Source organism: Pocillopora damicornis, chromosome 11, assembly GCF_964200805.1.
Source record: "Pocillopora damicornis chromosome 11, jaPocDami1.2, whole genome shotgun sequence".
NCBI lineage: Eukaryota > Metazoa > Cnidaria > Anthozoa > Scleractinia > Pocilloporidae > Pocillopora > Pocillopora damicornis.
In genome coordinates, this window is record NC_142680.1 from 14,515,708 (window position 1) to 14,658,625 (window position 142,918).

At 39.0% G+C, this 142,918-nt stretch overlaps 10 protein-coding genes, 1 non-coding gene and 3 pseudogenes across 13 annotated transcripts; 8 read left to right on the forward strand and 6 right to left on the reverse strand.

The window, feature by feature from the left end:
• Positions 1-6,974: 6,974 nt before the first annotated feature.
• Positions 6,975-15,321, reverse strand: LOC149037711 (leptin receptor overlapping transcript-like 1; annotated as a pseudogene). The gene is made up of 5 exons (XR_016180770.1): positions 15,277-15,321; positions 14,538-14,620; positions 8,432-8,487; positions 8,238-8,269; positions 6,975-7,612 (listed from the first exon to the last, which is right to left on the reverse strand). The product of XR_016180770.1 is annotated as a leptin receptor overlapping transcript-like 1 (transcript).
• Trnaa-ggc (transfer RNA alanine (anticodon GGC)) lies at positions 11,681-11,753 on the forward strand. Its single transcript has one exon. It is a non-coding gene; the product is annotated as a tRNA-Ala (tRNA).
• Positions 15,322-21,657: 6,336 nt separating the features above from the next.
• LOC149037713 (T-cell-specific guanine nucleotide triphosphate-binding protein 2-like) lies at positions 21,658-24,346 on the reverse strand. The gene is made up of 2 exons (XM_089188005.1): positions 24,071-24,346; positions 21,658-23,585 (listed from the first exon to the last, which is right to left on the reverse strand). The coding sequence occupies exons 1-2, from the start codon at positions 24,259-24,261 to the stop codon at positions 22,541-22,543; spliced, it is 1,236 nt and encodes a 411-aa protein (XP_089044131.1). The 5' UTR covers positions 24,262-24,346; the 3' UTR covers positions 21,658-22,540.
• Positions 24,347-26,171: 1,825 nt separating this feature from the next.
• Positions 26,172-28,108, reverse strand: LOC149037714 (interferon-inducible GTPase 5-like). Its single transcript, XM_089188006.1, has 3 exons — positions 27,802-28,108; positions 27,058-27,314; positions 26,172-26,758 (listed from the first exon to the last, which is right to left on the reverse strand). Exons 1-3 carry the CDS (start codon positions 27,990-27,992, stop codon positions 26,304-26,306), a joined length of 903 nt encoding a protein of 300 aa, XP_089044132.1. The 5' UTR covers positions 27,993-28,108; the 3' UTR covers positions 26,172-26,303.
• A 1,896-nt stretch (positions 28,109-30,004) lies between these two features.
• On the reverse strand, positions 30,005-33,961 carry LOC149037715 (interferon-gamma-inducible GTPase 10-like). Its single transcript, XM_089186377.1, has 3 exons — positions 33,953-33,961; positions 31,624-31,724; positions 30,005-31,270 (listed from the first exon to the last, which is right to left on the reverse strand). The coding sequence occupies exons 1-3, from the start codon at positions 33,959-33,961 to the stop codon at positions 30,925-30,927; spliced, it is 456 nt and encodes a 151-aa protein (XP_089042503.1). The 3' UTR covers positions 30,005-30,924.
• Positions 33,500-39,779, reverse strand: LOC113684362 (leptin receptor gene-related protein). The gene is made up of 7 exons (XM_027201715.2): positions 39,729-39,779; positions 39,472-39,546; positions 39,250-39,272; positions 38,214-38,292; positions 34,945-35,000; positions 34,753-34,784; positions 33,500-34,140 (listed from the first exon to the last, which is right to left on the reverse strand). Exons 1-7 carry the CDS (start codon positions 39,743-39,745, stop codon positions 34,033-34,035), a joined length of 390 nt encoding a protein of 129 aa, XP_027057516.2. The 5' UTR covers positions 39,746-39,779; the 3' UTR covers positions 33,500-34,032.
• Positions 39,780-40,116: 337 nt separating this feature from the next.
• Positions 40,117-71,473, forward strand: LOC113684360 (uncharacterized). Its single transcript, XM_089188007.1, has 30 exons — positions 40,117-40,367; positions 40,690-40,825; positions 41,405-41,521; positions 42,301-42,423; positions 42,510-42,622; positions 43,535-43,670; positions 44,517-44,787; positions 45,578-45,760; positions 46,119-46,322; positions 46,842-47,020; positions 47,596-48,567; positions 49,911-51,178; positions 51,458-51,740; positions 52,039-52,235; positions 52,636-54,250; positions 54,636-54,809; positions 55,232-55,541; positions 55,671-56,699; positions 57,415-58,676; positions 61,772-61,904; positions 63,185-63,341; positions 64,064-64,262; positions 64,513-64,831; positions 65,168-65,266; positions 65,544-65,682; positions 66,294-66,352; positions 66,916-67,786; positions 68,238-68,292; positions 68,874-69,031; positions 69,503-71,473. Exons 1-30 carry the CDS (start codon positions 40,287-40,289, stop codon positions 69,602-69,604), a joined length of 10,944 nt encoding a protein of 3,647 aa, XP_089044133.1. The 5' UTR covers positions 40,117-40,286; the 3' UTR covers positions 69,605-71,473.
• LOC113684361 (uncharacterized) lies at positions 69,911-80,304 on the reverse strand. The gene is made up of 15 exons (XM_027201714.2): positions 80,175-80,304; positions 78,355-79,314; positions 77,692-77,806; positions 77,033-77,178; positions 76,755-76,913; positions 76,120-76,208; positions 75,661-75,825; positions 75,048-75,173; positions 74,833-74,966; positions 74,016-74,759; positions 73,404-73,543; positions 72,398-72,592; positions 71,800-71,920; positions 70,861-71,121; positions 69,911-70,404 (listed from the first exon to the last, which is right to left on the reverse strand). The coding sequence occupies exons 2-15, from the start codon at positions 79,251-79,253 to the stop codon at positions 70,264-70,266; spliced, it is 3,435 nt and encodes a 1,144-aa protein (XP_027057515.2). The 5' UTR covers positions 79,254-79,314; positions 80,175-80,304; the 3' UTR covers positions 69,911-70,263.
• A 7,274-nt stretch (positions 80,305-87,578) lies between these two features.
• On the forward strand, positions 87,579-89,488 carry LOC113684351 (visual pigment-like receptor peropsin). The gene is made up of 2 exons (XM_027201706.2): positions 87,579-87,891; positions 88,209-89,488. The coding sequence occupies exon 2, from the start codon at positions 88,227-88,229 to the stop codon at positions 89,217-89,219; it is 993 nt and encodes a 330-aa protein (XP_027057507.2). The 5' UTR covers positions 87,579-87,891; positions 88,209-88,226; the 3' UTR covers positions 89,220-89,488.
• Positions 89,489-93,314: 3,826 nt separating this feature from the next.
• LOC113684352 (visual pigment-like receptor peropsin) lies at positions 93,315-94,415 on the forward strand. The gene has a single exon (XM_027201708.2). The coding sequence runs from the start codon at positions 93,315-93,317 to the stop codon at positions 94,311-94,313; it is 999 nt and encodes a 332-aa protein (XP_027057509.2). The 3' UTR covers positions 94,314-94,415.
• An 11,826-nt stretch (positions 94,416-106,241) lies between these two features.
• Positions 106,242-107,282, forward strand: LOC113684355 (visual pigment-like receptor peropsin; annotated as a pseudogene).
• A 5,025-nt stretch (positions 107,283-112,307) lies between these two features.
• LOC113684350 (visual pigment-like receptor peropsin) lies at positions 112,308-113,894 on the forward strand. Its single transcript, XM_027201705.2, has one exon. It carries the CDS (start codon positions 112,362-112,364, stop codon positions 113,358-113,360), a length of 999 nt encoding a protein of 332 aa, XP_027057506.2. The 5' UTR covers positions 112,308-112,361; the 3' UTR covers positions 113,361-113,894.
• Positions 113,895-118,992: 5,098 nt separating this feature from the next.
• Positions 118,993-121,055, forward strand: LOC113684358 (adenosine receptor A3-like; annotated as a pseudogene). The gene is made up of 2 exons (XR_016180838.1): positions 118,993-119,127; positions 119,438-121,055. The product of XR_016180838.1 is annotated as an adenosine receptor A3-like (transcript).
• Positions 121,056-136,800: 15,745 nt separating this feature from the next.
• LOC113684357 (adenosine receptor A3-like) lies at positions 136,801-138,033 on the forward strand. The gene has a single exon (XM_027201711.2). The coding sequence runs from the start codon at positions 137,026-137,028 to the stop codon at positions 138,031-138,033; it is 1,008 nt and encodes a 335-aa protein (XP_027057512.2). The 5' UTR covers positions 136,801-137,025.
• Positions 138,034-142,918: the final 4,885 nt, after the last annotated feature.

A 142,918-nucleotide genomic window follows, 5' to 3' on the forward strand; every position in this document is an offset into this window, starting at 1 on the left:
AATGAGAAAAAAGAAAAATAGCAATTAGGGGATGGATTGTTGATCCAATTCCAAACTCTCCAAACTAACATCACATAAATTGTATGACAGACAATAATATGAATTTCTAAAGAAATCTTGGGAGTTAAAGGGTTAATTCCAAAATTGAATAACAATCAAGGGTTCGTGTTCTCCAACTGAGCAACAAATAAGATGTAAAAAACGTCAGTGGATACACATTTATCAATATATAAATGAGTAAACAAATGACTGAATTAAATAATTATTCAAAATAAATTGATATATATATATATATATATATATATATAAATTGATATGTATATATAAAGAGTAATTTGACTTACGTAAGACAGTGCTCAATACATAGGAGTAGAGCGATGTATATATTGTGGGAGGAAAAAGACAAATAAACTACCAGTTCATCCCTACAGACCTGTTTCGTGGTTGCCCTGATGAGTGGGCAACCACGAAACAGGTCTGTAGGGATGAACTGGTAGTTTATTTGTCTTTTTCCTCCCACAATATATATATATATATATATATATATATATATATATATATATATATATATATATATAGGTGATCTTAGGTGATCCCACATGTGTGAGATCACTTGGGGTAGCTATATTGCCTTACCTCCATCCTAGCATCAGCACTGCACTGATGAGGCCCAGAAGGCCGAAACAGTACTGAAAGCTTCTCGGCCTCTTGGGTAAGGTTAAAAGGCTTATGAAAAGTTTATTTTCCTTGCTTTTGCAGCAATTGGTCAACATGGACAGCCAGGAAAGTGAAAATATCAGCCAGTTTACTACAGATAACTCGACAGCGAATCCAGGAGACGTCGTAGACGCAAGCGTGGTAGAAGGTTCACAGTCCTGGGGCGCAGACGTGGAAATCGAAATCCCTGAGGTACTAAAAAATCTGGAAAATAAGGGTGTGAAATTTCAGGCCGTGCCTTTTTTGAATGCTCCCAGTCAAAGTAGAATCACGAAGGATCGCTCTATTTATTTTAGCGTTGATACAACCGTCACATCGCAAATAATTCTCGAAGCTTTTGACGCGGCAGAAATCGATATTGACGCTATCACCGGAATCCAGAGAAAGGCGTCCAATAGATCTTGGATCGTGACTTTTAAGAGCCGTGCAGCTAAAGAAGCCGCTCTTGAAACACCTTTTGTCGTGATTGCCGGTCTCAAAGTGTTCCTGGGCGACTGCGAAAATCGTTTGGTCCTCGTCAAGATCCATGAAGCCCCCGCTGAACTACCCGACACTGCCGTGATTGGCCGACTCAGCCACTACGGTCGTGTCCTTTCATTTCGGCGCGACAAAATTGCACAACATATCGAGAATGGAGTAAGAACGGCTCGAATGGCGCTACATCGAACTATCCCTGCCAACATCAACATAGCTGGTGAACCTATCAAAATATGGTACCCAAATCAGCCAAAAGCTTGCCGGAATTGTGGAGCTACTGACCACATGGCCAAAGACTGCTCCGCAGTCCGTTGTTTTAATTGTGAATGCCCTGGGCATCGAGCTCAAGAATGTAAAGACTCGCCAAGATGTTCCGTTTGTTTAGCGGACAACCATTCCATGCCTCAATGCCCCTTCCTGCTCTTCAGCGCGAACGTCGATAGTGAGCCAACGCCACCTAAAACTGAAAAGGAAAAGGAACAAGAGCGAGCCCAGCGCGCCAAGGAAAGAGAAGAAAGGCAGAAAAAACTACAACAACAGAGAGAACAACAGCGACAACAAGAAGAACAACAGAAATTACTAGAAAAGCAGGAACAGCAAGAACAACAGAAACAACAAGATCAAGAGAAACAACGAGAACAACAACGCGACGAAGGTAGAAGAGAACGACCAAGAGAACGAAGAGACGAGCGAGGGAGGGACGATCGAGAAGAACGAAGAGATGACCGGAGAGACGACAGAAGAGAGAGAGATAGAAGCGATCGAGATTATTATCGCGGCCACGATGGCCGCGATAGATCTTCCCGCCGTGACTACTCTGGCTCCGAAACTGATGATGATGGATGGGAGAGAGTTAAACCTAGGAGAAGGCGGTACAGATATTAATTTTTTATTTATATTCAATGAGTAAGCTTAAAATAATTTCTCTAAATGTGCGAGGACTCGGGTCCTCCAGTAAAAGTCGAAAAATTATTCAAGAATTAAATTATTCAAACTGTGACATAATCCTTTTACAAGAAACACATGTCTCATGCAAAAAACAAGCGGAGGAATTCGAAATACTCTGGCGCGGCAAATGTCTGTGGTCCTTCGGGACTGGCAGGTCTGCCGGTGTTGCCATCCTCTTTTCTCTAAACTTTCCAGGCAAAATTATCCGTTTTTTGACCGATTCCGAAGGAAGAATATTGAGCTTACTCATTGACTACTATAATTCTAAACTAAATTTAGTGAACATTTACTCTCCCAATACTATTTCGGATCGTAAAAGTTTTTTCTCTTGTCTGCACAATTACTTTCTCCCCCAAGGGGACCTAGTGATCGGGGGAGACTTTAATTGTGTGGACAATGTCCTAGATAAATTAAATTGTTCCGCCATCCTATTGTCTGATCAAAAACTTCTCCGATCCCTTTGTGCTGACTTCTCACTTACAGACATTTGGCGCAAAAACAACCCGCGCAAAGTAACTTTCACCTGGTCTAATAAAGACCATACCCAGGCATCTAGAATTGACCGCTTTCTCGTCGCTAAAGGCTTAACCCTAGTAACGAAATGTAATATTCTTCCATGCGTATACGACCTATCCGATCATGACTTTGTAAAAATTGAACTAACGACTAACCCTTCTAATCACGGTCCTGGAATTTGGAAGTTCAACAGCTCTTTACTCTCAGATGTAGAATTTAAAAACATTATGTCAAAATCGATTAACAACTTTAAGCTTAAAATCCCCGAATTCGCCTCCCTTCGCGAATGGTGGGATGCTCTAAAAATTGAAATCCGCAAAACAAGTATTTCATACTGTACCCGTAAACAGAGAACAGCAAATGCCAAAAGAATCCTAATTACTAAGCAATTAACCCATGCTAAAAACGCTTTACATTCTAATCGCTTAAATAACCCAGGTGTAATTAGCGATTTGGAAAGCCAATTGTCCTCTCTGATCTCGAAAGAAGCCGAAGGAGCTAAAGTCCGCTCCCGAGCACAATGGTTCGAAGAAGGTGAGAAACCAACACGCTATTTCTTCCGTCTGGAGAAAAAACGAGCTGACATGAATAGTTTTGAATCTTTTTTTGACGAGAACGGTGTTCTCAGAAATTCTCAAAATGATCTTGAAAGAATTTTAACCAATTTTTACAAGAATTTATTCACCCAAGATCCTCTTGATATGCGAATTCAAACTGAAATAATTGACGGCCTCGAATTTTCACTGACTGATTATGAGCGCAATCTATGTGAAGGCCCTTTTTCTAATAAAGAATTACTTACTGCATTGGAAGGCCTTCAGACCGGCAAGTCACCCGGTTCTGATGGTCTCCCAACAGAATTTTACTCGTGTTTTTGGAACGATTTGAGCGAATCTCTCCTTTCTGTTTTGAACGAGGCCTTTCTTGCTGGCTCCCTCGCGGATAGCCAGTACGAGGGCCTCCTACGACTCATCCACAAAAAAGATGATCGACGCCTCGCAAAAAATTGGCGCCCAATTTCCTTGTTAAACACTGACTACAAGTTAGCATCTAAAATCATCACTGAACGATTGAAAAAAGTCATGAACTCCATCGTGCATTCAGACCAAACGTGCGGCGTGGTCGGCCGCACTATCTTCTCAAATTTGGCCTTACTTCGTGATGCCCTCGACATGATTGACAAAACTAATGAACCGGGTATTCTCATTTCCTTAGATCAAGAAAAAGCTTTTGACCGAGTTGACCACGAATTCATGATGAGAGTATTGCGTAAATTTGGTTTCGGCCCCTCCTTTTGTGGGTGGGTCGAACTATTTTATTCTAAAGCCTTCTCTAGAATCATTGTTAATGGCTCCCTGTCCCCCCCTGTCCACTTAAGAAGAGGGGTGAGACAAGGATGCCCATTATCTCCTCTCCTTTATGTGCTAGTTTCAGAAGTATTATCAACGCAAATCCGTAATTGTAAAGATATTGAAGGTTTCCTGCTCCCCGGAGCAGGGGGCCTTCAATATAAAATATCCCAGTACGCTGACGATGCTACTTGCATCTTAAAATCCGAAAGATCTCTTTCTTCACTTCTCCGAGTCGTATCAAAATTTGAACAAGGATCTGGCGCTAAACTGAACACGTCCAAATCTGAAGCAATGTGGTTAGGAAAATGGCGAACTAGAATTGAATCTCCCTATGGCCTCAAATGGGTCACTAAAATGAGAGTGCTTGGTGTTTATTTCTCAAACGGCCTCGTCAATGTCGACGACGACAATTGGCGGGCCAAATTAGACAAACTAAGTTCGGTTCTAAATCTTTGGAAACAAAGAGACCTGTCTTTTATCGGTAGGACCTTAATTGTAAATACTTTAGGCGCAAGCCGTTTATGGCACGTTGCTAAAGTCATCCCCCCACCCCGTTGGGTGCACGATAGCTTTAAGTCGATCATTTGGCCTTTTATCTGGAGAGGAAAAATGGAAAATGTTAGTCGCGATCGCTGTTGTGCGCCCCCATCATCCGGGGGCCTCAACGTCGTTAATTTTAAAGCTAAGTGCGCTAGCCTGCGCCTTTCTGTTTTTTCCAGTTTAAGAGATGACTTTGGCACATCCAAATGGCATTACCTAGCTCGATATTTTTTAGGACATAAGCTAACTATTCTAGATCCCCGTTTTTCTTTTCCCACCAATTCTGCTCCCTCTTCCTTCCTTCCTTCCAATTACTACCGCCTTTGTCTAGATAATTTCCGTACCTTGCATCAGAAAACTGGTGCCTTACCTGATTTACTCACCGGTAAGAATTTATATCTTTTGTTGCTTGACCCCGTCTGCGTTGCACCCCGGTGCTCCGGTTTTTGGGCGTCTGCTATGGACCGCCCCATCAATCGTTGGGCCTGGGTGTGGCGCAAGTCTCGCCTAAAGCTAATTGAAAACAAGAAGAACGATCTAATTTGGCTATTGATCCATAGAATGATCCGCGTAAGATATCTCCTTAAGTCTTGGGGATACATCAATAGTGACAAATGCGCGATCTGCGGAAAAACGGAAACTATTGAACACTGCTTCTTGGGATGTCCCAGAGTTGTGAAAGTCTGGGACCACTTCTCCCCCCTTTTCCGTGCTCTACTCGACTCCCCCTTCTCTATCTCCCCTACATCTGTCTACTACCCTTTTTCCCTAGACAAATCTACCACCGCTATATCCTTATCTAACTTTCTCAAGGCAACCATCATATATTGGTGTTGGCTTGCCAGAAATAAAGCTACCTTCGAAGGTTCTCTTTTGAGCTCCAACGCGATTATAGACTTAATTAAGAAAGATGTCCAACTCAGAATTCTTAGTAACGACACTGATACCTTAAGGAATTTTTGGTCTTTTAAAAACGTACTTTGTTCGGTCGACGCTGGTAAGCCCATCTTCTTCCCCTCTCTTGCTCCCCCCTGAACCTTTGTATATAATAAAACTTGTTAAATCTCGCCCATGAGGGGTGCTTACTCCGGGCTACAGGCCCGCGCGCTGTTTGCGCCCCACATGGTCTGAAATATCTCTTTGTAAATAGTAAATAGAAAACTTTTAAATAGAACTTTGTTACCTCTTACAGGTGGGCGCTTACTCCGGGCTGTTATAGCCCGTGCGCTGTTCGTGCCGCCTGTAAGAGAAAATATCATTAGTTAATTGAGACCTGTAATTACCTAAATAACTCATAATTGAATTCGAATACTTTAATTAATTAGAATTGTAAATAGATATCATTGACGAAATAAAACTGCCTGGTCTCCAGGCTTTTATATTTAAAAAAAAAAAAAAAAAAAAAGTACTGTCTGCAGTTAGATATAGCTCTTTGGCATACAAAGCTTTGCTTTCATGTCCAAATTGAGCACTCTACTAGGATGAGTCATTGCTGTTAGCATTATGCGCGCTCACTAGTTTTTCTAGTTTGAGCACTCTGGCATGGCTTAGGTGATCCCACATGTGTGAGATCACTTGGGGTAGCTATATTGCCTTACCTCCATCCTAGCATCAACACTGCACTGATGACGCCCAGAAGGCCGAAACAGTACTGTCTGCAGTTAGTTATATATATATATATATATAACTAACTGCAGACATTACTGTTTCGGCCTTCTATATATATATATATATATATATTGAAAGTGGGAATGAAAACAAAAATCACTCATCAATCCATCTAAAAACAGGTAAACAGCCAACCTGAAATAATGATTTGAGAGGTGATAAAGAGAAATGTAAGAGGTAATGAAGAAGAAAAGGAAAAGCTAAAACAGCTACTCCTCTGGGTGCATGGCAAATGCATTACAGAGAGAAGTTAGTTGTCATTCACATTTGGGAGTTCAGTTTAGGAATATGCGTGGAAACAGCCATTTAACAACTGCATCGCTTGGTGGAGGCTGGGTTCCCTGAGATATCCATGAGCTTCCCCCATTGGCAGCCAGCTCCTAGATGGAGACTGCTCCCATATCTGGCAAATCTTGGCAACCCAGTCATGAACCCCCACGCAGGAAAGGGAAACAGGCACCTGTCACACTGAATAAACAGTAGAAAGAGGGAGGGAAGGAGTGGGGAAAACTGCCTGGACAAAGAGCTGCCACCCCAAACAATGATTAAAGTTCATGCTCAAAGCACACGCAAGAACGCCTCAAACGCAGAGTACATGGAATTCCAACATGCACATATGCAAAAACCCTTACCATCTATGGAATGCAGATATTGTTAACTCTGCTCAATTGCATTTGATTGCATATAAGGTTCATAATAAGTGCAAATAGTATTTTGTAGGGTTGAAATTGGCATTAAAAAACAAATTGAAACAGATTTGTCCTGAAAACTTTCATTTAATGGTACTGTATTATACAATCATTACAGTTAATCCCTTAAAAGTAAGCTTTTAAAATTTAGCATAATTTGAGCACTTCTTCCACTTCAAAGGAAACCTATTACTTATTATATATAGCATATGTGCCCAGAAATTTCACTCCCATGACCTAATGAGAAAATTGGGAGGGCAACATGATTCATTTTTTGTCAGGGACTCCATTGCTTATTTTGTGGGTGTCACTTAAACTTAATGTCTTCCCTTTTCCTCCCTTTAAAGAACCAGGTTACACTAAATAATATTCTAATTCTCTCATCAGAAGCCCACTTGCTTCTGTCAATTTTAACAAAAACTGTACATCCAATTCTAATTGGAAGTTCTCTTTTGAGGGCCTGAAACATTTCAGAATATGGTTCTGATGTTATCAAAAAGTCAAATTGTTCACAAACCTCAATCATTCTGTACAAAATGATAGTTGCAATACTTAATACACTTAAAAAAAAATGAGAAGTGTACAACTGGTGTCTCTTTAAAAGCCCCAGTCATCTTCACCAGAGAAAACAATAAAATAAATCAGAATTGTTGCAAAGATGAAGACATTTCCAGATGACACCAATGCCATAGCTCCCCATTTTATCTAGACATGGAAGAGAAACTCTAATAAGCAAAAAAAAACAGAACTTTGAATTGAAAGGGTCCTGCAGAACCCTGATCAGTGTAACTTTGTTTAGTTTTTGGGAAAAATAAAGGTATTTCTAAAACCCTCAACTCTCTGCAAAAGGTAAATTAATTGGGTATTGGGACACTATTGTGGATCTAAAAAGAAATGGGGTAGGAGGGGAGGGGGGGGGAAAGGCTAAACTTAGCAAGGGGGGGTTGTGATGAACTAAAATCCCATCCAGGGGGAGTAGAAATACTCCATGTCTCTCCTGCTTTGGCAAGGGGAATAGGCTACCCAAAAGTAACAGCACATTACTTTGGAAATTCACAAGGGGTTAGACAACACAGTAAACCAAAGGTGAGAGAGCTTTAGGGATCTGACTGTTGGTAAAGCAGACTGGAAGAATTAAACTTAAGGTTATGAATTTCACTATTTTCAATTACTTTGGCAATGACTTGAATCAAGCCAAGAAGGACCATTGAAAATCAAATTAAATGAAGAAATCAGTTGCTGAATCTACTAACTGCAGACATTACCCAGCCTAAGAGCAATACAGCTGTTCACCTATAATTTGAATACAGTATTATGAAATTCTACTCACAATTTCACTATGTGCAAGAGCTATTGGAAGACCTGAAGCAAAATCAAAAGAAAATTATCATAAGCCTTTTAACTTGAATAACTAAATGAAACTGAATACATGTAAATGTTTTTTTTATTTTCAAGTCAAAAGTATGTCTCACTAAGTGAGGTTTTTACAAATTACTTACAATTATAGCAACGAAATGAACTCACCAAACCCTGAGACAACAATTCCAGCAGTGAAAAACATTGCAATTTCTTTAACAACACTGAAATAATATAAAAAGACAGTTGATATGCAGTAGGAATCTTCTCAAACAACTACACCCATTCTCCAACTCCTCTGTGAGGGTCCCCTACAAGAGTCAAGAACAGATTGATAGGAGGACATGCCCAAATGAGCTGATCTATGCAAATAGGAGGGTGTCTTGGTACTTCAATGATTGTGAATGTATGAAGATCATATATGTGAACTGTGGATTAAGAAATAAATATGAAAGCAATCTTTGCAGTAATGAACACTACTTACGCAGTAGTGAGAAATAAGGCCTGAAAAAAATTCAGGCCTGTATGGGATTTGAACCTATACCATCTGCAGTACCCATGCAGTGCTCTAACAACTGAGCTGACAAGCCAACTGGAAGCTGGTCATGATGTAATGTTGGTTTGTACTAAACATGTAAACACTGCCTAAGTAGCACTTAGCTACTTTATTACTGCAAAGATTGCTTCATATTCATTTCTTAAATCTGCAGTTCACATATATGATTTTCATATATTCACAGTTGTTGATTTATCATTTCACAGGTTTCTTTTGAATTAACATAATGACCAGCTCCTAGTTGCTTGTTAGCTCTGTTGGTAGATCACTACACTAGTGATGCAGAGGTCATGGGTTTAAATTTCATAAAGGCCTGAATTTTTTCAGGCTTTATTTTCACTATTGCTTGTGGGTCTAGTTACATGGTTTCTGCAGATAACCAGGTTTTTTGTTACTGATCACCCTTAATTCATTTCTATCCTCAAATGCACCCAACCCTCTTAAGCTTGATAGTGTTCTGCTTCTCAAGGTGCAAGAAATCAACCCCTTCTTCTTGTAAAACACCTTTTCATCAATCTGATGGTTCAGTAGTTGGTTTATGCACGTTTTCTGGGGCATTAGTTCCCAAAAGTACTTAAGTAGTGTTGTTGTTTGAGTCTGTTCTTGTACTATTTTGACTTGCACTATTTTGACTGTGCAAGTTACATGTATTTTATTTAGTTACTCCTGTCTTGACTCATTTTTGTGAGTTAGAAACTTAAGCCATCTTTCCTGTCACAGAGCTTTAATGATATGACAAAATTTAACTATGAAACACTGAAATAATTTCCAAACACAGTAAGAACCTGCTTTTAAAAACCTAAAATTTGAGAACCTGTCGGGCTGAAACTTCCCAGTTAAGCATCCTCCACATAAAAACCATTCCCTTGCAAAATGGCTTTTGGAATTTCTAGGAATAAAGGTGTGAATTTTCACGGTAAATTCAGACTGGGAATTCCAAAAAATTCTTAGGAATTCCCAACCATAACAACTCTGGTTCTAAAAACCTAGAAATTCCCAGAAATTCCAAGTATATAGCCAACAGGACTTGGAATTCCTCTCTGGAATTTCTCTGAGTTGGAATTCCTAGGAATTCCAACTCAGAGAGCCAATGACTTTCCCTGAAAAGCTGCAAATCTAAAAAATTCCTAGGAATTTCTGGGAATTTTCATGAATTTTTAGGAATGTTTAAGAATTACTGGGAATTTTAAGCAAAAATTTGAGGCTAATGATATAAAATAAATACTTTAAATTTAAAAAAAAACCCAGCTAAAATTCAAGTATTCAATGAAATTTATTTAGAAGCTTAATTAAGGCTTACATGTAAAATATTTTTGATTAATTATTAACATCATTGTGTGGTAATATTAGGATGGAATTTGATTTATTTTTCTTTTCTTGAAAACTTCATATGGATTAATCCTCAATTACAGCTATTCATATAAAATAGTCCTAATCAATCATCAAATTTGGTTTGACACAAATTGTGAATAAAATCTGTTGATTCTTTTCCATAAAATACAATATCTTAAATTATATTTGAAAACCAAGCACTCTTGGGAGTGAAGGGGTTAATTACAGATAAATAAAATTGATTTTTTGATTTAAGTCTTGTTGTAAATGTAACAATAAATTAGAGTGAAGTTATCCTAAACTGCAAACTTAGCTGCTGTTTGTATTTTTTTTCCCTGGGCTCACAATGAGTTGGCCTTGAATGAGGTTGTCTACAAGAAGCTTGACCATTTTGTATCTGGATTCCACAACATCTGAATTTGAAAAAATATATATATTTAAATATATATATTTAAAGCTCAGACCAGGCCTTTAAGATGGCTATAAGGAAAAGGGCATTCATTGGATTCTCAAATTGAGAATTTAGTACATCTCTCTCATAGATTTTACTAAAAGAGGGCTGAATACATTATTTTGTTTTTACCATGGAGGGCTTCTTTACGTAATAAGGTTTGTTTAATAACAGTTCCTATTGTGAATCTTGAATGTTCCCAAACGTGACTGAAGGAATCTTGAAACCTTACTGATAGGTTTATTTCATTGTAAAGCACAAGCTTAAGAAACTGCGGCATGCAAGTGACCGATTCGATTCTCAGAGTTATTCTAGTTTCAGTTACGCCGAGGGTTATGTAAGCTTAATTCAACCCGCTACATCTATTCTTTTATAAGATTTTGATCACGTAACGAATATCGCAATTTTTACATACCACAAACTTTCAAAATCGTAGCTTTACAGATGGCCACTCGACCCTTGTTTGTACGACCCCTTGTTTCCATCGCTCTGACGAAGGGCTAACGCTCGAAACGTCAGCTTTTTTACCCTTTACGGTGGCTAATTTACGTTTTCAACCCAGTTGTTAACACTAAATTACCTGCCATACTCTCCCACCGATGCAGCACCACAGTTTCTTTAGAAACTTACCCCTTTATTCCCTTGTTTGTACCGGTCAATATGTCAACTGTTGTCCCTTCTTTTAACTCCACGGCGCCAACGACTTTCTTTTCTTTTAAAACACTCACGCTGTTCTCGTTTTCCCATTGAACCACAATAAAAGCTATCTTTAGAAATGTTATATTAAGCAAAACAGTTGAGAAAAGCGATCAACCGATGAAAAGTACATTCAAAGATGAGCGCCGAATGGAGTCTTGATGTGGAGTTTATATGAAATAATTCATATTTGTACTGCGGTTGTAGATGAAAGTGGAAATGTGATCATCGCAGTAAATTTTCCAATTTAAGCAATTGGAAAGAAGAAGCCTGAAAAAAATCAGGGCTTCAACGGGATTCGAACCCGTGACCTCCGCGATACCGGTGCGATGCTCTACCAACTAAGCTATGAAGCCACACATTGACCTCGCTCCCAATGTGTGGCTTCATAGCTTAGTTGGTAGAGCATCGCACCGGCATCGCGGAGGTCACGGGTTCGAATCCCGTTGAAGCCCTGATTTTTTTTCAGGCTTCTTCTTTCCAATTGCTTAAATTGGAAAATTTACTGCGATGATCACATTTCCACTTTCAAATGGAGTCTTCTTTGTTTCCGATCACGGGCATGATCACGTGGATCTTTTAGGACTTGTCATTGGCTAGCAAAGTGAATCCGCTGGCTTGCCGATTGCAGTGTTAAGAGAAGCGAAAAACTTTACTCTGACCTATCTGACCGGTTTTCTGCCTCTAGACGATGGATACCTTGGTGATATAAATAATGATGTGAGCTCACTCCATGTATAAATAATCGACAAGAATCGATCGTATTACAAATGCACGATTTGTGGCCGAAAGTTGTCGCGGAAACAAAGACTCGAAACTCACTCGAGTTGTGTTCATGGCAAAGGTGAGAAATAACACAAGGCAATCACAGTTTTGAATGCGACTACAAATCGTCTTTTACCCTCATATTTATAAAAGAAGGATACCACATTAGGAAGTATAAGAGATACATAGATGATCCCAGTGTACCAGTACCTAAATCTACAAAGCTTGACCATAGCAAGCGTTCAGCAACACGTTCCAACACCGCCATCTCGATTCCTCAGTCAGTCGTTTCCACTGAACTTAAAGCAGTGGTGACAACAGAGTAGAGTGCGTCTTACAAAGGAGAAACATTTGTACAAGAGACAGGAGTAGCTATATGCGATTACAGAGGTGCGTTGGAACTCTGGTCCACAAATAGTTATGCACTGTCTCAAGTATAAAACAATTTTGTTGATAGCTGACAGACAGAGAAGAACAACAAGTAAACTTTAGAGCTGTTATTATTGAAGTGTGACTTGCACTTTTCATTTTTATATAAAGTAGGACTTGTATTTTGCACCAAAAATAAAAAGATGTAGTATTTTTTGGGAGATCCAGTGATTGGGACATTTAAGAAATTAAGTTATGAAAGGAAACTTGGTTGGTACTTCTCACTAGTAACAAGTCTTGTTAACAAATATTTTCAGATCAGAGTTTCAAATAAAGTAAATTGAAGATGTCATTTAAAAGGTGTTTTTTCTCAAAGGGACATTGACTACCCCTTGTCTGCATGCCAAATATTTGCAAAGTGTGTGGATGATCCACAAGTATTGGAACTCTTACAAAAATGTTTTGTAAGAATAAAAACAGCAAAACAAATTACAGCAATTAGTCATGAAAACAGAGCAAAAATCTGGAAAAAAAAGCAACAACAATCATGAAAAAAGAAAGATTAATTAGGTGTTGAATTTGTCTGTCTAGGGCATGAAATTTCTACTAAAAATGATGTCAACAAAAAGTCTCTGACAGTGTTTGAGGCAACTGAGCTTGACTGTTCCAGGGTTTTCTAACAAAGGCAACCAGTAATGTAGGCTAGGGAAGTAACTTATGTTCATAACTAACAAAGTTCTTTAAGTGTAGATAACAATGTAATTATTGTTAATTATTGTGGAAGTTGTGTACCAAGGAACAGCTAATGAATGTTTGATGATTTTGGCACATCAGTGAACATGAGACTTTAATTTGTATCACAATAAAAATATTTTTTGATCATGGAATCCAAGAGTCCTTTGAGGTTAGAAAGCAAATCTGTGATATGAGTACATGGGATTAATTGGCAATTTCCATTTAACATAACTGACTGCTGGTTCATTAGAAAATCCATATTAATGTAAAGATTTACTAAAACTTAGTTTGAATAATAAATTTCATGATCTTTAAGTTATAAACATATACATGTATGTATATCTCTTGGTAAGTTTTGTATAGCAGACCTTTTATTGAGCCAAAGTTTTAAGCCTCTGAAATGACTCCTTTTCTTAAAACCTTCACATTCAAGGTATTGAGAATTTCTTAGAATTTATGTGGACCTCAGGGTATTTAAATTGCCTCAAACTCAATTCCCAGAAATTCCCAAGAGTTCCACACTTCTTGAATTATAGGTAGTTTGTATAGCTGAGAATTCCTAGGAATTCCAAGTCCTCACAAAACTGGTGTCTTCCTTTCCCAGAAATTCCCAGTAATTCCAAGCTTTTTAAATCAGAGTTAATTTGCATAGTTGGGAATTTTTGAGAATTCCTAGGAATTCCCAGAAAACTGGGAATTCAGTTTGCAAGGGTTATTTGCATAATTGGGAATTTTTGAGAATTCAGTTCGCAAGGGTTGTAGGGTAAAATCTCAATACAGCTTGGTTCTCATTTTCTCAACAGTAAATCACATGCAATACAAAAACTGTAATAAAAACTACCCAGAACACCGGGTGAGTTAAAAGACTAACACTGTGCTGATAATAGCTTCATAGCCACACAACATACCCAACTGTGTGAATAAGTTAACCAGGCAAGGCACTATAGGGCCGGCATACAGCACTGTATTACACCCACATCCAAGAATACACTAGTTGTTTATTTTTTTTTTTTTGTAAACAAGAATTAACACCCTGATTAAGAACACAAGTAGCCTAATTTCAAAGTAAACATTATTCATATCAAGAAATTATGGAGGCTAATTTGAAAAAATACCAACAAAGGTTCTAATCTGTTGGTTTCTGTTACATATTGCAAGACAAACAAATTCAATCTGAGTATTGAATACAATCTCCAATTAACTGCAGACAAGGTGACAAATTTAATTGACTGAAATGCAGTCATCCATTCTGCTGCTGAAATGATGTCTCCTAATTTATCTATTCATTTAAAATGAATCTATTTTTTGGTTCACGAGCAGCCGCTTTTCTTTCGCCATATGTTAATTTTTTTTATAGTGTAGTTGCTTACCTGGCAGCATTTGACGAAAAATCTTCTCAAAATCTTTTGGCAATGACAGTTGGTATTAGGTCTAAGGCATAAAAAAAAAAACACTGCAAGGAGAACAGCAGTATTCTCATTATGAATAAAATAAAATCAACTGTCTCATCTTTAATTGAAAAGAAATTTCAGTCTAAAAGGTTCAATTCTTTGAAATGAGGAGGCAGTATGGTTGAGTGGTTAGGGTGCTGCAATTGTGATCTGATAGTCCTGGGTTTAAGTCCTTGGTCTGCCTCCTACCAGTTGGAATTTTCAAGCTCTTCCTGTTAATTTGAGTATTTTTTTCCCTATAATAAAGGTCACATGACAACTAGGTGGACAATCAGACATGGTTTGATGCTACTCTGGTTTAAAAATTTAATGAATGTAACCAAGAACATTTTGACACTCCTGTCTAGTGCCTTCATCAGGGTGATCTAAATGCTGTAACAAGAGGTCCTTTTATACGCTCACTAATGAGCTGCCCTTTTCTCTGACGAGTAAATAGGTGTCAGGAAGGAAGCCACCATCATCATGATTAAAAGGAGCGTGAGCAGAGTTGATATACTAGGCTTCCAAACAAAGGCGTTGGTGGTTACGTCGATTAGTGGTGATAATTTTAGAATTATCCCACCCAATTGTGTGACTGGATTAAGGCATGTGTGCTCCGACAAAGCTGAATTTTCTTTGCAAAAGAAGACCGCTTTTTGATGCTCTTTCAAACGTGTACCAAACTGACACTTGGTCTGTCCAATATACTCATGATCACAGTCATTGCGCGGAATAGAATAAATAGCGTTGGTTCATTGTTCTTTTGTGACAGGATCCTTAGGTTTGGTTTGGAAAATCTTTAATCCACTGCTCATTCATCCAGAGATGGACGACAAACCCCGATGAGGGCAACACCCAGTAGTGATGGTAGCAGGTGAAGATGTAAATTGGTGTAATGGGCTGTTTTCTTCTCTCCACGAGCTTATGCTCTAGATGTAACACACACTTCCCGCCCAGGAGGAGACGACCTATTCCGACACGTTTATCTGCTCTAATGAGCCGTTGTGGCTGTTTGAGGAACATTTTGTAAGAAAGCTGGCTTTCATACTATTTACGGTGGCCAATTTACGATATCAACTCAGTTGATAATATTAAATTATCCGTCTATACTCTCCCACCGACGCAGCACCACAGTTTCTCTAGAAACGAACCCCCTCCTTTCATAGAGTTTGTCGCCGTCCTCTGCTTTTAAATTAAGCTAGTTGGACTTTTCTGTTTTTTTTTAAGTATTGCCTGATGGAGGAATCAGACTATAGAGGCCAGGCTACATCGCCGAATGGACCAGAGCCGTCTTTGAGAGGTAGAATAAGCTGAAAAGTACTTTGAATAAATAATCACACAGATAGAGTGTCGTACAACCAAAACCCAAAATGAGTTACACTAGGCCAATCAGAACACCAAGGAAAACATCACAAGCAGCCAATGGGAACTCAAAGCAAAACCAAGCAGTCGGCATTAACCGCGGGAAAACGCGGGTGTCCAAGTCATAAGATTGATTTTAGTTTTGCAACTGATCGGTTGAGAGGGTGACACTTGATTTCTTAAACAACCACTGAACGCAGTAAAGCAAAACCAATGCAAAACCAATGCAAATTTCACAAGTATCCACAAGTTTTTCATTCAATTTTCCTTTCAGTCATATTTTTTTAATTTTAATTACTGTGACTCATGTCAAACTACAGCAGTCATAAAAACCCTCACTTTTAACCACCGATATAGCTGGGTTAGGCGTTCTGTCCCACACGACTTTACTAATTTATTGCGTTTAAATCATGCCCAAATGCAGGGTTGTATGTTCTTTCGCAAGTGTTATTATTTTTGTTTTAGATTTGCTGGATTTGGGAACGAAACTTGGGAAGGAACTTCTCACCAACGTTTCAGCAGTTGCAAGGTAAGTAGTTCAAAATCTGATTTCTCCTTCTTCGTTTAAACACTTTACTAAAAGTGATGTGTTTCGGTATAATTTAAGTGTCAGAATAAAACCTCTATACAACCACCGTCAAAACCAACTCAGGTGGTTAAATAACTTTTTCCATCATCCTCCAGGCGTCGTTCATCCAGCGACAGCGATAGCGCACATTCTTCACGACGGGACAACTTTTGTCTAGTACAAAAGAATGTATTTCGCCATTTCCCGATGAACAGCTTTACCGTGCTGGTAAAGCACGGTAGAAGCACATTTCTATGAACATTTGTAATACAAATAAATGCCCCTGTAATAGTACACCATAGTGGCATCAACTAGAAGAATATTCAAGAAAGTTCCAAAGCGTTAAATCAGAATGCAGCAGTATCCACATTTCATGGCAGAAATATCCAAAACTCCCTCTTAATGTCTCTCTCCGTAACAACACTGTAACTGCGTATCTGAGAGTCCCCGCTGGCTAAATTCCCTAAATGGACGACTAGAGACTAACACATCTTTAGCTAGGAAAGAACTGAAGGGAATGTTCCAGGTCTGTTCTGATTACCGTTGGATAGTTTTCAATATTAAACCTGTTCATCGATGAAACAAGATAACTAGCATACAAGAGTCCTGAAATGTTTATTTTTAAGATGAGTTATTGGCCAACTTTGTTACGGAGGTCTCATTTTGACAACAAAGGTTGCACATGTAACCTGAGGATTTTAGGAACTGAAAAAACGTCAGCATCATCTCCAATAGTGGCCTGATAGGTTCAGTCATGACTACGTTTACGGAACGAAGTGGAGTCGACTTCTGAAGTTTGAGCGACACCTTGGGAGCTTGATTTGGTTGGAATGTATGACTAATACAATACATACATGTAGAGTAACACATTGCTGAGCGTAGGTTTCTTTTGTCCAGTGGGGCATAAAATCCTATTTTCAGTTGGTTGTATTTAGGTTTTGTGGGGCTGTATTTTCAATAAAGAACACAGAAAAATTTATTTGGTTGAGGTAGATAAATACAAGGTTGCAAATGGAAGAACCTAGGGAAAAAAGATAGGTGCATTACAAGATCAGAACACAAGCAATATTTTAATGAGTCATATGTTGAGTTGAGTACTCTGAAGTAACATTACGTTCACGTTGCTAATAATTTTTAAGCCAATACGATTTGCAATTTTACCTGGAGGTTTTAATTAACAGAAAGTTCAATAGAGATAGAGTGTCACCATCATAGATTTCAGGAACAGTAATCAGAGACAGAACTTAACTACAACAGAGTTCAATTTACAGGCAAATGCATGATGGTTTCATATGATTTAAAGTACCAGAATTTTTCAAGTTTTCTTATTACTGAAATTGTAATTCATGCAGCGCGTCTACCAAATTCAAGTTATGTGGAGACAGAAAATGAATAGGTGAACTTGACATCATCATGCAATTGTCGACTTCACATCATCATGCAAAGTGCTAATCTACCGTACAAAAAGGTAAAAAAAAAAAAAACATGGTAAGCAACTGAACTTCATGTATCACTTTATGTTAGAGCACACAAGAGGACTTGTGAGACCTGCTTCACTCTCATTTGCCAGAACATCATTGAACTTCCAGTACCAATCAAAATTCAGAATGACTGTGACAGTTTGGAACTGATCTGTTAAGACTGTGCTTTTAGGGGATCTACAGACATGATTAGAACCCTGGGTCTCTGAGGATGCCTGATGGTTATCTAATCCACATCAAGTAGCTCTAGCTTCTAACTATAAACATAAAAAATGTCAGTTCCATTGAACTGTCTTCATGAAAACTCAACAAAGTCTAAGCTTAAGTAATTAAAGTGCACTTTGGTATTCTAAATAAGCACAAGTAAATTTTTCACAAACAACAAATGTTATGAGCTCATAGGGTGTGTCCAAATCATGTTATTAATTATTTGTAATGTATACATGAAAGATACACATTCACAGGAAATCAACAAACTGATAGCAGATAAATTTGACAGCATTGACTAAATAAAGTGTGTGCTATCAAAATTTGTCCTTCATTTGAATTCTTATTAAGGAATGCAATTTTGTTAGTGTTTATCAATAAACATAAAAGTATCAAAGTTTTTGTTTATTTTGGTCAGCTACTGTGTATATCTATCAGCACAACCTACTTTGTGTAAATCTGATTGGTTTTTAATGAGATCAATTGTTGCTGAGCCAAGGTTACATTTGTACATGAGTTATTGCTTTTAAACTAGCGATACATGAAAAAGGCACCTAGCTGTTTTCAGCCAATGAAAAGAGTGTAATTTTTCATGTATATCAGTACTGTGATAATTTCACCGAAACCAAACAAGTAACTGACAAGGAGTTGTAGTCTACCAAACAAGGCCTAATACACATGTATTGCTACCAGGTATAAATACCAATGTTTATCTGAACCATTATAAAGAGAATCTAGAAGACTTCCAAGCTTACAGGACGTCATGAAATGTTAAGGTCTGAATAATTCAGGGTATTACTTGGAAAACATAACACTAATCACATTTCAGTTGTAACATTAAAGTACTAGGCTCCTATTCAAATTTTAATAAGGGCGAAACCACTTTGTTACTGAGTTTCAATGGATTACTTTCCCAAAGTTTGGAATCAATCACAATAGACATTTAGCACCATGTTAACGACAAACCGCAATTCCAAGTTAGGCGTTAGACGTTTGAGACTTTGATCGGTTTAGCTATGTAAACATGAAGGAATAATTTCATTTGAAGGGGCCATATTCATATTTTCACTCACTGGCTAAAAATTGTTTATTCAATTCTTATTCGATGACATGTAATCGCGCAGAATACCCTGCCATGGGTAGCAGGGTATTCTGCGTGCAGTTTAACAAAAATTGTATCGTAGCATGTACTAAAAAGAGTGGTTAAATAATTTTCTTACTGAGCATGTGGTATGAACAGAAATTCAGGATAAAAAAGTTTCAATGTGGCGCAACCTGCACTAAAGGTCCAGACCATGAAATGTTGGCCTTTTAGAGCACAACTCCTCGCTGAAATCCGCACTTAGAAGACAAGCCGATTGTAGGAGAGCCGGCGTGCGAAATCTAAGCAACAAAGATGAACGAAAAACTACATAAGACACGCTCTTCGACTACGTGTTACGGCCACATATGCAAAATAGTTGCTTTCTGAAGCTTACGTAACTTAGCCGAGGGTAGACTGGAACCTATCTTTGACGATAGTAAACCACGTGACAAGCGCTCTGTTCACGGTGACAAATCCAGCCAGGAATAAATATCTTGGATTATGACATAGTGTGGTTTACAGTTCGTGTAAGTAACACAAAAATGGACGCTTAGTGAACAAAACTTTATCTGCGCTGGTAAAATTGCAAGAAAGAAACAGGCTTTACTTTAAACATACTCAAATGGAAAAACAAATCACTCCGATGAAGGGCTAACGCTTGAAACGTCAGAAACGTCTTAAGACTCTTTACGGTGGCCAATTTACGTTTTCAACTCAGTTGTTAACACTAAATTACCTGCTGTACTTTCCTACCGACGCAGCACCACAGTTTGAACTCTCCAGGAGAAATGAAGTCTTTGTTTATTAAATCACAATAATAAAAACGAAATACACCTAACTAAGCCAAAGGCGACCCATTTCCTTAATTATTACAATTCATGTTATCTACTGGCCTGTTTAAGTTATGACAAATTCAAAGTGGTGTCAGATTAGGTTGGTGAGAGGCTAAATGCCGGCTTTTATTTGGTGTGGAATGCCTTTAATTTTTCACCAAACATTAGACTGAGACAATGCGACAGTGAAATTCAGATGACGGGGAAAAATGTATTTATCTAATCATTCAACATCACGTGAAACACACTGAAGAAAACTAACTACTCGAACTCACTCGTATAGACATTACATCTTTTGCAATGTCGACCTGCTATCAATAAATTTCGCCAGAGAATCAACCACCGATCTAAAAGCATTGTCCTGCATTACGTAAAGGTGATTTATCCAAGCCAATTTTTTTCAATAACCCTTAGAAATGTAGGCTCAAGGACAAAGAGGCAAGACTATTAACATTATCTTTTCACGAGAGGGTAATGCATGTTTAATGTGACCGGTAAGACCAAGTCATACTCTTTGATCTGAACAGTTTAAAGGAAATGAAAAACCCGCCGATAATATTTTTGAGTTATTTGAGCAGGCGCTATATTTAAAGAACATGAGTAAAGCACGAGCCACAGGCAAGTGTGTAACTGCCACTGGCGATTTATATTAACTAATTCTAACAATCTTTAAACGCGAACGGTACACGGTACGGTTAAAACTGCAAATAAAACAGCGAACGAAAACTATTACAATATAAACTAGACTAAATACACAAGGAAAGCCACAACGAGAACAACGAAGAAAACTACATGATACAAAACTTACATGTGCTGCGATGTTAAAGATCCTGCCTAGTGGCGAACAAACAGCATGAAGCGAATAGAACAAATATACCAAACCACACTCGACAAAACTACACCGCCAAACTGCCCCAAACTACGATGAACAACACGGTTAAATACGCGCTACATTACGCAACGTTACACAATGACACAAAGAAAGCGCACACAAAATTTTACTACAATTAGCACTCTTGCACAAGAACAATAAACGAAAAAGAAAGTAAGCCGTTGCGATCTACACTTATGCACTTTGTTCTTGCACTTTTCGAGTGGAACAAGTTTTCTTGCGCCTCGCTCCAAGGGCTAGTTTCGTTTGGTGTGCTACCATCAATTTTCTTCTTTTTTTTTTTTCTCCGATTTTTCGTTCCGTCAACAAGGTGTCAGTTATAAATAAACTTTCGTGTCCGTCAACAAGGTGTCAGTTATAAAAAAAACTTTTCGTGTCCGTCAACAAGGTGTCAGTTATAAAAAACTTTTCGTTTCCTCAACAAGGTGTCAGTTATAAAAAACTTTACGTTTCCTCAACAAGGTGTCAGTTATTAAAAAAACTTTCGTTTCCTAGGAACAAATCGATAGCTATAAAGAATGAGTAAAGGATCAAATTCATTCAAGAGCAAATTTATTTCATTAAGAAGTCTAAGAAAATTCACGTTGAAATTTCTACCAAGAATAACTCGGTACAACAGACAAACAATTATTTGGAACATTTCCACCGAAATATTACTTGATTTCAATTTCTTACACTCACAAAATTTCTTACATAACATAATACTTCATAGGCGTCTATCACTGATAATAGCAAAACTAACATTACGTGAAACCGACTGTGCACTGTCCATGAACAAATTCCTTTTAATTTTGCGTTGCTCGAAAATTCTCAATGTACACACTTACGTTGTCTTGTAATCCGGTTTTAAGTATCTCATTCCTTACGTTATCTTAGGTTTTTCCCTAATTTTGACGTGCATTAATTTTTTTATTATTCGTGTGATGCACTAATCATTTCAAGCTACTTTACAGGCTCTAATTAGCTATTCTACTCATTAAAATACAACTACAAAACCGGCTATTTTCCTTTTTTCCCGTTGAAGTAATCCTTCTCAGACTAAGATATTAGAGAATGTAAATGGAATATTATTCGAAACATTATCTGATTTGCAAATTTCATGTAAGCCCCTAAGAGCGTAAAATAATACATTGCTAAAATTTCACGCCATCCTTAGTTCCCCTCCGTTTACGAGCAACGGCGGTCGAACGTCGTCGTTCAACATTTACGGGTAAAACTGAAGTTTTACTCTCTGCTATAATATATTTTGCAGTTTAGCACTTTTCATGTCAGATTTTATGAGACCCCAATATAGTCAATGAGAGCATGCGCTGTTTGGGAAAAATTCAGCTTTGTAGCCAGCCTCCAGGCCAGTTCAAAAAAAGACTGAAGTACTCTTAAGTATGCCAATTGTTTCTACTATAGAGTTACTACTAAATATCTGTGAGAAATATGTTTTTTCTTACAAAAATAATAACAACACTTAGGTAAGTGCACTCAAAGTTAGTCAATTTCCAGCCGTGGTACAGATCAGACATCAAAGTTTATGAGATCGAACATTTCGCAATGTTTGTGTCAACACATCAAGTGCAATAACTTCCATTCGTCCTAACCATTCCGAAAGAAAGTAGTATGTTGCGCCGTACGACATGGGACTGGCTATAGCTATGCCAATAAACGGAATGTAGCGAGTGAACTCCTCCAGGACACTCTGGGTAGCGTAGGCTGCAACAAGCCCGCCAATTTTCATGGCACTGTCCAGCGCCACACTCAATGCCTTTACTTTAGTTTGGGTTTCGAAACTCAGCAATGAAAATTCGTTTGACCCTTCTTTTGGGAGACCAAGCTGGCTTATGTAAAGATCAGTTTCACGTTTTATCAACCAAATATCGGCCGCAATGGATACCCCGGGAATTGGAACAGCAGCAGCCACAGCAGATGCGGTAGCAACACCCTTGATGCGCTTTTTAAGAACTTCAACCTTCTTCTTTAGGGTATTTTTTGACAACATTTTGGCATTATCGAAAGTCAGAATAAGACTCTCTCGTTGCCGTTGCGGCAATATGGCTAAAATTGCTTCGGTCAGCTCACCAAATTGATAATCATCAAGAAAGTGGTTGCTTATCAAAAAAATTTCTTTCTCATCTTGGAGCAAGTCTCTTTCAATAAAGTTTTGTGAAAGGTTCTTTCGTATCCTATCCAGTACGGCATCTTTATCGAATAAAGGCTCTCCGCTTCTCTCCGCATTTTCATCCTCGTCGCTGATTCTCTTCGCGTTTTCAACATCTTGATCAATTCTTGCGCGAACGTAGAAAAACTTCTTACCAGTTGACCGAATCCTCATTGCAAGTTTCAAGTCGCCAGCATGGAATCGATCTTTGGCGAAGATCAGGTAGGTATGGTACTTATCCAATGGCACATTTTTGCAGTACTTCTCCAGATCATCATTGTACTTTGGACTTGATATCCCTGGTAAGTCCCAAAACTTAATATTTGGGTTGCTGAGATAATGGTAGCATTTCGGCTCTTGAGTGCACTCAATAACATCGACATCTGCTGCATCTTCATCAAAGTCTTCCAGTCTATCATAAACAACGAAGGAACTAAAGTCGAAATATTGTTAAATAATTCCTTAGTTTCCAGGGCCTACGGCTCTTGATCAGGCACCGCCGCCAGTTTGTGTTTTATTCCTGATCAAGTCCTAGTAGACGAGAAGGCTTTCTTCTCGTTCAATTTAATATCGTGATAATCAAAACATCAATGAAAACGACATATTTACTCCGACGGCAAAATTATCTCTAATTGTGTGCACCTATTGATCCTTAGTTATTTAGAAAGTCATTCATTATGGACAGTAACAATATAATGACTGATGAGGCGCAATAAAATGAACAGCTGTGGTAGGAGTGGGATAGGTCGAGACACTCTAATTATTGCAAAAAAGTACTTAGGGGGACCTGTAAAAATATGTGATATAAAACAAGCTCTTTTAATTTAAGAAAAGTAACTTATTCTTTACTGTTATGTGCTCAGCACGTCCTCAATCCTTTTGCATCGATGTACTTACCCTCGTATGCGGTTAATGAAGGTAGATTTTCCAGCTCCCGAAGCACCACATACTGCAAAGTGTACTACGACGTTTTGCCAATCGTTAAGTTTGCTCGATATGTATTCGCCAACTCTTGACACTCCATTTTTCTCCACGTAATCCTGAAGCTCTTTAGCGTTGATCATCTCACAACCAGCAAACTCAGCCATGTTAAAACAAAGCGATATTATTCTGCGCTCAAAGATGTCTACATGAGGAACAAGTCGATGTGCCACTAATAACGTATTTGTTTGCTGTCCAAAGGTTCAAAGTCTATGGGGAGATCAAATTCACATCACGTGATTTCCACGCGAGCGAGAGTGTTGTTAGGCTAGAAGACAGCAAAAATGCTTCAAACTTTTTATGATATGAATCTTGTCTTCTGGGCCTGAAGAGATTAGCTTTCAGTGAAATACATTCAAAGATTAACATTCAAATGTGAAGGGCGCTTTATAAGTCCATTCACATAGCATGTGGAGCGGGCGTAATTTCGGCGGCGAGTGGTCACATTTATCTTGGTGAAAATTATAGGTGCCATCTTCGATTGTTATAGCAGCGGAAAGCTTGGAAGAGAGAGAGACATTTGTACCAAGAGGAGTCAAAAAGAAGGAGAGGGGAGGAGTGGGGCAATAAATATTACAGCTTTAATAAACAGAAAGACAGCGACTAAAAGAAACGAGACCGAGGCCAATCTTAAGCTTGATGTTGCGGTTTCATCATCAACAAATCAGACGCCTTAGATAATGAAGATTGCGCCGGAGAATCAACCCCTAATCTTGAAGCCATTGTTTTTCATTACGTGAAGTTGATTTTTCAAAGCCAATACGTTTTAATAACCCTCAAAAATGCCGGCATAAGGATAAAATGGCAAGACTATCAACATTCTCTTTTGACGAGAAAGTAATATATGTTTAGTGTGACGAATAAGACAAAGTCATACTCACTTTGATCTGAACAATTTAATGAAATAAAAAACCCGCTGAGCACTTTGTTGAGTTATTTAGGCACGCGGCATATTTAAAGAACAAGAGTAAAGCACGAGACACAGGCAAATGATATTTGCACTTTTCGGGTAGAACAAGTTTTCTTTCGCCTCGCTCCAAGGGCTAGTTTCGCTCGGTGTGCTAACATCAATTTTTCTCTTTTTTTTTAAATTTTTTTTATCAATTAGTTTGACTCGCGCAACGGATTTCGCTGAAAAGAAGGGACTGCTTGTGGTCTATTCTCCATTTCTACTCTTCGAGAATTTTTAATGCCGTCAAATTCGTTTTCATTCTCATGCACAGTACAGTGACAAAAAGCGAGAAACAGGAGTGTTAACAAAGTGTCACTTATGAAAAAACTTTCGTTTTCTTGGAACAAATCAATAGCTATATAGAATGAGAAAAGGATCAAATTCATTCAAGAGGGAATTTGTTTCATTCAGAGATCCACGAAAATATGTTCACGTTGAAATTTCCACTAAGGGTAACTAAGTAAATAAAGGGACAAACAATTATTTGAAACATTTTCCCCGAAATATTACTTGATTTCAATTTGTAGGCTTCTTTCACTGCTAGTAGCAAAAGTAATATCATATGAAACGGACAATGCACTATCCATGAACAAATTCCTTTTAATTCTGTGTTGCTTGAAAATTCTGAATGACACACTTATGTTGTCTTGTTATCCAGTTTTAACTGTCTTATTCCTAAAATTTATCGTAGGTTTTTTCCTTATTTTGACATGCATTAATTTTTTAACTATTCGTGTGATGTTTTAATCTTTACAAGCAACTTTTTTGTTAATTTTAACCCTTCAGTCAATTTACTTTCCGGTGAAAGAAAAGGATTGACTTTCCTAGGACGTTTAAATTATTTCCGGAATAGAAGTATCCTCTTTGTTATTCCAACAAACTATAACAGATCCTATGACTGTGAGCCAATGTGGGAGTTACTACATCCTCTAATAACATAACCGTGTCATTTAATATAACCCGACAGTTATAAACTAACTCTTCTATTCCTTCAAATACAGCAAAACAGGCTTCCTTTCTTGCTGAATTAATCCTTCTCAGACTAAGATATTAGGATATCTGTGAGAAAAATGTTTTTTCTTACATCAATAACATGAACACTAGGGTAAGAGCACTTAAAGTTCGTCGATTTCCAGCCTTCGGCTTGTGATTGCGGTGCACAGTAAAGAAAACCATGATACAGATCGTACATGAAAGTTAGTGGGATCGAACGTTATGCCATGTTTCTTCCAATACTTTAAGTGCGATTTCTTCCAGTTGTTCTAACCATTTCGAAAGGAAATAATATGTTGCGCCGCACGACAAGGGACTGGCTATAGCTATGCCAATAAACGGAATGTAGCGAGAGAACTCCTCGACGACACTCTCGGTAGAGTAGGCTGCAACAAGCCCTCCAATTTCCATGACGCTACCAAGCGCTGTACTCAATGCCTTTACTTCAGTTTGAGTGTTCAAACTCAGTAATGAAAATCTATTTGACCCTTCTTGTGGGAGACCAAGCTGGCTTATGTAAAAGTTGATTTCACTTTTTATCATCTCTATATCGGCTACAATGGATACCCCGGGAATTGGAACAGCTGCAGCCACAGCAGATGCGGTGGCAACATACTTGATGCGCTTCTGAAGAACTTCAACCTTCCCCTTCAGGGTATCTTTTGACAAAGTTAAGGCATCATTAATGGTCAGAATGAAATTCTCACGTTGTCGTTGCGGCAATATAGCCACAATTGCTTGGGTCAACTCACCAAATTCATACTCGGCAGGATGTTGGTTGCTTATTAAAAAAATATTTTTTTCACATCTTTGAGCAGGCCTCTTTCAAGCAAATTTTGCGAAATGTTCTTTCGTATCTTATCCAATATGGCATCTTTATCAAATAAATGCTGCATGGTTCTCCTTGCATTTTCAATGTCTTGATCAATTTTTGCGCGAATGAAGAAAAAATTCTTACCAGTTGATCGAATCCTCTCTGCAAGTTTTAAGTCGTTAGCGGTTAATCGATGTTTGACAAAGATCAGGTAGGTATGGTACTTATCGAATGCCACATTTTCGCAGTACTTCTCCAGATCACCATCGTAGATTGGATTTGTCATCCCTGGTAAGTCCCAAAACTTAATATTGGGGTTGTTGGGATGATCGTAGCGTTTCGGCTCTTTAGTGCAACCTTCAACACCGACCTCTGCTGCATCAGGATGGATGTCTTCCTCTCTATCATAGGGTTAAAATATTGTTAAATATTTCCCTACTTTTCAGAGCCTACGGCGCTTGATCAGGCACCGCCCACAGTTTGTGTTTTATTCCTGATCAAGTATTGGTCTTCAAGATGCCTTTCTTCTCACTTAGTTTAATATCATTATAATTTAAACATCGATGAAAACGAGATCTTAATTTCGACTGGAAAGGTATCATTAGATGTTATGTGCGTATTGACTGAGTGGGAGGGACGACGGTCACAATCCCTGATTATTTAGAAGGTTATTCATATTGGACTGTAAAATAAAATGACTGATGCGTAATAAAATGAACAGCCGTGGCAGCAGTAGGATAGGTCGAGGCACTTTTATTGTTGAATAAAAGTACTCAGGGGGACCCGTAAAAAATATGAAATATATAACAAGCTCTTTTATATTTAACAAAAGTGACTTGTTCTTTACTGTACTGCGCGTCATCAATCCTTGTGCATCGATGTACTTACCCTCGTATGCGGTTAATAAAAGAAGATTTTCCAGCTCCTGAAACACCACATACTGCAAATTGTATTACAACGTTTTTCCAATCGTCAAGTTTGCTCGATACGTATTCGGCAACTCTGGAAACTCCATTTTGCTCCACGCAATGCTTAAGCTCTTCAGCGTTGATCATCTCCCAGCTACCAAACTCAGCCATGTTTAAAACAAAGCGATATTATTTTGTGATCACAGATGTCGACAGGAGGAGTAAGTCGATGTGCTACTGATAACGAATTTGGTTGCAGTCCAAAGGTTCAAAGTCTGTGAGGGAGATCAAATTAATTTCATGTGAATTCCACGCGATCAAGTATCGTTTGGCTCGAAGTCAACAAAAATGTTTTAGAATTTTTGTAACATGACTCATTTCCTCAGGGCCTAAAGAGATTTGGTTGCAGTGAAATACATTCAAAGATTAACATTCATATAAGAAGGCGCTCTATATGTCCATTCACAACATAACCTATGGAGTAGGCGTAATTTTGGTGGCGAGTGGTCACATTTATCTTGGTGAAAATTATAGCTGCTATCTTCGACTTGTATAACAGAGGAAAGGTGGGGAGAGAGAGAGAGAGAGAGAGTGAAATTTTTAAAGAAGGAGAGTGGAGGGGGTAGGGAGATCAATGTAAAGGTTTTTCCCGCCCCCTCCCACACCGTTGACTCCATCTCCAAATTTAACATTGTCGGTTGAATGAAAGATTGCCCGCTTCTTAACGTAAACTCTTCCTAATGAGACGCCTGCACTGCGGGCTATTCCTAGCAAGACAGCGACTAGCGGAAAAAGGAGCCAAGTTGTTGCCGGGCTGTCGACCTTAACGTAACTTGACATGTGGTTATGTCATCAGCAAATCAGACGCCTTACTAAACTGATTTCGCAGGGAATCAACCCCTGATCTTGAAGCATTGTTTTGCATTACGTAAAGTTAATTTATTAAAGCCATTTTTTTTTTATCACATCAATAAATGTCGGCATAAGAGAAAAGTGGCAGGGGTATTGAAATTATCTTTTGACGTAAAAGCAACTTGTGCTGGGTGAGACCTAGCTGGTTGATGACTTTTCCTCAGTATAACCCATTTCAAGACCATATCTGGTAGTGTAAACTTGACAGAGATAAAATGTCGAAATTGAGGTCTCAACCAAACCAGGAAAACAAATTGCAGTTTAAGGTTCCAGTGGCACATACCCAGAGTGGTTTTTCTTCACTTTTTGTTTTGCAAAAAGCTAGAAACAAGAAATAACAGCAAATAACAAGTTCTCAGGTATACAAATCTCTTGTTTCTTGGAGATCCAAGAAAATTCGATAATGTTAAATTTCCACCGAGAATAACAAGGCAAAAAAAGAAAAAAATGAGACAAAATTATTTTGCTCCAGGAATTTTATTTAAAAAATTCTTACATAAAATAAAGATTTATGCAGGGTCTTCTTTCACTGCAAGTAGCAAAACGAACATAAAATGAAACAATGTGCTGCCTATGAAAACTACACATTTCTCTTGATTCAGCTTTGCTAGAAAAATATCAATATGAATTCTTCTGTTCTCTTACAATCGTCTTCTAAACGCCTCATTCCCTGTATTCAACTTACTTTTATTTGTTACTAATTCTAACGGACAGTAATTTTTCGGATATTTGTGAGACGTAGTAATCATTTCTGGTCATTTTGCTGACTTTTTATCCTCCAGTCAATTGCTTTCCCTGGTTAAAGAAAAAGATTGATAACGTTAGACCGTCGAGTCTGTTGACTTTCTTAATAAGGTTAATCTAATAGAAGCCGATCGATATCCAAGCGAGGAAACAATATCTTATGGTTGGAAAAATAAAAAGGATCGAAATGCACAGCGTGCCAAAACACACCAACGACAACAAACTAAGCTGCTATAAATAGTGACACGTAAACTTTCGACCTCGGCGCTTGACGAAGACCAGTAGTATAGCTATCCAACGTTTTGATCAAAACACGATTGATTGGCCTGACTTTTACATTGTGAGACAAACGATTAAACGTTCCTTTATGTATAAAACCACGATGAACAACATTTTGCTAAAACGTTTCCGGAATAGTAGTGTTGAAATCGATACTAATGTAATCTTACATTCCTGACGATATTAGGTTGTAGGATTGGGAGCAAATGGTGCTCACTGAAAAAGTTCAGTAACGATTTCTGATGTGAGAAAAAATTGTAACCGTGTCATCAAAAACAACTTGATAAACATACAATTCTGTTATTTGAAATACAACATCAACACCCAAAATGACCTTTTTCGCTTAATCGTTATTACAATAACACTCCTCAGACATTCCGCCAACATAATGGTTTCATTACCACGTAATTTCACAATGCATCAACAGCCAATTCCCTCTGTACCTAGCCTTTTTCTTGGGCCTTGTTTTCAAGAATTTGCAATGAAGTCATATATTATAAGTCAGGTTAATAATGAAAACAAGAGAAAGTAAAAGGAGCTTTATTTTCTCTTAATGAAAGTTGATTGGGTTTGGTTTTCAATGGTGTTATTCTCAGCATCTCAATAGCAAGTTTTTCTATATCTTCCAGTGTTTGCAGAAAGTAATATGTTGCTCCGAAAGAAAAAGGTGCTTGCGACAGCTACACCAATAAACGGGATGAGGTGTGTTCTTTTCTGACAGCGCCCAGTGGAGTATGGGCTGCACTGAAGCGCGCCGATTCCCGCTGCACAGCCAAAAATTGCGCTTAATGCCTTCACTTTATTTTGGGTGTTGATACTCAGTAATGAAAAGTTATCTAACCTTTCTTCTGGAAGACGAAGTGGCTTTTCTTCTAAAAGTAAATTTCTCTTCGTAACAGCACGATATCAGCGGCGATGGTTCCCCCGGCAACTTAGACACATGTAGCAAGAGCTGATGCACTAACACTGAACAGAAATAACGCAAAGTTTATTTCAGCATTCAATCTCTGAGTGAAGGCCAGAGCATGAACTTCTCGTTGACGCTTCGGCAAAACAGCTGTAATTGTTTGGGAGATTATACCAAAGTCATACTTCGAATGGTAGTGGCTGCTTATCAAAAATATTTCCTTCTCATCAGCGAGGAGGCTTCCTCCAATTAAGTTTTTGCTCAGTTCTTTCGTATTTTCTCCAGAATGGCATCTTCATTAAATAAATGCTGTCTGCTTCTCCTCGCATTCTCAACATCTTGATCAATTCTTGCACGAATGAAGGAAAACTTCTTGCAATTTGATCGAATCATCTTTGCAAGTTTTAAGTCGTCAGCGGTGAATCGATCTTTGGCAAAGATTATTGAGGTAGGTATGGAACGTATCCAGCTCCACATTTCAAGTTTGAAGTACTTCTCCAGATCACCCTTAAACACCGCTGTTCTGTTATCCCTGGTAAGTTCCAAAACTTGACTTTGGGGTTGCTGGGATGCACGTAACATTTCGGTTCTTAAGTGCTCTCTTCGTCATCGACCTCTGCGGTATCTTCACGAATGTTATCAAGTCTAGCACAAACATCGAAGGAACAAACGTTAAAATACATGTATTTGCAAATTACAAGTCTACAAAATCTTATATTTGGCCTTAGCAACTTCAGTTAGGAATAAAGACACCACTATTTGGGTGCCCGTTGCTATTTATTGATTATGTTACATGCACTTGTATTTGACCTCATCTGAACTGAAAGCAGTGTTATCTTTTTAGGGAACTACAATAATAAAATATCGGACAGGCTGGTGTTATTGCGCAAAACTAATTTTTTTTTACTATTATACTGCTCAGTGCGCCCTTGGTCTGCGTGGGTTTAATGATGTATTTACCTTCGTATGCTGTTAAGAAAACTAGACTTTCCAGCTCCGGACACACCACATACGGCAAAGTGTATGTATTGCGCTGTTTTCCCAGTGGTCAAGTCTGCTTGCTACGTATTCATAACTTTGGCAACTCCATTCTGCTACATGAAATGTGCATGCTCTTCAGCAGTGATCATCTCCCGCCCAGTGCTACTAGATCCAAATGTTTAAAACAGATCAATATTACTTCGTGATCACAAATGTCTACAGAAGAAACAAGGTGATGTGCTACTGATACCGCATTTGAGTGCAGTTCAAAGGTTCAAAAAGGTTCAAAAATCAGATCCTTTTCACGTGAATTACACACGATCGAGTTTCGTCTGGGTCATCGACAACAAACACGCTTGAAAATCTTTGAAACAGAATAAATTATTCTTAGGTGGCGCCGATAAGGTTAGCTTACACCTTAGGAGTGTACCTTTACGGCCAAAATGGTATTAGGTTTTTCTAAAACCTCTCTTTGGTCTCCAGTAATCTTTATTACTTTTTTAGTTTTTGGTTCTCAGCCATTTTACGCTTTTGAATTTTGGTCTCTGATTTTCAGTTCTATTAATGTGGCGTGACCTTTTCAAAATGTGTTTACAAAGCAGGATCACTTTTTGTTTTTCGCTTGGAGTTTCATGGTTCTTCCTAAATGTTACAACTTTCCGCTTTCTAGTAGGCCACATACTTTTGGAACTGTCGTTTAATGTCAGGCTCATTTGAAATAATTAGTCGCCAATGTCTATCAAAATTGAACAGGACTCATGGAGGTGGATAGTGGAAGCTGTGAAAGCATCTGTTAAACAATCATTAACCCTTTAAGTCCCATTAATGAACAAGACAGAATTTCTCCTCACACTATCAGTACAATATCAAGCAGACAAGTAATGAGAAAAAAGAAAAATAGCAATTAGGGGATGGATGTTTGATCCAATTCCAAACTCTCCAAACTAACATTATATAAAATTGTATAACAGACAGTAATAAGAATTTCTAATTAAATCTTGGGAGTTAAAAGGTTAATTGCAAAATTGAATAACAATCAATGGTTCGTGTTCTCCAACTGAGCAACAAATAAATTGTAAAAAATGTCAGTGGATACAGATTTATCAATATATAAATGAGTGAATTAAATAATTATTCAAAATAAATTGATAGATATACCAGTATATTATATATTGAAAGTGGGAATGAAAACAAAATCACTCATCAATCCATCTAAGAACAGGTAAACAGCCAACCTGAAATGATGATTTGAGAGGTGATGAAGAGAAATGTAAGAGGTAATGAAGAAGAAAAGGAAAAGCTAAAACAGCTACTCCTCTGGGTGCATGGCAAATGCATTACAGAGAGAAGTTAGTTGTCATTCACATTTGGGAGTTCAGTTTAGGAATATGCGTGGAAACAGCCATTTAACAACTGCATTGCTTGGTGGAGGCTGGGTGCCTGAGATATCCATGAGCTTCCCCCACTGGCAGCCAGCTCCTAGATGGAGACTGCTCCCATATCTGGCAAATCCTGGCAACCCAGTCATGAACCCCCATGCAGAAAAGGGAAACAGGCACCTGTTGCACTGAATAAACAGTAGAAAGAGGGAGGGAAGGGGTGGGGAAAATTGCCTGTACAATGAGCTGCCACTCCAAACAATGATTAAAGTTCATGCTCAAAGCGCAAGCAAGAACGCCTCAAACGCAGAGTACATGGAATTCCAACACGCGTATATGCAAAAACCCTTGACGACTATGGAATGCTGATGTTGTTAACTCTGCTTAATTGTAATTGATTGCATATAAGGTTCATAATAAGTGTAAATAGTATTTTGCAGGGTTGAAATTGGCATTAAAAAACAAATTGAAACAGATTTGTCCTCAAAACTTTCATTTAATGGTACAGTATTAAACAATCATTACAGTTAATCCCATAAAAGTAAGCTTTTAAAATTTAGCATAATTTGAGCACTTTTTCCACTTCAAAGGAAACCTATTACTTATTATATATAGCATATGTGCCCAGAAATTTCACTCCCATGACCTAATGAGAAAATTGGGAGGGCAACATGATTCATTTTTTGTCAGGGACTCCATTGCTTATTTTGTGGGTGTCACTTAAACTTAATGTCTTCCCTTTTCCTCCCTTTAAAGAACCAGGTTACACTAAATAATCTTCTAATTCTCTCGTCAGAAGCCCACTTGCTTCTGTCAATTTTAACAAAAACTGTACATCCAATTCTAATTTGGAAGTTCCCTTTTGAGGGCCTGAAACATCTCAGAATATGGTTCTGATGTTATCACAAAAAGTTAAATTGTTCACAAACCTCAATCATTCTGTACAAAATGATAATTGCAATACTTTATACACTTAAAAAAAAATGAGAAGAGTACAACTGGTGTCTCTTCAAAAGCCCCAGTCATCTTCACCAGAGAAAACAATAAAATAAATCAGAATTGTTGCAAAGATGAAGACATTTCCAGAGAACACCAATGCCATAGCTCCCCATTTTATCTACATGGAAGAGAAACTCTAATAAGCAAAAAAACCAGAACTTTGAATTGAAAGGGTCCTGCAGAACCCTGATCAGTGTAACTTTGTTTAGTTTTTGGGAAAAATAAAGGTATTTCTAAAACCCTCAACTCTCTGCAAAAGGTAAATTAATTGGGTATTGGGACACTATAGTGGATCTAAAAAGAAATGGGGTGGGAGGGGAGGGGGGGCCAAGGCTAAACTTAGCAAGGGGAGTTGTGATGAACTAAAATCCCATCCAGGGGGAGTAGAAATACTCCATGTCTCTTCTGCTTTGGCAAGGGGAATAGGCTACCCAAAAGCAACAGCACATTATTTTGAAACTCCATAAGGGGTTAGACAATGCAGTAAACCAAAGGTGAGTGAGCTTTAGGGATCTGACTGTTGGTAAAGCAGTCTGGAAGAATCACACTTAAGGTTATGAATTTCAGTATTTTGAATTACTTTGGCAATGACTTGAATCAAACCAAGGAGGACCATTGAAAATCAAATTAAATGAGTTGCTGAATCTACTAACTGCAGACATTACCCAGCCTAGGAGCAATACAGCTGTTCAACTGTAATTAGAATACAGTATTATAAAATTCTACTCACAATTTCAGTATGTGCAAGAACTATTGGAAGACCTGAAGAGATATCAAAAGAAAATTTTCATAAGCCTTTTTACTTGAATAACTAAATGGAACTGAATACATGTAGATGTTTTTTATTTTCAAGTCAAAAGTATGTTCCACTTAGTCAGGTTTTTACAAATTACTTACAATTATAGCAACAAAATGAACTCACCAAACCCTGAGACAACAATTCCAGCAGTGAAAAACATTGCAATTTCTTTAACAATACTGAAATAATATAAAAAGACAGTTGATATGCAGTAGGAATTTTCTCAAACAACAACAACCATTCTCCGACTCTTTTCTGTGAGGGTCCCCTACAAGAGTCAAGAACAGATTGATAGGAGGACATGCCCAAATGAGCTGATCTATGCAAATAAGAGGTTGTCTTGGTACTTCAATGACTGTGAATGTGTGAAGACCATATATGTGAACTGCGGATAAAGAAGTGAATATGAAAGCAATCTTCACAGCAATGAACACTATTTACGCAGTAGTTAAAAATAAGGCCTGAAAAAATTCAGGCCTGTACAGGATTTGAACCCATACCATCTGCAATACCCATGCAGTGCTCTAAAAACTGAGCTGACAAGCCAACTGGAAGCTGGTCATGACGTAATGCTGGTTTGCACAAAACCTGTGAAACACTTCCTAAGTAGCATTGAACTTTATTACTACAAAGATTGCCTCATATTCATTTCTTAATCTGCAGTTCATATATGATTTTCACATATTTACAGTCATTGATTCATCATTTCACAGGTTTTCTTATGAATTAACATGATGACTAGCTCCTGATTGCTTGTTAGCTCTGTTGGTAGAGCACTGCACCTGTGTCACAAAGGTCATGGGTTCAAATCCCATAAAGGCCTGAATTTTTTCAGGCTTTATTTTCACTATTACTTAAGTAGTGTTCATTATTGTGAAGAAGGATTTCATATTCAAGTCTTAGTACTGTTGTGGGTCTAGTTACACAGTTTCTGCAGATAACCAGGTTTTTTGTTACTGATCACCCTTAATTCATTTCCATCCTCAAATGCACCCAACCCTCTTGAGCTTGACAGTGTTCTGCTTCTCAAGGCACAAGAAATTAACCCCTTCTTCTTGTAAAACACCTTTTCATCAATCTGATGGTTCAGTAGTTGGTTTATGCAAGTTTTCTGGGGCATTAGTTCCCAAAAGTACTTATGTAGTGTTGTTGTTTGTGTCTGTTCTTGTACTATTTTGACTTGCTCTATTTTGACTGTGCAAGTTGCATGTGTTTTATTTGGTTATGCTTGTCTTGACCCATTGTTGTGAGTAGAAACTTAAGCCATCTTTCCTATCACAGAGCTTGAATGATATGACAAAATTTAACTGTGAAATATTGAAATAATTTCCAAAACAGTAAGAACCTACTTTTAAAGACCTAAAATTTGAGAACCTGTCAGGCTAAAATTTCTCAGTTAAGCATCCTCCACATAAGAACCATTGTAGGGTACGATCTCAACACAGCTTGGTTCTCATTTTTTTAGAAAATAGCATTTTTAAAATACAAAACAGTAAATCACACGCGATACAAAAACTGTAACAAAAACTACCCAGAATACTGACTGAGTTAAAAGACCATAACATTGTACTGATAATAGCTCTGTAGCCACACAACATACCCAACTGTGTGAATAACTTGACCAAGCAAGGCACTATAGGGCTGGCATACATATATGTTATTTGCCGGCTGGGAGGTCCGTATGGTGAAAAACTGTGACCGAGGTCACAGTTTTTCACCATACGGACCGACCCTTAGCCGGTAAATAACATATTTATTGTTTTTAAACTTGACGAAATTCTTTCCGAAAGAACCCGAATGATTTATGGCCGTAAAATACGGCAAGATCTTCCATAAACTGAACAATTTTTGAGTGAGTAAATGGTAGTTAAAATAGAGGTGATGCAAATTTAAGAGAGATGCCTCAGCGAAACATTTTCATTTCCGTAACGATAAAGGTGATTTAAAAGGCTTCCAAACAAACTTTGAAACATTATTTTTACAAGTATCTGTCACAATCTGACACCTGTCAATTAGAGAGCGCCAAGAAAAAAAAAAGCATAGGAACATTTGAAAACTAACTAGTTTTGCAAGGACTGTCACGACAATGTTTTCTTCAAAATCAGTTAATGATCTAACGGAAAGTATTATTCACTCTCATCGACCATTCATTCATGTACGAAGATTTACCTCTGTTCATTAAGTAAACGGCGAGGAAAGTAATTGTGCGTAAATTCAATTTTTTTATTTTGAAGTTGTGAGAGTTTGCTCGTTTGTTTGCTGTAATGGCGTGTTTAACTCTGATCTTTCCTTCACAAAAAGCTAAATTTGAACGGCACACTCCAACGAGACACAAGGGAATGTAATGCGGCCTTTTCTCAAAAAATTCCTTCAATTTCTGTTGGGCAATTTAAGGTACAAATGTCCAAATTGAACGGAATTGGAAAGACTCACCAGGAGCGTATATTTGTTGTAGAACTTAAATTAAAACTTCGCTCGCTCTTTCACTATGAACAAATTGCTCGAGAAACTTCAGATATTAAATGAATGAAAGTTCCATCGTTCAGTTTAACTGTAACCAAATACCTCACCTTTTCAACTATCTGGGTACTTTTTGTTAACGATTAAAATTAATTGCAGACGGTTTTTAGGCCGCTTGTCAACCAACGTAATGACACCATTGTTTATACAAATTCATTCTGAAACCAATATTTTTCTGTCAACCAAAGTGATTTGATAGAGAGAAAAGAGAGGATTCATAAGTTATTTATCGGCTTGAGGTAGTGACCGACGTGTTTGCTTAAAAATACTGCCCAGCCGGAAAACGAGGTATATTTATGAAAAATGACAACGAAAGTTGGGAAGTACTCGGCGACTCACGAAAGCGTTACCGTGGCCCGTGGGCAGAGATAGGAAAATACTGACCGGGTAAAGAACCAATCAGATTGCAAGATTCGTTACCGTGCCCTCTAAAAAAACAATAAAGCACTGTATTACACCCACATCCAAGAATACACTTGTTGTTTATTTGTTTGTTAGTTTGTTTTTTTTTTTGTAAACAAGAATTAAGAACCTGATTAAGAACATAAGTAGCCTAATTTCAAAGTAAACATTATTCATATCAAGAAATTATGGAGGCTAATTTGAAAAAATACTAACAAAGGTTCCTATCTATGGGTTTCTGCTACATATTGCAAGACAAACAAATGCAATCTGAGTATTGAATACTATCTCCAATTAACTGCAAAAAAGATGACAAATTTAATTGGCTGTAAAATGCAGTCATCCATTCTGCTGCTGAAATGATGTCTCCTTATTTATTCATTCATTTAAAATGTATCTATTTTTTGGTTCATTAGCAGTCGTGTTTCTTTCGCCATATGTTTATTTGCTTTCATAGTGTAGTTACTTACCTGGCAGCATTGGATGAAAAATCTTCACAAAATCTTTTGGCAATGACAGTTGGTATTGGGGCTAGGGCGTAAAAAAACACTGCAAGGAGAACAGCAGTAATTTCATTATGAATAAAATAAAATTAACTGTCCCATCTTTAATTAAAAAGAAATTTCAGTTAGGGTGGTTAGGGTGCTGTAATTGTGATCTGGTAGTCCTGGGTTTAAGTCCTTGGTCTGCCTCCTGCCAGTTGGGATTTTCAAGCACTTCCTGTTAATTTGATTATTTGTTTCTCTATTTTAAAGTTCACATGGCAACCAGGTGAACAATCAGACATAGTTTGATACTATTCTGGTTTAAAAATTTAATGAATGTAACCAGGAAGTTACAATTCATAGACCCAATATTTTTACACTACTGTCTAGTACCTTCATCAGGGGTGATCTAAATGCTGTAACAAGAGGTCCTTTTATACACTCACTAATAAGCTGCCCTTTTCTCTGAAGAGGTGTAAATAGGTGTCTGGAAGTAAGCCACCATCATCATGATTAAAAGGAGCATGGGTGAAGTTGATATGCCTGGCTTCCAAACAAAGGCATTGGTGGTAATGTCAATTTGTGGTGATAATTTTAGAATCATCCCACCCAATTGTATGTTTGGATGGGCATGTGTGCTCCAACAAAGCTGAATTTTCTTTTTTGCAAAGAAGACCACTTTTTGATGTTCTTTCAAATGTGTACCAAACTGATGCTTGGTCTGTCCAATATACTTATGATCACAGTCATTGCGCGGAATAGAATAAATAGCATTGGTTCATTGTTCTTATGTGACAGGATCCTTAGGTTTGGCAAATCTTTAAATCAGAGTAGCATCAAACCATGTCTAATTATTTTCCTCTCTTTCATTTTTGCAAAATGCTATCAGTTGACTGCTCCTGGGTAATAGGGTAGCATTGGTGTGCAGCTGTTCAGATACTAGTACTGTTCTGATATTGTGTGTCCCTTCACCCTAGTTTAACTACCGTGCTCTACTTTATAATTTCAAGAGATTACTTACACACAAACAAAGGCCACCATACCCTGCAATGATGAAGGACAAACAAATAATAGTTAACGATATCTAGCAATCCTTACAAGGAGAGGAAGACAATTTGTAAGGAAGATGCGTAATTCAAACACTTTGACCCAAGTCAATGAAAAGGGTTCGATTAAACAGCAAAACTGTATATTTTTAATTTACAAGTAATGTTCTAGAAACTTTCAACACCTCTTTACTCACCCGTATTCTTCCAAAGCACACCCAAGAACGACGAGTAGTACACCAATTGCCGCGGAAAAAGAAAGAGCGATGATTCTACCATGCAAGAGAAAAGATTTCGATTCTGAATTTCACTGAGAGTTTGAAATCAAAAGGAAATAACGACAAATTACGGCTCTTAATTTCACTGAATGCTTTAAATCAACAGGAAATAAAACAAAGATTATAAATCTGCCACGATTGAAAGCAGCTCAATCTCAACAAAATGTCATACTTACGCTAAATTGTCATTCATGTGGAAGAGGAAGACATGAAACGAAAGAAAGGAAATTTAATATATTTACAGATGAAGCAGGTTCTTTCGAACATGCCCATAAACATCACAAATTATAAAAGAAATCACAGAAATATCTCACAACATATTACCTGCGATGCCGCCCGCCATGTTTTTAGTTACCAGTTTTCATGTGTTTCCGAAAATAGCTCACTGCTTAAATTCTTCTCCTCGTTCGTAGTCTCTATTTATAGAATTTTTCCTCAGAATTTTCTTTAATTGCAACCGTCGTTGTTCCACTGGTTTGTTTTTCTGAATATAACCTATTTTCCCCGAGTAAATTCCTCAGTATCCCACAAACATTCGGTTTTGCAAATATTTGATTAAACAAGAGCGGACGAAAGAAGGCTGGTAATTAATATGGTCAGTTAACAAAAATGGCGGACAACATAAATGTTTGTGTACAAAATGCTCAATGTTGTTCAAGCAGTTAAAAATTCTCCTAGCTGAATGCAAGGATAGTTCACGAAAAAAAAAATATGCTCCATAGATTTCACATATTATGTTACTGAAACTCGACGTCCTTTCTTCGACTACGATCAAAAGAAAGAAACCGTGGCCGACCTTGTCTTGGCTTGGCAAGGTGAGTTTGGAATGGAAAATAATCCAGACGCTGTTCTACTGTGCTGTACTCCTGTTAGAATTTTCCATACCATAGAAAAATTTAAGAGAAAAATTAAACCATATTCATTCTTAATGATTGGTTTAAATCTAAAACCATGCCTTTCATAAATATATATTTTTTACCGGCCAGGGCAGAATTCAGTACTACGAAATTGATATTGATCGAATCACATTGTAAACTTAAGAGAAGACAATAACAAAAGTAGCCATTAACATTTCTCTTTAGTGTCTGGATATATAACTGCAACTAGTCTGATAATTTTTTTTGCTGTCTGTTCCAGGATGTTGGAGATCTGTACCTGTTTGACTCACGCCGACTCAGTCAACTGTATTTGCCTTCAGGAAAAACAAGGAAAAAAATTCCTGCGATACAAAATTATCTGGACGATGCGCAAGGTTTCGGAATCTCAGCCAATGGTAAGAAATTTAAATAGATCATCCCAGAGTGTCAAGAAGAACAAAGTTATGATGGGGATCAGGTATAAACTAGATGTAATTTTTCACCTTCTTCTTGCCCCAGACTGCAACAAAAGTCAGGGTCTTCAGAACAGAGGAGAATATGTTGCCTTTGCTTCGACATCTGAAAATGGTTAGATTTTCTATTCTTCTTGGATAAGTTCAATAAGCCATTGGCCTGTCTCCTTCATGTATCTTCACTGTGCTGGTTACCAGGGGACACTAAAGAACCCATGCACTTTTTGCAAAGAGTAGAGAACAAAGCTCCCAGTGTTGTAGTGTGGCCTTGATTCTAAAATTAGGGGCACTTGCAAAAAAATTCTTTGAAAAAGATTGTGCATGTAAACTTCTCAATGTACTCTCAGCGAAAGTCCCATAAAAAGTGTTGTGAATTAACTTAGAATACCCTCCTAGGAGGAGAGTCAATAAAAACTATTGCACTACATGTATTGTGATACAACTACTGTTCAAAGTTTATAAAAAAAATGGGCGCTTTGACCGACATTATATTTCTTGTTGTCTTGATTTGTTGTTTTGCAGGTTTTTTCTTGGCTGGAGCATTAAATTCAGGCAAAGTCTTTATCTGGAACAAAAAATTAGGAACAGTCAAGTTGACAGCTGTGTTGGACAAGATAAGAAATGTGCAGCCTGGAACAAGTGAGCGGAGAGAAATACCCACTTATTTGTCTTTTCACTTTCTATTAAAATGTGTCTTCCTGAGGTGTTATATCTGTCAATTATCAACCTGATCAAGATCATCTTAATCTTTGTTAACCCTCTTCTGCCACTCCCTTTAGATTTGCTTTTAGACTGTAGACTGTATACAAATGCACACAACAATAATATATGCCTATTCTTGAACAGACAACCTAAATATTTTTGATGATGACAAAATCTACTCAAATAATTTCCCTTCTTCAACCCTTTCACTTTCTGTAGTTCTCTTTAGAAATTCTTCTTACTGTATGTCTACAATTCTATGATGTTACTTTGGAGAATTTTGTCATGGATCAGTTACACACAATAATTCCCTGACTGATATTTTTCTTAATACTCATTACTTGTCTGCTTGATATTTAATTGAATGATATTGTAAAGAGAAATTTTGTCTTGGTCACTCAGGGAAGTTACAGGGTAATTGATATATTGTAAAGAAATTTTAATGCAGATGTTTTTTAAGTCTCGAAGATTGAGGGAATTTTATGGGTAACAAAGAGATTAGTTCTTTATTAAGAGAATTGGCATATATTATTTGATTCTGATCATGTCTTTTTTTCTTTGTGTATTTCTTGTGTGGTTATCTCAAAAAGTCATTGTAATTAATAAGTACTCTCTAATTTTCTCCCTGGCAATATTTGACCAGAGATCTTGATTGCAATGTTCATAACCATTGCTCAAAATCTTATGCATTATTATCACTCATTGTTGTGTTTCAGGACAAACCAGCCCTCGGCTGTACATTTCAGACTGTGGCAAAAAAGTTGTTCTTCTGTCTGGATTTCGTTACATTTTTCTTTGGGAAACACAGAACAACAATGATCTTGTGAACAGTACTGGTGGTAGGTACATGAATTAATATGAATGTTCATTTAATGTTACCATAAATGAGTTTGATTTTATCTTAATTATCCTTACATGCAACCAGCAGTTGGAGACATCTTGCGAGGCACATGGCATCAGATTCAGTGTGGAGGTTATGTTCTTCCTCATGAAAAGGACAAAGAAACAGCAATTGATGGAGTCTTCTTTGTTGATCCAGTAAGTATCAGTCACATTTAAGACTGTAAAGGAAATTTTACTGGAATTATGTTTGATATATTGGTAGATAACTCAATGGCAGAAAACCACACAGATCTGAAAATGTGAAAGGTTGTTTATATATAATATGTACGGTAGAAATATTCTACAGTACTCAAGTACTAGATGTTTGCATGCAACATTATTTTCATGATAAGTTTTAATTTAACTTTTAATTGGTTTAACAGTGGAAACCACTGATGAAGTGAACACAGAACATAAATTTTCAAACTCCCACATGTTTTTTGGTAAACCTGTATGCTATATATTGCAGAGGAGTTTAACATAAGGCCAAAGGAAAAAAATCAGTCTTCAAGTGAGTTCAGTAAAGATTTTAAATCAAAGACCTTCCAATTAAACCATCTGTACTACATTTAAGCCTACATGTACAGGCTATGCTGATGCATAATACATGTTCATATCATTAACAGCCAACACTCTAACTTGATGATCTCTCATCCTTATTGTCCTAAGTGATTTTTACCCTGTGTTCGGAAGGATGTATAAGATTTTAGTATTAAAAAACTTTTTTTAATGTGTTAATGTATTAGCCTTTTCTCAGCCAAACATGAAAGGGATTTGGAGAATACCAGGAGGTTATGCAAACCCAAGATGCAAATGAGAGTTTGCATAATTTTGAAGATTTCTCCTAGCTTAATATCATAAGGTTATTTCTCTTAATGATATTAAATGCTTTATAAAAACTTTCTATTGAAAATATACAAAAATTAAAAAAATCTCAATCATGTTCAACCATCATGTACTCTCACTGGAACACACTTCAGTTTGCATAACCATGTTTACCTTGTCTTACATGAACACACCTGAGGTAAGTGCATGCAGTTTAATTTTTTTTCTTTGATTCTGTTTTAGGTTTGTGGTACATCCTTTTCATTATCCTGGGTTTTCAATTTGGGTGACAGAATCCACGTCACAACGCTTCACCTGCTATGGCAAGGAAAAAGCTACACCTTTCAGGAGGGAGTCTCCAACCCTCAGATTGAAGAAGGTATGTCATCGATCAGAGATTATCCAAATTTCTCTTATTAGCTGTAAGTGAGTAAGAGTGTCAGTTCTCTTTCTGGGTGTGGTGTTATTTTATGAAAAGCAAGTCTGGTCCAATTATACTCAAAGATATTTGGATTGCTGAAGGGGGAGAAGTTATGTATGGGTTAAGTATATTTTCTTAGAATGTAACACAGCGACCTGAGCACAGTTATATAAAGAGTGGATGATGCTATTCAACAGATAAATTGCTCTCTGGTGAATAAGTCACCGTCCTCACAGGTGGACTTTAATTAATGAATTTGCCAAAAAAAAGGGCCACAAAATTCAGGCTTTGGGGGGGTTGGAACCTGTGCCTCCTTAATCAAGGTTGTCATGAGAAGGCTGTAGGTTTTCAGACCAGTTGCACTGGCTGCTTTGTGAATTATGATCAAAGATGCAAATAAATCATTTTGGAAGTGATTCTAACATCATTAATCAATGTCTGGCTTAAATAAGTTACTCAAATATGTCTCAGGATGCAGGAAATGCAGGGGAACATGCCCATAAGCCCTCTAGAAGGGCTTGTTGCTTTGCCATGCAAGCACAACTAAATTTAGCACCTACTCTATCCAGATGATACAACTCTATTAAATTTTCTGATGACAACCCAGCCTGACACTAGTTAGGCACTAGTACCAACTGAGTTATGAAGCCTTGTATTGGGAGTGAGAGAAATTCATCAGGGTTCTTTATTCTTTCCACAATTCACCTGAGAGGATCTTTTTATTACTCATTATTATTGGCACACCAAATTATTTTTTATTTCATTTATTTCTTAAAATTTAGTAGGTAATAATAATTCTTGCAGGTCAAGATCCCTCCTTCTCTGCCACATGGCAAACCTTCAAACACTCCTTGTGCAATCTGACGCCTGCTGAAAGAGTGATGAAGAGCAGAAAGGCCTACATTGCCAGAATATCTCCAGATGGCCAAGTCATGGTGTTGGCCATGAATCAGAAGTTTGCTGCACACAACAGAGTCATGTTTTACTCACTGTCACAGACTGCCGTGGCTGTGATTGCTGACTTGAAGGACTGTGGGGCCAAAAAGAATGTTAATGGCCATTCACCTATTGGGAAGTAAGTTTTTAAAATCAGATTTCAAATTTGTGGTGGAAAAAAGTATTTCTTATCAAATAAATACCACAATCAGACTCTGTTAAATGTAAGTTTCAAATAAATATGGGTAGTTAGCATGTGTTGTGGTTGCATTGTGTGATTTTAGGGTGAGAGATCTCTGTAGTGGCTTAAAGTACTACAACCTGACCTTTATTGCCCAAAATGACAAAACATTTGTTTCATTTTTTTGTAATTTCCATATTTTAATGTTACCTTGAATGAATCTTTTGAGTGGAGGGTAATTTAATATTGTTAACTTAGTTGATAATTAACAAATAGATTCCAAGTTGCCGTGCGTCTGTTCAGTAATAGATCACAGAGGACGTCAAAATGTGGTAAGAACAAAAAAGTAGCACACAAGGCGCAGCCGAGTGTGTCACTGATGTTCTTACCACATTTTGACATCCTCTGTGATCTATTACTGAACAGACGCACGGCAACTTGGAATCTATTTGTTTTATATAATAAAGAATTAAAAAAAGTTTTAATGATGACGTCATCTATACATCTGTCCTCCAATAGATCATAAGTGAGAACTAATCAGAATGCGTGCATAACTGAGCTTATTATATAACATAAATTGGCCAATTTACGTTATCAACTCAGTTGATAATACTAAATTACCCTGTTTTACTCTCCCACTGACAGTCAGCACTACAGTTTCTTCTATAAGAAACTTACCCCTTTTATTGAGTGGAGGGTATAATTGAATGGTCAGCAATGGAAAATAACCCTACATTTCAATTTTCAGATCTTGGTGGATTGCAGACATGGCTTGGACCAGAGACAGCCTTCTGGTGCTCTGTATCACGCGCCGTGGCTCTGTAGCTGTTTTAAGTAAGCTTGGAGAACCTCTAGAGATTTGTACAGAAGGTTGTTCTTTGCATACAGGTCCTTCTCTGTTTCTTCCTCTCCACCCCAAGATAACATTTCAGTAAGTGCACCTCTGTGTTTGTCTATTTGGAGTAGTTATTAAGTCTTCTTAAATTCATCATCCTTTTTTCCTCCTAAATTGGCATTGATACCAATCCAAAAGAGGAAACAAGTTAAGTGCCTTCATGCACGGAAAACAAGGGCTTAACGTCATTCGCTTAATTTTAGAATTTGATTGATCGAGAGACTGGCCTGATTGTGTGGGCCACTCCTAGAGCAAGCGGATGAAAAGTCATTGCAATTTGGAATTATTTCGACAGTCACTTGAAAATTATTTGATTTCTGTATTAGTTAGTTGTACAACCATAAAACTACATTTATGCAGCTCACCTCCCAGAGACAAATTTTTCCTTATGCAGGAAGTCCGCAAATGGTTTTCATTCAGACTCCTCAGAGTCCTGTACTTCAGAAAAGGATCCTCTCTCCCAGAGGTTCTCTGTGTCTGTCCATCCTCACCTGCCTGTTGTTTTGAGCTCCGATGGTTACCTGGTAACAGTGATGCAGCTGCCGTCTCTCGCCAGTTACCATGGCATTATGACAAGCTTCATGAGAGACATCACAAGGTGTGTACAAGTGCAAATTACGTAAGGATCTTCGCATAATAACAGCGATGAAATAAATTGCAGGAAAGAGCCTGAAAATATTCAGACTTTGACGGGGTTTAAACCTGTTCTCATTTTATTTTCTTCAGTGTTTTTCATCTTATTAGTATTATTATTATTCGATAACTAAGTTTAAAATTAAATTTTATAAAGGGCGTAAGTATAAAGGGTAAGTTTGTAAAGAAACTGCGGTGCTGCGTCGTTGGGAGAGTATAACTGGGTAATTTAGTATTATCAACTGAGTTTAAAGCGCAGATTGGCCACCGAAAAGAGTTTCAAAGCTGACGTCTCGAGTGCTAGCCCTTCGTCAGAGCGAATGGCTGACGTCTTTCACGTCTTTCGCTTTGACGAAGGGCTAACGCACGGAACGCCAGCTTTGAAACTCTGCCGTGGCCAATTTACGTTATCAACTCAGTTAATAATACTAAATTACCCTGAGGTTAAAATTTGCCAACTTTCTTCATCTCTCTCACGTCTCAGACTAGTTCCAGACCTTGATGTAGAGCTTCAACCGGGCACTTTGTCCCGCGTGTCATCTGTGAGTAGAATCAGCATTCTGCAATCAGAAGTGAACGCAACCCGTGGAATGGCTTCTACAGAGCTTTTATCAGATGCTCCAAGTGAAAATAATTCGTCTGGGTCATCTTCTGTTGTCCCAGGTCAGTGCCTGACTGCGAGTGTAAATTGGAGGGGGTGTTTTGAATATTGTGATCAATACCCTTTACATGAAGACATGTAAAGAGAGACTTGTGACTTATTCATAGCAGCAAAACCTTTTAAGATAAATAGGGTTAACTTGTTTAAAAACCAGAAAACTGAGAAACTGAATTTCAGATGGGTTCGGATGTCACTAACTAGCGTTTTTATTGCGTTGAATTTGAAGCCGAAGAACATTAGTTTCACAAACTTCTGTGAGCCCTTTACACCCAAACATCAGTATGCAAACCCCATCTACTTTTTTCTCTACATTTCCTAAGGTACTGACAAGATTTTTTTTAATAATTAAGAGCTTCTTTAGCCAGTAATCTTTTCCTTCCTTCTCGTGACCTTAATGTTTGATTCAGGGGCGATTTTGTAGAAGTTCGATGCTAGCCACTATTAAGTGTCAACAAGTGAATAAAAAATTTTAAACTGTTTTTAACTAAACAACAGAAGAAGTACAAAACCATTGCATTGAGGAATTACTTTCGGCACACATTGAAAATTGCTCTGTATGTTTGTTTTGGTTGTTAAGGTTATGGCCTTGCAACTGGAGATCAAGGTATGAGTTTCTTTGGACTCCATGACCCAGAACTCGACAGCTCCCTTCCAGAATACACACCTGGAAGCCTAGACGCTATCTCTCGTGCCCAGAGCCTCTCCATCATTGCTCTTGCTTTGGGGTCCGCTTGTGGAATGAATTGGAAACAAGACGTTGGCCCTGCAATGGACCTCACAGTCAACGTTGTGATAAAATTCTTTCAATTTCTTCTTCGAAATTCGGACCGCATTCCACAATCGCTTCGTTCGGCTAGGGCGCTTTCATCTTCTCCTGGTGATTTATCAAAACGGCGAAGTCCCAGCCCAGTTTTAGACTCCCAGCTTTCCAAGGCGTTGCTGTATTTTCGGACAGCGTTGGAAGTTTTCCAGTGGGATGCCACACACAGAAACGTATTCTCGTGGGCCTTCCATCTCACTCATGGCATCGTGAAAGAAATTCTACTCTTAAGAGACTCGAGCGTTGTTTACAGAGTTAGCAATTCCATGAGAGTGTTGAGGTTAGCCGAGCGTTTGCTTAATCTATCGTACTCGTCAAGCAGTGAAAAAGTATCGGATTTGCCCATCAATGGATCTGCTCAGGAAAGTCAGGTTAATCTCGGAGCTGATTTGAAGAGGAGACAGGATGATGTCAATAAAGCAGCTGAATCACAAGGAACTGCTGCTTTGACGGGAAATGATGGCAGCATTTCAAATTTAGACGCGCAACAGCGAACTGTGTGTCAGACGCATCTCACTGGGTCGTGGCTTTTGCTGTATAAATTCACCTCCGACGTGTGCAAGAAGATGCAGAAGCGCCGGACTTCGTTGTTCTCGGCGCAAGAAGGAGAAACCAAAGGAAGCATTGAAACACAAATGGTCGAGCTGCTATGTAAGATTCAGGAAAAACTTCAACTGTTGGATGTCAGAATCCCAAGTGATTATACCACAAAGCCAGAGAATTTCGAAGGTCAGAGTTAAGTTGTTGTTATTGTTGTTTGTTTGTGTTTTTGTTGGTTATATATACATATGAAATCTTTATTCTCTCCGGCTCGATAGCCGCGGCGCGATTTTTTTATTAAGCGAACACATCCAGGAACCTCACACGCGGCAGGCTAACCTAACGGGCTAAGCCTAATCTTCCAGCTGGTCCATAGATATAATTATTTCCTTAAAAAAAAAGGAAAGCATAGAAAAAAAAAACATAACAATATGGCGGCTCTACCGTTGTTACTTCCGGTGCTCTCCAGTAAGGCAACTCAACATTTTCTTGTAAGAAAGGAGACGAAGCCACATTTGTCGTCGAAATAAGCCTGAGTGAGTGAGCGAATGAATAAGTAAGTGATGGTAACAATAGAATTCTGATCTTGATCCAGTTTTTACCCTATGTTTACCGCTGCCTCTTGCTGTTCTCATATTTTTTCCTAGTGTCTTATTAGTTTGACATTCGCGCCCGATGCACATTTGAGTTCTCTCCTGAAGTGATTTCAGGCTTATAGCCACCAGTGCATGATGTTTTTAGTTCTTATTACAGAAGATAGAGGAGGACGATAAACATCTCACAATCATTTCAGGATTGCGATTAAAAACACAATTTTTCATGCAGAAATATCTTAATAGATCTGATCGGCGTATCATGACACCTAAAGGAAATTTTTTTCTTTGAGGAAACAGCATTTTTTCGTTTGAATCAGCCACTTTTGCCCCCGAAAGAGACACTAACTTTGCGATGCGAGCAAGCTGCGAAATAAGACACGTTGAGTTATTCAAAGGAATAATGCAAGGGAGGAGCGGTGGAACGGTGGAATGGTGGAATATCCTAAGACATGGATAGGCGGAATATCCTAAAACGCGGAATGCCTTGTTGTATGTAACAAAAGTCTCACAAAAAATCGAATCGCAATAAAATAAGAAAATTGTTTGTAATTAACAGGCGAAATTAAAAGAAGCTTACTAGTTAATCATTGTCGAATTCCATAGAATAGGGGAACTATGGCTTTCGAGCTAGCCCCTTTATATTGTTATTATATTACTGATTATTTGTTACCATTTATTAATCACTTGTTGAATGTCAGTTAGTTAATATGTTCTTGCTTCGAACGTCGTGAACAGGATCATTATAAACTTGGGGTGGGGAGGGGGGTGTTATCATTGTAGACAGTTCTATTATTTTCGAAGGTTTTACGTACAATCTGTACCCCAAAATTCGAATACTTAATTTCCTCTGAGATGAACAGTTAATAGGTAAAATATTCCGTAATCTTTCCTCTGTTTCTTTCTCAAAGGAGTGACCTTTTGCTTCGTATTTTTCAGATGTCAGCGCTTATTTAGATGGCAGCTTTCAAAACTTATCGCAAGAGGGGCTTCAGGATTCTTTGTTTTCAAGGCGGCGGTCAAGCGTACAGGGAGGGACAAGCCAAGAGTATAGTCCCGAAAAGTCCCGTAAGTATGAGTCACCCTATAGAGAAAGCACTGAAAGTCTTAATTCCCCCGCACGGCTGTATACCACAGGAAGCCCAAGTGGCAATGTGACTGAACAGGACTCCAAGACTCTTTTGTCGATTCTCTATATTCAGCTTCAGCAGTACGATCTTAGGTCTGCTCTTGATCTTGCCTACTCATTACTCGAACCGTCGCTTTCGTGCGATGAATTTCAAAACAGTGCACACTTTTCTCTGCTCCCCAGCGCGGCAAGCTCGTTTCAAAGGAGTAGCCATCATCCAAATTCAAATCAACTCATGGAGGTTCTACTTCAAAACTATCCTGTTGCACGAGTCGCGGATAACAGAGGTATCAAAGTGGTGCAAACGCTTGCAAGGTTCATGTCGGCTTATTTTTCAAATCTGTCTCTCTATGTTTATCCTCCCTACCAACCGACTGAGCTTCCACCATTCCACGAACTTTCTTTCGATAAAAACACGAATGAAGATTCTGAAGACCGTTCTCAAGTAACGGAACGTATTGGGCTTGATAGGGCCAAAGTAGCACAAGCTGTGCGAGACCAGGGTGTTTATGAGCTTTGGAGTGCCAACAGCACCGTAGAACTGTTGCTTGTATCAGGGCTTATATTGGAAGCAGCCTGGTTAGCTAAGAATTTGGGTGACTGGAAAAACGCGTTGTTGTTGTCTTTCGCAAGCCAAGTCGTGACTTCTAGATTATCCGAAAGTGAGACACATCAACAAAGTCAACGTATGTTCCCTCAACCACCGAAAGAGATCACTACTCACGCCATTGCATTTTCAAGACTGAGTCCTTCGTTCAAGCAAACTATTTCAGCCGCTGAAGAGCGAGCAGATAGCTTGGCCGAAGAAAAGCCAGCTCTTCATTCTTCGAAGGGTCAAAGGTCAATTAAGCACGTTGTGGTGGATGTCGGAACAGAGGCGGATGACAAACTTGTGAAAGAAGTTTCTCGGGTTTTTGAGGCGGGACTGGTGGCGAATCTCGACTTAGTGCCGTTAATTTTCACTGGTTTGGTGAGCCAGTTGAAGAATATGACGTCAATGTTTGAGTGGATTGTACCCGAGGAATTCTATCTGCCCTTTCCACCGTCTTTCTGTCCACAACCGATGAATGCCAAGAAGGTAATAGATGAAAAATGTGTGATTTTGAATCATTTCCGCCCAATTTTGTTGAGCAGTAACCGGTAACATTTACCACCTGTAGTACCTCTTATTACCGTTTAATATTGCTTGGAATTCTTGAAAATTCAGCCTGTAAAAGGATTGCTTTACCGGTTTGAAAATTTATTTTACCTGTCATGCTTAAAATAAGGGAGAACACTGCCTTCTAGGCAGGCCCACCATGGTTTTCTTGTAGTTAATAAAGTTTCGTTATTTTAACTGTTACTATATTTCTGTCAGGAAACTTTGTCACCTCTAGCAGAAAAAGAAGAGAAGCTCCGCTCTGAAGTGGCCAACATTGTACAGAAGATCTTTCTTCTGCTCAAAGCTTCTAACTGTTTGGTTCCATGCGTGAGGTGGTACACAGAACAGCTTGTCAGCACGTCAGAGAACTGGTACAATGTGATAAGAACTGATGCAGACTTTCCAGTGCCTTCTTCATTGGCTGGATATGCTGATCGTGGATTTAGTTTCCGTGACATTGAAGCAGACCAATCCAGTCATGTGTCTCCGAAGAAAAAAGGTGAAAAAAGTTCATAATATACTGAAGAGATCCGCAAAAGGCTATCAGGGTTATATTAGACAGTCTTCCCCACCCAAGTAAAGGGAATCTACTCCTACAGTCCCCGGTGGTTTAAAAACGGATAAATTTTTATCGTATGGATAAATTTATCTGTGAATAAAATGGCTTTTCACTGAAAGAGTCTCTGGTGAATGAGGTTTTTCTTAAGTTACTAACAGTTTGTCTGGGTTTTGGAGGATTTTCTTAAAAATAAAAAAAAATTTTAAAAAACCAACAACAACAATATGTTCTCTTTTAGGGAAAAGAAAGCCTGAGGCAGCCTCCAGTGAAAAACAAAGGAGAACTTATCATAAACCGCCATCTTCGATTGGAGGTGCGCTGTGCAGTTTTCGTGATTTCTGTGCGATTATGTGGCTATTACACGCACGGGATAAGATGAGCAAATCATCCAGGAAATTCAGAGAGCTAAGGAGCCAGTCTACAGGTAGTGAGGAGGTGAGCATGTTCATGCCGGCTAATCAGTTGAAGTAGAGACTTTTGAGTTCGTTATCTAGAGGAAACTGCAACAAATGAACTCCAGCTTAACGCAAACCTTGTACCAGCTGCACGAGGCGATTAGGAAAAACGGGTGTGAAACGCGAGGGTAACACGGGGGGAAGAGAGGAGTTTTTTTTTTTCACTCCCTCTCCTGCGCACACTTGACATTTTTCAGCAGAGAGATGTGTGGGCACATAGCAGAACGTTTCCTATTTTCATGTGCAAAGTTTCCGTCGGAGAGTTCGTTTGTTAACAGAGTGTAGTCTTTATCTATCTTTAAAGTACTTGACGTATTTGACCTTGTTTGATTTTTTGTTTGAAATTTATACTACTTTTTACTATAAATGTCTTTCTTAAGGAGGCTACAACAATCCATTCAATTTGTTGGGAGACCCTGCTGTGGACCACGAGATTAGCTCCCTTCAGCTCTTTACTTGGTGCCACAGACAAGATCATCGACACTTTGCTGACCTTGTTGTCGGAGCTGCCTCCTAGTACAGCAACAGCAGAACTTACAGCTCAGTTCTTCAACAACCCAGACGTGGTCCAGACAGCGAGTGGAAGAGCAAAACTGAAGCGTCTCATGGCCCAGTTTAGAGGAGTCACTGTGGGAGAAGACAACGACGCAGACCGCCAAGACGAACCCCTGTCAGTTTTTTATCGTAAGAAGTGCATGGATTGGGAAGAAGAAATGGATGAAAGAGAAAAACTGTTCGGCAAGGTTTGCGATCAGTTTTTCGACATTAAGGAGGCTTCCGGGAACAAATCAGCCGATGATGAAGTAGAAGCCATAATGTATGATGGTGGAGGTTTGGCAGTTGGAACGGCCTTGTTTGAGACGCAGCCATCTTATTTTCAGTTTCTGGATACTTTTTTCATCATAACTGTGTCCAAAACTGTGATGACTTATCATAGTAAGGCAACATATCCCGTGCCACTGCTGTCCTCTTACAACAAACAGCTTTTAGTTTCAGACACTAAGTCACTTTCGATGCTGCAGCAGAAGACACACAATGATACCCCAGCCAGACCCATCAAGGGCCCCTCTAGTCTTTTCAGAAGCCAAAGCTTTACAGATGTGCGTTCCTCCAGACCCAAACCAGTGACCACAACCTCAACTATGGGGTCTGAAACGGAGATAAAACGCAGCAGTAGCTTAAATGATGTAGCTAGCTTGGGCTTCCTCCCTGGGATTCGGACCCTCGGGAGTCAGCTACTTGAACTTCTTCCTAGTCTGACCTGGCTCAGTCGCTGGACCATGGAAGGTTCATCTTTACCTTCGAGTAACTTCAATCGCAGCGCTCCTGGTGGCACCGAGTCGCTTCCAGTGATGCGGGTTAATGTCTCGCTTCCACTTCTGGTGAATAGTTTATGGTGTTTGCAAAATGTTTATTGGCCATGGATGTTGGATACAGAGGTCATAGTTGATATCAAGGTCAAAAGACCAAAGATTTCTCCGCAGAAACAACTAATACGTGACGTTAGAGAGTGCTCGCCTGTTTCAACAGACGCAGCCACGCCACCAAAACCCTTACGGAAAGCTCTAAGTGACTCCAATCTCCAAAGATCTGAAAACAATTCGGCGAAACGAAATAGTATTGCTGGTGAAGGAAGAGGGTTACAAGGCGATTACGGTTATCAGTCAACGCCGGATATGCTAAAACGATCACAGAGTGATTTGAAGACTTCTACGCGGAGAGAAAAAACAGTGTCAAGTAGGGAATTCCCAGCACAAGCCCAGAAAGAAGGGATAGAACTCTCAAGGCCACCTCGAAAGGATTTTCAACGCATTAGAAACCTTGATCGCATTCCCAAATCGAACAGTGAACCAAACATCCCGAATATTATTATACATAGTCCCACAACGGACGAAGAAAAGGATTTGAGTGGCGCGTATAAAAAGCGACACTCGCCGCGAGTCAATGGGAAAAGTGACTTCCCTGGTAGCCCGACGACTTATCACTCTGATCCAGGTATGAATAGTAAATAATCCCATTTTAACTACCACGTGGTATCATTTAGCGGAGCAGCGGTGGCTCAACGGTTAACGCGCTAGACTCCGGGTCAAAAGGCCTGGGCTCGAGATGTGGCCGTGTCATTGTGGGTAAAACACCTTGCTCTTAAAAATGCCGCTCTCTCCACCCAAGATTATAAATGGGTAGAGGCAAACTGTCGGTGAAAGCTGATGATCCTATCTAGGGAGAGTATGGGGGGAGGGAGGGGGGGGCAGTAGTGATACTCTTAGTCGCTTCATGTTACGGAAATAGGGATACGCTCCGGCTTAAGGCGCCACTTTACTCAAGTGGAGACGTTACTAATTCAAATTGCTTTCTAGCTATAGTTTCCTTTCCCTTACAGAGTTAACTTCTTCTGTCAAACAAGTCGTAACTTCTACTCCTGCTAAGTCTAAACGTTCACGGAAAAGTAAAAGAAAGGAACACAAACTGGAAAAAATGACGAATGAAAGCGATCAGCCTGGAAACAAAAGACGAGAGGAAGATTTGGTTGATTGGAAAATACCAGAGCGCGATGGTACAGCATTCTATTTACCGTTTAAAGTGCATTTTTTTAACTTAGCAAAAAGTCTTAAAGGTGATCTCCTGCAATTCGTGTCAGTCTTCTTCTTCCTTTGACATTCTTGTTCCTTCTTGGATTATTATCGCGTTTTAAATCTTTTTCTGTATTACCAAACTTCTAATTCCTTAACGATCTTAGCGAGTTTCTCTCTTAACTCACAGACGTTTGCATGTGTGTTATAACAAGGAATTTTGTCATGACTAAACAGTTATGCTCTCTGAGTGACCTTAACCAGTCAGAAGTAATTCTGTTAACAGTCTCAGCTTGGTTGTGCACTCTTCGGTTCGTGTCTTGTGTAGTTTCTCTGAATTTTTAAAGGTTCATTTTTCGATTCGGTTTATGATTAATGTATGTTCCTACCTTGATTCTTCGAACAGACATAGCACAAATACACCGACCATCTTTAGCAGCTGAAGAAAAATCAATCCCCACCCATCCCATGATTAGAACAGCTCCGTCACGTCAAGGAAAAAGAAAAAAGAAATCTTCACGAGAGCAGAAAGAGCCGCAAGCTATCGATGGCGTGGTCACAAAGGAATTTGATGGCGTGGTCACTCAGGAATTGGATGGCGTGGTCACTAAGGAAGTGCAGCCAAGAATCACAGTAGATTCAAATGAGAAGAGTCAGTCCTCGGCAATGACGGTACCAGTGTCTCAAAGTCAAATGGAACTGGTTCTTGTTGTGAGGTGAGATGACTGGTTACTCGATAGCGTAACGTGGTCGACTAATAAAATTTTGGCCACCTTCTCAACCAGTCAGATGCGAACCAAAACCAGTATCTGAGCAATATTGATTCTACTTCAAATTTTTTGTAGGCCTGGTGTTGGTAGTGATGCTGGTGACACTGTGCAGGCTGGTATGCCTGTTCTTCGTATACCAACAATGCTGGGGAACGTTCAAAGCTCAGAATTGAACATACCAACCCCCTCTGGCAACAATGGACAAACAACCCGTGCGGAAACGGCGTCGCAAACGGATCATAAGGGAATGACGTCATCGGGCTCTCAAATGCCAGTGCATTCTGGGATTTCAGCTGGGCAAGGTCACATGCATCGCGAATCTGATCAAAGTATTGACAATCGTGTTGATGTGCAGATTGTGGCAAAAACCGCCTCGGTTCAAACTGAATCAGGAGTGGAACCAAAACCGGAAGATCCCTTGCCTTTATTCCCTTTGTTACAACAGCAGCAAGCCTCAATACTGCAGAATCAACTTTACTACCCTACGGGCAATCCGCAACCACCAACATCACAGTATCAAGATCAAAGTAGAGCTTCTTTACCTTTGCTTCGTTTTCCATTTTCTGATGCATCTTGCAAACTTGACCTGAGCAAGATGAGGCTTCTTGAAATTCCAAAGCGAGGTACGGACCACTCTTTGTTGCAGTTACCCGAATCAAAACCGTCAACAACTGAATCTGGTATCCCAGATTTGAGCAAAATCAAACTCTTGGAATTTCAACCCAAGAAAGAACTTTGGAAGAGTACCGCTGAACCAAAAGGACATGGCACTGCACCCAACAACTGGGCCTTACTACGTATGCCTGAAAATCAAGCATCCTCAAATGGAGTTGACCTAAGAAAATTGAAACTTTTGGAAAATCCGCCTACACTTCGTGAAGCATGGCCGCTTTTAGAAGCTCCAAGGAAAGCAGAAACACCGAAGCTTATTCCTTTAGAGAAAATATTGGCATTTGAGAAGGATCTGAGGGAGAAACTTGCACCATTCAGCAAACGCACGCGTCACTGGCAAGAAAAGGAGAACATCCAACCCAATGAGGAAAATAGACTGAGGCAACCTCAGAAGATTATTGAACAAGAAAACAGGAGAAATACAGTTTCAAGGTTAGGCTTCCCTTTTAATCGCAATATCTTAAAGAGTTGATTTTTCTCACTGGTGACCTTGCATACCTATGTTGATCATCCCTCAGAGTTTGGTGTTTAATCAACATAATTACTTTTTTTGGCTCTTGATGATTTCCTTTATTCCTTGGATCGAATGTTTGAATGTTTTTTGCTCTTCACATAATGAGCATTAAAAGGGCTGTGATCGTTTTCAAAATTGTTCACGTAACGTTATCGAGGTTCTCCTTCACTTGTGTTGCCCCCCTCCCCCCCCCCCCCATCCCCTTCTATTGATGGGTCGTCTCCTAGTAGGAAATGTTGCAAGTAAAGATCAGGAGGGAAGAAGGGAGGAAGGGGGTGGGGTGGGTAGGGTAAGTTAAGATTGTAGTTTTCGAGCGACTCAAATTATGCGGTAGTTTGTTTCGCTATTACCTCCCCCAGGCAACTAACAATTAAAAGCTAAGCAGGGAACATGCATATTTAACGAGAGTTACGTGCATGCGTATTTTTTCGATAACTAAGTCGCAAATGCGAGTGAACTCGGTATGGTGGAAGGAATGGCTTGTTGCGTTGCCTAAACAAACTCACCTTAGATTTCCCGCCAACTTATTCGACAAGTAGGGAGTGGATAAGGGTAACGATCAACTTTTTCAATATTTTTTCCGGTTTAGTTGCAACCGGAGAATTAGAGTTCGTCTTTCGTTTTCCTTTTTAGACAAAGAAGAAGGCATGCTTTGGAAAAGCAGACTAGACCACGTTCTTCATCTCCCGTTTTTAAAGGCAGGCCAGGAGGAAAACTTTCTCGCAACAAATCCATCCAGGGAAAGGTTATAACAGTGCAACCCGTTAAAAGAGCAAGAAGAGTCGATAAAGAACCTCCTAAGAGGCAAAAACCGGCGAAAGAACCAGCTTCTAAGAAACCAAAATCAGCTAAAGAGCAATCAGTGCAGAAACCCATTCCGAAGAAGGATTCTAAAAAACAGGTTAGCTTGAGTGAGAGCGAGTTGGAATTATCCGAGATTTCTGATCAGGCTTGGGATGTTTCCGAAGAAGAAAAGTATTTCCGGGTTGAGAAAAGTCCAGAACCTTTTTCTTTCCGGGAGCACGGGGACCGAGGGAACAGGAGCGTAAAAAAGGGTAAAGAAAGAGGGGAGAAGGAATCCAAGCCTGAAGGATTCGGGGAGGAGATACCAGGCCCCCCGTCTATGCGGCATATGAAAGAAAGAATTGGACGGAAGCTTCACGAAGTTGATCAGCAAATGTCTGCTTATCGCAGTGGAAGTCCCAGTTGGAAGTCTCTTTTTGAAACTGCACGGCAGGGGACTGGTGATGAACGACAAGGAACGAAGGCCTACGAACGTCGACAACCGCGGAGAACCATTGGAATTCAAGTTGACGAAGTGAGGAGATCTCCCCAGGATGATCCCGTGGGTTTTCTTCATCCGGGCATGCTCGATCGTGGTGCAACTAATATTTTGAAAGTTAGTTCCAGCTCGCAAACAGAGCAAGCTTCCGCGCAGCCGTTACCAAGGAGAGACCTTGTAACGTCTGGTATTCAAACGGATGAAGGGGGTGTTGATTCGGATCACGTGACATCCCACGCACCTATCTTGCCGCCAGACATCTTTTTGAACCTTCAAATGCCCAAACCTTATCAAGAAAACCAAGTGGGTGTTGACGTGATAGATAGGTCTCGAGATCTCCACCCAGTTGATGATGACGAAACTGTCATTGACAAACCTCTCTCTAAGCGAGGAATCGATAAAGGAAGGGAGCCTGGTGATGTTGCCCCTGCTGTTTCAAAGCTTACTGGGGTGTCCAGGGGGAGGCAGTTCCTTAGTGTAGCTGATATAGACCATGATCAGTGGTTGGAAGTTCAGAGTACCCCTATGACGTCTGCAAACGGAATAGACTCGGAAAAAGAAGGAAAGGGAGAGGAAATTGTTGATCAGCAGGTTGAGCTTCCATCGGAAAAAGGTAAGGTTCGCATGATTTGTAGTTTTTTATTTACACACACTTTTCAAAAACTAGCTTCGTATGCAGTCCGTTGGTGCGAGTGTTTCGACGTAGAAGAATAAGTCAAGCGCGAAAACACCTGATAATTGTGAACAAGTGAGATCCTTTTACAATCGTTAAGTGTTAGAAGAGCTATAAAATCTTTTGACTACGCAGAATGCCCCCCCTACACAGTGTTCAATCTCGAATTTAATCAAAGTGGGTCATATCAAGAACACGACCATAAATAGCCAGCTTTTTGTGGACAGCTATGTCAGTGCTTTTGTCAATGAATAGGCTCTCAAATGGAGCAATTTATTGTCAATTCCATTTCGTGTTACTGTAGCAATGGAATCCAGCATGTTATTCGCCGTCACATTACTTTTGTAACTTGCATTTTTTTTCCATGACTGAGGTAACCTACGTACTGGCACTATAACTGTGCAAGGAAAGACACAAGACTTTTATACTTGTGCACTGGAAACTATTCCTCTGCTGCCCAGTTTACTGGTTTCAATCCAACCAGCACTGCCTCTTCTTTTTCATCGAGAACTTCTCTCACTGCACGCTGGAATTCACCTCGCATCGGCTCTCAAGGCGTCAGCATGAATGTGGTGAGCCCGGAGGCAGACAACCCTGTGGGTTTGAGGCCGCGTGACGTCAGTTATTTGATACGCTAGTTGAACTCTTACATTGTTTGTAATTTGCAATGGTCTATCTCGGCAAGACGCAAGTGATCACGTGAAATGTTTCATAAATACCGCAAAAGGTAATATTTCGTCCCCAAAATCAGTCAGATGAATAAAGTTCACTCACCTTCGTTTTTCTGCGTTGTCTAGAGTGACTTTGCAGGGTTTTGTGACGATTAATTCCCCACTTTGCACTGATGCCCCTCCAAAGGCAAAAGAAAAACAAAGCGTGCAAAAAACATTAGTTCAATCAGAACGGAGCTGTCAGTAGCGGCTTCGTTCTGATTGGCTAATATTTTTTTCCGGTTGCGGAACGGAAGTAGTAAATCGTTATTGGAGGGCTGGTTTGTATCGCCTTTCGACCGACACACTATGCGCTGGTGTGGGGAGGGCCGGGTGAAATCTGAGCTCGGTTAGTGATTAATTTGAAATGTAATGCGGTTAATCGAAGGCGTATGATCGACCACTTCGGTCCACATCATGTGTCGACCGCGGAGCGATGAGCGAAGGTCAGAAATCGAACAGGCTTTTGAGGTGGTTAGAGGCGGGCAATTGCACTGATTTTTGGCTTATCTCTTACACGTTTGTCGAATTTTAACGTCCCCGAAGCTGGGAGGTGAGTGACATTTGGAAGCGGAAGAAATTCGGCGAAGTTCTGGAGGTTTTCGGCCTAGACGGTCCTGGAAGTTGCACGCCTATTGTTTTTCCTTTGCCTTTGGAAGGACATCGGTGCAAAGTGAGGAATTGATCGCCTCAAAACTCCGCAAAATCACTCGAGACAACACAGAAAAACGAATTTAATTGAACTTTATTTATCTGACTGTCATTAAGCGGATTTTGGGGATGAAGTCACGATTTGCGGTATTTATGAAACATTTCTTGGGAACACTTTCGTCTTGCCGAGATCGACTGTTGCAAATTGCAAACAATGTAAGAGTTCAACTAGCGTATCAAATAACTGACGTCACGCGGCCTCAAACTCACAGGGTTGTCTGCCTGTGGTGAGCCACGTGCCGTTCAAGCGTAGAAGATCGAAAGTTATTCATTCCCTTGGTAAATGCATTGTTCTTTTTGTGCTTCACACAAATTGAGCATGACATGTCTTTTTCTTCGTCATACTGTAGCCAAGGGTATACATTTTTCCACGCCAGACGGAATTTTCTCACAGTACTCGTTGAGTTTGAGGCCGTTGGCTCTTGAAGTTCTGGAGGTTGACTTGATGTCGAACTGACCCCTTCAGCTTCACTGTCCTCATCCAGCCTATCTTCTTGATTTTCAGGTTCAACTGCCATTTTCTTTTGCTTAAAAAACACACTAACCTTTTGTTGTCGTTTTATAATGAAACGTAAACACAAGAACAAAGTCCGCAAACAAAGGGTAAATCGATCGGTAAAGCAATGTAAGCAAAACGTCGAAGTAGGCTCCAGTCTCTCTCGGAATTGCATGGAACGCCTGACATTTTTGCGTCAGTATGACTCCACAATCATTTCATTTTGCGTCAGAATAGAATACTCAGGCGTCGATGACGCAAAAAGGCGGCCTAAATTAAACACTGCCCACATAGCCACTGTATTTTCGCGGTTTAGCTTCTTGTTGGGTTGTCATTAGATTTTTAATTAAGATTTTGACTTTCCCTGTTTGTTCGTTATGATGCGCAGGCGAAAAGAAAATGTTTCAGGCTTGGTTAGGAGGTCTAAGGCTTAAGTTTGCTATTAAGCCTTTAATTCCCATGAGTGACCAAGGCAGAATTTCTCCTTTCAATTTCAGTACGATCAAGCAGAAAAGTGATGAGAATCAATAGATATACCAGTTAAGGGATTATTATTCGATCAAATACCATATTCTCTGAACCAGCATTTAATGAATTGCATGGCACATAGTGAGGAGACTCACTAATGAGATCTTGGGAGTATAAGGGTTAAATCCCTGCATCTGAACCTCTCACCCCATGTATATTTCATCCATTCGTTGTGCGATTCACATTAAAAGAAAGCTGAGCTTTGGCGTAAGATATGGAACAAAAGACTGATTCCAGTATGTCCGCGGGTGAACAATCTCGACAACACAAACTTTGCTTTTACGACAGATAACCACAAATGCCATTCCTGACATAAATTTTCTAACGTAATTTTCTATCGTAATGTTTACAGAACATTGAAAAAGCGAGAAAAATTTTATGGAAAAAATGATAGGTCATGGGGTTCGTTTAGGAAGAAATTTCTTTCTCTTCGATAGATTTCTGGCAACATGCCTCTGTGTTACGCGATTGAGTGCGCACGGTAAATTAAGGGTTTGCGCGCGTCACTATGCGTGGAACAGAATGTGCATTGTGATACTAATAAATGTTCTTAATTAACTTCCTTTGTGTCGTTTTCCTCTTTTGTGAAGTATCATCAGAAAATCAAAGCTACCAATCGGAAGAAGAGGAGTATAACGATAAACAAGAGAACGTGAAGTATACAGAGGGACCTGATAAGCTTACAGTAGAAATAATGGACTCTACGGACGATCCTGGGCAAAGGTCAGTCGTATGGAAATACTGCGCAATATATACTACGGCTTAGCTGTTCGCTGTTACTGGATAAATCTCCATGGGTGGATAGGGCAGTAGGCGTAGTTAACGCGTACCCACGGGATATCAATTTATCCATTGGATAACGTTATCCGCCCTTGGAACAACTGGACCCCAGGATTTAATCGACAGACTTTAAATTTAGGACAACATCGTGTGGCATGATACGATACAACTTAAGAAAGTACTACTCAGAAGCTTTCGTTTGTATGGTCACCTAACAGGGTGTTATCCGCAGGAAAAAAAGTTAGAACAATCTTCAACAAAACAAGATGATTTGGTTTAATCAACTGAGTTGATAATATAAATTGGCCACCTTAAAGAGTTTCAAAGCTGATGTTTTGAGCGTTACCATTTGTCAAAGCGATTGTTGAAGTGCGCTCTAACGAAGGGCTAACGCTCGAATCGTCAGCTTTGAAACTCTTTACGGTGGCCAATTTACACTATCAACTCGGTTGATTAAACCAAACTATCTTGTTATACTCCTTCACCGACGTAGTGCCACATTTTCTTAAGAAACTCACCCCCTTTCTTCAACGAAACAGTTGCAAATGAAGGTACTGTTAGATACAATGAACGGCAAAAATAGTTGGCACGTCATGACAAACAAAGAAACAAAAAATGACCGACTTTTTTTAGTTTTTAACTTTTACCCGACTTGAAGCATGTTGAACACTCATTTTCGCATGGCGAGCTGAGGGTCAAACGCTTATTCAACTTGGCGACAATATTTTTGTTATCATAGAGGCCACGGATATGTAGTTACGTGCGATCTAGAGCTTGTAGACTATTGAAGCGAGGTCAGGGGCTCACTAATGGAACTTCCTGCTTGTACCTGTCTTTTGGAATTTTCATCCCCGTTTCGAACTTTTGATACGACTGTAACGAGTGGCAAAAGTAGTAGACAAGCCTCCATCTCAACATAACAAACAAATTTTATTATTCATCTCTGATAAGTTACTTGAAAGTTCGGGAAAATATTGTACATTTTGTTAACACCAGGCAACATCGAAGTGGGGGAGAGTAAAAAAAAAAGAAGTCAAAAAGTATAAGCACTTGCCAAACTTTTGCCACTCATTGAAACTTCCATTTGAATTACTTAACAGTGTCTTATTCCCTGACTGGATAGTTAGAGTCACCTTGTACAGCATAATAAGCTATCGACTACCAAGGTATTGCCTGGAAGCAATTTTGCTTAGTTAAGATTAATTTTTTCTTCTCAATTTCAGATTCTACCCGTCACCATTTCCAGCAGCCTCTCGGTCAAGTGCGAGAGCAGTGTCTACACAAGTCCTTAACGAGAGAATGAAGGAAATGAGTGAGAGGATTGAAGCAATGGATCAAATCACACAGAACATGGATAGAGAGTTCAAAAGCTCGCGCGTAGTAAGATTTGCCATTGTTTTAATAACTCTGAGTGGGAAACGGGTTGGTCTATCAAATATACATTTAAAAAGATTTGTGAACTGAATACTTGCCAAATCATTAATCAAAATTTTTTGTGTCTAATTTTATTTTTTCAGTAATGTCAGGGATGTTCATTTTGGTAACAGAGGCCTTAAAATGACTTTACCCATCCCCAACCAGCTTATCGTTGTTTTCTGTACCGTTATATGACTAGGATATATGAGTGAGAGAGTGATGAGAGAGTGATGTGTTGTCGAGTTTTTAGAGTTGAATTACCAAGAGCGAACTCTGTTGAAATGGGGGAAGTACCCGCTCGGCTTCTTTTAAAAGTAGGAGTTTAAAAGTAGGAGACTTCTCCTAAGGATGCGAACTGGACTTGAGACGAGACAGCTTCCTTCCGAGAGTATCCTCGACTGAAGTTCCCTGCACTGAGTGCTTTCATAGTTGCCGAATAATTCTATTTTTTTATGTATCTTTAGGTAAATAGGCAGACAAAGTTCGGATTTTCAAAATAACGGGAGGACTGAAACGTCAAATAATTTTTTTTGTCATTGATGTTGTTGTTGTTGTTTTTTTTTTTAAGGTAAATCTCGAGGTTTTACTTTATGCTGTTAATCGTATTTTACTTTACCTTTCACGACTTTACCTCGGATGCCAAACCTATATATAACACTAAGTTTTCGTTTTTTTGTTTGTTTTAGCTTCTCTCTGCTATTCAAAGTATTGATGAAGTACTTAATCCATCGTCAAGAGCATCTTCTGCTGAGGTGATGTCTTCAAGAGGATCCGTTGGTTCGCGTAGGGAAAAGCCTCGGAGATGGGGCGACACTGCTCCTTGGAGAAGGAAAATAAATGCTGCGGTTGGTAAACCACCAACTACAATGGCATCACATTCTGAAGGTACACTATCACGAGCCTTGCCTACGAAGAGAAAAATTGGATTTATTTATTACTGATCGATCACTCGTTTAAATAATTTCCTCGAGATTGAACCATATTTGGAAAGTCTTTTCAGCCATTGTATGAAAAAGAAATGTATAAGTTTCTCTTTCCTAGCGAGTTTTCTTAGGACGTCTCCGGCTCATTACAAGGCTGCCGTCCTATAGATAGTTATTATTGACTTTTATATGTTTGTTTGTGTATCGATAAGATATGGAAGACAGCATTGATGTCCATGCAGACCCTGTAGATAAGACCGAGGATATAGCTTCCGAAGCTGATATTAAGGAAGAAAAAGAAGACATTCAGGAAAAACTTAGCAGTGGAGGAGATGAACAGGATGACCAGGAAGGCTTATGTCAGGAGGAACAAGGCGAAGATTTGATGGTCGCTTCTGGTGAAAGTGAAGAAATCGCTTCAAATCGAGAAGTGGATGATGAATCCAAACTTGAGCAGAGTTTTCAACCTAAGGAAAGAGCATCTGTCGAAAAGAGTGGAGTACCTTCATCCACGCCACCTGATGAAACGAGGTAAATGTAGCGAAAGTTTACTTAATTTTAGGTACGAGTCAGTTATACTTTTTTTGCTCCAGTGAACTGATTAGCGGTTTTCCTTTCTTTCTGCGATGCACCTCCTTGTAGATTGAGATACAGTAGAACCCCGCTAACTCTAACTCTCAAGGCAAACAAACAAATGATTCGAGTCAGCGGGGGTTCGAGCCAGCTGATAGTAAATCACAAAAAAACGGGATCAAGAGAAATCGGATGTCGTTCGGGGGGGGGGGTTGGTTCGAGTCAGTGGGGGTTCTACTGTATGTCCATATGGACTCGTGAAAAAAAGTATCTGTTTTTATTTGATACTCTTAGGAAGGAAAAAGCCCGACCGTTGTCTCAGCTGGAGTCATTGACATTATCACAAGATAAACTGAAAGAGGTATTCCAAGTTAAAGATGCGACACGAAGTCGGTAGGTTCAGTGATCAAATTCATGAGATTTTTTGCAGGATGTGCGTAACGGATTATGTTTCTTTAGAAATTTCGCCTGTATTCATCATTTGTAATCATCGTCGTCTGTAAAATCTTTAACTATCCTTGGAAATATATTAAGGAAATCAAGCCAGATTATAACTATTTGTTCTTATTGTAATTATTATTATTATTGTTATTATTATTATTATTGTTATTATTATTATTATTATTTTTATTATTGTTATTTCTAATGTTATGAATGTTACCTCTTGTAGCAGGGACCCCAGCCCCGATGCCAGGCAACACCTGAAAGAATGGATGAACCAAAAACGTTCAGAGAGAAAAGCGGAGTGGAGAGGTCGGCAGGAAGAGCTGAGAGCGCAGGAATACCAACCATTTTTGTCTCCCACTCAGGTACCTATAAACGACTTGTTATTGTGTTGAGAACGCGGCGAACGAAAGCAATTGAGGATCTTTCTGGAGGTGACCTTCCCCGGCTACATCTTTTTACATATTTTTACTGTCACACTGCAAATATGCAGTGCTTGAGTATCCTGGTCACGGGATCGAAAGGTCCTAGGTCTTTTTGTTTTGTGGTCTCATACGAGACTTTTTACCCTAACAGTGCATATACTCTCCCAGGGTTACAAATGGGTACCGACAAACTGTTAAGGTCGCCTGACGAAATGCAGGGGATGGGGGCCTTTCTCGGGATACTTGACCCGAGAAAGAAGTCGTCGGCAGGATGAGCGCGGGCTAATTTCCTGAACAGCAGCTGGTTATCGAGCATTACAAGCCGACACCGGATACGTTCCGGTAGTTAACTTAATCAGTCTTGAATGCAGACTGCAACTTTTCTCTGTGGTGTATGCGAGTCTCTCTCGCAGCCGTTCCTTGAGATGTCACGCAACGCTTCCTTAGAGAACGCGCTAAAGAACGGCTGCGAGAAAGACTGGGCTTAAATGTCTGTGCAAGTATTAAACCCTATAGTATTTGAACCATATTTACATATTTCTCGTTCCCAGGGCTCTACAAGTTTTAAAAAGATTAAGTTGATGGACAAGGAGAGAAGCGCGAAACGCAGGTAAGAAATCGATTCATTGTCTTTTATTCTTCTTGGCTCTTTGTCTCGCATTAACCTTGATAGTGGCACAAGTGGAATTTCACAACTGTCAAGTTTTGAATGAAGTTTGTTTGTTACGATTGTAAGGCAGGTTTTCTAAAAGCGATTTGTTACACATCCTTTGGATTTCCTCTTCAATAGAAGTGTACATTAGGACTCAAGTTGTGTGGTTTTCAGGCCTTTTTTTTTTCTTTTTTTTAACTGATTGCTGGTGGGTCGGTGGGGAGTTAAATATATAGAAGATGAAAAATTTTCATGAAATACTTAAAAAAAAGGGTCAAAATTGGTCACTAATCTTTGGCTATAATCTTCGACAGAAATCCCTGGAACCCTTTCCCAAGACGTCTAACAGTAATCGCATCTGAACTGTTGCCTTCACCCTATTTAGACTATACTGCATTTTTGTTTTTTTTGGTTTTGTGTTAAAAAATTGGAGTAGCATCCCAAATATATCAATCTGGGGATTTTGAACGAACCAGCCCAGAAGTTTTCGCCCTCACCCATATTTTAAAATTAATTCACAGGAAAAACGAAGACCAGTATAAAAAACAAAGGATCGAATCGGCGTCCAATCTTCTCTCTGAGATGCTAGCCGAGCCAGTTCCCAAGCCGACGGATCGTAAACCAAACCTTCGATACGCAGGCAGCGTGAACACGCGCTACTCAACTTCACTTGCGGAGAAAAAGAAGCGGACAAGTGATCGATACAAAAATTTACCGAAAGCGAAGTCTAGAGGTAAACGGGTGCGACAAGATTTCGTGGAGAAACCAGTGAACAAGAAAGAAAATCGTGTGCAGGAAAAACAATCTCTCGTTGATTCGCCGCATCCTGAAGAGTTCTCGAGGAAAGCTCAGGTTTCAGCTAGATCTCAAAATACTTATCGTCGTGATTTTTTACAGACAAGCAGCCCATCTGTTTCAGTTCAGGAAAACCTTTCGGATCTGCTAGAAGGAAGTATTGACGTTAAAAGTGGTAGACTGGTCAAAGAAAATCTACCTGCTGAGGACGATTTTTGGCGCTCGAATTCTCCGACTGGCGCCGAATTTGTGACGATACAAACGTATCGGAGTTTCGCAAAGAATCAACCGAAGAGGGTTAAAGCTAGAGAAGCATCTAGGCGTAAGCTTCCCCTTGAGGGGATAGGTGGGTATGGCTTTTCGCATCAGCCTCGAGGCACAGATCACTTGGGAAGAACTTTCTCCAGGACACGCCAGACTGACCATCTCCTCCCTGGGGTTAGAACGTTAGCCGAGATAGATCGTCTAATAGAAGACATTCCAGATGATGGCTCCACCATGGATCACGAGAGGCTTGAGGGAATCGAAAGCTTGCTAGAAGGTGATGATGAACTGAGGGAGTTGTTGTCCGATGTTAACTGGCGCGCTGATGCTAAGGTACAGTAAAATATGTGAATTATTTGAATATAGGAGTAACGGTTGATCGTGTGGTTTTGAATGTCTGCGTGAGAGTTGTCCCGGAAAGTTCTTTTGTCAATAATAACAACTGACCTAGAGATGGATCCAGGAGTTTTTTAAAGTGGAGTGGGGGAAGGACGACGAAACTTTAATTAAGAAAACACTTATTCTTTTTTCGGTAAATTACTTCTTGATCAACCCACGCGCAATAGTGTCAGCGGTCAGAGTCGATTTTGAGGATTACTTTGTTTAGGTTGTGGAAACATCAGTCACTGTCGATGACCTCAGTTCTTCTTGGGATACGCTCATCTAGACGATCAAACTACACAATCAAATGATTTTGAAGGGATCTTTTTTTTCGGAATAAATAACTTGATAGTATGAGGTCCATAAGAAGAATGGAAAGAAAATTCGTTTCTCTTTTTTTCAGCCTCAGAGGAGTGATTTCGCAAGACCGACCCGAGGGTATTCCGGCATCGAAAAAGGTAAATATGCAATATTTTCTCAGGCGACATCGCGCACACCAGGTTGTGGCTGACACCACCTAAGCTTGTCCTATCCCCCATTGCATGTGACGATCAGGAGTTTTGCTACTACTATCCTCTTGTTGGATGGGATTTTTTTCCATCATTGTTGACACTCCCTCTCCCCTCCCTGCTTCCAGCATTAATTAGGTTTTCCTGAAAATTCCCTGACACCCATTTACATCCGTGGGTGGAGAACAGCACTGTGAGAGTTTCTGCGGCTCAAGAAATCACCACTCGAACGGGCACTGACATCCAGGGTCGAGCGCTCTAACTAAGAAGTCACCTCGCCTTCCAAATTTTGTTGGACTAGCCCGTGCAGAAGCCACTCGTTACTCGTCAGTCCTTAAAGACTGAGAATTTAGACTTCCGTACCAGATGGTGAATGAAAAAATAAGTTAGAGTCATTCCAACTTTGCTTTCCTCTTCTTCTTTGAAAGAAGATTCCCTGACTGTGCATTTATTTTCGTGGCTACACACATCTATCTCGCGGTTTGGTAGCTTATTCCTCATATTTCCTTTGATTCATCTCTCCTTTCTAGATAACTGGCGAAGTAGTGAATATCAGATCGACACACCTCGGAATACTGAGCCTGCGGTTCCCACCGGCGGAAGAACATTGTCAGAATTTGATGATGACGTCAGCCCGTGGAATACTAGAGAGAGCATGCGCACGTCCGAGGATGTTGCACAGCTCTTGGTAAGTTGTGAGATAGTTGTTAAACGTCTTCAATTCTTAGAAATTGGAGGAGTTAGTAACTTGTCTACTTGGCCCACAAGATAAGCTGGGGATGGCTTCTGCTCATTTTGATCGTCACAATATCAGTCACTGTCTCTTTTAATCGATCATTTTAAAGAAAACCATCACCCGAACGATCAGAATTATGATCGGCCATTAACGACAATGCTATTCCTTTCCTTATTCCGTGGAAATCTGTTGAAGTTGGTTTATTCAAAGTAGGCGATTTTATATGAAAATTATAGGCCTGTTCAAGAGAACCATTTAAAATTTGGTCTCGTCGTCAGAAGATCGGTCCTTTCCAAGCGCGTGAAAACAGGATGACTGAGTTTCGTCTCAGCCAATCGCTGAGCTTAGTGGAAACAAATTGAGTCAAAGCTTGAGTTGAATTTTAAGCAGTTCTTATTTGTCTAATTGGTATTGTTATTCCAGGCCGAGGTGGACGAGGCCGTGGGAAATATGTCGGAGAGTAGTGGCAGTCTCAGAAGTCACATTGATTGGGAAGAAGTGGACAAAATCATGGAGGAAACGTAAAACTTGAGAGAAATGTACCTTTGCAGAATGTAAGGAAAATTTCGTAAGATAATAGCCACAAATATTTTGCTAGAACATACCAAAAAAACCAAATAGATGTGGAAAATAAGTGTTGTCTTTGCTTTCTGTAACACAAAAGTCGTAAGCAAGGAATGAGTACGGAATGCGCATATTTATGGTATGACTATTTAATTATGGATAGCCACGAGATGATTGTAGGTAGCAATCTCTTGAAAAGGCGCAATGTTTACATTTTCCGTTCGCCCGGCCGAACAAATCGCTACAGACAAGAACTAATGCACGTGATAACCCCAAATCCAAGGACATTTTATTTCAAAAGTGGAAAGACAAGACTTGATTATGATCAAGTAATTTAGTATTCAGTATTAAAAGCCAAACCAGCAATAAATAATTATTTGCTGAGACCATTCCATTAAAAAAATTATATGATTAAAGAAGTCAATAACAACTATGTTGTTAAGTTTCAAAACAGCCAAATTTTAATTATGCTGACATTTCCATCGCACAAATGATTTTAAAAATATCAAGGTCGCAGTAGTTCATTGCAATAATGCGTCACCAAAGTTTTCAACTGGTCCGCAAATTGTTGAAAACTATCAAGTCTGAACTAGGTTTACTTAGAAATATATCTTGTGAATTCAGTCCAGAATGTCATAGCAAATATTATCGCTGCTGAATCTCAGCTGCAGGAATGAGTCCATCCATACTGGGTCATGTGTGGCAGTTTGCTTCAAGCGTTTTGCATTAGAATGCAGTAGTCTTTTCAATAGAACTTGACCCTACAAAAGAGGAAATATCGTTTCATAGGTTATACTAAGTGCAGGAGCGGAGGAGACTGGGGGATAAAGCTAAGCAATACTATAACCTTTGTTGAAAGGCAGCAAGATATGCTTTAATTCGCGTAGCTTCAGAGGCTTATCCCGATTTTTGTAAATGAATGATTTCTTAGAGTATTGCTACGCTTTCATTATGGAATGACAGTTTAATTAGGGTCGTTACCCGGAGATATGCTTAGATTTCCTTGACATTTTTCCGGCTTGGTAACCATCCTGATGGGCAGGCACTAAGAGAGTTACGTTACTTGCCCAGTAGCATAACACTCGGCCAGGTTCGAACACAAGACTTTTGACACGAAGTGTTAAATGCTAACGAGAAAAAAAAACAGCTATTCTCCCTTCAGCTATTCAAATTCAGAGTTGAAACCACGGCACACTTAATTTGTTTCAGTTTGTTACCTCTTTTGTGACCTGCACCATGGGACTTTCCTTTCTGCCCGCCATCACTTGTTGTAAAAGCTCTTTGTATTTTAAAGTAGTAGCTGTAGTAGCAGTTCCGTTGCCCTCTAAGGGAAAGGGTATCTCACTATGGTCACAAAAGAGAACTTTCGCCAGTGGGACCTGTTGGTGACAGTAAATGTTTTGCACGACAATGGTGAAGTTTGGCGGACAATCTTCTCCTGCATCACGTGGCTCGTGAATTGTGAAACAATTATTTTCCTATAGATTGAGACCAAAGCAAAGACTTGAAATCACGTTTGATAGGTGTACAAGAGGAAATAATGGGGGCATTATTTTCTCTGGTAGTGTATTGTCGGCCTTCACACGCACATATCCGATTATTGTCCAATAAGTCAGTAGTTTAGGTCAGGGTATTATGGACAACATGGCTTTTCCTATTTGCATTCACAGAGCTTCGGGAGGAGTGATTGCTGGTTAACAGTGATATTCAAAACCACGAAAATTAGGAAAATGTTCTTATTTAATTTATGAGCAATAGGAAAAAAAAAAGTAATTTGTGATATATATGAATTTTGGGAGAATAAATGTGTTGTGTGTACTCATGCAAAAACCTGGGTAAGTTCAGGTTTTAGATCCCTGGTTCCCTAGACCAGACTTCGAGCGATTAACTCAGTTGCACACTGTTGAGCTATCATTGTTACTGGATCTTTACTAAGCATTAATTGTAATAGATTCCACGGAGCTTTCATCTCAGCAGAAAGCTTAACAAAACTGTCCTGTTTATTTCAGTTTTGAAACCCTCCATTTATATGCGCAGGGCAGTTTTGTAACATTAATGAGAACTTCTCAACATAACAAAAAGGTTAAAAAAAACGTTTATGTAAGAAAATGGGCAAGAAAACAGGGAAGCGAAAGGGAATTCGTATTATTCATTACCTGGGGAGATTCAACAAACGACCTGACTACACATTGCAAAGCATTTTGCAAATTTTCAAAGGGTTTTCTGTCTTTTGGAGCCGCTCTGTCCTCATCCATAGGATAAAAATCCATTAAGATACTGCAACAAAAAAGAAAAAAAAAAGATGTAAACGGCTGAATATCACCGGCAAAAAACTTCCTTGTCGTTCCTCACCTTTAAACGGACATTCTGGCCTCTAAGCAAAAATATTTGTTCACTATGATATTTTAAAATCATAGTTTGTTTGGAGATGATAAGAGGTCCCCTAAAATCCTTGCGATGAAACAAATCATTGCAGAAAGAGAGGCCTGCAACATTCACGCAGCAAGGATGTTTAGATATTTAGGACGAAATTTGATGGAGAAGATGATTTGAAAAGAGGTCTTTGATAGGTAGGGCGTCTACAGTGGGCAGTCAAGTTACTCCAACATAGGTTTTTGTTATCTCTTTTGAATAGTTTTCCTTCCTGACGTAAATTTGAAAGAAATATATCGTTAACAAGACTGTGGGTAATAGAACTGAAAGAGTAATTGCAGCTGTTAAGTATACGGATACATATATAGTTGCTAGCCATACTTGAGATCTTCTCTTGAAGTCCATATTGGAAGATTTGAAAAGTCCAGGTACGGAATTCGCTTGATACAAACTGGTCCATACACACCCAGGTCACTCTTAGGAAAATGGCATCTAAGCCTCTTTTTATCCTTTAATAGCTGAACTTTAGATGTCCTCCCGTCCACGGGTGCAGCAAAATGAAGTCGTAGGGGTTTCCTTAAAGTTAAGGAAAATATGATCGTTTAAGTCTTACAGTAGGGGGCAGGGGATTTTTGGGAGATCACATAGTTCTCAGTGGGAACTGAGGGGGGAATCAGTTATCGCCAACAGAATATAAAGAGGGGGAGGGGGGACTCTAGAAAATTGACTGCCATTAGTCCATGTTACAGTTGTGTGCTTGGTTACCAAGCCTTTGAACAAGAATGAGGCTAAGGGTGACCTTGTTATGATACAAACCTTGCTGCTTTTAAAATGCAAATTACTTTGTTATCATGCTAACTAGATACTGGTTTCAATCGCAACAAGGTCACCTTCAGCCTCACTCCAAATCAAAGACTTGGCAACTAAGTACACAACTGTAAAATGGCCTATTAACTACACATGAAGGGTCCAAAGAATATTACGGAGCCTTATGGGAGTCATGCAAGTTTTATTGTGGCACCACCAAAATCCCTCCACCCGCAACTAAAAAAAGGGGTTTCAATAAAAGCCAGCCACTGGCGTTCTTTCTGCCGTCTGTTTAGCGTACGCTATCGTGTTTGTGTTTTGTCATATCGGGTGCAGCGGTCTATTACACCATCGGTCGCCACTTTTCAAAAACATTATTGGAACCCTTGGCTAAACTCTGGCAATGCCCTTTCAGTGTTCCTGACGGACCGACTGACTTTGTACTTGACTGACTAAATGACTGACTGACCAACTGAACAGAAATAGGAGTGGCCAAGGAACGTGCCCCAGCACGAATCTCCAGGCCCACAACAGGAAACCTTTATCAGATAGCTTTTCGATTTGGGAAGATTGCATTTACCCTTGACAGTCAGTAGAGATTTCCACTGCAGTGGGCAAGTCCGTCGGGTAATATTCTACTTTAGGACCTGTTATGTCCGCTGTTCTGAGAATCAGAATGTCTGCATTGTAGCACATGGCATGTTCTTCCAAAGCCAATAGCTGTGTTTAAAAAGTATAGCGATATCAAAAAGAAAGATTATCACCACAATTAGCTCTAGAAGAAATCAAAGGGTAGAGGAGTATGGAATTACAAGATGTTATGGTTACGGCGAACTTCTGGCACAGCCGGCTAACATGTTAGGCATATTTTCGAGAATTCCACCTATCAGTGCCCATAAGCCCACATCGATAACTAACAAATATTCACCGAAGTGGTGATAAATACTCTCCACTTTCACTGACACTGAGGAAAAACCTTTTGAGCCCGCGATGGTCATACGATTTTCAGCGTTTCAATACTACAATGTGAAGAAAATTTCCGGATGTATACAGGAATCGACCAACCAGCCGACCGACCAACCGAAATTTCTCCCCAATAACTGCGAGAAATTGTTCATGTCATGAAATTCGCTCGTTGAAAACATAGTAAATAGATCAGTAAAAGAAATAAATAAAAAGTAGATCTTCCCACCTCAAGCTGGTCGGTTTTTAAAACCTCTCGCGACACCAATGTCACATCAAGTAACCCCAGGCCGAATTGTGTAATGTCATCCACTCGCTCCACGGTTGTCGATAGGAGCTCGTTTTCACTGTCATCTTCGGTTGCGTGACCATCATTATGAATAATGACAACATCAGAGTTTTTTGTCTCAGGTGAAACTTCATCTTCTAACTGATCAAACGGAGAATCGATACCTGATGGGACAAGACTCGAAGGCGCTTTCTTTTGCCTCTCTTCAGCCACTAAGCAGTCTGTACTCTTGTGCACGTGGTCAGGGTTTTGAATGATAATATCTTGACTGGAGAGGATCTCAAGACGGTAGCAGCTGTCATACTTTTGGAGTCTGTTGCCCACGTGACCACTGACGCAGCTAATTCTGACACAGGACAAGTTCTTTTTCGACCTACGGGATTTGCGCATGCGTCTTTTTGCTTGACTTAACTCTACCATTTCGTAATCCGTTTTGCTTGTCATCATGACTTTTTCATTCCTGAAACAGCAAGAAGTTTTCGTGGAGCTTCTCGTTTCAGGTTTCAATTTTACAGCTTGTGAAGTGCAGTTGACAGAAGAACTTATCAAAATAAGAACTGTTTCTTCATGAAGAGCTTTCCAATCTGCTTCAAGCATTAACAAGCTCACAGTTCCCTGGTCAACATCGTAGCGCACATTGTTGTAAAACAAATGCACAGGGCGGTGAAATGTCCTCTGCTCCAACTAGTCCAGAAAAAGAAAATTTTATTAAAAAATACTAAGTTGTTATTCGAATCAAAACGCATTTCCTTCTCACCTGTGAAAGAGGCCACACTTGAAGAAACCTCGCATCGGTTGGATCCTCAAACAAGACAGCTTGCATGACTGGGGTGTTGCGTGACAGAGAACTGATTGGAAACGTGACACGAACTTCTGCTTTAAGAACCGTGCCTGCGAAAAACCTAGAGCTAAGACCTTAACCCTTTCAACATATCAAGGAGTATAAAGTATAACATTTGAAATCAGTTTTACCTGGGCATACTCCAGCCAAGCACTTGAGAACATTCCACGAAAGGCAGCAAAGCTTACTGAAAGTTCGCTTTTTAAAAAGTCTTACGGATGGTAAACATTCTTCGATAAAGCAAAGAACCTGTTCGGCTGTAACATAGGGAAAAAGTAAAAACAGAATAAACGCAGCTGCAAAGGCGAAAAAAAGACAGATAATCTGAGTCGGGAAGAGATTTGAAGGTATGACTAACTGTGCACCAATTGAGGGCCTCAGTACTGAATTGCCGACAATAAGTTGCAAAGTTGGGTCTGATCATATGTAAAATTGATGCGGCATACTGCTCGGATCAGAGATATGCAAATAGTTGTCTGTCTGATAATCGATGAGAAAAAGAGGCCAACTCAAGCTCGTAAGTAAGGCAAATAAATTTGTTTTTCATGAATACAGAGCCGCCAACAACAAGTGATTTTCAATCGAAAAAAGGTATAAAGAAGATGTAAGCTGAATAAACCATTTGTTAACAGCCTATCTTACTTTGAAATATATCGGGGCAAAGGTGTAAACATTTCTCTCAAAGAATGGCTCCTGATTGGAAAACTCTCTTGTTTTGTCTTTTTATAAGTAATCCCAACTTACCTTTCTCCTCGAAAGTTACTGCAATTAGCAAAAACGCCATGAAAAATGTCATAGGGGAGGAGAGGGTCACGCCACTTAGTTGCAGACAACGTTCATTAGCAGAAGGGAGTCTAAAGCATCTGGCTGCCACTGACTTAAGTGCAGAGAGAACATCTGGGGAACGAACTGAGGAGAAATAACATTGTCTCAGCATCTTTGATGGTATCAAAGTGCATGAGAAGTCAGACCTCTTCATCGACTTTTGGTTGGAATAAGAGAAGGTGAATTAGTGGAGCCCCTGCAGCGCTGAAGTAATATTTTAGAGAAAGGAGGAAGTTTGGGTTGAGTGGAATGTATTTCTTTGCATTTTGCCGTAGTCTTTAGATGATTCGGAGTCATCTGAACTAATAATGGAGACGGTTATTCTCGAGAGACCAGCTGAAAGGGATTCCCCTTTAAATTATACCTTAAAGGACTTACGTAGAGTGATCTGCGAACTTTCGCGTTCGGTTTTTACCCAAACCATTCGATCTTCTATTCTTCGACTTTCATTCAGAGTCATTATGTCACTGAAAATAACAAACGATTATTGATAACATGGCTAAGTTAACAATGACCTCTCTAAAAGGCCGAATTTACCGGTCGGTGAAAGTTTCCATCTAACTAAGGTACTTACTGTCCATGGAGACAGATGGGAAGAAGAAGAAGAAGAAAAAACAAACAAATAGACATATAGAAAACAACTGTGCGCAGGGTGGGGGTCGCGGTGGTCTTATGGTTAGCGCGCTGTACTCCGGTCGAGAAGTCTGGGTTCGAGACCTACACGGATCATTGTGTTGCGTTCTTAAGCAAGCTCTTTTCTCCCATAGTGTTTCTCTCCAAACAAGAGAGGATACCGGCGGAAGATCAGGGAAGCCTGATGGTGGACAGGCATTCCACCCAGTGGAGAATATTAACACTCCTAGCCACTTCATGCAATGGAAACCAGGATAAACGCCAGCTGGGTGGGCTACTTGCCTCAAGTACAGATTTAACAAAGTACAAGTGAGGAGACATAAAGGCGGACTGGCATAGTGAGAAGGAAAGTGGTAAAGCCAGATTAGGTTATAACATACCTCCTTCCGAGATCTAAGTCCTCCGCAAGTTTGAGCCCGAGAACAGTGGGAAACAAACTCTGCCGTACTCCAAGGCTCGACTCTAAGTATTCCAGAAGACTGGATAGACCGGAAGCTCTCCATAGCATGGTGGATGTAAACAACTGGGACTGATCTGGCCTTCATTTCAAAAAATCTCTCGGTCAGAGAACAAAATTTGAATTTTAAATAGGATTAAAAAAAGACTTTGGACCGAAAACATACGCACATTTATCAGATCGAGTTCAGGAACAACTTGCTCTTTCAATCTGTCTGTGCAACATACTAGAATGTTCAATAATCCAACATGGTCACTGAGGTTACTTGTGTCGATTATATCGAAGACGGCATCCTTTGGAAGACCATTACGACACAGGTCCAGGGCGTCTCCCTCCCAAAATGTCACCTAAAAATAACGAGTGTGCAAAGTTCTTTTTTCCTTTCATTTTTATTATACTCTTAACAGAAGAAAACGGAAAGGTGAAACGTCGAAACACAAAGGGCCATTTTTACAGAATGGATTACTTACCATTCTATACTTGAAACAAAATTTAGAATTTCATCATTGATTATCGCTAAGTGGACCAGGCGATGTCGCCTTTTGAGGCGACCGTGTGCAAGGGCGTGATGTCAAAAAGTCACTTACAACCTCGCTAAGGAATAAACTTCGGTTGTTATTCGTGTTGCCGGGAAGAGAGTAAGTATTTCATTTGTCCTTAGAGTGATAAGGTCATTCATAACCGATCAGATTGATGAGGGTGCAAAGTTCAATAGGGAATTATCAGGAGGTTACAAAATGGATTGTCTGACCGGGACCATAAGTAAACGGAACTAAAACAAACCAAGAGTTCTGCATACATAGTGTAAGGAAAGCATTGGTACATTGCAATAACCTTGATATCATTTCATTAATGTGCACCTGTATTGGAAGATGTTTCGTTTTACTTCTAACGAAGCCTTGGAAATGTTTCACCAACTCCTTGAGTTTTTCCTTACAAACTTTTGTTATGCATTTCTTAATTTCGAGCTTATGCCTGTGATGAAAAAAATAAACAAACAACCAAAAAAAAAGATATAGATATATATGTATTTAGACATGATACATTGATTAAAATAACTGAATCAATTTTAAAAGACGCTGTTTATTGTATTGCAGATGAAAGTTATTCATCCATCAATACATCTATTTAACACCTACAACTTAAAACTCGTTTGTACGCTTCGCGTAGCCACGAATTAAAAACGTAGAGAGAGTTGTTCGTCTCTTCACGTGTGTAGAGCAAAGAAAAATCTTAGTGTCCTACGAAGTATCGAACCCCTGCCCTTCAGATTTCGTGCTCCGATGCTCTATCGACGAGTTACTGAGTACTCAACAGTGAGCTTGAGGATCAGTTTGTTTATATGTGACAAGCGTCTTACGAACTCAGTGCTAGGATCAGCAATGCGTACGCGTAAATCAGAAAGTGAAATAAAAAGTAAATTCTGGCTCAGTTGTCGAGTAAAGAGATCGAGTTCGAACATTGTCATCCCTCTCATTCTATTCATTCTTGTGAAAAAAAAATTTACCAAAGGAACCACTTACCTATCAATTGGAATAAAACCGGAAAACGGACAGCTCCCATAATGCACTTTCCATTTGTGCTCAAACGGGCGAATGAGAGTTGAGTTTACTTTAGGACTGTTTTGAACTTCCGGTGTAACACCGCTCAAAAAATATGAATAGATTTCTTTATAAACAAAGCCACGCTCATGAAGGCATTTGCGACCAAGCTTGTGTTCATCTGTCGGCGTAAATAGCTGTTTAACTGTTGTGTTTGTCAATGAGGTTACTGCTGTTATAAAATTAAAGTGGTCCTGTTGAGCATCCTGGGTTTCTGGTTGTGCCAAATTTAGCCCTGTCACCATCAATCTTCGCCGTTGAAGCGATACATTATCAATATCCAGTTCTAAGTGAAGCCAGTCTTTCCAAATTCGTAGACACTTTGTAAACAAGGTGACAGACCCAAACTGCGACTTAACGTCATCTTGTTTCGGTGATGAAAGTTTCTGCAGAATCGTTTGCAATCGCTTTAATTCGTTGCTAGAAAGTGAAAGGTTATACCATAAATTCCACAAAAAATCCACATCGAAGTCACAATTTGGGTCGATCGATCGCACAGTCTCTAGGATGATAACATCTCGAGCGATTATTGACGGATCATGATCATTCAAGTTAAAGTGAAGCGAAGCTGGGATTTGTGATTGTAGTCGTTGGTAAAGCTCTGAAACTGTGAACAGGAGGTTTCGAATGTCTCCTGTACCAAGCAATAAAAAATCAAGACTTTCATCACTCTTGGACGTTCTGAAGTACTCTGCTAAATTTATCCCCGGCGTGTTTCCAAAAGCGTAAGTGTAATGACCGGTTGGAAACAAAACTTGCGCCTTAGGATTTGACAGACTCAGCTTCAGAACTCCATGTTTGTCGTACTGCAGTTGCATCATAGAAGAAGAAGATCAATTCATCATGAATAGGTTGATAGCCATTGCGATTTCCATGAGCTACCTGTTTAAACAAGTTAAAGTCATTTGCATTCATTGTCAACTTTAAACACACACCAGACTTGTCAGTCTGTCAAATACGCCAAAACAGACTTATCACGGCAGAGCAATATTCCGTTCTAAGTCATGTGTCCTCGGCGATTAAAACTCAGAGACAATATATAACCACTTTACACTCTTATGCTAGCTTTTAAACTGTTAAAGCAAAATCAATTCAAGAGGAAAATAATTATTGTCCTAAAATAATGCCTATGGAACATCAATTTATTTTGCAACGCTGTTCAGCCAGGGCAAGAATACTTCCAAGCCATATGAACGAAATCACATCAATGTTATCATTTCATAAACTCAATATATTTGGTTCATCTGGCGTAATTGCAACTCTGAATCGGCGGTCGAAATTGAAAATTCTGTCCTATAAGATTCAAAACAAATTCTATCACCGAAACGATATTATCGGCCGCTGAAACCCTAACGGAAGAAATGGCAAACATTATTACAGCTCTACGTCAAAATGATCAGTCAAACGCGAAGGAAAATTTACATGAACTCGAGGGCTTTTTGTCAAGATTATCTTCGTGTCAGTTGAGAACAACGATTCTCCAACCCTTTTAAAGTAGAACTTAGGATAATTTGAGCTGCAAATAGAAGTTTTTAAGTCCAGACTTAAGTTCAAAGAGGTAAAACACTTATCAAAACAAACTATGGGATATTGCCATGAATATCACGCTTATATGTTTCAACGAAGGCCAAGTCAGTTAATTTTTCATTGTTCAGAAGATCAGTTTAAACAAATTTAGCAAAACATTGTCACTTTGTTCAGTTTCAAGAAATAATAGAAAAACGTTACAAAATAAGGATTACCTAAAATGCTGCTATTACCCTATGCTTCCGCCAGCATCCACTACCGATGTCAAATGAGCGACGAGGCTTTTTTTAACAAAAAAAATATTTGCATACATTTGCATTTAAAAAACAAACTAACTCCCACGTCTACTTAACGATAAAGCTTCAATTCCAAACTAACATCAAGAATTTATTTTAATCTAGCCATCTTTATGAAAAATTACAGATTTTAGGCGGAATATTGAAAGCATTACGGCAGAAATTTTACAGGGTGACATAAATCTATCGATTCAAAATCCGCGGATAAATCTTTTTGTTCCTAACAGGTTGTTTGCACTTAAACAGCGATTCTATCGCAATAAAATTAGCATATGCCTCTTATAGAAGATATGGCGTCAAACATTAATAATAATTTCTCGAAATTATTTAAGAGCTTTTAAACGATTTTTTAAAATCAGTTTATACTTATCATACATCGCGTTTCTTTTTTTCCTGACCGTCTCTAAGGCAACAGTTATTAAAGTAGTCTCTCGCGCTCTTCACCACCGAAATGGTTACTTAGCAACTGTATTACTTTTCATTTCTATGGCGCTTTTACTCTGAGTAAGTTTTAATTTCCTCGGCAGTTGCCAAAGGCTGAAAAGTTGAGCAACAGATACATTTCAATGAAAACTGCTCAATTAATACTGAAATAGAGAAGCCTTGACTGTGCTCTGTTCTGTTGTAAAGCACGTTTTAAACGGTGTATTCATTATCTCGTAAATGATTGGGTTTACAACACTGCTGGAGAACATCAAATACACTGTTACCCTAGGCACCTCATGTGGAATATACCCTCCAGCAGTGATTATAAAAGCGCTTGTGGTTGGGGGACCACACGTAACTAAAAAGAAACAAACCATCATGAAACAACTCTTCGAGACGTGGTGGTCAGTACATAGGAACCTTGGTGCGCCACACCATCTCGCATACGTACATACATACGCACGCGTACATTGGCGTTGACTTTATTAATACATGCTTTCTTTCACCTTTTGATAAATTTTCCAATAGTAGTGAAGTGCCGCACAAGTTATAACTTTGAGGATCCCTGTAATCAATATGACGAAATAAGTGTCCTTCCCAGTAGTTGACATTACAAACAAAGGCGTTTGAGTCGAAGTTCATTTTTCCCCATCCTTACAATAGATTTTTTTCGTGGAACTGAGCCATTACCTAGGAAAGCTCCCCAGTTGTTCGCCCTTACACCGCTTAGTAAAGCCTTACAAGTACAATACCAGGAGTAATAGCTATTATGGACTTTCTCCATATTGTTCCCGTAAGGAATCTTTGATAAACATTATACGAAGTCGACGCTTCCAGAGAATGCTCAAACATCGCAGAATACCCTCGACTTTTTAGTTCACTGAATCCGGAACACTCTTCCCATCAAATTTTACTGGCTTTTCGTTAACGGAAACCGTAATCGTCTATCAATTTCAGCGAAGGGAATGATCGCTAAGATTTCCGTTTGAAGGTCGACTTTAGCACGGATTTAATGTATTCGAAACTAAAGCCATTTGTGATTTATTTCAACTTCGTATTGCCACATAATCATCTATTAGTTGTTCGCGACTCTGTCGAGCAGATTTGAAAATTAAAAAAACAGCGAAAGGAACAAGAGAACTTTTGTATTTACTGTAAAATAAATCTGTATTATTCTTCTGCGCAAACAGCTTAAAGCCGGCAAACGAAAAAACCTCGATGTTTACCGTTTGCTGTTCGCCTGAGCCACCTTCGTCCCTATATTGTTCTCTCAAGATAGTGGTTACATCGATATCTCCTTTGTTGCCTCCGATTTAAGTAAATCACTTTAAATAAACGACTCACGGCATCATTTCTTCTCTGTCAGTAGACTAGTTGTCTGTTTGAGGTGACAAAGGTTTAAAGAGTTTTTACTGAAAATTTATTAATTTAAATGACCAGTGGTAATTAAACCTTGTTGATTATTCCATTAAGCGATCAGGGTATGTTCCTTCGCTTTAGCTGATTGTTTTGATAACTATGGTTCTAGTTAGACGACACTTCACTGCAAAGTGCCTTAAACTCATTTTATCTTTGCCAAGAGATATATTCTCCCTTTATTAAATGAACAGTTGATAGCAGACGATGTCCATTTAAGCTTACTTGAATTAAGTCATTTTTTTCTGAGCGACACTCTGTTTCAATGGTCTCAATGGGGTAATCACTTTTACGGTTAATATAACTCCATTGCTGTTACCATCATTTTTTTAAGGTCATCTTTTTTTTAACCGTTAAAAAAAGATGACCTCGAAAAAATGATGGTAACAGCAATGGAGTTATATCTATCGATTAAAAGTTCTCCGCCAATCGCCGAAATTTCAACCGTTTTACGCCTATCGGTTAACCCCATTGAGACTCTATTTCCTATGCTGTCCAGTTGATTATTCCATTAAGCGACCAGGATATGTTCCTTCGCTTTGGCTGATTGTTTTGATAAATTTGGTTCTAGTTTGACGACACTCCACTGCAAAGTGCCCTAAACCCATCTTTTTTTGTCAATAGATATATTTTCCCTTCATCAAATAAACAATTGATAACAAGACGAAGAAAACTCTATTTTAATCGTACATTTAAACTCACTTGAATTGATTCATTGTTTTCTGAGCGACATTGTTTCGACGGTTAATATAACCCATCGTTGTCAACATAATTTTGTTTAAGGTCATCTCTTTTTAACGGATATCGGTTAAAATTTGTCAACTTCTCCGCCAATCGGCGAAATTTCAAACGCTTTACGTCTATCGGTTAACCCTATTGAGACTCTAAATTTTCTATACCGTCCAGATCAAAATAAATCACCTTTATTGTGACTCAGATATCCAAAATGTTCTGAGTCGTTTTCATTCTATCATGCCTATTATTGCTTTACGCCGAAGTTTTTTTCAATTAAAAAAACAGCTAATGCACTGAAAAAGGTGCGTGATTCTTCAAGTTTTTGATATAAAGTGATTGGGACGGAGTTCTAATAAAAATCAGAGAGGAACATAGACTTTAATAAGGTGGCTGTAACGAAGGGCAGAAGCTGAAACGACGTTGGTTCCTTCTGCGGCTTTTACTGTTTGCACAATAGAGGGTAAAGATTTTCTTTTACTGAAAAAAACGAGAGTTGTTTTTTCTATTTGCTTTTTTTTTTTTTCGGACCACTACATTTACTCCTCATGCAAAAGAATAACTGATAAAGAAATATGAGGAAAAATGAGTTTAAAGATAATTAGTGATAATGGCTCTCTTGAATTCAATAAAATTGTATTTAAGTCGGCCGTAAAACGAAAATCTTAACAATCATTCCCTTTTGCTGAAGGAGCTTGATGTTTTCAGCATCCTTGAAAATAAAGCCAGCGGCAGGTAAAAAGATCTTAACCAGGTTTTTGAGAGATTCAGGGAATTAAAATCGTGAGTATTATTTGAGCGTTCTCTGAAGCAATAACCTTGTACTATGTTTATTGAAAGAGGGCTATGGAGAAAATTCTTTAAATTAATCTTGAAATTGTAGAGGCCCATCGAGGAACGTGAATCCGATGCACTGAGAGCCCTGCCGAGTATTGGCTCAGTTTCAACATCAATTTTTTTTTACTTTACCGTTAATCCCGTAAATTTGCACCTCCCTCTCGACCAATCAGAGACAAAGGTAAAGTCAGTCAGGAAGTGCTCACTCGCTTTTTTTTCTGCTCTTCAGAGAGTTTGGTTAATTTTATTTTGAGTACTCACCAGTTGGTCGATAGGTAAGTGTTTATTAAAGTCACATTGCAGCCCATAGGCTGAATTACGCAATTGTTTACTTACTAAGATTTAAAAACGTTACGATAATGACTAAAGTATAAAATAGGTACTAACTATGTTTCATGGAGATCTAGTAACCAATATAATAAGACCTTAATACACTTCTATGATATATAATTTGGAAAATAACCCTACAATGGTCGTTACAAGTTCCACTCATGAAAATTTACCCAGAAAATTCGATTTGCTCTGCGGCCATTGCAAGTATAAAAGAGTTCTTTGGCCTATTGGTGAGGACATGTGGCATATTATAAAGGCGATGTTTTCTTATATTATACCCTTGGATTCTTATGTAAGGGCGGAAGTAAGCGGTTCAGCGTATGGTCTTTATCAGATGCGATGCTATGAAAAAGCTTATCACATAATGAATCAATATGGTCCACCATTGGTGTTATGCCAAGGATTTCGCATGCATAATTGTAGCTCGTGCTGGGTAAAATGATTGAGATCGCCCTTTTCTCAATACGAACAAGCGCATTGATGGGATATTGCGGCAAGGCGTTATAAAGTACCTGAACGGCATAATCGACCACGGACCTTACGCACGTATTGTAGTAAAGAATTAGATCTGTTGGCGATAATTTCGTGCGTTTGAGCTGTACTAGGAAATGCAATCGCTTAATAGCTTTCCAAGCTACATTTTCAACGTGTGCATTCCAATTTAGGTCAGCGTTTGTAATAAGTCCCAGCAACTTGGCGGTACTTACAACATCTACTTCTTTTCTGTCGATAACAACTGCATCCAGTTCAACTGGACTCCTGGAAAACGAGATTTGGAGCTCCTTGCAATTATCAGGGTTGAGTTGTTCTCTATTTATATGGGACCACTCAATAACCTGCTTAACTATACTCTGTGCTTTACTGGTATTCCCTTTCGGAACGACTTCGGATGCTGTAATGTCATCAAAAAATTTCCATAAATGTGGTGTGTTTACATCCAAATCATTTATCATCAATACAAAAAACTTTGTTTGAGGTGAAAAAAAATATTGGCAATTAAAAATATCGTATTTTCTCTCGTGTGTTGATATAGCCAATCGGCTGCTTACACGTCACTCGCCTTTGGCGCCACTCCGTCAGGTTGATGAATGAACGGCAAAGCCTTCATGATTCTCAATACCAGTTATTTGTCGCAGCTTTCTCGAAATATGGCAGCTAAAACACTAAAAAATCCCTATCAACACGAAAGAAGTAGAAGTTGTAAGTACCGCCAAGTTGCTGGGACTTACTATGAAACTAATCTAACTTGGAATGTACACATTGAAAATGTAGCTTGGAAAGCTAATAAGCGATCTCAATTATCCGGAACTTGAAGGATACGGTAGACCTTTGCGGGCCAACATTTTTTTTCACCTCAAACAAAGTTTATTTTTTTAATTACAGTTTCCGCAAAACGTTATAATAAAATATTGAAATGTAGTCGAGTTATTAGCAAAAACGTTTTTTCCGAATTTAGTTCTTTGAGCCGCAAAAGTGTCAAAAGCCAGTAACGATGTGTCAACCCAAAAAGCTTTTGTGTTGTTTTTCGCGACAGAACATCCGGGTTAACATCAGTCGCAGAAATAGTTTTGTATTTCAGTTACACGTGTTCATCATAGTAGTTTGCGAAATAATAGGTAATGATAAAAACGGAGACATGCCTTGGGTTTTAGCAGATGGGGAGTTTCTTTAGTGGGAAAATTAAATCGATTCTTTTAAAATTCGATACGCTATCGTCAACATTATCAGATATTTTCGGCAATATAGCCAAGTCTTGGTCTGGTACCTGAATGGATCATTTTAAACCACTATCTGAATGTAAAGTGCGCTTTGTATTAGATCCCTTTATGCCGCTGCACCATGTTTGTGAAATAGTTCCTTTTAGAATTGCGTGCTATCCCATAGTCATTAACAACTTTTAAACCCAATCTTAAGAACTCCCTTTTTGATCAGGTTTTCTTTAACCGTTTTAGAACAGAAATTTTATTTTATTTAAGTTTTTATGAATATTAATTAATCTGATTTGTGTTATCTTATTTCAAAAAACTGTTCAGAGAAATGCGTGCGCCGTGATTGGTCAGAGCGAGTTCATTATATGCACGCGCCTTACGTCACACAAGTGCACTGTTGAGATATAAAGCACGCAGCCTACGTCATCTTATAAAATTCCTGCGTGCTTATAGAACTCAACAATGCACTCGGCGCGTTTTTCATTTATTTAGTGAGTATCATTTAAATTTTACATGGTATACTTAGATTGAAGTAGAAGAATCATTGTAAAGCGCTAATGATCATTTCTTTACCTTAAAAGACACCGTAATCGTGTATGTCAGTACTTTAGCGAAGGGAATGATTGCTAAGATTTAACTTTGAAAGTCGATTTTAGTACGACTTTAGTGAATTCAAAACTCATTAACACAAGAGAGCCATTATTAGTGATTTATTTCAAGTTCGTATTGTCTCATAATCATTTACGACTTACATTCGCTACTCTGACAAGCAGATTTGAAAATTTTAAAAAAAGTAAAAAGCGGAAGGAACAAAAGAACTTTGGTTTCTACAATAAAATAAATCTGTATTGTTCTTCTGCGCAAACAGCTGAAAGTCAGCAAAGGCAAAAACCTCGATGTTTACCGTTTGCTGTTCGCCTGAGCCACCTTCGCCTCTATATTGTTCTCTCAAGATAGTGGTTACATCGATATCTCCTTTGTTACCCTCGAATCAAATAAATCACTTTGAATAAAAGACTTACAGAATCATTTCCTCTCTGTTAGTAGACTAGCTGTCTGTTTAAGGTGGCAAAGGTTTAAAGAGTTTTTACCGAAAATTTATTACTCTAAATGACCGGTGGTAATTAAACCTTGTTGATTATTTCATTAAGCGATTAAGGTATGTTCCTTCGCTTTGGTTGATCGTTTTGATAAATTTGGTTTTAGTCTGGCGACACCCAACTTCGTCTTCTCCTTACCAATATATATTTTCCCTTTAAATTATTCCCTTTATTGATAGCAGACGAAGAAAACTCTATCATTATCGTTCATCTAAGCTTACTTAAATTAATTTACTCTGTTTCGAGGGTCTCAATGAGGTGCTATGGCTTTCACGGCTAACGGTTGAAATTTTTGCCATTTTAGGGCTTAGATAATGTAATTGCATAGTTGTCACTGTTTTTTCTTCTTATTTGAAAGTGAAATTTTTTTCGACCGTGAGTTAAAATGTCTAAATTTTTGCTCCAATCGGCTAAATTTAGGCCGTTTTACGGCTATTGGTTAACCCTAATGAGACTCTCTATTTCCTATGCTCTCCAGATAAAAACGACTCAAATGTCCAAAATGTTTTGAGTCATTTTACTTTTATTATGTCTATTGTTCAAAGTCAAAGCTCTTTTAAGTTAAACAGACAGCTGATGCTCTGACAAAGGGGAACGATTCCGCAAGCTTTTGTTACAAAGTGATTTATATGATTAGTACAACAAAGGAGTTCTAATCGTGATTAGAGAGGAACAAAGACTTCAGTTAGGTGGCTGTAACAAACGGCAAAAGCTGAAATGACGTCGTTTCCTTCTGCTAGCTTCCAACTGTTTGAACAGTAAAGGGTAAAGATTTTTCTTTACTGGAAAAACGAAATTTGATTTTTTATTTTTGCCTTTCCTTTTTCCTACCACTAAAGTTACTCCTCATACAAAAGAATCACTAATAGATTATAAGGAAAGTGAATATAAAGATAATTAGTGGTAATGGCTCTCTTGAATTCAATAAAACCGCATATAAGTTGGCTTGAAATCTTTGCAATCATTCCCTTGACATTCACTAGCTTGATGTTTTCAGCATCCTTGTAAATAAACCCAGAGGCAGGTAAAACGATCTTGTCCAGATCTTACACTGAGTTTGAGAGATTCAGCAAATTGAAAATCGTGAGTATCATATAAACATTTTGGCGTTCTCTGAGGCAATAAGTTGCACTATGTTTATTGAAGATACCTGAAGGATGACTATGTTGAAATTCGTTTACTTTAATCCTGAAATTGTAAAGGTCCATTGAGGAAAGTGAAGGCTATGCACTGCGAGCTCTGCTGAGTGTCGGCTCAGTTTCAACAACAAAAATGAAAAAAGGTTATTGTAGAGTTTAATTTGCCTAAAGCAGAAGGTTGTACACTGATAGATCCATGTAATAGCTTTTTCTTCCCGAAATTGAGATTGTTGTTTATTTATCTTTTCATATTTACCGCAGCTTGGATTACAGATAAGGATGTCTCAAACAATTTTCCAAGATCCCCTGTATCGCTCGAGAGCAGAAATTATTTTGGAAGTAACTTTCGCCATTCTGGTTTGCCTCGCTTCTGTACTTGGTAATGTACAGGTTGTTTATGTTGTAAATAAATACTCTGAGATGCAAACCATCCCCAACTTTCTCATTCGCAATCTCGCACTGACTGATATTATCATGGCGACACTTAACATGCCGTTCTGGATAACGAGCGTGTGCTCGGGAAAATGGAATTTGAGTCAGGAATGGTGTGAAGTCTCCGCATCAGTACAAAAAACCATAGTTTTGGCCTCCTTACTCACTATGGGCTTAATTGCCATGAATAGATACATGAAAGTCGTCAAGCGAACCTTGTATATCAAGTTTTTCCCCAGTAAAAGAGTTGCCTGGTTGTACTTTGGTTTCGTCTGGCTGGTTTCTGTGCTATTCGCCACACCTCCATTGTATGGATGGGGAAAAATAGACTTTGACTCACATTTTTTACTGTGCTCATTCAACTGGAAGGAAGGACACTTTTCTTTTGTCATTCTGCTTGCAGGGTTTTTCGACTTGATAATGTTTGCAATCTTTTACTTCTATTGGCAAATTTACCAAACGGTGAAAGAAAGCACAGATAATGTCAACGCTAATGTTACACAAAATGGCGTCGGCGCACCAAGGTTCCATCGTACTGACATCGATGTTTTGAAGACTTGTTTCACAGTGGTTTGTTTCTTTTTAATTACATGGTTTCCTATAGCCTTGTGCGCTTTTATAATAGCTAACGGAGGCTACATTCCACGTGAAGTGGCTAAGGTGGCTGTGTATTTGTTGTTCTCCAGTAGTGTTGTAAATCCAATCATCTATGGGGTAATGAATCCGCAGTTTAAACAGGCCTTCAAAAAAGTATTCCGTTGTGGTCATTATGGCAACAGTAATGAAGATCAGAGTCATGCAAGAGTTGCAGCTGTCATAATACATCCGAAGGGCAATTAAACTTACCAACTTTTGGCCTAAAGATCTATCATTTAAAGCTGTCATACAACACTTTTTGTTTAATTCAAAACCTTTTTTTTTCCGGGAAAGTGGGGTCGATACTGGCTTCGTTCTGTTTTTACGTGTCTTTAGACTTTTCTCGGTCCAATAAAATACAAAAACAGACATTGGATATTTGAAACATTTTCAGTTTGCTGTCGAAAGTAACCGGGATTGCACAGGCTTTTTTTTTTACTTTGTGATTAATAGTGTAACCAGGTTAGTTTACCCTTTCCTCGGGTACTGTACTGCTGCCTCGACGAGGAATACGTCTCCACATATTTTTCTGTCCACACTTAAAGTGTGTTTTTTCAGTGGCTTTTCGTACCTGGCGTAGCACAGGTTCTCTTCTTAGAAACCTTGGTTTCACTGTACACATATTCAGATTGTATCAGGATGCGTTTACCAAAAGACTGACTGACTAATCCTGAGTAAACTTTTCACATTAAATGTCTTGTGCGGTGGGTGTAATCAGAATGATATCTTGATATTTCTGCCTCACTGAACTAAAATTCACTTAAGAATTCTGTTAGAATTTAACCTAGGGATATTTTTATGGCGTACACAAAATGCAGAAGGCTATGGACAAAATCCATGCAAGGGCTCATTGAGACAAGCAAGGGCAATGGCGCGGTGGCCGGCTAACTTTGCTAAAATTTGTCTCCGTTCAGAGAAAAAAAAGCGTCATGATCAGCCATGAATATATGTTTTTAACATATGTTCCCGTAGGGTTTTATTTGCCATTGGCACGACAATAGCAAGGCTGAAGCTGTGTCTTGCAAGACATGGGGGGTCGATTATCCGGATCGGAACGTTAATCAAGTAGAATTGAAAAAAAGGAAAAATGATTAAATGTTCCTACAAGAGAAATCGGGTGCTTTTTTTAAGAGAAAGAAGTTTTGTTGCGTAGTTTTAATTTTATTATCTTTAAACAAACATACATTTCCTAACACCTGTGGATGGAAAGCAAGTCCATATGCGTTCTGTCGAGTGGGTGTGCTTAACGTTTTTCAATGTGCACCTCGTTGCGTGCGAATTATTGAGATAAAAAGAACATTCACCGCTGCTTTAAGTAAGAAAAATTGTAACGAGACAACAAAATGCGTGTTGAGTTTTATCGCAGTTTTTATTCTTCTTAGATAGGCCAGGGTCGCATCTATCTAGCATCCAAAAAAAGTCAAATCTACAATCTTCGACGACACGGATTCGTTCACTCTGCGACACGCACGAGAAGATGGAGCTGCAGAGCAGACAAAATTCGATGATTTAAAAAAATATTGTTGAGGTTAACACCCTAATTCTTTGTTGATGAATTTTCCATTAGTCGTAAATTATCGCATATGCTATAACGTTGAGGAGTCTTGCAATCAATTTGGCGAATGAAAAATTGTCCTTCCTTCCTTCCAGTTAAAAGTATAGACAAAGACATATGAGTCGAATTTCATTCTGCCCCATCCCCACAAAGGAGGTCGGGTGGATAGCACAAGAATCAGCCGGACCACACCACAGTTTAAACGAGCAACTGCTTTACTAGGGAAGAATGCGGCTTTAATGTATCTGACGGTTTTAATATATCTGTTTAGGGTAATTAAGCCCATGATGAGCATGAACGCAAAAGCCATTGTAGCTTGCACCATGCGGAAACTACACACCATTCCTGGCTCAAATTCCACGTTCTCGTGTACAAAGTCGTTATCCAGAACGGTGTGTTGATGGTCGCCATGAAAACATCAGCCAGTGCAAGATTTTAAATGGAAATGTTGCTGACGGTTTGCATCTCGGAGTATAAATTAACAACATAGAGGCAGATCAGAATGGCGAAGGTTACCTCCAAATAAATTTCCGCTCTCGAGCGACCAAGAGGATCTTGGGAATTTTTTTGAGAAATTCGAGTTGCAGTAAACATGAAAATAAAACCAAACAAATTTTAAAATTTAAAATCAAAATATCTATCAGAAGTCTGACAGAAGTCTAATACACTGGTATGAGGATGCCTAGGAGGGCTCGCCACTTGTTCGACCTTGTGTCCCTTAGGAAACCCCTTACTAGTGCAATACCAGGAGTGATGGCACTTATGGATTTTCTCCATATTGTTTCTGTGAGGGATCTTTCATAAACATTGTACGAATTCGACGCTTTTAAAGAATGCTCAAACATTGCAGAATGATCTCGATTTTTTATTTCACTAAATTTTTAAAACTTTTTTAACTTTTACTGTTTTAAGTTCACGGACACCGTAATCGTGTATCAAGTTTAGCGAAAGGAATGACTGCTAAGATTTCCGACTTTAGTACGGATTTAGTGAATAATCACCTATCAGTCACCCTCTACTCTGAAGAGCAGCTTTTAAAATTAGGAAAAAATCGAAAGGAACAAAAATACTTTGGTATTTATACTAAAAATAGATCTGAATAGTTCTTCTGCGCAAACAGATGAAAGCCAGTAAAAGCCATTTTCGTCTCTTTATTGTTTTTTCAGGATAGTGGTTACATCGATATCTCCTTTGTTGCCCCCGAATCAAATATAATCATTTTAACTGAAAGACGAAGTTGTAGCCTAGTTGTCTGTTTAAGGTGAAAAAGGTTTCAAGACTTTTTACCGAAAATTTATTATTCTAAGTGACCGGTGGTAATTACACCTCGTTGATAATTTCATTTAGCGATCACGATATGTTCCTTCGCTTTGGTTGATTGTTCTGATAAATTTGGTTCTAGTTTGACGACACTCCACTGCACAGTGCCCTAAACTCATTTTATCTTTGCCAAGAGATATATTCTCCCTTTATTAAATGAACAGTTGATAGCAGACGATGTCCATTTAAGCTTACTTGAATTAAGTCATTTTTTTCTGAGCGACACTCTGTTTCAATGGTCTCAATGGGGTAATCACTTTTACGGTTAATATAACTCCATTGCTGTTACCATCATTTTTTCAAGGTCATCTTTTTTTTAACCGTTAAAAAAAGATGACCTCGAAAAAATGATGGTAACAGCAATGGAGTTATATCTATCGATTAAAAGTTCTCCGCCAATCGCCGAAATTTCAACCGTTTTACGCCTATCGGTCAACCCCATTGAGACTCTATTTCCTATGCTGTCCAGTTCAAAATAAATCACTTTTATTGCGACTCAAATATCTTAAATGTTCTTAGTCATTTTCCTTCTATCATGTCTTTTGTTACATGTACGCCAAAGCCTTGTCACTTAAAACAGAAAGCTAATGCACTGAAAAAGGGGAATGATTCTTTAATCTTTTGATTTAAAGTGATTTATTTGATTGAGACAACAGAGGAGATCAGAGAGGAAAATAGACTTTAATTAGGTGGCTTTAAGAGCTGAAAACGCAGTTGTTTCCCTCTGTCTGGCTGCAGCTGTTTGCACTGTAGAGGGTTAAGATTTTTCTTTACCGAGAATACGAAGGCTGTTCTTCCTTTTTGCTTTTCCTTTTTTCAACCACTAACTTTACACGAGAGAATAACTGATGAAGGATTATGGGGAAAAGAATATGAAGATAATTAGTGATGATGGCTCTCTTAAATTCAATAAAGCCGTAATCAAGTCGACTGCAAAAAGGAAATCTCAGCAATCATTCACTTTCGCTGAAGTAGCTTGATGATTTTAATAGCATCCTTGAGGATAAAGTTAGTAGCAGGTAAAAATATCTCAACCAGGTTTTAAACTTAGATGGAAAGATTCAGGTAATTTAAACTCGTAAGTATTATATAGCATTTGGGCGTTCTCTAAAGAGATACTGTTTCACTATGTTTATTGAAGATACGTGAAGAATGACTGTAGAGAATATCCTTTATATTAATCCTGAAATTGTAAAGGTCCATCGAGGAAAGTGAGCGCGATGCATTGCGAGTTCTGCTGCGTGTTGGCTCAGTTTCAACAAACAAAAATGAAAAGAGATTATTGTTGAGTTACATTTTCCCAAAGCAGAAGGTTGTACATTGTATAGCCTCTGATGAATCAATGTCATAGCATTTTTTCCCGAAATTGAGATTGTTCTTAATTTTAATTTTGATTTTTCATGCCGCTTGGATTATAGATCAGGATGTCACCAACGATTTCCCAAGATCCTCTTAATCGCTCGAGAGCAGAAATTGTTTTGGAAGTAACTTTCGCCATTCTGGTTTGCCTCGCTTCAGTACTTGGTAATGTGCTGGTTGTTTATGTTACAAATAAATACTCCGAGATGCAAACCATCACCAACGTTCTTATTCACAATCTCGCACTGACTGATATTATCATGGCGACCCTTAACATGCCGTTCTGGATAACGAGCTTGTTCACGGGAAAGTGGAGTTTTAGCCAAGAATGGTGTGAAATTTCCGCATCAATACATCATACTATGGTTTTGGCCTCCCTGCTCACTATGGGCTTAATTGCCCTGAACAGATACATGAAAGTCGTCAAGCGATCCTTGTATATCAAGTTCTTTCCCACTAAAAAAGCAGCTTGGTTGTACTGTGGTCTCGTGTGGCTGGTTGCTGTGCTATTCTCTACACCTCCGTTGTACGGATGGGGAAAAATGAACTTTGACTCACATTTTTTAGTTTGCTCATTCAGCTGGAAGGAAGGACACTTTTCTTTTGTCATACTTATTGCAGGGTTCTTAAGCGTGACAACAGTTTCAATAATTTACTCCTATTGGAAAATTTACCAAACGGTGAAAGAAAGCACAGATCATGTCAACGCCCATGTCGTACAAAATGGCGTCGGCGTGCCAAGGTTCCATCGAGCTGACATCGATGTTTTGAAGAGTTGTTTCACAGTGGTTTGTTTCTTTTTGATAACTTGGGGTCTTCCAGGCGTATGCGTTTTTACAATAACTGGTGGAGGCTACATTCCACATGAATTGCGTAAGTTATCTGTGTATTTTTTGTTCTCCAGTAGTCTTACAAATCCAATCATCTATGGGATAATGAATCCGCAGTTTAAACAGGCCTTCAAAAAGGCATTCAGTTGTGGTCGTTATGGCAGCGGTAATGAAGATCAGAGTCATACAAGAGTTGCAACTGTAATGATACAGCCGTGGAGCAATGACACTTGATGACGTTTGGCAGGAAGATATATCATTTGAAGCTTTAGTACAATTTTTTTTGTTTATTTTCAAACCTTTTTTCAAGAAAAGATGGGTTGATGCTGGCTTCGTTCTGTTAAGTTTACGTGTCTTCCGACTTGCCTCGGTCCATGAAAAAAAAAATAGACATTGGATGTTAGAAATATTTTTAATTTGCTGTCGAAAGAATCCAGGATTGCATAGGTATTTCTTTACTTCGCTCTATGATTGGTACCGTAACCTCGCACCACCCTCTCAACCAATAAGATGCAAAAGTAACATCAATCAAGACGTGGTCACTCGCGTTTTCCCGCGCTTTAGACAGTTTGGTTAGTTTTATTTTGAGTTATCATTGATCACATTAGCCCGGCCGGTCCGGCCTCTTTAATATCCACCGATGGCCACCTCCACATCAATGAATAATAGTTAATTTTAAAATGTAATTTCGGACGTTTGAGTGTCATGGGGACACATTAATCAGAAATTAATATCCTGATGGTACGTTGAAGAAGTTCGCATGGCACCATGGAAATGTTGAATTATGTGAGTGTTTGGAAAATTAAGTCATTAGATCGGTCGGTCTTATTTCTTATATATGTTTCTTATCTGAATGTGCTGTAATTATCATTTCCAACCTATTTAGAATATAATTACAATCATGATTTTTTTCTTTATGATTAATAGCGTAACCAGGTTAGTTAATCCTTTCCTTGGGGTACTGTGCTGCTGCCACATATTTTCTGACCACATCGGTTTTTTTGGTTTTTATCTTTGGTTTTTAGTATCTGGTGTAGTACAGTTTCTCTTCTTAGAAATTTTGGTTTCACTATATATATATTAAGATTGTATCAGGATACGTTTACCAAAAGACTTACTGACTAATCCTAAGTAAACTTTTCACATTTTGAGGGTAATTATTGTCATCAACTAAGTTGATAACATAAATTGGCCACTGCAGAGTTTAAAGGCTGACGTTTCGAGCGGTAGCCCATCGCCAATCGCTCTCTCAGTTGAGAACACTAAAATACCCTGTTGTACTCTCCCACCAACGCAGCACAACGTGCGGGGAGTGTAATCAGAATGATATCTTGACATTTCTACCTCACTGACCTAAAAAGCACTCAAGAATTCTGTTAAAAATTTAACCCAAGGATATGTTTACATCATACCCCAAAATAGAACGACATAAACAAAATCCATCGAAGGGCCCAATGAGAGAAGCAAGGGCGATGGCCACGGCCGGCTAACTTTGCTGAAATTTGTCTCCGTGTAGGAAAAAAAAAAGGCGTCAAGATCAGCCACAGCGTTGAAAAAATATTCTCGTTGGGTTTTATCTGCCATTGGTACGACAGTAGCAAGGCCGAAGGCTGTGCCTTGCAAGACATGGGTCTCAATTATCGGGAGCTTTAATCAAGTAGATTTCAAGAATAAGAAAAATGATTCAATGTTTCTACAAAAGAAATCGGGTACCTTTTTTTTTTTTTTTTTTTTTTTAAGAGAAAGAAGTTTAGTTTGGTAGTTTGAGTTTTATTACCCTTCATTTCTTAACGGCTATGGATGAGTAACAAGTCCATATGCGTTCTGTCGATTGGGCGTGCTTAACGTTTTTCGATGTACACCTCGTTGCTTGAAAACAAATTCAAGAAAAACAACATTAAGCGTTGCTTTATTTTGCTCAAAGTGTGAAAAATCCTAACGAGTGTTGAGTTTCAGCGCAGATTTTATATTTTTGAGATAGGTAAGGGTCACGTGCTGTTTTTTTTGGTAAGAATACAAACAAGAGAGATCTGTGGCCGAGTATAAACATACTTATAACTCTTGCATTTTTCTTTGCAAACTTAAACGGATTGGGTATATCTGATTAATATCACTATTTGCAGGAAATCGAGAGTTTTCAGAGACGCAATGTAATTTCTGCTGTTAGTAAATCTTAACTTTACGCAAAGGAATAAAAGTGTTCTAGCATACTCGACTGACAGAATGCAATTCATACATTCGTTAAGAGTAAAGTTAGGTGACACTTTACCCCGCCAAATTTCCATTTTAACTCGCACGATTCACTATAACTCCCAACAAAGAGATGGCAATTAAGATTTAATTTTCTTTGGATGAGAAATCCTCAACCAACGAGACTAAATCATCTCCATATAGTCCTTATACCAGAAGAAATTCCTCTCAACAGATACGAAGGAGTAAATGGTGATAAAAATGTTAGTATTCTTACGGTTCAGTATACGAGGGAACCTGAGCCTGAGGTTTAACGAAAGAATATGGCGTGTACACTTATGCAAACGGAGATAGTTATGAAGGGTGTTAAAAAATGGCCGGAAACACGGACATCCAGGACTGCTCTTTCTGAAATTCAGAAAGCCGCAAATACTTAGATTCAAACCAAGCGGGACCATCGTGCACTAATCAATTATAAATCTCGTTATACGCTGGCAAACTTGAACAATACAAGGCAAATACTAAACTGCTCCTTCATTTGGGCAAAGTCCTTCGCTCGAGATAAAAAATGTACACGTGAAGAGTTCTTGAAATAACACTGACTTGAGTCACGAACTAAATTACACGGAAGGTAAGGCTGTAAGGCTGTAAGGCTGCAAGGCTGCCTTGACGATTTTTATGTATCCGTTTAGGGCAATTGAGCCCATATTTAACATGAAAGCAAAAACTGTTGTAGCTTACACCAATGTGGAAACTTCACGCCACTCCTCGCTCAAGTTCCATCTTTCCGTGTACAAGTTCGTTATCCAGAACGGTGTGTTAAGGGTCTCCATATGGATATCAGTCAGTGCAAGATAATTGTGAACGAAATGTTGGCGAGGGTTTCCATCTCGGATGTCTATTAACAACAAAAAGAACCAGCACATTACTAAGCATGGCAGATCAGAATGGCGAAGGTTATCTTCAAAGAGATTTCCGCTTCGGAGCGACAAAGGGGATCTTGGAATTTTTTGAGACATTCTTGTCTGTCACTCGAGTTACAATAAAAAATAAAAATAAAACCAAAAAAATATTTAAAATTCAAGACCAAAATCTATCAAAAGTTTGATGCACTGGCATGAGGACGATAAAATTCTAAGTACCGCTTTAAACTTCTTCTTCCCAGAGTCTCATTTAACCGCATTTCTTAAGCCATAATCAGTGATTTATTTCAAGTTCGTACTGTCTCATAGTCGCGTAATAGTTATTCTGTACTCTGACGAGAAGTTTTAAAATTTACATTATTTCATTTTCGATGAAATGGAATCGTCGTATACGAGGTTTAACCATGTTTGTTTTTAATTTCGACGTAGAATCGCTCAAGCAAAGTGTTGAATAACCTGAAAACTGCATTTATCTTAACCAATCATAACTGAAAAATCTTTTCATGTATACTATTAACATTAAAATAAATTTGTGTTTTTCTTCTGCGCAAAAGCGGAAAGCCGGCAAGGGAGAAAACCTTGATGTTTACCGTTTGCCGTTCGCCTGAGCCACCTTCGTCTCTATATTATTCTCTCGAGATGGTGGTTACATCTTAGTTGCCCCCGAATCAAATAAATCACTTTAAATAAAAGACTTACAGAATCATTTCCTATCTGTCAATAGACTACTCCGCTGTCTATTTAAGGTGAAAAAGCTTTTAAGAGTTTTTTACCGGAAATTTATTATTCTAAATGACCGGTGGTAATTAACCTCGTTGATTATATAATTGAGCGATTAGGGTATGTTCCTTCGCTTTGGTTGTTTGTTTTGCTAACTTTGGTTTTAGTTTGACGACACCACACTTCATTTTGTCTTTGCCAATGGATACATTTTTCCCTGTATCAAATAAACAGTTGATAGCAGACGAAGAAAACCCTATCGTTCATTTAAGCTTACTTAAATTAATTCATTGCTCTCTAAGCAGCACTCTGTTTCGAGGGTCCAAATGGGGTGATATGGCTTTTGCGGCTAACGGTTGAAATTTTTAGTAATTTTAGGGCAAAACTAATATCGTTCCACTTTAATTATGACTACAATATCCAAAATGTTCTACGTCATTTCCCTTCCATCATGTCTTTTGTTACATGTACGTCAAAGCATTTTCACATCAAACAGACAACTAATGTACCGACGAAGGGGCATGGTTCCGCAAGTTTTTGATATAAAGTGATTTATTTGATCGGGAAAACAAAGGAGTTCTAATCACGATTAAAGAGGAACATAAACTTGACATAGGTGGCTCTAACAAACTTCAAAAGCTGAGAATGACGTTATTTCCATCTGCAGTTTTCAGATGTTTGTACAGTAAAGGGTAAAGATTGTCCTTTACTGAGAAAACAAAAGCTGTTCTTTCTTTTTGCTTTTCGTTTTTTTTTTTTTTCAGCTTCCACCTTTACTCCTCATACTAAAGAATAAATAACAAAGGATTATGAGGAAAATGAATTTAAAGATAATTAGTGATAATGGCCTCTTAATCTTAGCAATCATTCCCTTTCGCTGAAAGAGCTTGATAGTTTCAGCATTCTTGAAAATATAGCCAGCGGCAGGTAAAAAGATCTTAGCCAGGTTTTTAGACTGAGTTTTCGGAGATTCAAGGAATTGAAAATCGTGAGTATTATCTAAGCTTTCTCTCAAGTAATAATTTTGTATTATGTTTATTGAAGATACCTGAAGGAAGACTATGGAGAAAATAATTTACATTAATCGTAAAATTATCAAGGTCCATCGAGGAAAGTGAAGCTGATGCAATGCGAGCTCTGCTTAGTGTTTGCTCAGTTTCAACAAGAAACATGGGAAAAAGATTATTGTAGAGTTTAATTTGCCCAAAGCCTAAGGTTGTACATGGTAAGTTCTCTGAAGGATCCACGTAATAGCTTTTTTTCCCGAAATTGAGATTGTTCTTGACTTTTTTTTTCAGTTTTAATTCAGCTTGGATTATTACCGAGAATGTCTCATACGATTTCCCAAGATCCCCTTAATCGCTTGCGAGCAGAAATTGGAAGTAACTTTCGCCATTCTTGTTTGCCTCGCTTCCGGACTAGGTAATGTGCTGGTTGTTTATGTTGTAAATAATACTCTGAGGTGCAAACCATCACCAACATTCTCATTCACAATCTTGCACTGACTGACATTATCATGGCGACCAATAACATGCCGTTCTGGATAACGAGCTTGTACTCGGGAAAGTGGAATTTTAGCCAAGAATAGTGTTAAGTTTCTGCAACGGTACAACATACTATGGGTTTGACCACCTCGCTCATTATGGGCTTAATTGCTCTGAACAGATACATGAAAGTTGCTAAGCGAACCATTTATATCAAGTTCCTCCCAAGTAAAAGAGCAGCATGGTTGTACTGTGGTCTCGTCTGGCTGGTTTCTGTGCTATTCGCCACTCCTCCGTTATACGAATGGGGAGAAATGATCTTTGACTCAGATTTTTTACTTTGCTCATTCAAAGCGCACCGAAATTCCATCGCACTGACATCGATGTTTTGAAGACTTGTTTCACAGTGGTTTGTTTTTGTTAATCACATGGTTTCCTATAGCCGTATGCACTTTCACAATAACTAGTGGTGGCTACATTCCGCATGAGGTGCGCAAGGTATCTGTGTATTTGTTTTTCGCCAGTAGTCTTGTTAATCCAATCATTTAATGGGATAATAAATCCGCAGTTTAAAGGGGCCTTCAAAAAGGCATTCAGTTGCGGTCAATGAAACTTGATGACGTTTGGCCGGAAGATCTATAATTTAAAGCTTCAATACAATCGTTTTTTCCCAAACCTTTTTTTCGGGAAAAATGGGTTGATACTGGATTCGTTCTTTTTTTTATGTCTGTAAACTTGCCTCGGTTAAGTAAAAGAAAAACAGCCATGGGATATTAGAAATATTTTTAGTTTGCTGTCGAAAGTACGCAGGATTGCACAGGTTCTTTTCTTTACTTTGCTCTGTGATTGGTCCAGTAAACTAGCACCACCCTCTCGACCAATCAGAGGCAAAAGTAAAACAAAAAAACCAGAACGTGGTCACTTGCGTTTTTCTGCGCTTTTGACAGTTTGGTTTAATTTATTTTGAGTTCTAATCGTTTCCTAGGGCTTGATAGCATTAGCTCGGCCCACCCGGTCCCTTTAAATATCCACCGATAGACATCTCCACTTCAATGAATAATCGTTAATTAACAGTAATGGCACGTGGACGAGTTTCGTGTGGCGTCATGGAAGTTTCGGGTTATATTAGGGTTCGTTGGAAAAGTTAGTCATTTTAGGTCGGTCAGTCTTACATTTGGCCATTTTGTTTTTTTGTAAGTAATGTAATTTCCATTTTCCATCTCCCTGTAAAATACCATTACAATCATGATTTTTTTCTTTGTAATTATTAGTGTAACTAGTTTACTTTACTATTTCCTGTGGGCAGATAAAGGAAAAAAAAGTGCTTAAGAGTAATTTTTTTTCTTTCTCAGTGACAACTATTTGATATGCAATTAGAGCGCATAATTATTGTTAAATTTTCCTGTTTAGAGATGAAGGATACTTTTCCTTTGTAGCTAAGGGCCCCAGAGCTCAGTACTCAGCCAATGAACACGACAATACCACGTGATAGTAACGTCATTCGTGTTCTAGTTTACGCCCCTAACAGAATGCATTTCATACATTTGTTGAGAGTAAAACATGGTGACTTGTTGTTTTTCATTCACTGAACCGACAATGTTGGGATATCAGTCATGATATCCCAACATGACATGAGGATATCAGTCAGTGCAGGATTGTGAATGAAATATTGGTGATGGTTTGCATCTCGGAGTATCTATTGACAACATAAGGAAGCAGCGCATTGCCTAGTATGGAAGCGAGGCAGATCAGAATGGCAAAGGTTGTCTCAAAAGAAATTTGCGCTCTCGAGCGACTTCGAGGCTTTTGAGAATTTTTTGAAAATTTTTTCATCTGTCATTCGAGTTGCATGAAGAAAAAATCAAACAAAAATTCGCCATTTTGATTTGCCTCGCTTCCATACTTGGTAATGTGCTGGTTCTTTATGTAATAAATAGATACTCCGTAATGCAAACCATCACCAATTTTTTTCATTCACAATCTTGCACTGACTGATGTCTTCATGGCGACCCTTACCATGCCTTTCTAGATAACGAGATTGTACACGCGAAAGTGGAATTTGGGCCAGGAATAGTGTGAAGTTTCTGCATCTGTGCGACATTACTATGGGTTTGGTCTCCTTGGTCAATTTGGGCTTAATTTCCCTGAACAGATATGTAAGAGTCGTCAAAGCGAGTTTTGTATACCATAATAATAATAATAATAATAATAAAGCCTTTATTTAAAGAGGGTGGCACTTAATAGCCAAAGGCTAATAAACTTGTGGCCCTCACAACTATTTACAATCTAAAATACTGTAAGCTAAAATATATATATATACAGTTAAAATATAAAATTTCCCAGTAAAAGAGTTGCTCGGTTGTACTCTGGTTTTTTCTGACAGGTTTCTGTATCATTAGCTACGCCTCCGTTGTACGGATGGGGAAATATGAACTTAGCCTCAGATTCCTTTATTTGTATCTTCAACTGGAGGGATGAACACGTTTCTTTTCTCATATTGCATGCAAGGTTCTTCAACGTGACAACATGTGCGATATTTTACTCCTATTGGAAAATTTATCGAATAGTAAAATAAAGCATGGATAATGTCGATGCCAATATTGTACAAAATGGTGTCGGTGCACCAAGGTTTCATCGCACCGACATCGATGTTTTGAAGAGTTGTTTCACATTGGTTTGTTTCTTTTTAATCATTTGGGGTCTAGTGGGATTAGGCGGTTTTGTAATCATTGTTGGAGAGCATATTCCACATGAAGTGCTTAAGCTATCTGTGTATTTGTTGCTCTCAGGTAGTGTTGTAGATCCAATCATCTATGCGATAATGAGTCAGCAGTTCTAGAGGGGCCTTTAAAAAGGTATGCAGTTGTGGTCGTTATGGCAACGATAATGATCTGAGAGTTGCAAGAGTTGCAGCTGTAATTGTACATCCGAGAAGCAATGAAACTTGATGACTTTTGAATTGTGGACGTCTTGTATTCTACAGCGCACACCTCTATTGATATCTGTCGGGCTATACCAGCAACTAAACTACTCTCTACATCTAGTTACAAGCTCGGCTTTTATAGGTACGGTTGAGGATCTAGAACTTTCCGTAACATTACGGCAGATTCTATTTATATATTGATTCGGGGATGACTCAACATGACACAGCTACTTCTAGAACATTCTTGAAGGTCACACTACGACTTTTGGCCCGAAGATCTATATTTAAAGCTGTGGTGTAATATATTTCGTAAAATACGTTATGGTTATTCGTCGTGGTAAATAACACTTCAAAAGATAAATACAGTCGTTTGTCTCACGATGTGGTCACTTCGGATGTGGATCACATCGTTTCGAATGCATACTTCTAGTCTTCTTCAGGCAATAAAGTCGGTTGAGTACCCATCACCTATATGCTTGTTGTGCTCAGGTGTGATTTGATGGAATTGCACGGCTTTGATGCATCTTTCAGATCAGTTTCCCAATGTGGTCCGTTGTCGCACGGCTTTCTTGCTGTTGTGTTTCTCGATCGTCGGCATCCAGGCTTCTAAGACTCCGATTCCATTGTCCCTGTTGTTGTTGTTAGGATAAAGTCTTACGTAAATTGCCTCTTTTACCCTGCGTGTGAATGAATGGGGATCACGATCAATAAACTTTACTCCGTTTTAGCGCTCTGAGACGGCAGAGGTCTCTGTCTTGTTGAGTCGGATATCCTTGTTGTGTTCCTTGACTCTATTCTGCATAGGTTTGCCAGCGGTTTCGCCGATGTAAATCTTTCCGCACTCACAGGGAATCCTGTACACTACGCTATCCTGTTAAGCCGGGTCATCGGCATCTTTAAAGCATTCTAGGTGCGATCGAAGCGTAGTCTCTGATTTTAAAACAGCGTATATACCTAGTTGTTGTAAACAGCGGCGAAAATGGTCGAATAAGTCTTTGACGTAGGGCAGGATTGTTGTTGATGTGAACTCGGTGGGGGTTCAGTGCTGGCGGTTGATGTCGGTTTTTTTTTTCTTTTTCCATCAAGATTATACCAGCAGACAAAGGACGCACCAGTGTAGTCTTAGACACTGACACTAACCAGACCAAAATGACCTTCCTGATTGAAAATAGACCGTATCAGCATTTAAACAAAGTTCCGAGAAACCGTCGGACGAGGAAGCTTCCTGAGGGACTGTTAACTTTAAACCGAAGCAGACATGTGTCAAAGACCGTCTACTATAAGATCAGACCACAACACAAACAGCCGCCTAGAATCTACGGTTTACCAAAGCTTCATAAAACCTTTAAAACCGATTGTGTCATACGTGAACAACTTAGCGTATGATTTTTCGGCGTATCTAGATAATAGGGTATCTCCACGAACAGGAAACTCAGCCCACTCGACCAATCAGAAGTAAAAGTGAAAACAGTTAGGAGGTTGTCGCTCTCGTTTTTCCTGCGCCGATTTTGGACAGTTTCGTCGGTATTACTTTGAGTTCTCATTGTTTTTTAAAGTTATTTCTCTCTTTTCTAATTGGCTGTTAGGGTTACTCTAGGTTTGGGTTGTACGACGCTCAATCGAACAGCATTCTATTCAGCCATGCGGACTTCACTAAATTGACAATTGTAACAATAGAAGAGACATTATTTAGCATATTATTGATATTTGAGTCAAGCTTGAAATAACTTATTTTTACATGGACAGAAAAGAAATTAGGCTGTCAGCCAGAGGAAAAAAATTAACGAAGCTTACTCATATGTAAAACGGAGTTTCAGTTCGTTGTTGCCAATGGCACTAAAAAACTAATAGCCCATTCGCAGCAGACATGAAATTTTTTTTGTCATATTTCTCAAGTAAACTGCAATTGTAATATTCATAAGCCCTCCACGCCTGAAAAAGAGGTCAACCGAAAAGAAAACACCGTGGGAGAGATTGCCAAAAGGCGACAGATTCGATAGTCTATATGCATGCTCAGATACCGATCTTGGCAAAGTACTAGTCCATTACGTAATGTTTTGCGACAAAGAAAATAGGCATCTTTCGACTAAGATTTATCACGTTTACTTCGGTATTAATTTCCTAAGATTTGCTTGACTGTTAAACAATTTTTTGCCCTTTATAGTGCCTGTTGAAAAAAATTCATAGGACCGAATTTGAGATAGAGGAAGGAAACACAAAATTGCAAATAGCGAGGAAACTGCCTTCATAACCCTATTTTTTCTGCATTTAAATGATCTGCAGGACGATTTTCACAAATTTGTGAAAATTTTGAGAGATTTCACCAAAGCAAATTAAAGAAAACCAAAGGAAAAGCCAAATTATGGCTGGCGAGCGCCTCCCTTCGTGGAACCTCAACTAAATAGCGAAAATCATTTTGACAATATTTACTACAGCAAACGATAGTCTCAACCTTGCTCATCGTCCTTTTGATGGCTTTTAGTGAACTTAAAAAGCGAAAAAAAAAATTTCAAGAATACAAACAAGAGATCTGGAGAGCGCAAAAAAACTATTAGTCTTTTTTCGTCTCTTTTTCGAGTAAGAGTAAATTTTTATAATGGGTTTCACTAATTGTAAGAAATCGATGTTTCTGCATGCCTTTTACCAGCTTTCAGCTGTTAGTAGAGAAGAGGTTAAAAGGGTTTTTTTACTTACCGTGAATAGAAAAGTTGCTTTTTCCTTTTGCTTTTGTTTTTAACTAAAACTTTACTCTTCAGACGACAGAATAACCGGAAGTGTTTATGAAACAAAAAGAACCTAAATTAGCGTAATGGCTCTCTTGTGTCTGTAAGCTTTGAATTTAATAAAGTCGTATTTAAGTCAACTTTCATACTGGAATCTTAGCAATCATTCCCTTTTGCTGAAGCAGCTAAGGAAAAGCTAATAGACGATTTTAATTTTACAATAAATAGGTAAAAATGGTTCAGTTAACAGGTTAAGTAAATGTGTTTCGAATAATGGCTCTCTTGTGTATATGAGTTTTGAATTCGATAAAGCCGTATTGAAGTCGACCTTCATACAGGAACCTTAGCTGTCATTCTCTTTAGCTGAAGTTGCTAAGACTAAGGAATAACTAGTAAATGATTACGACAAAAATTGACTTGACAATGATTGAGAAGTAATGACCCTCTTGTGGTGATGTATTTCGAATTCAATAAAGCCGTATTTTAGTCAATTTTCAGGCCTAAATATCAGCAAACACTTCTTTTGCTTAAGTAGCTCAGACTAAGAAAAAACTAACTAATGATAAAAGCAAAGAACGAATTTCGACAACAGACTAGTAATAATGGCTCTCAACACAGATTGACACAAGAAGCTCTTGTGTCAATATGTTTTGAATTCAATAAAGCCGTATCCAAATCGACTTTCAAACGAAAATCTTACAAGCATCCCATACGCTGCAATAGCCTCATGATTACAGAGTCAATGTGGAGCCAGTAGAATTTGAAAAAGTTCTCAACCAAGTTTTTCTCTGAGGTTCAAAGATTTTTTGAAATTCCTGCCTAACTGAACTTAAAAGAACGTGAGTATTCTTTTAGATAAGAACGAATTTTAAAAAAATTGCCTCAAAGATTTGTTGACAACGAAGATACAAAACCCATCAAATTCACCAATCCTGAGATTTAATTAGTGAGGCTCCATTTAGAGAAGTCTCCTTTCATAAAAAGGGAAAAAAAACAGCAACAGAAATAAGAATATATTCTTGACGGTTTTTTCCATTGTCGGGAAGACTGGGTCTCAACTACTCGGCGCTCAAATCAAGAAGATTTAGAAAATAAGAAGAAATGATCAAATGTTTCTAGGAGAGGTATCAGGTGTTCTTTTTTCTCCCTTCAATAGAAAGTCGTTTAATGGGGTACATGGATTTTTATTTCAGTCTAGAATCCTCCAATCAGTGCATATTAAAGCTTGAGTCACGACGAAGATGTCTCAAACAACTTCACAAGATCGTGTAACTCGCTCGAGAGCAGAAATTTCGTTAGAGGTAACCTTCGCCACTCTGGTTTGCCGCACTTCCGTAATTGGTAATGTGCTGGTTGTTTATGTTGTAAATAAATACTCTGAGATGCAAACCATCACCAACATTCTCATTCGCAATCTTGCACTGACTGATATTATCATGGCGACCCTTAACATGCCGTTCTGGATAACGAGCTTGTACTCGGGAAAATGGAATTTGAGCCATGAATGGTGTGAAGTTTCTGCATCAGCACAACTTACTATGGTTTTGTCCTCCTTGTTCATAATGGGCTTAATTGCCCTGAACAGATACTTGAAAGTCGTCAAGCGATCCTTGTATATCAAGTTCTTCCCTAGCAAAAGAGTTGCTTGGTTGTACTGTGGTCTCGTTTGGCTGGTTTCTGTGCTATTCGCCACACCTCCGTTGTACGGATGGGGAAAAATGAAGTTCGACTCGGACTTTTTCGTTTGCACATTCAACTGGAAGCAAGGACACGTTTCTTTTGTCATAGTGCTTTCTGGGTTCTTCTACGTGACAATGTTTGCAATATTTTACACCTATTGGAAAATTTACCAAACGGTGAAAGAAAGCACAGATAATGTCCACGCCAATGTCGTACAAAATGGCGTCGGCGCACCGAAATTCCATCGTACTGACATCCATGTTTTGAAGAGTTCTTTGACAGCGGTTTGTTTTTTTTTAATTACATGGATTCCTTAAGCCTTGTGTAGTTTTATAATAATTGGTGGAGGCCACATTCCACGTGAAGTGACTAAGGTATCTGCGTATTTGTTGTTCACCAGTAGTCTTGTAAATCCAATCATCTATGGGATAATGAATCCGCAGTTTAAAAAGGCCTTCAAAAAGGCATTCAGTTGTGGTCGTTATGGCAACGGAAATGAAGGTCCGAGTCATGCAAGAGTTGTAGCTGTAATGATACATCCGAGGAGCAATAAAACTTGATGATGTTTGGCATGAAGATCTATCATTTAAAGCTTTAATACAATACTTTTTTTTTCCGAACCTTTTTTTTCCGGAAAAGACGGGTTTATACTAGCTTTGTTCTGTTCTTACGCGTCGACTTGCCTCGGTCCAGTAAAAGACAAAAACAGACATGGGATAGTAGAAACATTTTTAGTTTCCTGTCGAAAGTATTCGGGATTGTAGAGGTTTTTCTTTATATTGCTTTGTGATTGGTCCCGTAAACTTGCACTACCCTCTCGACCAATCAGAGGCAAAAATGAATCCAATCAGGACTTGATCACTCGCGTTTTGCCAAGCTTTAGACAGTTTGGTTAGTTTTATTTTGAGTTCTCATTGATTATATTAGTTCGGCCGGTCCGGTCTCTTTAGCATCTACCATTAGCCCCCTCCACTTCGGTAAATAATCATTAATTGACCTACGATTAAAAATGAAATTTCTGACGTTTGAGTGACATGGGAACAAACTAGTCAGAAATTAATATTCTGATGGCACGTTGAAGAGGTTCGCGTGGCATCGTGGCAGTGTCGAATTATGTAAGCGTTTCGCTGAAAATTAAGTCTTTTGAGGTCGGTCGGTCTTGTATTTCACCACTTTTCTATTTGAATGTGTTGTAATTATCATTTCCAACCCAATTTAGAATATCATCACAATCATGATTTTTTTTCCTTTGTGATTAATAGTGTAACCATTTAGTTTACCCTTTCCTCGGGGTACTGTGCTGCTGCCTTGATGAGGAATACGTCCAACAGATTTTTCTGGCCACATTTAAAGAGTACTTTTATCGGTTGTGCTTCGTATCTGGCCCAGCACAGGTTCCTTTCTTAGAAACTTAAGTTTCACCTTACACATATTAAGATTGCATCAGGATGCGTTCACCAAAAGACTGACTGACTAATCCTAACTAAACTTTTCACACTGTATGGGTGATTTAGTGTTATCAACTGAGTCGATAGCGTAAATTGGCCACCGTAAAGAGTTTTAAGGCTGACGTTAGCCCTCCGCCAATCGCTTTCTCAACTGATACCCCTAACTTACACTGTTACTCTCCCACCGACGCAGCACCATTGTTTGTTTAGGAAATTATCCCCTTTTCACACTGAATTTCACTTGTGGTGAGTGTAATCAGAGTGATATCTTGACATTTCTGCCTCACTGACCTAAAAAACACTTGAGAATTCTGTTAAAATTTAAACCAAGGATATGTTTATACCATACGCCAAAAAGGAACGCCATTGAAGGACCCGATGAGAGAAGCAAGGGAGATGGCGGCGGCGGCGAACTTAACTGAAATTTGTCTCCGTGTAGAAAAAAAAAAGGTGTCAAGATCAGCCACTACATTTAAAATATAGTCTTATTGGTTTTATTTGCCATTAGCACGACAGTAGCAAGGCCGAAGGCTGTGCTTTGCAAGACATGGGTCTCAATTATCAGGAGCTTTAATCAAGTAGATTTCAAAAATAGGAAAAAATGATTCAATGTATCTACAATAGAAATCGTGTACTTTTTTTTTTGGTAAGAGAGAGAAGTTAGTGGGGTAGCTGGAGTTTTATTATCCTTTAACAAACATACATTTCTTAACGGTTGTTGATGGAAAACAAGTCCATATGTGTTCTGTCGAGTGGGCGCGCTAAACATTATCAATCTGCACCTCGTTTCGTGCAAACAATTACAAGAAAAACAACATTCAGCGTTGCTTTATTCTGCTAAAAGTGTGCAAAATCATTATGAGTGTTGAGTTTTAGCGCATTTTTTATAAGTTGAGGATAGGTCAGGGTCGCGTGCCGTTTTTTGGTAAGAATAAAAACGAGAGAGATCTGGGGCCTGGTGCAAACATACTTATAACTCTTGCATTTTTTATTGCAAACTTAAACTAATTGAGTGTATCTGATGAGTATCACTATTTGCAAGAAATCGAGAGTTTTTAGTGACGCAATGTAAATTCTGCTGCTAATAAATCTTGACTTTACGGAAAGGAATAAAAGTGTTCTAGCATGCGCAACTAACAGAATGCAATTCATACATTTGTTAAGGGTAAAGCAAGGAGACTTTCATTCACTCAGTCTACAATGCTGGTTTTTCTTCTATTGGTGCGTTAGTTATTAAACCAAAAAAGTTTATATTCTTGGGCATCACTATGTTTTGGGACCTACTCGGAGTTTTTCCCGATGCGTTAGGCGATGGATAAATTAATCTGAGAAGCGCTCCTAAACATAATTATGCCCAAGAACGTAGCACTATTATTATCACTTGGGATGGAATTGAAGAAAGTGAAAAAAATTGACAACTACACAGTTCGAACGACCACGCGAGCGGGCGTAAACATGTTTTACCCTGCCAAATGTCCATTTTAAACCCGCACGATTCGCTGCAACTCCCAACAAAAGTGATGGCAACTAAGATTTAATTTTCTTTGGATGAGAAATTCTCAACCAGTGAGGCTCAAACATCTCCGTATAGTCCTCATTCCAGAATGAATTCCTCTCAACAGACACAAAGGAGAAATTGGTGACGGCGAAAACTCCGGTCGATAAAAATTTTGGTACTCTTACGGCTCAGTAAACGAGGGAACCTGGGCCGGAGGTTTAAGGAGTGGATATGGGATGTATACTTATGCAAACGGAATAGATATGAAGGGTGTTAAAAAATGGCCGGAAACAGTGACAAGGAGAGTACATCCACTACTGCTCTTTCTGAAAGTCAGAAAACCGCAGATACCTAGATTCAAATCAAGCGGGACCATCGTGTATTAAACATCACCCACGGAGATGGCAAAGGAAAGGGCGAAATAAACGCACAATGTCTTGTGGTTAACTAGCATCCTTTAAGAGTCACATCTACAATCCACGACACCACAGTACAAGGAAGCAACTCCTTCACTGGGGAAACACTTGATTTTAATGTATCCGTCTAGGGCAATTAAGCCCATGTTTAACATGAAGGCAAAAACCTTTGTAGCTTACACCGATGTGGAAACTTTACACCACTCCTGGCTCAAATTCCACGTTCCCATGTACAAGCTTGCTATCCAGAACGGTGTGTTAAGGGTCGCCATGAGGATATCAGTCAGTACAAGATAATTTTGAATAAAATGTTGGTGACAGTTTGCATCGCGGAGTGTCTATTAACGACAAAAAGAACTAGCACATTACTTATATGGAAGCAAGGCAGATTAGAATGGCGAAGGTTGCCCACAAAGAAATTTTCGCTCTCGAGCGACTAAAAGGATCTTAGGTCTGTCGAGGTCTGTCACTCAAGTTGCAGTAAACATAAAAAGAAACCAAACAAATATTTAAAATTCAAAAGCAAAATCTACCAGAAGTCTGATGCACTGGTATGAGGACGATAAAATTATAATTACCTCTTTAAGCTTCTTTTTTCTAGAGACTCATTTAATCGCATTTCTCAAGCCATTATCAACGATTTATTTCAAGTTCGTATTGTCTCATAACCATGTATTATAGTTATTCGGTACTCTAACGAGAAGATTTAAAAATTTTTAAAAAATTTCGAAAGGAACCAAAGAACTTTGGTATTTATAGTAAAAATATATCTGTATTGTTCTTCTGCGCAGAGGAAAAACTCTCGATGTTTACCGTTTGCCTTTCGCCTGAGCCACCTTTGCCTCTATTGTTCTCTCAGGAAAGTGGTTACATCTATATCTCCTTAGTTGCCCCCGAATCAAATAAATCACTTAGAATCATTTACTATCTGTCAGTAGACTACTGAGCTGTCTGTTTAAGGTGAAAAAGGATTCTAAGAGTTTTTACCGAAAATTTACTACTCTAAATGATCGGTGGTAATTAAACCTCGTTGATAATTTCATTTAGCGATCACGATATGTTCCTTCGCTTTGGTTGATTGTTTTGATAAATTTGGTTCTAGTTTGACGACACTCCACTTCATTTTCTCTTTGCCAATGGACATATTTTCCCTTTATCGAATGCACAGTTGATAGCAGACGAAGAAAACCTATTTTCATCGTCCATCTAAGCTTACTTAAATTAATTCATTGTTTTCTGAGCGGCACTGTTTCAAGGGTCTCAATGAGGTGATATGGCTTTTACGGCTAACGGTTGCAATTTTGGCCATTTTAGGGCTATTGGTTAACTCTATTGAGACTCTATTTCCTATGCTCTGCAGATAAAAAATAAATTACTTCTATTGTGAGTCAAATGTTCAAAATTTTCTGAGTCATTTTACTTCTATCATTTCTATTGTTCAAATTCAAAGCTCTTTTAAGTCAAACAGACAGCTGATTCACTGACAAAGGGGGATGATACCGCAAGCTTTCGTTTTAAGGTGATTTATATGATTGGGACAAAGGAGATCTAGTCGCATTCAAAGAGGAACGTAGACTTTAATTAGGTGGCTGTAACAAACGGAAAAAGCTGAAATGACGTTGTTTCCTTCTGCTGGTTTTCAAATGTTTGAACAGTAGAGGGTAAAGATTTTCCATTACTGAAAAAGGAAATTTGTTTTTTATTTTTGCTTTTCCTTTTTCCTACCACTAAAGTTACTCCTCAAGAATCACTAATAGATTATAAGGAAAGTGAATATAAAGATAATTAGGGATAACACGGCTCTCTTGAATTCAATGAAACCGTATATAAGTCGACTGTGAAACGGAAATCTTAGCAATCATTCCCTTCCGCTGAAGTAGCTTGATGATTTCAGCAGCTTTGGACATAAACCCAGCAGTAAGTAAAAAGATCTTATCCAGATCTTACACCGAGTTTGAGAGATTCACCGAATTAAAATCGTGAGTATTATATGAGTAAAATAAGTTGCACTATGTTTATTGAAGATACCTGAAGGATGACTATTACGTTAATCCTGAGATTGTAAAGGTCCATGTAGGAAAGTGAAGGCCATGCACTGCGAGCTCTGCTGAGTGTTGGCTCAGTTTCCACAACAAAAATGAAAAAAGGTTACTGTGGAGTTTAATTTGCCTAAAGCAGAAGGTTGTACACTGATGGATCCATGTAATAGCTTTTTCTTCCCGAAATTGAGATTGTTGTTGATTTATCTTTTCATATCTACTGCAGCTTGGATTACAGATGAGGATGTCTCAAACAATTTCCCAAGATCCCCTGTATCGCTCGAGAACAGAAATTGTTTTGGAAGTAACTTTTGCCATTCTGGTTTGCCTCGCTTCCGTACTTGGTAATGTGCTGGTTGTTTATGTTATAAATAAATACTCCGTGATGCAAACCATCACCAACATTCTCATTCGAAATCTCGCACTGACTGATATTATCATGGCGACCCTTATCATGCCGTTCTGGATAACGAACTTGTACTCGGGAAAATGGAATTTTAGCCAGGAATGGTGTGAAGTCTCTTCATTAGCACAATTTATCATGGCTTTGGCCTCCTTGTTCATTATGGGCTTAATTGCCCTGAACAGATACATGAAAGTCGTCAAGCCATCCTTGTATATCAAGTTTTTCCCCGGTAAAAGAGTTGCTTGGTTGTACTTCGGCCTCGTCTGGGCAGTTTCTGTGCTAGTCGCCACACCTCCGTTATACGGATGGGGAAAAATAAACTTTGACTTACATTTTTTACTGTGCTCATTCAACTGGAAGGAAGGACACTTTTCTTATGTCATTCTGCTTGCAGGGGTTTTCGACGTCACAATGGTTGCAATATTTTATTCCTATTGGAAAATTTACCAAACGGTGAAAGAAAGCACAGGTAATGTCAACGCCAATGTTGCAAAAAATGGCGTCGGCGCACCAAGGTTCCATCGTACTGACATCGATGTTTTGAAGACTTGTTTAACAGTGGTTTGTTTGTTTTTAATTACATGGTTTCCTATAGCCTTGTGCGCTTTTATTATAGCTGGTGGAGGCTACATTCCACATGAAGTGACTAAGGTGACTGTGTATCTGATGTTCTCAAATAGTGTAGTAAATCCAATCATCTATGGGATAATGAATCCGCAGTTTAAACAGGCCTTCAAAAAAGCATTCCGTTGTGGTCGTTATGGCAACGGTAATGAAGAGCAGAGTCATGCAAGAGTTGCAGCTGTCATAATATATCCGAGGAGCAATTAAACTTAATGACTTTTGGCCTAAAGATCCATCATTTAAATGTTTAATACAATACTTTTTTTTTTGTTTATTTAAAAACCTTAATTTTCCGGAAAAGATGGGTTGATACTGGCTTCGTTCTATTTTTACGTGTCTTTAGCCTTTTCTCGGTCCTGTAAAAGACAAAAACAGACATTGTATATTAGAAACATTATTAGTTTGCTGTCGAAAGTATCCTTGATTGCACAGGTATTTCTTTATTTCGCTCTGTGATTGGTCCGGTAAACTCGCACCACCCTCTCGACCAATCAGAGGCAAATGTAAAACCAATCAGGACGTGATCACTCGCGTTTTCCCGCGCTTTAGACAGTTTAGCTAGTTTTATTTGAGTTCTCATTGATTACGTTAGCCCGGCCGGCCCGGCCTCTATAATATCCACCAATAGCCCCCTTCACTTCGGTAAATCATCATTAATTAATCTACGATTAAAAAATGATATTTCTGACGTTTGAGTGACATGGGAACAAACTAGTCAGAAATTAATATTCTGATGGCACGTTGAAGAAGTTCGCGTGGCGCCAAGGAAGTTTCGAGTTATCTAAGCGTTTGGCTGGAAAATTAAGTCATTTTAGGTCGATCATTCTTATGTTTAACTACTTTCTTATTTGAATATGTTGTAATTATCATTTTCCAAACCCATGTAGAATAGCATCGCAATTGTAACTTTTTACTTCGTCATATTTCTCTGTTCACATTTAAAGAGTGTTTTTTTTCAGTGGCTTTTCATATCTGGTGTTCTCTTCTTAGAAACCTTGGTTTCACTGTACACATATTGAGATTGTATCAGGATACGTCTACCAATAGACTGACTGACTAATCCTAAGTAAACTTTTCGCATTGAATGCCTCGTGCGGTGAGTGTATATATAATCATAGTGATATCTTGACATTTCTGCCTCCCTGAACTAAAAAGCACTTAAGAATTCCGTTAAAATTCAACCTAAGAGTATGTTTATAACATACACTAATGAGGAATGACATGGACAAAATCCATGGAGAGGCCCATTGAGAGAAGCAGTGGCGATGGCCGCGGTCAGCTAACTTTGCTGAAATTTGTCTCCGTGTAAAACTGGAGACAGATTTCCTAACTCTTGTATTTTTCATTTCAAACGTTAACTTTATTGGGTATAACTGATCGGTTTAATTATTTCAGGAAATCGAGAGTTTTTGATGCAATTTAATTTCTGCTTTTAAACAACATGACTTTGCGCAAAGGAATAAAAAGTGTTATAGAACGTTATTGTTCTCTTTCTCTGTGACAACATTTTAACTTGCACTTTGAAAAATTTAAAAATCCCAGAACCTTTTCATGTCTTAAATTGCATAATTATCGTTAAATTTTCCTGTTTAGAGATGAATGAAGCTTTTCTTTTGCAGTTCAGTGCCCCAGAGCTCAGTACTCCGCTGACAAACATGAGAAGACCACGTGATGGTAACGTCACTATGTTCTAGCATGGGTGACTGACAGAATGCAATTCATACTGTTGGTTTTTCTTCTCTTGGTATGTTAATTATTAAAACAAAAAGGTTTAAGAACGGTTGTGTAAGATTTTGAATGAAAATTTTAATGACGGTTTGCATCTAGGAGTATCAATTACCAACATAAAGGCAGATCAGAATGGTTAAGGTTACCTCCAAAGAAATTTCCGCTCTCCAGCGACAAAGAGGATCTTGGGAATTTTTTTGAGAAATTCGAGTTGTAGTAAACATGGAAATAAAACCAAACAAAATTTAAAATTCAAAATCAAAATAACGATCAAAAGTCTGTCAGAAGTTTAATGCAATGGTATGAGGATGATTATATTCTAACTCCCTTTCTAAACGTCGTCTTCCCAGAGACTCATTTAATCACATTTCTTGCTTTTAAAGCCTTCCTAATTTAAGCACCGGATAGTTGAGATCCTTGGCTTGTAAGGTACAAACGTCGACCTCTAAGTTGGGTAAATAAAACTCGAAAAGATGTTTATTCGTGGGACTGAGCCATTGCCCAGGAGGGCTCGCCATTTGTTCGCCCTTGCGTCCCTTAGTAAACCCTTCCTAGTACAATACCAGGAGTGATAGTGTTTATGGATTTTCTACATATTGTTCCTGTGAGGGATCTTTGATAAACATGGTGCGAAGTCAACGCTTTTAAAGAATGCTCAGACATTGCAAAGTTTTCTACTTATACTGTTTCAAGTTCACGGACACTGTAATCTTGTATCGAATTTAGCGAATGGAATGATTGCTAAGATTTCCGACTTTAGTATGGATTTAGTGAATTCGGAACTCAAGCCATTATCAGTGATTTACTTGAAGTTCGAAGTGTCACATAATTACCTATCAGTTACCTTCTACTCTGAAGAGCAGCTTTTAAAATTAAGAAAAAGAGCGAAAGGAACAAAAATACTTTGGTATTTAAACTAAAAATAAATCTGAATAGTTCTTCTGCGCAAACAGATGAAAGCCAGTAAAAGCCACTTTTGTCTCTTTATTGTTCTCTCAGGATAGTGGTTACATCGTTATTATCAATTTAGAGGGAATTGAATCAAATGAAAAAAAAGAGACAACTATACATTTTGAACGACTACGCGAGCGTGCGAGCGGGCGTAAACACATTTTACCCCGCCCCTTCACTAAACTGCCCCTTCATTTAGGCAAAGTCCTTCGCTCGAGATAAAAAATAATAATATGAGTCTTTGAAATAACACTGACTCGAGTCACGAACTAAATTACAAGAGAAGATCAGCTTTGTTGCCACGTATGGAGATGGCATAGAAAGCGGCACACTAAACGCGCAGTATCTTTCGGTTAACTAGCATCTCTAAGAGTCACATCTACAATCTTCGACAACACGGTTTCGTTCACTCTGCGACAAGCACGAGAAGATGGAGTTGCAGAGTACACATAATTCGATGAGAAAAAAATGATTGTTAAGGTTAACATCTTAATTCTTCATCAATGAATTTTCTAATAGGAGTAAAGTATCGCACATGCTATGACGTTGAGGAGCCTCGCTATCAATATGACGGAAAAAAATTGTCCTTCCTTTCGGTTGAAAGTATAGACAAAGACGTATGAGTCGAATTTCATTTTTACCTATCAGTACAATGGAGGTCTGACAGTAGGAGGAAGCAACTCCTTTACTGGGGGAGAACTTGATATACAACTGCAAGGCTGCCTTGACGATTTTAATGTGTCCGTTTAGGGTAATTGAACCCATATCTAACATGAAGGCAAAACCATTGTAGCTAACACCGATGCGGAAACTACACACCACTCCTGGCTCAAATCCCACGTTCCCGTGTACAAGCTCGTTATTCAGTACGGTGTGCTAAGGGTCGTCATGAGGATATCAGTCAGTGCAAGATAATTGAGAATGAAATGTCGGTGAGGGTTTGCATCTCTGAGTGTCAATTAACAACAAAAAGAACCAGCACATCACTAAATATGGAAGTAAGGCAGATCAGAATGGCGAAGATTACCTCCTTAAGAGGATCTTGGACATTTTTGGGGACATTCTCGTTTGTCACTCGAGTTGCAAGAAACATAAAAATAAAACCAAACAAACATTTAAAATTCAAAACCAAAATATATCAAAAGTCTAATGCACTAGTACGAGGACGATAAAATTCTAACTACCCCTTTAAAGTTCTTCTTCCTAGAGCCTCATTTTATCGCATTTCTCAAGCCATCATCAGTGATTTATTTCAAGTCAGAACTCTCTCATGATCATGTATTAGTTATTCGGTACTCTGACGAGAAGATTTAAAATTTAAAAAAAGCGAAAGGATCAAAATATCTTTGGTATTTGTATAATTAATCACATGATTTCGAGTGCAATTTGGAATAAATAAACACGAGAAAATTTTTTCAAAGACTAACAAAATTGCACTCGCCCTACGGGCTCGTGCAATTTGTGGTCTTTGAAAAAATTAACATTAATTTTTTAACATGCTTATTTATTCCAAATTGCAAGAGAAACATCATGTGATTACGTATTTATAATATACGTGAAAAAAAAAATGAGATAGTTTATCATAATTATGCAGAAGCAAGGAGCGCGCATCAAGTGCAAAAATATTTATTCAAACCTTTGAAGTGACATTGTGCGTTCGGTCAAAACAACCGCGTACGATCAAAACAGTATTATACAACGATATTTTCATTCCTTTAAGGCGCAAAATAGTTCAAGGTCCGGCTAAACAGTTCAAGGTTTCAGTGCGAGGTTTGACCATGTTTGTTTTTTATTTCGGCGTAGAATCGCTCGAGCAATGTGTTAACCTGGGTCGGCTCGTAATTTTTGATTTCCTCGGCAATTCACACTACATTTTTTGAACCGAAAACCAAAAAGCACTGCTTATTACACTGTTTTCATTGTTAGATCTGTTTTTCAGCTGCTATGTTCTTGTTGCGGTGGCGAAAGAAAACCTACTCAACATGCCGGCCATTATTTCGCTCGCAAATTCTCAGCATATCCAAATGTCGCGACATCCAAGCTTCGCATTTGATTGGCTATCTGTGAGTTTCTTTGATTAGTGACCGAACAGAATGTCTGGTTTTTTACTTCTTTGCAATGAATTAACCCTCTTCTGCATTGAATTACCTGAAAACTGCATTTATCTTAACCAATCAGAACTGAGTAATTTTTTCATGTTTTCATATTATTAACATTAAAATTAAATTTGTATTGTTCTTCTACGCAAGAAGCGGAAAGCCGGCAAAGGAGGAAACCTCGATGTTTACCGTTCTTCTGAGCCACCCTCGTATCTATATTGTTCTTTCGAGCTAGCGGTTACATCGATATCTCCTCAGTTGCCCCAGAATCAAATAAATTACTTTAATTAAAAGACTTACAGAATCATTTCCTATCTGTCGGTAGACTACTGAACTGTCTATTTAAAGTGAAAAAGCTTTTAAGAGTTTTTAACCGGAAATTTATTATTCTAAATGACCGGTGGTAATTAACCTCGTTGATTATTTCATTGAGCGATCAGGGTATGTTCCTTCGATTTGGTTGATTGTTTTGATAACTTTGGTTTTAGTTTGACGACACCCCACTTTAATTTATCTTTGCCAGATGGCTTTTACGGCTAACGGTTGAAATTTTAGCCAATCTAGGGCAAAACTAATATCAATCCTCTTTAATTATGACTACAATATCCAAAATGTTCTGCGTCATTTCCCTTCCATCATGTCTTTTGTTACATGTACGTCAAAGCATTTTCACATCAAACAGACAACTAATGTACCGACAAAGGGGCATGGTTCCCCAATTTTTTGATATAAAGTGATTTATTTGATCGGGAAAACAAAGGAGTTCTAATCACGATTAAAGAGGAACATAGACTTGACATAGGTGGCTATCACAAACTTCAAAAGCTGAGAATGACGTTATTTCCCTCTGCAGTTTTCAGATGTTTGTACAGTAAAGGGTAAAGATTGTCCTTTGCTGAGAAAACGAAAGCTGTTCTCTCTTTTTACTTTTCGTTTTTTTTTTTTTCAGCTTCTACCTTGACTAGTCATACAAAAGAATAAATAACAAAGGATTATGAGGAAAATGAATTTAAAGATAATTAGTGATAATGGCTCTCTTGAATTCAATAAACCGTATTTAAGTCGGCTGCAATCGTTCCCTTTCGCTGAAAGAGCTTGATGGTTTCAGCATCCTTGAAAATAAAGCCAGCGGCAGGTAAAAAGATCTTAGCCAGGTTTTTAGACTGTGTTTTCGGAGGTTCAAGGAATTGAAAATCGTGAGTATTATCTGAGCTTTCTCTGAAGCGATATTTTTGCATTATGTTTATTGAAGATACCTGAAGGAAGACTGTGGAGAAAATAATTTACATTAATCGTGAAATTATAAAGGTCCATCCAGGAAAGTGAAGCCGATGCACTGCGAGCCCTGCGTAATGTTTGCTTAGTTTCAACAAGAAACACGAGAAAAAGATGATTGCAGAGTTTAATTTGCCCAAAGCCTAAGGTTGTACATTGAAAGTTCTCTGAAGGATCCACGTAATAGCCTTTCTTCCCGAAATTGAGATTGTTCTTGATTTTTTTGTTCAGTTTTAATGCAGCTTGGATTACAGACGAGAATGTCTCATACGATGTCCCAAGATCCCCTTAATCGCTTGCGAGCAGAAATTGTTTTGGAAGTAACTTTCGCCATTCTGGTTTGCCTTGCTTCCGTAATTGGTAATGTGCTGGTTGTTTATGTCGTAAATAAATACTCTGAGATGCAAACCATCACCAACATTCTTATTCACAATCTTGCACTGACTGATATTATCATGGCGACCCTTAACATGCCGTTCTGGATAACGAGCTTATACTCGGGAAAGTGGATTCTGAGCCAGGAATGGTGTGAAGTTTCTGCAACAGTACAACATACTATGGGTTTGGCCACCTCGCTCATCATGGACTTAATTGCCCTGAACAGATACATGAAAGTCGTCAAGCGAACCATTTATATCAAGTTCTTCCCAAGTAAAAGAGCAGCTTGGTTGTACTGTGGTCTCGTCTGGCTGGTTTCTGTGCTATTCGCCACACCTCCATTGTATGGATGGGGAAAAATGAACTTTGACTCAGACTTTTTACTTTGCATATTCAGCTGGAAGGATGGACACTTTTCTTTTGTCATATTGCTTGGAGGGTTCTTCGACGTGACAATGGTTGCTATATTTTACTCTTATTGGAAAATTTACCAAACAGTGAAAGAAAGCACAGATAATGTCAATGCCAATGTTCTTCAAAATGGCGTCGGCGCAACGAGATTCCACCGTACTGACATCGATGTTTTAAAGAGTTGTTTTACAGTGGTTTGTTTCTTTTTAATTACATGGTTTCCTACAGCCGTATGCACTTTTACAATAACTAGTGGTGGCTACTTACCACATGAGGTGCGTAAGGTATCTGTGTATTTGTTTTTCGCCAGTAGTCTTGTAAACCCAATCATCTATGGGATAATGAATCCGCAGTTTAAAGAGGCCTTCAAAAAGTTGTGGTCGTTATGGCAGCGATAATACAGATCAAAGTCATGCAAGAGTTGCAGCAGTAATAATACATCCGAGGAGCAATGAAACTTGATGACGTTTGTCCTGAATATCTATCATTTAATTATAGATCGTGATGGCACGTTAAAAAGTTTTGCGTGTCATCGTGGAAGTTTCGGGTTATGTTAGTGTTCGTTGGAAAATTAAGTCATTCTAGGTCGGTTTGTCCTGTTTGAACATTTGGTTTTTTGTATGTAATGTAATTTTCCTTTTCCATCTCCCTATAAAATACCATTACAATCATGATTTTTTCTTTGTGATTAATAGTGTAACCAGGTTAGTTCACTCTTTCCTCGGGGTATATAAAGGAACAAAAAAAAGTGCTAAAGAGTATTTTTTTTTTCTTTCTCGGTGATCACTGTTTTATTTGCAGTTAGAGCGCATAATATCTGTTAAATTTTCCTGTTTAGAGATGAAGAAAGCTTGTCTTTTGTTGCTAAGGGCCCCAGAGCACAGTACTCCACCAGTGAACACGACAAGACCTTGCAATAAATATGACGAAAAATATTGTCTTCCCTCCCAGTTGAAAGTATAAACAAAGGCATCTGAATAGAATTTATACAAGGCTGTTATACAAGGCTGTATTGACGATTTTAATGAATCTTTTTTGGGCAATTAAGCCTATATTGAACATGAAAGCAAAAAACCAATATATCATTGCACTGATGTGGAAATTTCGTACCATTCCTGGCTCAATTTCCACGTTCAAGTGTATAAACTCGTTATCCAGAACTGTGCGTTAAGGGTCGCCATGAGGAAATCAGTCAGTGCAAGGTTGTGAATGAAAATATTGGTGATGGTTTGCATCTCGGAGTATCTATTGACAATGTAAAGAACCAGCACATAACCAAGTGTGAAAGCGAGGCAGATCAGAATGGCGAAGGTTGTCACCAAAGAAATTTCCGCTCTCGAGCGACTTAGAGGATCTTGGAAATTTTTTGAGACATTCTCGTCTGTCATTTGAGTTGCAGTAAGCATAAAGATAAAAGCAAACAAAAATTTGAAATTCAAAAGCAAAATCTCTCATAAGTCTGATGCACTGGTATGAGGATGATAAAATTCTAACTACCCCTTTAAACTTCTTCCCAGAGTCCCATTCAATCGTATTTCTTGTTTTAAAGCTTTCCCGGGATCCTTGGGTTGCAAGGTACAAACGTCGACCTCTAAGTCAGTGTCGTGATATTGCGTTACACGGTCACGCCACTGGGCCGATGATCATCTATATATTTAGAAGACTTAGGAAGACAAGGAATACACACGTGGCGGCAGTCGAGTTCGCACAATAAACAACCCTTTTGAGTTCACAGAATCGTGACATGGTGTCAGAAGTGGGATCTGTTCACCCCTAAAGATGACAGAAGCAGCTGAAGCATCCATAGTTGTGCCACCAGCGCCGACTCAAGTTTTTATTCCCCCGTCAAATTTGCCCCCGCCGAAAGCGCTTAATTTTGACGACAATTTAGCCACCGCATGGAAATCGTGGAAAGCAGCGTGGCAGCGCTACGAAATCGCTACTGGTGTATATAAACAAGAGGGCATAGTTCATGTGTCGACATTACTAAGCATTATAGGCGAGGATGGCGTCAGAGCCCACGATACCTTTATTTGGAACGAAGACAAAAACGCAGACGACATTTCACAAGTCCTGAAGAAGTTCGACGAATTCTGCATTCCTAGGACACAGGTCATATATGAACGCTATAGGTTCAACAACCGAAACCAGGAACCAGGCGAAAACATCTCGACGTATCTTACGGAGCTTCGAACGATCGCAAAAAACTGTGCACACGATACAATCACACCAGATGAAATTTTGCGTGACCGCCTCGTGCTAGGCATACAGGATGATCGCGTCCGCGAGAGACTTCTCCGTTTGAATGATTTATCTCTCCTACAAGCAGTTGACATTATTAAGTCGTCAGAACAGACCCAACAGCAAGTAAAGCTAATGGCTGGAGGAGACACTGCAGTTCATGCGTTACGGAAGGCGGGATCGGCAGAAAAACCTGAAGAAGAACGACAACTTAAGTCACAAGCATTTAGAAGACCGTCTAAAGAATGTGGAAATTGCGGAATGGTGCATGGACGTCATTGTCCCGCGTATGGAAGAACATGTTTTAACTGTGGGAGTATGAATCATTTTGCGAATAAATGTCGCGCTAATCCCCGAGGAGTGAAAAGTAGAGTTTCGGCGGTCCACGAAGCCGTCGACATGGGAAACGACCCCTACTACATTGGTGCTACTACTAGTAAGAGCAAAGGCCAGGAAAAATTGGCAGTGGTCAAACTCCACATTTATGGGCCAGATCCCAAGACAGAAGTCCAGTTTCAAATAGATACTGGGTCGCAGTGCGACATTCTCCCGGCCCAATTATACAAGCAAATCACTGGGGACACCCTCCTTCATCGCCTCAAACCATGCCAAAAGGAAATAGTCTCGTACACAGGGGATCGCCGCAAAATTGCTGGTAAAGCTACCGTGCCTGTGTGGTCCCGTGGACAGCGGAGGTCAATGGAGTTTAACATCTTAGACGGAGACTATCAACCGATTTTATCATTGAACACCAGCCTCAATCTTGGCTTTGTGAGTTTGCATAATTGTGACGTCCTAGCATTACACGTCAAGTGTCCCAAAGCCTCCTTGCTCGAAGAGTATGAGGACGTATTCGACGGATTAGGGGCCCTACCGGGAACATACAAAATAGCCATAGACGAACAGGCGCAACCAGTTGTCCACGCACCAAGGCGAGTGCCAGTAGCCTTGCGTCCATGCATCAAAAACAAGCTGGACGAACTTGTTGATCGTAAAGTTATTATTCCAGTAACAGAACCGACGCAGTGGGTATCCAGCATGTTGGCCATAGTGAAGCCAAACAAAGTACGCATCTGTATTGACCCGAGAGATTTAAATCGTGCCATTCGGCGAGAGCATTACCAGTTGCCGACTATCGATGAAGTGGCCTCCCGCTTAACAGGTGCCAAGAAATTTACTCTTTGTGACGCCAAGGATGGTTTCCACCAAATCCTCTTAGACGATGCTTCTAGTTTCCTGACAACGTTCAATACGCCTTTTGGGCGTTATAGATGGGCCCGCGTGCCTTTTGGTATCTCAAGTGCGCCTGAAGTTTGGCAGCGACGCATGCATGAATTCGTAGAAAATTTAGAAGGAGTTGAAGTTATCGCTGACGACTTCCTCATCGCTGGATTTGGCGAAACTGACGCAGAGGTCAACTCGAGCCTTGAAAAGAACGAACGTGCGTTCTTCAAGAAATGCCGGGAGTGGAACCTCAAGCTCAACAAACTCAAGCTGAAAAGATCTCAAACCGAAGTGCGTTTCATGGGCCACCTCTTGACTCCTGAGGGTCTAAAGGCAGACCCAGCCAAAGTTGAAGCTATTTTGGATATGCCACCGCCGACTGATGTGAAAGGCCTGAAGAGGTTTTTGGGGATGGTCAATTATCTGGCCAAATTCTTGCCACTCCTGTCCGACATGACAGAACCGTTGCGAAGGCTTGAGGACAAGGACGTCGAGTGGTGTTGGCTTGCACAGCATGAGAAAGCATTTACCACAGTCAAAGAATACTTGGCCAAGGCCCCGGTACTGAAATACTATGATGTTACTGAAGAAGTGACAATCCAATGCGATGCCAGCATAACGGGTCTAGGTGCAGTACTGATGCAAAAGGGTCAGCCCGTTGCCTTTGCCTCGCGAGCTCTGACCGACACCGAAACGCGTTACGCTCAAATCGAGAAAGAGCTCCTCGCCATAGTGTGGTCAACCGACAAGTTCAATCAATACATACTGGGACGCGAAGTTGTACACATCGAGTCTGACCACGAACCACTAAGGGCAGTTTTTACCAAGCCAATACACAACTCACCAAAGAGACTCCAGAGAATGCTGATGGCCCTTCAGAATTACTCCCTGGATGTGCAGTATAAAAAAGGGGAACTTATGTGGGTATCAGATGCACTGAGTCGAGCATACCGCAACACCACCGAAGCCTCCAAGCACGATACAAGTCTGATCTGTACACTTGCCGAGATAGATCATTCAGAAAACCTCTCGATTGCACCATACAGGCTCGCTGAATTCAGAAACGAGATTGCCAGGGACCCAGTGATGCAAAAGCTAATCGGAGCAATCAAGGGTGAATGGCCAGTGTCAAGGAAGTCCTGTACCCCTGAGCTGACGCCTTACTATGACAAACGAAGTGAGCTTATAGAAGACAAGGGACTAGTATTCCTGGGGGAGCGATTGCTGGTACCCCCTTCCCTGAGAAAAGAAATGTTGAAGCAAATTCACCGATCACATATTGGAATCGAAGGGTGTTTACGTCGCGCTAGGGAGGTCCTCTATTGACCCCTCATGAGTTCGGAAGTAAAGGATTTTGTTTCCAAATGCTCAATCTGCCAGTCGTATCAGCCAGATCAGTGCCGCGAGGAATTGCAACCGTATCCGATCCCGTCGCGTCCCTGGTCGATGCTAGGTGCCGATTTTTTTGACCTTGGGCAACAACATTTCTTTGTCCTAGTCGACTACTGGAGTGGGTTCTTTGAAGTCCAGGAGGTTAAGGTGGCCACATCTGCTAGCGTGATAGCTGCGTGTAAAGTACAATTCGCCCGCCATGGGATACCAGACGTGCTTATTACCGACAACGGACCTCAGTTTACGTCATCGGTGTTCAGTGCATTCGTGAGAGAATGGCAGTTTGAACATAGAACTTCGAGCCCCCGTTACCCCCAGTCAAATGGCCGCGCCGAGAATGCCGTGAAGACCTGCAAGAACTTGATGACGAAAGCGAAAGCGGATGGGCAAGACCCGCTGTTAGCCCTTCTTGATTGGCGCAACACCCCGACAGAGGGTCTAGGAACATCACCCGTACAGAGACTGATGGGACGCCGCACACGCACTTTCTTACCAACCCATGAAACGCTCCTGCGGCAGCCATCACACCAGGAAACAGCCACCAAATTAGCTGAGCGCAAGAAAAGACAAGCTAAACAATACAACAAAAAGTTTCGCCCTTTAGAGGCACTAAAGTGTGGACAGGCCATCAGGATGCGGCTTCCCGGAAGGGAGGAATGGAGTCTGGGGACCTGCATGAAAGCCTTGGGGAACAGGTCTTATGAAGTTGAAGTTTGCGGCAGGCGATACCGACGCAACCGTCGGCAACTGCGCCTGACCCCGGAAACAGCACCACCTATGAGTCTGGTAGAACTAACTCCGCCCGAGTCTACCCTCAAACCGGCGCCAAATCTGACAGAGCCAGGACCTCCTCCACCGGAGTTCCATGGCGAGACCAAAACAGAGAGAATGCCACCTGAAAATGAGATGGGAACTGAGCTTGAGCCACAAAGGATTGAAACTCGTCGATCAGAACGCAGACGTCGACCGCCTTTGTGGCATCAGGATTACCATATGAACTGAACATTGAATGATTGAGCCGCTAAATAGTTGTTGGGTTCTGTTTCTATCTTTTTATGATTTCAATGAAGAACAATGTTTTATCGATTTTAAGTGATTTGAACAGTGATCGAAACCGAACATTAAGTATTAATTAACTTTTGAAGATAAACTTTGTAAAAAGGGGAAGATGTCGTGATATTGCGTTACACGGTCATGCCACTGGGCCGATGATCATCTATATATTTAGAAGACTTAGGAAGACAAGGAATACACACGTGGCGGCAGTCGAGTTCGCACAATAAACAACCCTTTTGAGTTCACAGAATCGTGACAGTCGGATGAATAAAACTCGATAAGATTTTTATTCTTGGAACTGAGCTATTATCTATTACCTATTATTAAATGTGACGAGCAACTTCCTCGGGAGGGTCCCATTGATGAGTCATCAACTTCCTGTTTATTCAATGACGTCAATGCGTGGGTAGTTCGTCAATTTCTAACAAATGAAATATCCTGGATTTCTCGGAATTCTGTGTCTTTATTACAGTACAATTTCACCAAATAATTACCATAATATGGTAAGTAGAATAGTGGTTAGCGAGTTTGAGCACGATTTGTGAAATTGGGCTCGAACCGCCAACTACTACACCACTAACGAAAATGTCATTTCGACATTGAATCTTAAATGAAATGGGTTAGAACGGCTTTTACGCATGCTGTAAAATACAAAGTGGACAAGTTCGCGAGCAATTTAGAAAAGTATAATAAAGTTATTAATTGACGATCATTTTTTTCATTTTCTCATGAATACAGTTGGACTTATACGGTACTTAGCAAGAGGTACAGCGTTTTCCAATTCACAGAATATTCATTCTTGCGAAGTCACAAACATTTGCTCATCGGGTCCAAAGAAACAGGTGTTCGCGTGGTAAATAAAACACCCTCTTTAGTACAATAACAATTATGCACGCTCTGTTGACATTGTCGCCAATAAACTTATTTCTTTCCGATTGTAATCCGGATCGCTAAAGTAAAATAAAATGAAGCTGGCTTAGTGTTTATTTTCCTTTCAGTTGAAAGTCAAAAGCTTGAATCTGATTGGCGCCATTGACATCTCCTTTGTTCACGTTGACATAGGAAAACCATCGATGGGTGTATACGGATTTTTAACTAAACTTCAAATTCTTAGTAAAACTGCGGCAAGGTTCAACATCAGACTCAACATCTTAATGGGGATAAGGTGGCACGTTCTCTGAGCCTCTAAAACTCAAAGTAATTCTCCGGAAATGTAAGGCGATCAAGCAATTTTACAAACAGTTTTTAAAAGGAAGTAAACAATACTTCTTGCTCTAATCAAGATTTTCGTAAGTACCAGTTTATAAGCAATTCGCCTCGTCACTGGTACATGTTCTTGTGCATGGCAAATGGGGTTTTTTTCTATTTCTGCGATTGTCGGAAAAACGGTAATTTCGATTTACTCGTAGTCCAAAGCTCTTTTTTACAGCTTAGCTCAGTCTGATTTTGGAGTTGGTATGGTCGCTTAACCGTTACAAGCTGCCACAATTTGTAAAAAACCGTTTCCATTAGTAACAGTACGGAAAATTGCAAATTGCAATTACAATTCTTCTTTCACGAACATTCTTTCAGGATTTCCAGAAGCATTAATTTTATGCCCTTACGCAACTGACGTTTTGGTAAAAATTGCAGTCGAAAAGAGAAAGGAAATCCATCATGTCGACCGATTCAGCCCAGACCGTGATCACTGTGGTGTTTTCTGTGCTGATAATAACAGACATCGTGGGGAACACTCGGGTTTGTGTCGTTATAATTAAAAACCAAGGCATGAGGTGAGTCATTATGAAGAAGTTTTAGCTTCTTCTCACTTCTTTCGGACTTACTGCAATATTCATTGACATGCGTTTCTCTGCGATCAATCGAACTTCCTGAAGACCAAGCTGTGTTTCATTACCTTTGGTAGATCCAGTTACATGTGTTTTACAACATCGAAGCAGCGACCGAGAAAGGAAAAAACACTTCAAAAAACTTCTGTCTGTGTACTATTGATAACCCACAAATATATTTACTTTCGAGTTAACCATAAAAGCGTCTTCTCGGCTTTTTTGTTTCATTTCTTTATTGCTATCAAGTCTCGAAGTAAGGACTCACTGATAGAGAAAGCGGTGATATCCAATATACGTTTATCTTGACTGTAAATCACCCCTGAAGGATTGAATATATATATCAGTATTGTAAAAGAGGCATTAGTTCTACGCACTGTTAAAACCGATTGTAAAACAGTTTTTATATCTGTGTGAAAAGATGGAAGATATGTTACGTTCCGTTGTTTTATTTTGGGATTTGAAAATATGATTTGTGACGTGAAATTAAGATACAGAGGGCAACTTGAAACTTTGAAGCAAAACAAAGAAGTCATTTTTATTTCTAGGACACCAATAAACTTTTTGCTGGTCAATTTGGCTTTTGCTGATATCATGGTAGCGCTGTTTATAGCGCCACAGTTCGTTCTGATCCACACTTTCCAGCATCCTAACGGAGTTACAGGAACATTCCTATGCAAATTCTTGACCGGGGGAAACTTGATGTAGACAGGAGCAGCTGCATCTGCGTTTAGTCTGGTCGCTATTGCATTTGAGCGTTACTTCGCTGTTATGCACCTTGACGATATCACAGAGAAACTGACACAAGGAAAGCTTAGGGTGAGTTTCCTGTTTTCTGTTTAAGAAAACTGTTAATTAAGACCGATTCATTCCCTACACCGAGATAAAACCTTCAGCTTTCAGAATACTGTCTTGAAAAGCAGGCAAATTCAATCCGTTTACTCTGTTTCTTTGTGTCAAATGCTCAAATAAAACAAAGAAAGAGCCAAGTCACTCAAAAAGGCGTAGGAAAAACTAACCTTTATCTTTGCTATCACTTTCGCAGCAAATGACGTAACGTATGACGATAAAGAACTTTATACGTAGTTTGATCTTTTATTTGTCTGATTGGTCGTCCAAAATCAATCAATTAGCGTCCATAATTATTCAGCGCGATGTTTCTTACGCTAAAAAAGTGAAAGTTGATATTCCTCAATTGTGCCTCTGTTGTTGTGAAAACCAGGAGCAATCCAAGAATATTCTAAAGGGAGGTGGTCACTTCCCTTTAAAATATTCCTGGATCTACTCCTATAGATCTCAGAGATCCAAGGTTGGTTTCAGAAAAAAGCAGATTTTTTCACGTCAAAATCCCAAATAAGGTAAGAAATATTTCGAGACAAATCAAATTCTAGCAACTCCTATTAAGATGTAGCATACCACCTGTCGTTGCAAGAGTTTTAGTGTCCGACAATTAGCAAAAAAAAACAAGTTTCCAACGCTACCACTGTAAAGCGCTCAATAAAGCTTGGTTTAAAACGTTTCTACAGGTTATAATCCCTGTTATTTGGATATCTGTATTGATTTCAATCACACCTTCCTTTACGACGTCCGACTTCGATAAAGAAAACGAATTTTGTACGCAACAGGAATGGATACTCAGGGCTTTTAGTGTAGCTTGGCCTGTGAATCTTTCAATTACACAGCCAAAATCGTTTTGGAGAAAATTACAGTGGAAAAGAGAAAGAAAATCCATCATGTCGACCGATTTAGCCCAGACCGTGATCACTGATAGAGAGAGCGGTGATATCCAATATACGTTTATCTTGAGTATAAATCACCTCTGAAGGATTGAATATATTATAATATTGTAAGAGAGGCATTTTTCTAAGCACTGTTAAAACCAATCGTAAAATAGTTTCTATATCTGTTTGAAAAGATGGAAGATATGTTATGTTCCGTTGTTTTATTTTGGGATTTGAAAACATAATTTGTCACAGGTGAAATTTAGAGACAGAGAGCAACTTGAAACTATGAAGCAAGATAGAGAAGTCAATTATATTTCTAGGACGCCTATGAACTATTTGCTGGTCAATCTGGCTTTTACTGATATCATGGTAGCGCTGTTTATAGCGCCACAGTTCGTTCTGATCCACACTTTCCAGCATCCTGACGGAGTTATAGGAACATTCCAGTGTAAATTCTTGACCAGGAGAAACTTGATGTGGACAGGAGCAGCTGCATCTGTGTTTAGTCTGGTCGCTATCGCATTTGAGCGTTACTTCGCCCTAATGCACCCTTGCGATAACACAGGGAAACCGACACAAGGAAAACTTAAGGTGAATATGCTGTTTTATTTTTGAGAAAACCTAAAATAAGACCGATTCATTTGCTGCACCAAGATAAAACCATCAGCTTTTAGAGTTCTGTTTTGGAAAGGGAGGCAAATTCAAATCCGTTTACTTTGTTTTTTCATGTCAAATGCTCAAATAAAACAAACAAAGAGCCAAGCCACTCAAAAAGGCGTGGGAAAAACTAAACTTGATTTTCGCTTTCACTCTCGCAGCTAATGACGTAATGCAAAGTTCTTTATTGTCATACAGTGTATGACAATAAAGAACTTTGCACGTAGTCATAGAGGTCGTCGGACTCCATTTGATCTTTGATTTGTCTGATTAGTGGCTCAAAATTAATCAATTAGCGCCATAATTATTCAGCGCGATGTTTCTTACGCTAAAAAAGTGATAGTTGGTATTCCTAAATTGTGCCTCTGTTGTTGTGAAAACCAGGAGCAGATCCAAGAATATTTTAAAGGGAGGTGGCCCACTTCCCTTTAAAATATGGATCTCAGAAATCCAAGGTTTGTTTCAGAAAAAAGCAGAATTTCTTTTCTCGTCAAAGCCTAAATAAGGTAAGAAATATTTCAAGACTAGTAAATTTTTAGTAAATCTTATTAAGAGATAGCATACCACCTGTCGTTGCAAGAGTTTTGATGTCCGACAATTGATAAAAACTACCAGGAAAAAATGAATTTTGATCCACGTCATTATTTACATCTCCAAGAATGTCTTGAGATGCTATGTTTAAAATAACTGATATACAACTGGAACTGATCACTGACATTGACATGTTTCAATTCATCGAAAAAGGAATGCCTAGCGGTATGTCATATATTTTTTTGACAGATTTGGAAAAGCAAACAATAAACACATGAAACACTTCATGTCATGTATTTGGACGTTAATAATCTCTATGGTTGAGCTGTGAGTCAGTATCTTCCAACCGGTGGTTTCAAATGGTTAAACATAAGCATGCGACAGGTTAAAAAAACTAGTTCCAACATTGTCTGGAAAACAAAAATATGTACTTCATTACAGGAACCTTCGACTGTATCTTAATCTTGGATTAAAGCTGAAGAAGGTTCACAGAATATTACAATTCAAACAGTACATTGATTTCAACACACAAAAAAGAACTGTTGCTAAAATCATTTTAAAAAAGACTTTGTCAAGTTCATGAATAACAGTGTGTTCGGTAAGACAATGGAAAACATCAGAAAAAGAGTCGACGTCAAACTTGTGATTAACGCAAAAAAACATTGGAATATAGTTCAAACCCAACATTTGTAAGCAGTAAAATTTTTAACGATATTCTCGTAGCTTTTCACAAGATCAAAGAATCAATTACCCTGATATCGCCAGCATGTGTAATGTTATAATAAGATGCGTTACATTGTAAAGCTTAGCAGTATGTGCGTCCTCGAGGGACCCGCTTCCGCAAGTTCAACTACTTAAATACATCCATTAAGACGGAATCACTAGCTACGCATTCGGATATCAGAAGTATTAAAATTCATGCCAACAAAATATTTTAATAAATTGACCTCGCTCCCAATGTGTGGCTTCATAGCTCAGTTGGTAGAGCATCGCACCGGTATCGCGGAGGTCACGGGTTCGAATCCCGTTGAAGCCCTGATTTTTTTTCAGGCTTCTTCTTTCCAATTGCTTAAATTGGAAAATTTACTGCGATGATCACATTTCACTTTCATCTACAACCGCAGTACAAATATGAATTATTTCATATAAAAACTTCACATCATTTCACTGCACGGGAAGATATGAACTCAATAAATTGACCTCGCTCCCAATGTGTGGCTTCATAGCTCAGTTGGTAGAGCATCGCACCGGTATCGCGGAGGTCACGGGTTCGAATCCCGTTGAAGCCCTGATGATTTTTTTCAGGCTTCTTCTTTCCAATTGCTTAAATTGGAAAATTTACTGCGATGATCACATTTCACTTTCATCTACAACCGCAGTACAAATATGAATTATTTCATATAAAAACTTCACATCATTTCACTGCACGGGAAGATATGAACTCAATAAATTGACCTCGCTCCCAATGTGTGGCTTCATAGCTCAGTTGGTAGAGCATCGCACCGGTATCGCGGAGGTCACGGGTTCGAATCCCGTTGAAGCCCTGATGATTTTTTTCAGGCTTCTTCTTTCCAATTGCTTAAATTGGAAAATTTACTGCGATGATCACATTTCACTTTCATCTACAACCGCAGTACAAATATGAATTATTTCATATAAAAACTTCACATCATTTCACTGCACGGGAAGATATGAACTCAATAAATTGACCTCGCTCCCAATGTGTGGCTTCATAGCTCAGTTGGTAGAGCATCGCACCGGTATCGCGGAGGTCACGGGTTCGAATCCCGTTGAAGCCCTGATGATTTTTTTCAGGCTTCTTCTTTCCAATTGCTTAAATTGGAAAATTTACTGCGATGATCACATTTCACTTTCATCTACAACCGCAGTACAAATATGAATTATTTCATATAAAAACTTCACAAAATATTTTCCTCTAGACTATCTAGCGGTATCTTCATCTCTAATCTTTTCATTTTACAAGAACGACGCAGAGTCAGACGCTTTATCTTCAATCTTCTTTCACGTTCAGCTAATAAAATCTTTAATTCATTCATGTAACTTCGCCTTTTCTTTTCCAAAGCTAAGACTTTGAGGCCTGCGCCTCGTTCACTTTCGTAAGGCTGCTTGTTCGGTCATGATAAAGGACAACAAACCTCTCAAGCACAGGCATGCATCCTCTGTGATCTCTTGTGGTGATGCCTTGAGGACGTTTAGCGGTGGTGTTAGTTTAGGAGACACTTTTTTATACATCCCAAGCCGTTTTTTCCACGCCCTCCGAAAAACGAAACAGTATCACACCCAGTTAACGCATGGAATATTGGTAGGGTCGAGGCTTTATCAGGACCCAGGAGCATTGCTATTGTATGTGCAGGGATATTCTGTACATTCTTTCCAGATCCATTAGTGATCCAGAGTTCATTTGTTGGAACAGTGATAGCCACTGAAATTGCAACTACAACAACATCTGTATCTTTATTCTTATTCTAATTCGTCGATGTCCGCATGAGGCTGCATCAAGTATATGGACCATTAGGCGAGTGTCTGCTTCTTCATGTGTGCAAGGCGCGATTAAGCTCACCTCCGTTTTTTTTTTGTTACAAAAGTAGGCAATATCAGATACATACCTTGTTTGCAATGAGTTTGAAAAGGTTGTCCTTGTTACCGTCGACTCACGCAAAGCCTTTTCAGTCAGAAGGAATTCTTGTTGATGCTAGTACCACCGTATCATCCACGATTTCCCTGGTATGGATCGCCACCAGGTTTCCTACTCCTTCTAGGACCGGGCTGCAAAGTTCTTGAAATGAAGATAGAGTATTCAGTACCTCCTTGCAGAATGCACTCTTGGTACCTGACTTCTACTCATGATGGTCATTTTCCTCTGTTGGATTGTCACTAAATTCGAACTCTTGAATCATCCCGGAGAGCTCAGGACCTCCACCATCCATCTTCTCAAAGCTGATGGATTCTCCGTGAGACAAACTGTGCCTCCTTCCCCATTAACTTTAGCACTCTCCTGCTCGTGCGCATGATCAAAGGCTATGACAGAAAACAGCTCCGTGATCTTGTGCACAGCAAAGTAGCCTTGGCTGAAATACCTGTACGTACCTGGATGCGTGAATGGAAGGACATACATGTCCCTGTAGTGAACCGAAAGCCAACTGTCATAATTAGAATGGTCCATCACAAACATTCATGGCAGTATCGCTCGCAAGGCATCGATGTACGTGGGGAAGCCACCTTTTTGGAAGGCTCTGATAAGGCGCAAACAGATTACTTCTAGTGTGAGCAGTGAGGACCAGTTCTGAAACTGTGGTGACTTCTTTGCCATTTCATATTTCCATTCTTCTTTGGAAAACATGTTCTCTTGCTCGTTCTCTCTTGATTTGGCTTGATATTCATTGTAGGCTTTATTCATCAGAATATGCAGACTTGCAGCTGTCACCTGGTGTGCACATCGTGTACGGGTTACATGGTTGGCGAAAGGGATGACTCAGCTTCCTCCTGTGTTGCTACTCCAGCGTTGCACATAACTTCCTTCCATCCACTACCACACAGCCACTTCAAGGACGCCATCTCCATGTGAAATCCCCCAAGCATTAGGACAAGGTTTACTTCACTGAACTCGACGATGATCCATTGAATTTGCTTTGTTAAAGCAAACAGTGACTGATCTAATGCGATGACTGGTGTCTGTGAGCGTTCCATCTATAAAGCTGTACGATTCCTCGGCCCTAATGTTAAAACTAAAGCTTTGTGACCCATAAGCGGGATTTCTATAGCTATGTTGTTTCGTATCGCTGCAAATTTTTTTCTTATATTTCACACACCACTCATCATTGATGTTTGACCCAAAAATATAATGTACCCAAATACTATGAAAAATATCAAAGATGGGCACGTGATGGCATAAGAGTTAAAATGACTCATTGGTTAAGTCGGAAAGCGTTGTCTTCTAAGAGGATTTTTTTATTCTTAGTTTCGCTTCCATGTTAGTGAATTTCTGACATGCGTGTTTCTCGTCTCCAGAAGATAATTTGGGTTGGCCCCTTTTATCAGAAAGAAAGTCATCTTTTTTTTTAAACAACTGTCGGTTAAAATTTGTCAATTTCTCCGCCAATCGGCTTAATTTCAACCGTTTTACGGCTATCGGTAAATCCCATTAAGACTCTATATTTCTTATGCTGTTCAGATCAAAATAAATCACTTTAATTGTGACTCCAATATCCAAACTGTTCAGAGTCATTTTCCTTCTATCATGTCTTTTGTTACAAGTACGCCAAAGCTTTTTCACTTTAAACAGACAACTAATATACCGACAAGGGGGCATAATTCCGTGAGCTTTTGATTTAAAGTGATTTATCTGATTGGGAAAACAAAGGAGTTCTAATCACGATTAAAGAGGAACATAAACTTGACATAGGTGGCTCTTACAAACTTCAAAAGCTGAGAATGACGTTATTTCCCTCTGCAGTTTTCAGATGTTTGTACAGTAAAGGGTAAAGATTGTCCTTTGCTGAGAAAACGAAAGCTGTTCTCCCTTTTTACTTTTCGTTTTTTTTTTTCAGCTTCTACCTTGACTACTCATACAAAAGAATAAATAACAAAGGATTATGAGGAAAATGAATTTAAAGATAATTAGTGATAATGGCTCTCTTGAATTCAATAAACCGTATTTAAGTCGGCTGCAATCATTCCCTTTCGCTGAAAGAGCTTGATGGTTTCAGCATCCTTGAAAATAAAGCCAGCGGCAGGTAAAAAGATCTTAGCCAGGTTTTTAGACTGTGTTTTCGGAGGTTCAAGGAATTGAAAATCGTGAGTATTATCTGAGCTTTCTCTGAAGAAATATTTTTGCATTATGTTTATTGAAGATACCTGAAGGAAGACTGTGGAGAAAATAATTTACATTAATCGTGAAATTATAAAGGTCCATCGAGGAAAGTGAAGCCGATGCACTGCGAGCCCTGCGTAATGTTTGCTTAGTTTAAACAAGAAACACGAGAAAAAGATGATTGCAGAGTTTAATTTGCCCAAAGCCTAAGGTTGTACATTGAAAGTTCTCTGAAGGATCCACGTAATAGCCTTTCTTCCCGAAATTGAGATTGTTCTTGATTTTTTTGTTCAGTTTTAATGCAGCTTGGATTACAGACGAGAATGTCTCATACGATGTCCCAAGATCCCCTTAATCGCTTGCGAGCAGAAATTGTTTTGGAAGTAACTTTCGCCATTCGCCAAGTGAATTTCTGACATGCGTGTTTCTCGTCTCCAGAAGATAATTTGGGTTGGCCCCTTTTATCAGAAAGAAAGTCATCTTTTTTTTTAAACAACTGTCGGTCATAATTTGTCAATTTCTCCGCCAATCGGCTTAATTTCAACCGTTTTACGGCTATCGGTAAATCCCATTAAGACTCTATATTTCTTATGCTGTTCAGATCAAAATAAATCACTTTAATTGTGACTCCAATATCCAAACTGTTCAGAGTCATTTTCCTTCTATCATGTCTTTTGTTACAAGTACGCCAAAGCTTTTTCACTTTAAACAGACAACTAATATACCGACAAGGGGGCATAATTCCGTGAGCTTTTGATTTAAAGTGATTTATCTGATTGGGAAAACAAAGGAGTTCTAATCACGATCAGAGAGGAACATAGCCTAAGTAATTAGATAACTCTTGCAAACGGCAAAAACTGAGAACGAAGTTGTTTCCTTCTACTTGCTTTCAACTGTTTGCGCAGTAGAGGTAAATATTTTTCTTTACTGAACAAACGAAAGCTGTTTTTTCTTTTCGCTTTTCTTTTTTCGACCACTTACTTTACTCCTCATACAAAAGAATAACTGACAAAGGATTATGAGCAAAAAGGGATATAAATATAATTAGTGATAATGGCTCTCTTGGATTCAATAAAACCATATTTAAGTCCACTGTAAAATGGAAATCTTAGCAATCAACCCTTTTCTCTGAAGTAGCTTGATAATCTCAGCATCTTGGAACATTAAGCCAGCCGCAAGTTAAAAAGATTTTAACCAGGTTTCGAACTGAGTTTGAGAGATTCAGTGAATTAAGAAACGTGAGTATTATATAACATTTAGGCATTTTATGTTATTGAAGATCATGAAGGATGACCATGGAAAAAATGCCCTTTGTTACTCCTGAAATTGTAAAAATCCATTGAGGAATATGGAGGCGATGTATTGTGAGCTCTGCTGAGTGTTGGCTCAGTTTCAATAACAAAAATGAAAAGAAGATTATTGTAAAGTTTCATTTGCCTAAATCAGAAAGTTGTACATTGTAACTTTTATGATGGATCCACGTAATAGCTTTGTCTTCCCGATATTGTTGTTGATATATCATTTACATATTTACTGCAGCTTGGATTACGGATGAGGATGCGGTCTCAAACGATTTCCCAAGATCCTCTCAATCGCTCGAGAGGAGAAATTGTTTTGGAAGTAACTTTCGCTATTCTGGTTTGCCTCGCTTCCGTACTTGGTAATGTGCTGGTTGTTTATGTTATTAATAGATACTCTGAGATGCAAACCATCACCAACATTTTCATTCACAATCTTGCACTGACTGATGTCTTGATGGCGACCCTTAGCATGCCTTTCTGGATAACGAGCTTGTACACGGGAAAGTGGAATTTGGACCAAGAATGGTGTGAATTTTCTGCATCAGTACTACAAACCATGGGTTTGGCCTCCTTGCTCAATTTGGGTTTAATTGCTCTGAATAGATACGTAAAAGTCGTCAAGCGAGCTTTGTATAAGAAGTTCTTTCCCAGTAAAAGAGTTGCTTGGTTGTACTCTGGTTTTGTCTGGCTGGTTTCTGTGCTACTAGCTACGCCTCCATTGTACGGATGGGGAAAAATGAGCTTCGACTCAGATTCCTTTATTTGTGTCTTCAACTGGAGGAATGAAGACGTTTCTTTTCTCATATTGCATGCAGGGGTCTTCAACGTGACAACCTGTGCGATAATTTACTCCTACTGGAAAATTTATCGCACAGTTAAAGAAAGCACGGATAATGTCAACGCCAATGTTGTACAAAATGGCGTCGGTGCACAAAGGTTTCATCGTACTGACATCGATGTTTTGAAGAGTTGTTTCACAGTGGTTTGTTTCTTTTTAATTACCTGGGGTCCAATGGGATTAGTCTGTTTTATAATCACTGTTGGAGGGCATATTCCACATAAAGTGCTTAGGGTATCTGTGTATTTGTTGTTCTCCAGTAGTGTTGTAAATCCAATCATCTATGGGATAACTAATCCGCAGTTTAAACAGGCCTTCAAAAAGGCATTCAGTTGTGGTCGTTTTGGAAACGAAGATGAAGATCAGAGTCATGCAAGAGTTACAGCTATAATTATACATCCGAGGAGCACTGAACCTTGATGACTTTTGGCCTGAAGATCTAAATACAATTGTTTTTCCCAAACCTTTATTTACGGGAAAAAATGGGTTGATACTGGCTTCGTTCTGTTTTTATGTGTCGTTAGACTTGCCTCGGTCAAGTAAAAGACAAAAACAGACATTGGATATTTGAAACATTTTTTAGTTTGCTGTCGAAAGTATTCGGGATTGCACAGGTTTTTCTTGACTTTGATCTGTGATTAGTCGAGTAAACTCGCAACACCCTCTCGACCAATCAGAGGCAAAGGTAAACCAAACCAGGACGTGGTTTTGGAAACGAAGATGAAGATCAGGTTCATGCAAGAGTTACAGCTATAATGATACATCCGAGGAGCACTGAAACTTGATGACTTTTGGCCTGAAGATCTAAATACAATCGTTTTTTCCAAACCTTTATTTGCGGAAAAAAATGGGTTGATACTGGCTTCGTTCTGTTTTTATGTGTCGTTAGACTTGCCTTGGTCAAGTAAAAGACTAAAACAGACATTGGATATTAGAAATATTTTTTAGTTTTCAGAGCGATTGGCAAAGGAGAATTGGAATTGGGATCGCGGGAACTGGAATTGGAATCGCTCTCTGTAACCTTGGCCATATTGTGAAAGATTTTGCTACTATGTAAGGGTTAGATTTTGGCGCGCACAGAAAGCTACGTGAGCGTAAGCGCCAGTTGCTCGAAATAACTGCGTGGCCCGTGCGACGAAATAACTTCACTAGATTGGCAAAGTTTCAGTCACAGCAAATTGTGAGAGAAATCTAGAAAGACTTAAGCTTACATCTCGTCTAACGTATAAAGCGACATATTAACGCCTGCAACCATTATGTTTTATGCGAACCTCGCAAACTTTAAAATACGTTCTCTTGTGATACCTGCGAAAGCATTCGGTATAATTTCTGGTAAGATTTTCGCAGACAATCTAATCGATTTCTCTTACATTGCGTGCTGATACTGAAACTTTTCACCTCGAGCAAAGCTTCGTCACACGGCCCAAACAAACAAGGCGAGCAACTGAACTTCTTGTACATCTCCGTGTTAAAACACACGAAAGGACTCTAAAGCATACTTCACTCTGATTGGGCAGAAAAACACAAAGATTTTCTGGCACCAATCAGATGCCAGAACGACTGCGACCGTTTGGAACTAGTCTTGTAAGACAATGTCCCCAGGGGCTCTTCCGCCCTAACTTGATCTTATCGTTAGATAGTTATTTGGGCGGCTCGGGAAAATGGTAAGCAGTAAAAAAAGAGGCTTTCGCCTTTTGTTCAGTAGCCTTCAGCTATTTGTTTAGTAAAGGGAAAACATTCTAATCTACTGTAAAAAAAATTGAACTTTTTCTTTCGTTTTGAGACATCTAAGCTGACCATTCACATCATAACATAAGTAATAAATGATCATAAAGAAAACTTTTTAAATAAATCGTTGATAACGGCTGTTTTGTATTTAAGTGTTCATATCTCAATAAAACTGAATTTAAATCGACTCTTGTCCCTAAGCTTAAACCAAGAAGATTTGAAAATATAGGGAAATTATTCAATGCTTCTCTACTAGAGACATCGGGTGCCTTTTCTTTTAGGATAAAAAAGTTTACTGTGGTGGCCTGATTTTTATTACCTTCCGGCAAACATAGTTTTTCTAACGGATAAGGATGCAGAAAAAGTTGGAAACGTAAATTGACCACCTTAAAGAGTTTCAAGGTTGACGTTTCGAGCGTTAGCCCTTCGTGAGAGCGAAGAACACAAATTACCTTGTTTAACTCAATACAGTTTTACGTGACGGAATCTAAGGTTTCCAGCAACTACACTTGTAATATTCATAAGCCTCCACGCCTGAAAAAGAGGTCAACCGAAAAGAAAACACCGTGGGAGAGATCGCCAAAAGGCGACAGATTCGATAGTCTATATGCATGCCCAGATACCGATCTTGGCGAAGTTCTAGTCCATTACGCAATGTTTTGCGACAAAGAAAATAGGCATCTTTAGAGTAAGATTTATCGCGTTTGCTTCGGTATTAATTTCTCAAGATTTGCTTGACCGCTAAACATGTTTTTGCCCTTCCTAGTGCCTGTTGATAAAATTAAACAAATCGCCAAATTTGAGACAGATGAAGAAAACTCAAATTGCAAATAGCGAGAAAATGACTTCATAACACCTATTTTTCCGGCATTGATATGATCGGCAGGACGATTTTCTCAAATTTGTGAATTTGCCTGCTTCAATATTAATAGCCTGCAAAACAAGTTCGATGAGGTTCGACTATGGCTAGCTACTAATACATTCGACATTTTGACAATACAAGAGACTAAAATCGACTCAACTTTTCCTAGCTCACAATTTCATGTCCAAGGTTTTAACTTTTATCGTCGCGACAGAGTCAAAGGCGGCGGTGGCATTGTAGTATACATCAGAGACAATATAGCCGCTTCACGGAAAAATTGAGAGGAAAATGCGTCGAATCAATGTTGTTTGACATGAAAATCGGACAACGACAGTTTGCATATATTACTACCTATAAGCCTCCATCTGTTAACAACAACACATTCAAACGCGAACTCTGCGATCTTCTGGACGAAGTAAACAGCCTTTCTGACAATGTGATTTTTACCGGAGACTTAAATTCGGACATCCTCCACCCACTTGATAATCACAAAGAGGGTCAGTGTTTACAGGATAATCACAAAGAGGGTCAGTGTTTACTGGATATGTGTGACATTTATGACCTTGACAGCCTTATTAATGTTCCTACGAGGATCAGTAAAAACAGGGAATCCCGTCTCGACGTTATTCTCACTAACGTCCCCGCGTTTGCCAAAGACTCGGGTGTCACTCATACGGGTCTACGCGACCATGATCTCGTATATACGGTTCTGGAAACCCGACACATGCGATCAAAAGTAGAAACCATAACTAAACGATCCTTTAAAACTTTTGATAAGGATTCATTTCAAGCTGATTTATGAACAGTGCCTTTCTCTGTCTCATACGTGTTTGATAATCCTGACGATGTATATTTTACAGATCCAGGAATCTTCTTTTACAATGATACATCCGAGGAGCAATGAAACTTGATGACTTTTGGCCTGAAGATCTAAATACAATCGTTTTTTTCCAAACCTTTATTAGCGGGAAAAATGTGTTGATACTGGCTTCGTTTTCTTTTTATGTGTCGTTAGACTTGCCTCGGTCAAGTAAAAGACAAAAACAGACATTGGATATTTGAAACATTTTTTAGTTTGCTGTCGAAAGTACTCGGGATTGCACAGGTTTTTCTTGACTTTGCTCTGTGATTAGTCCAGTAAACTCGCAACACCCACTCGACCAATCAGAGGCAAAGGTAAACCAAACCAGGACGTGGTCACCCGCGTTTTCCCGCGCTTTAGACAGTTTGTTAGATTTACTTTGAGTTCTCATTGTTTCTTAGGGCTTGATTACATTAGCTCGGCCCACCCAGCCCCTTTAATATCCACCGATAGCCACCTCCATCTCAATGAACTATCATTCATTAACCTACGATTGAAAACGTAATTTCTGACGTTTCAGTGACAAGGGAACAAATTAGTCAGAAATTAATATTCTGATGGCACATTGAAGAATTTCGCGTGGCATCATGGAGGTTTCGGGTTATATAAGGGTTTCGCTTGAAAATTAAGTCATTCAAGGTCATTCAGTTTTATGTTTGACCATTTTGTTTTTTGTATGTGATTTCATTTTCATTTTCCGACTCCCCGTAAAATATCATTATAGGCATGATTTTTTCCTTTGCGATTCATAGTGTAGCAAGGTTAGTTTATCCTTTCTACGGGGTACTGTGCTGCTACATTAGGAGCCCCACATTTAAAGAGGTTTTTTTAAGTTAGTTTTTCGTATCTGGCGAAGCACAGGTTCTCTTCTTAGAACCCTTTGTTTCATTGTACACATAAAATATAGATTTAGCTAAGCCTAAGAACGGAGTTCTAGTAACTTTATTTTTCAGCCCTTCATTATAATAAAAACTGTACTAAAAGTCTTCAGCTCGGTAATTCTTATGTTTGACCATTGTGTCTTTTGTAAGTGATGTAATTTTCATTTTCCGACTCCCTGTAAAATACCATTATATTCATGATTTTTTTCTTTGTGATTGATAGTGTAACCAGGTTAGTTTACCCTTTCCTCGGGGTACTGTACTGCTGCCTTAATGAGGAATACGTCTCCACGTATTTTTTTGGCCACATTTAAAGAGTGTTTTTTTCAGTGGTTTTTTTGTATCTGGCGTACCACAGGTTCTCCCTAGAACCTTTAATTTCACTGTACACATACAGGAGCCCATTTCAGTAATGGGCCCCTGGCACATATTAAGATTGCACCAGGATGCGTTTATCAAAAGATTGACTGACTCATCCTTTGAAAATTTTTTCACACTGAATGTCTCGTGTTGTGAGTGTAATCTGAATGATATCTTGACTTTTCTGCCTCACTGGACTAAACGGCACTTGAGGTTTCTGTTAAAATTTAACCTAAGGATATGTTTATTACATACACAAAAGCGGAAGGTCATGAACAAAATCCATGGAAGAGCCAGCTGAGAGAAGCAAGAGCGATGGCCATGGCAGGTTAACTTTGCTGAAATTTGTTATTTGCCAGTGGCACGACAGTAGCAAGGCTGCGCCTTGTAATACATGGGTCTCAATAATCCGGAGCAGTAATAAAGTATATTTCAAAATTGGAAAAATGATTCAATGTTTCTACACGAGAAATCGGATGCCTTTTTTTGGGAAAACGAAGGTTAGTGAGGTAGCTTGAATTTTATCATCCTTTCACAAACTTACATTTCCTATCGGATATAAATGGAAAACACGTCGATATGCGTTCTGTCCAGTGGGCGTAGTTAACGTTT

What these genes read in the sequence shown, in the direction of transcription:
- LOC113684362 (XM_027201715.2), bottom strand. An exon ending in ATGGTGGCCTTTGTTTGTGT is followed by an intron (nt 38,293 to 39,249) that starts GTAAGTAATCTC and finishes TTCTCCTTGCAG; the next exon opens with TGTTTTTTTACGCCCTAGCC. An exon ending in AATTGTTGTCTCAGGGTTTG is followed by an intron (nt 34,785 to 34,944) that starts GTGAGTTCATTT and finishes ATATCTCTTCAG; the next exon opens with GTCTTCCAATAGTTCTTGCA.
- LOC149037713 (XM_089188005.1), bottom strand. Translation starts at nt 24,261, where the DNA reads ATGGCTGAGTTTGCTGGTTGTGAGATGATCAACGCTAAAGAGCTTCAG. An exon ending in TTCATTAACCGCATACGAGG is followed by an intron (nt 23,586 to 24,070) that starts GTAAGTACATCG and finishes TGTTTATGATAG; the next exon opens with ACTGGAAGACTTTGATGAAG.
- LOC113684351 (XM_027201706.2), top strand. Translation starts at nt 88,227, where the DNA reads ATGTCTCAAACAATTTTCCAAGATCCCCTGTATCGCTCGAGAGCAGAA.
- LOC149037715 (XM_089186377.1), bottom strand. An exon ending in TTTCTTAACAGCATACGAAG is followed by an intron (nt 31,271 to 31,623) that starts GTAAATACATCA and finishes CAGAGGTCGATG; the next exon opens with ACGAAGAGAGCACTTAAGAA.
- LOC113684361 (XM_027201714.2), bottom strand. Translation starts at nt 79,253, where the DNA reads ATGATGCAACTGCAGTACGACAAACATGGAGTTCTGAAGCTGAGTCTG. An exon ending in TGCACAGACAGATTGAAAGA is followed by an intron (nt 76,914 to 77,032) that starts GCAAGTTGTTCC and finishes TTTGAAATGAAG; the next exon opens with GCCAGATCAGTCCCAGTTGT. An exon ending in GACTTAGATCTCGGAAGGAG is followed by an intron (nt 76,209 to 76,754) that starts GTATGTTATAAC and finishes TGTTATTTTCAG; the next exon opens with TGACATAATGACTCTGAATG.
- LOC149037714 (XM_089188006.1), bottom strand. Translation starts at nt 27,992, where the DNA reads ATGGCTGAGTTTGGTAGCTGGGAGATGATCAACGCTGAAGAGCTTAAG. An exon ending in TTTATTAACCGCATACGAGG is followed by an intron (nt 27,315 to 27,801) that starts GTAAGTACATCG and finishes ACCCTATGATAG; the next exon opens with AGAGGAAGACATCCATCCTG. An exon ending in AGAGAGGATTCGATCAACTG is followed by an intron (nt 26,759 to 27,057) that starts GTAAGAATTTTT and finishes CTTTGTCAAAAG; the next exon opens with ATACCCTGAAGGGGAAGGTT.
- LOC113684357 (XM_027201711.2), top strand. Translation starts at nt 137,026, where the DNA reads ATGAGGATGCGGTCTCAAACGATTTCCCAAGATCCTCTCAATCGCTCG.
- LOC113684352 (XM_027201708.2), top strand. Translation starts at nt 93,315, where the DNA reads ATGTCACCAACGATTTCCCAAGATCCTCTTAATCGCTCGAGAGCAGAA.
- LOC113684360 (XM_089188007.1), top strand. Translation starts at nt 40,287, where the DNA reads ATGTTACTGAAACTCGACGTCCTTTCTTCGACTACGATCAAAAGAAAG. An exon ending in GAGTCTTCTTTGTTGATCCA is followed by an intron (nt 42,623 to 43,534) that starts GTAAGTATCAGT and finishes ATTCTGTTTTAG; the next exon opens with GTTTGTGGTACATCCTTTTC. An exon ending in CAACCCTCAGATTGAAGAAG is followed by an intron (nt 43,671 to 44,516) that starts GTATGTCATCGA and finishes TAATTCTTGCAG; the next exon opens with GTCAAGATCCCTCCTTCTCT.
- LOC113684350 (XM_027201705.2), top strand. Translation starts at nt 112,362, where the DNA reads ATGAGGATGTCTCAAACAATTTCCCAAGATCCCCTGTATCGCTCGAGA.